Source organism: Mustela nigripes, chromosome 1, assembly GCF_022355385.1.
Source record: "Mustela nigripes isolate SB6536 chromosome 1, MUSNIG.SB6536, whole genome shotgun sequence".
Taxonomy (NCBI): Eukaryota; Metazoa; Chordata; class Mammalia; order Carnivora; family Mustelidae; genus Mustela; species Mustela nigripes.
Genome location: NC_081557.1, coordinates 222,237,478 through 222,380,863, shown reverse-complemented (window position 1 = coordinate 222,380,863; position 143,386 = coordinate 222,237,478). Strand labels below are relative to the sequence as shown.

Sequence of the window (143,386 nt, the reverse complement as noted above, 5' to 3'; positions counted from 1 at the left end):
TGAGTTTATCCTCAAAGCTTCACGTTGTCAACTGTGATAAAGACAAGTGCTCTTGTGTATTCCCTCTGCCCCTTTTGGAGCTGAGGAGTGTCATGGCCACACCAACATCAGTCACAGCAAGACAGAGATGTCACATTCCCATGGGCAATGGAGGAGAATTTAAGGAAGAGATAAAGGTGTGGGTATGGATTAAAGGAAACCCAGAATGGATGATGAAGCTCTTGAGATGAACTACAGCAGTTGCTACCCACATCTGAAGGGGTGAAATCAGGGGGTGGTTCTGGAACCCAGCACGAGAAAAAGAGTTGGGGTTGAAGGGGAGAAACACCAGGCAGGAATACAGCCACTGTCAACCAGCAGCCCCACTGGGAGGGACTTAGGGAAATAAATATCTTGATTTCTCCCCCTGCCCCCAACCTTGGGTGGCTCTTCCCACTGACTGAACCCAAGTGGAAGCAAGGGGTTCTCCTCAGCATCCTGGAGCTCAGAGCAGGGTGAAGAAGGAGGGTGTAACATAATTCATACAGGCTGCTAAACAGAACTATTCATGGACAGGTGGCTTAAACAACAAACATTTATTCTTCTCAGTTCTGGAGGCTGGTGAGTCCAAGATCAAGGGGCTGGCAGATTCCGTATCTGGTGAGAGCCCAATTCTTGGCTCACAGATGGCCATCTTCTCGCTGTGTCCTCACATGCTAGGAGAGCATAAAGGGTCCCTTTATCAGGGCACTAATCCCATTCCTGATGGCTCAACCCTCATGCTCTCACCTATCAAAGGCATCACTTCCTAATACCCTCCCACTGGGGAGGGGGTTTCAACACAGAACCCTTGGGAGACAAACGTTCTAGCTATGGCAGGTGGAGTGTGGGGTGGGAAGAGGAAACCAAACATGCAGCACAGTAAGATAAATCACTAACTAAACACACACACAAAAAAAGCCTCCTGTGATTGGAAAAAAAAAATCAAAGAAAACTTTGGAAACCATGACTTCTGTCCAACACCCTTCTTTCACAAGTGAGGCAATGGAGGTAGAAAATAAGGTCTTGAGCTGCTCCAAACTACAAACCTGGGATTCCAGTCACCTGACTACAAATCCCTAATTTGTCCTCAAGAATATCCTTCTCTTGCCCGTGGACATACTTCAGAGTCACATGCTCCTCCAAGCACTGGTGTTCGGAACCACTTGCTGATTTTTGATGATCGGTCCCTTAAATCACCCGCTGTAACCCACTGCCTGGCCACTCCGAGGCCTCTGAATTTACAGTTCCAGTTAAAGTCACATCCATGAAGGGGGAGGGAATGAACAGCTCTCCCATCCCGTCAAGCCCCCAAATTGATTTGGCACTTGGAGTCACTGTTATATTTTATACTGAGTCTTCTGAATCAGTTCATTGAATTTTAGCTGTAGCTATATAAAATCCTCTCCAGTGAAATTATTTGGCCATATTGCAGATAGTTCTGCCATGATCTATCAATGCCACTAACTATCAGCAATAAAAAAAAAAAATCCTCCTTCTTCTCTTTTCATTATAATGAATTTTCTAAACTCAAATTGAACCTTGGAAGGTGCTTTATTGGATTTTTAATTTTTAAAAAGGTAGCATTTTGCATTTGTATAGAAAACACACAAGTTGGGGGAAGGCAAATTTTGAATATTTTTTTTTGTGCTGCAGGAATGTTGCTGGGGAGATTTGGGAAAGTTGGCTTGGATTTCTTGGGAGGAAAAGATGGGTTTGGGGAGGATTCAGGGGAGTCCAGTTGGACTTGGACACCTGTGATCCAGTGCAAGTCAGGGGGATAGAATTTAAGCAAAGGGCAGCTGTGAAAATCTGGCTGGGATCATTTCAATGCACTAGTGCCTCCATAATGGGGCATAATGGATCCAGTGGTTGCAAACATACATATTATTGTCCTGCACAAGAACCCGATTTCCAGGTCAGAGCTCCGCAGGCCAGCTTTAGGAAAGCATTACAAAATGGCATAGGTGGAGAAAAGCAGATGGCATCACAAAGAGGAAATAATTCACAGTTCAGGGAGGAGAGCTATGAGTACAAATGAATACTTAGACACCACAAATAGTGCTGTATTAAAAACCTAAGTCTTATACTCTTAAAGTGCATCTGGAGTTAATGTAAATGAGATTTTTAAGGCAAATCTTCAGCAGGTAATGATGAAGCTGGAGTACGTATTAACTTGTCCAAAAAAAAAAAAAAAAAAAAAAAATGTGGGACAGGAACTCCCCACCCCTTGCAAGGGTAAAGTGGCCACGGGTTTACTGGTGCTTTGCTCTTTTTAGACAGACTTTTAATATATATGTTCCCTCCCCAGGGGTAAGCCCTTTAGTTAGTCAATATTGTGTCCTCTCACTGTCTATTCAATGGGATATATAATGACAATTTAATCAATGGAAAGCCACTTAGGAAGATTCAAAAAAAAAAAAAACTTCAAAAATCACTCTTTGTTGAAATATTTGTATCAGTTTTGTAATTGGGTGGGGGAAATACCCAAAGTGTTTCAATACAAAAAATGTTATGTTTGAATGATAGAAAATTTGAAGTAAAAAAATGAAGTCCCCATTCCATTCCACTTTCAGAGAACGGCAGAACTCTTTAAGGACTCAAATGAAGACAACAGATACTCTATTAGTTTAGCTTCTTTGGTCACAAGCAATGCAGCTGACTTGATTAATTTCACAAAAAGAACTTACTGGAAAAACACAGGGGCCTCACAGAATCTCCAGGAGGCTGGAGGGCTGGCTCGTAGGTACAGGACCTGACAACCAAACCCTGCCATCCATCTCCTAATGGTGTTTGGTCACAATGCAGCAAAGAGTAAATGCTGTATGTGTGTGTCTGCAACTCTTGCCTACAATCCGAAGTCCAAGAGGAGAGGGTGATTGGCTAAGCAGGTGTTCGTGTCCACGTCTGCCTATATTAGTCCAGGCACAAAGAGGGTCCAGCTTCAGAGTAAAGTCTTCTGAAATGACCATTTCAGGGGCAATTCCCCGAAAGCAATATGAAATGCTTTGGCACAACCCCAAAATAGCACATGTCTGCTACAGACCCAAAAGGAAAAAAAAAAGTCAAAATTTCCCTTTTCTCAAAAATATGTTATCACCCAAATTCTATATTTTCTAGAGGAGTAATTCTCAGCAACCACTGGTGCACTAGTTTTCTAGAGCTGCCATAATGAATTACTATCATTTGAGGTGGCTTAAAAGACACAAGTTTATTCTCTCAGTTCTAGAGGCTAGGGGTCGGAAATGGGGGTTTGGGCCGGACTGTGTCCCCCCAGAAGGCTCTAGGGGAGATTCCTTCCTTGTCTCTTCCTAGTTTCTAGTGGTTGCTGGCAATCCTAGGTATTTTATAGCGTGTTGACGCATCACTGTAATTCTGCCTCCTTCTTCACATGGCTTCTCCCTCTGTCTCTGTGTCTCTTCTCTTCTTACAAGGACACCAGTCATACTGAATTGAGGGCCCACCCTAACATAGTAAGACCTCATCCTCATCTTAACTCATCACATTTGCAAAAACTCTAATGCCAAGAAAGGTCATTTTCTGAGGTTCTGGGTGGATGTGAATATTGGGGTGAGGGGAGACTATTCAACTTAGTTCACCCAGGAAAATTCAAATCCTCAGAAATGCAAATTCTTAGGCCCCCACCCTAGAGCCATTTGAGTCATAACCTTTGGGAGTAGAGCCCAACAATCCAAGTTTAAACAGCACATCCAGGTGATTTGAAGCCCTCAAAAGTGTGAGGACCAACATCCCAGAAGCAGCCACACATGCATCTCTCAATTCAGCACTCGGCTCTCCCAGAAAACATAGGAAGTGATCATTTTAAGGAGAAACAAGGGTCTGACGGGAGAGGGACTGTGGTAGTAGGGGAGCAGGGTAGAAGGAATACATGTTTCACTGTGAAGGAAAAGTGTACTTGCACTTGAACTCTGATAACTTTGCCAATGGTTGGAAGCTACTGTGTACCTACACTTACCAAAAATAACCATTGCCATGTTTATCATCATCATCCATCCAAATCATATGTGGCAGAAAACAAAAGTCATCACATAGAACAACTCAGAACTTGTTTATTGGAGTCAAATGATGGTCCTTCTACCTTGGCAATAGATTTAATTTTTTTTTAAAGATTTTATTTATTTATTTGACAGAGAGAAATCACAAGTAGATGGAGAGGCAGGCAGAGAGTGGGGTGGGGGGAGCAGGCTCCTGCTGAGCAGAGAGCCCGATGCGGGACTTGATCCCAGGACCCTGAGATCATGACCTGAGCCAAAGGCAGCGGCTTAACCCACTGAGCCACCCAGGCGCCCAATTTAATTTTTTTAAACTATGTTTTTAGTCCTTAAGGTTATTTCTTTCCACTGGAGAAATTAAGACTTTTCTTAATAGCCAAAGGAAAAATAAATAAAATTCTCTCTTAAGATTTCTGCATTCTTAAGATTCCTCTTGATTAGGGCTCTCTGTCATTTCTCTTTAAAGCCAGTCCTTGATATATGGTACAACTCATTCTCAGGGGTTGGCTGAATTGAATTTATGCCATTTGAGGATCTTGGTTCAGATGAACTATAGCTATTTCATCATGATTAAACTTTATGCTTCATATCAATCAATCCATCAGTCAAGGAGAAATTTCAAGCACATTCTCTGTGCTCCAACACTATGTAAAGAATTTTTAGAAAGGAATAAAAAAGTACGTACAGAAATATTAAATATTTGCCTACATGCCCCTCCCCTCTGACACATATAATCATTAAGAAGGGGTGTGTATTTAGGAAAGAGTGTGAATTTTGTTTCTGAAGACCTTGGATGTTAGTGTTAACCTCCCTCTTTCTGCTCCAAAACATCACGTGGCAGAGACATTTACTCCTCACTTAATGCCGTGTACTGCCCCAAAAGTCCCTGCTCCCTTACAGTTAGGCAATCATGTGACTGATTCTGACCAATAGGTATTAGCAGAAATTATATATGTCCCTTCCAGGCCAGGACATTTGAAAGCCCGTGTGTGACCTCCCGCTTTTCTCTTCCTCTCCTTCAGAAAGCTCTGAAGCAATATATTGAAGCAGAGCTCCCAATACAACCTCCGTCAACCTGAATCACTAAGTGACCAAGTGGAACAGAGTCTCCTGCTTACTTATAAGAAGTGAGCAAGAAATAAGTCATTGTTGGTTAAGCCACTGAAATTTTTTTAAAGATTTTATTTATTTATTTGAGAGAGAGAGAGAGCGAGCACGAGCAGGGGGAGGGACAGAGGGAGAAGCAGACTCCCTGCTGAGCAGGGAGCTCGACGAAGGGCTCTATCCCAGGACCCTGCGATCATGACTTGAGCCAAAGACAGACACTTCACCAACTGAGTAACCCATGTGCCCCAAGATATGGGTTTTTAATGTTACTGCAGCACAGCCTAGTTTCCACTGGTCTACATTCAACCAAGTAGTTACCCTCCCAGGACTTTGAGTCTTGAGTAAGCACCTCAATATGTGAATAAATGCTTGGAGAACATTTGTCACACTCACTGTTCATTCATTAAACTGTTGCTGCTAAGAAACAGATAGCACAGTACACCTTGTCCAGCCACCCAGGGTTCTATTTATTCCTGCCCATTTCCTAGCCAGGTTGTCCAGAATTTTGTCAATTCTGTGGGTCTCTTCTTATCCCTTAAGATGTTCACCTTCACTTTATTTAGCTAAGGTCTGTTTCTTTTGGCATTGGTAAGGCTCCTCTCCTTGGCCTTGGCACTACTGACAATGGGACCTTAAAGAGACCCACCTGTGCCCCTGATGACTCTCACCGTTCCTGCTATGGACACTTCATGCCCACTTCATGCCAAAAATCTCAGAGCCCAGGCCCAAGAAGGGGTTCATAATTAGAACTGGTTATCTTCTTCCCCTTGGGGACCATCAAGACCAATCTCATTACCTCAAATAACCCCCCAAAGTGCCAGCCTTCCAGGCCATTTCTGACTCATCTGATTCCCACACAGTTCTGGGTATTTCCTAATGTGACTCAAGCTGCCAACCCTCCCCAACCCCAGGTTATTTCAACATACCTCTAAAACTCACGTTTGATCAGCAGTAAAATCCCACTATTCCAGCCTCTTCTCTTATTAAAGCCTGCCTTTCCTTGTGAATATGTTTTCCCCTAAAGCCCCCTCTAATCATCATTGGCTTTCTCCTAGAAGCACAAGGCATTCTCTGAAATTCTCCATCTAGACCCCTGCTTTCCATCCTACCCTGGCCTTCCTAACCTGCACACCCTTCAGCTCACTGGAAGCACAAAGACCTACTCCTTTCCTATTACACTAGCCTACCAGCCTCCAAAACATGTCTCCTTATTCAGGGAAGAGAGAACTAGCTTGACCCATTGTATTTTCTCTCTAGCATCTTTGGGGGCTTCAGTAACTATGGAGATGGCTCATCCAAAATTCTGGCCTCTCAGTTCCTATCCCCCACTTGTCTTGTTTTTCATGCCATCTCAGCAACCCATTCCCAGAATCATATTCTATACTTTGACATGATCAATAACTCTACCCTCTCCAGAATCTCTACTTCAAAAAACATCCTACTCTCTGATTGCATCTTCCCATCTCTCCATCTCACTCCTTCTAATATCCTAACTCCAACCAAACCTTTCAGTTCTATTGATCCTTCAAACTCTTTGCTGTCCATTACCTGCTTTATGTTTCTACTTCCCTCCTTACCTATCCCTAAGACCCTGTCTTGTACAAATCCTCTGGAGAAGCATTGCAGGGGTTGGCAGCACAGGCTCAGAGTCAGACTGCCAAGGTCAAATCCTGGCTCTGTCACTTACATGTTAGATGTCCTTAGACTAGTTGCTCAATCTACTGTGCCTTGGTACATCATCTATTACAAAGGAGGAGGGAATAATAGTATCTATCTTTCTCAAAGTTTTGTTATAAAGATTGAATGGGTTAATATTTAATACTAATATTTAATAAACAAGTACTTACATGTGTCTTGTACATAGGAGCACTATATAAGTGCATGTGAAATAAATTTTTAAGACTCCTCAACCATTCCTGAAAAAAAAAAAATGCATCCCATTCCCTCCTTTTTTCACATTTGGCAAAAACGGAACTCTTGGATAAACTCTCTTCTCCATTTACTCCATATACGCACCTTAGCAGGTACAAATGGCTAGAGAAAAACACACAGTCATATTTTACTCTAAATTTATAAATGTATAAACACATGCATCATGTAGGTTCAGGATTCTGCCTCATTCCCTAATGAATAAATTCTTCTACTCTATTTTTAAAGCATAATTCTCTCACTGTAAATTGTTAATATCTCTACCTAACCTTTAGCTGACAACCTTCTCTCCCCTTTCATTAAGAAACCAAAACAGTTTCAAGAACTTTCTCATATTTCAACCACTGTGTCAACTAAGCCAAATGCATCTGTATCTACCTACTTTTGTTTCAGGACAAGACTTCCTCTTGGGCACTAGACCCCATCCTCTCTTATCTACTCAAAGACTTGGTTTATGAAAGTATTTTCTTCCTCCCCTGAAATAGAAGTTTCTTCTTATCAATAATACACATTCCCTTTCATGTAAAAAGCATGTCTAATATTGCTCTTCTATTAAAAAACTTAAAATCTCCCTTATTTATAGTTCCTACTGACCCATTTCTCTCCTGCCCTTTTAAGCAAAAGTCTTTGCAAGAGATGTCTTTATCAGCTGCCTCTATTTTTTCATCAGATCCCCCTCCACTTTACTCATTGAACTTGCTCTTGTCAAGTGTGCCCAAAACTTCTTCACTGGCCAAAACCAGTATGTCCTCATCCTACCTGACCAACAACAGCAACTCGGTGAGCATTGCCTTGTTCTTGAAACACCTTTTTCCTAGTCTCTGGGACATCATTTCCTTTCTTGTTTGTTCTCCTCACACTGGTCAATTTTTCTCTGTCTCTTTCTTGGCTTCTCCTCTTCCTTACCTTCCTTACCTCTGGAAGTTGAGAGTCCCAGATCCCATTCAGTTTCATGGTTCTAAATACCAGCTATACTTTGATGACTCTTAAACTTATACCTTTAGTTCCCCCTCTCCCCTGAAATCTAGACTCCTATATCTAACTGCTTAACTAAAATCTATATTTTGATTCTGAAGAGACCCTGAACTTAAAATATCTAAAACATAACTCCTTATTTTTACCACCCCACCCCAAACCTGCTCCTCTTGGGTCTTTTCCATTCCAGCAAATGATAGCATGATTGATGCTGTTGGCCAGGCCAAAAATCTTGAACTCAGCCTTAATTCTGTCTTTCCTCTCCCTTCTATATCCAATCTATCAGCAAACCTTGCTGGGACTAACTTCAAAATATATCCAGAATCTAATATATTCTTGTGTGCCCATTGCTACTACACCACTCTAAGCTACCATACCTCTCACCTAGATGATGAAGGGGTCTCCCAGGTGGTCTCCCTCCTTCCACCTATATACCTTTCCTCTCATTCATTTTTCACACAGCAGCCAGTGTGACCCTTCTGACACATGAGCCATTTCATATTACTCTTCTGTGAGAGCTTCTTGTCACATTTGGAATAAAATATAAAGACCTAGCTATGACCTTCAAAGCTGCTGTTAATCTAACTCTAGCTTTGTCTCCTCAACTTCCTATTTACTCTATTGCTCATTCTTCTTTAGTCTCATCCCCAGGATCTTCGACCTATTTGTTAATCTTCAGACACACTATGTGCATCCCATCTCAACACCTTTGTCCTCATGCTTCTCTCTGTCTAAAGCATCTTTGTCATGGCTCAACCTCTCTCCCCATTCCAGTCTTTGTTCAAATGTCATTTATTAAAACCGTCATATCTAATACAGCCTGCTTCCCAACCCATTCACTATCTGTTGTAGACAGTGTCCAACGATGGCTTCTATCAAGTCTGCCCATTGGGAGATGGAGTCCATTTATCCACCCTTGAATCTGGGCTGGTCTCATGCCCTGCTTTGACCAATAGAATACAGAGGAAGTGGCAATGTGCCAGTTCCAGAACTAATCTTTAGCAAGCCTAGAAGTGTCCACGATGCTTTCTCTGGGGAGGCCAGCTGTCATCCCATAAAGAAGACCAAGATAGACTACTGACTACTGAGATACCATGTAGAGAGAGAGAGAGAACACAGAGAGGAGCATGGAGGCACCAAACATATGAATGAATTCTTGGACATTTCAGCCCAGCCCAGTGCCAGTAAATGTGGCCAAGGGTTGACCAACTGTGACCCCAGTTGGTCAAACAAGACAGCTGAAACATCCCTAAATTTCTGACCCACAGAATCATGAAAAATAGCAAGTCCTTGTTTAAAGTCACTAAAATTTGGGGATAGTTCGTTATAAGGCAATAGAAACTGAAATACTTCCTAATACCTCACTCTGTGCTATAGACTAGATGTTTGTGTCCTCTTCAAATTCATATGTTGAAACCTGTTCTCCATTGTGATGGAGAGGTGGGGCCTCTAGGTGATTAGGTCATGAGGACAGAGCTAATGTAGGATTAGCACCCTGATAAAAGAGACCACACAGCTCTCTCCCAGGCTCTTTCCAACACCTGAAGACGGCTCTAATGAACCAGAAAGTGGACTCTCACCAGACATCAAATCACCAGTCACCTTGATCTTGGACTTCCTAATCTCCAGAACTGTGAGAAATACACTTCTGTTGTTTATGAGCCACACAGCCTATGGTATTTTGCTACTTCATATTTTCACGATGTTTTGTTAGAGCAGTCTGAACAGACTAAGACACCACTTCCTTTTTTTTTCCATTTCTTTTTCTTTATAGCAATTATTTCAGCAAGAAATTACGTAATTATTAGTTTACTTCCTGTTTATTATTGTCTTTGCCTCCAGAATATAAACCAACAAGGAAAAGGACTGTGTTTTGTTCAGCATATCATTCCCAGTGTTTGGAATCATCTCTGGCCTATTTTAGGACTTGATAGATATTTGTTGATAAATTAATATACCAAGAATAATAGATAATGAACCTTACTTTCTTACAAAAAATCATATCCATCCTCATGGAAAAACTGTCCTTTAAATCCTAGCATCCAATTATATTTTCCCTTTAAACCAGAGACCTCGATCAGGTTACTAGGAAAACACTGGGCTTTCCTCCCCGCGCCCCCCACCCCCGCCCACCATCCACCCCAGAGAATACTTTGGGTCAAGATCTGCAGTGCATTTTAAGATGACTTGGATATTGTTACCACTCACCGGATAGTGCAGAGTGATCCCGTGGGTTGGTTAATGACAAAGTACCACTTAGTCCTCTCATCTTCCCAGGACAGACTTCTTGTGCCATCCAGCGCCTCCCATTTAAATACATACAAGTCCCCATTTTAAGACAGAGCATCCCAGCAGGGGCCGATAGTTCTTATTAATTCCTGTGATCCCACCAATTTTTCCATCAGGGCAACATGAGAACAGCCGCCTCTGTGTTAGTCATCGAAGATCATTTTCTTCCCTGACTCACTGGCCCTCACTGTGCATAAGATAGCAGACACTGCCACATTGGGGATTGCCTTTCTCTGAAATAGGTTTACTGTGATTTCTTTCATGCCTGGTTGGAACACAGAGTCATAATTAGAATGAGGCTCCTCTTCCAGGTCATTGTTCTGATAGTTCTAAATTGGTTCACACAATCCCATTTCTTTCTAAATGAACAGGACCTTTGCCTTTCTGATTGGACACATGTAAGATTGACCACCAGGTCCCCAACACCTCCCTGAGACTACCATTTTCCCTGGTGTTTTGGGGTACTCTGCCCTATACATTTCATTTGGGGAGCCACATTGCTAGGTTGTAATTTAATTTTTCTAAATTTAGTCTGTAGAAGGCTCCCGGCCAATGGAAGAGGATTATAGCTTACTAGGAATCCACATTTAAGCAGAAGAAAGTCCTCTCTGGGGATCTGGATTTATTTACGGAGTTTGGGGACTCAAATGAAGACCAAATAGACTTAGCAGCCACACTTCCCCACTGCAATTTAACAGTCTCTTAAGCACAAAATCAAACACAATATAAATAAAGTGGCTTGAGTCTTTCCTGAGTGTCTTACCTTAAGTTCCACTGCCTTCTGTCTTGCTGTCCCCTAGATGTCCCCAAAGACCTCAGTCTATCTTCTTGAAGAACTGTAGCTTTTTAAGGAGAAACAATCACCTATCCTGAAATGCTTTCTGATACCTCAGGAGCAATCCGGCAACGCAGAAAGAATTATTCAAAGATCAGCACTGTTGAGGTTCTTAATTAGAAAAGGTACTAGTTGTGTGCAATCTCTTTCAGAAAACATGTTATGTGCCTAAACCTGTACTTGGCATTATGGGAAAAAAAGAAATGAATCAATTTTATATCTTACTCTCTGCTAATAAGGAAGTTAAAAAGACAAGCCATAATATAGTAGAGTAGTTCAGAACATACACAGGAGAAGTAAATTGGCTGTGCTAGAATTCTGGCTGGAATCTGGTTAGGATACTTAGCCTTTCTGTCCCTCCGTTTCCTCATCTGTCCATTAGGGACAACAAGAGGAGGTACCTCATTGGTTTATTACAAGTATTTAAATGAGTTGATAAATGTAAACAGGAGAGCGTTTCATATGCTGCAAGTGATTTCTTTTTTATATAGATGTCTATTTTACGTGGGGGTGTGTGTGTGTGTGTGTTTGTGTGAGAGAGAGAGATCTTCATACAATGTAGAAATTGCCCCGTGCAGGGGAGGTGCCCATATAGTGCTCTCAGAATCCAGAGGGAGGAGACGTCATTTGCAGCTAGGAAGAACCAGGGAGGATTCCTGGAAGAACGGCAAAGATGTTTGTGCTCACTAAATATTACTTTGCTTTGCCCACTTCCCATTTCTTTTGTCAGGGTCCCATAACACATTCTGGTGAATGGCATGCGTGTGAAAGCGCCGGGCTTCTTTGGTCCCTCCGCTCATGCAGCAGTCCATGTAAAGGCTCTGCATCCCAAACAAAGCAGCTCTAGATGGTAGATAGTCCATCAGTCCATCAACCTGAGTACCTGAGTGTTCAGCATGGAGTACAGACACCTCCTCTGACCCAAATACACACATTCAGCCCCCTGCCAGGGATATTCAGCATGGGCAAAATATCAATCTTTCATATACTAAGCCACTAGGACTTTGCCACTGTAATATAACCTAGCCTGTCGTGATTAAGTATATCTCTCAATATATGCATATAAAATTTTATGTGCATTATGTAAATAAATAAATATATATAATTAAAATTACATAAAATTTAAATATATATATACATTAAATGGTGGTGGAGCAACCCGAGAAAAAGAAATAAAGTATAACAAACAAAGTACAACATATTGAACAAAGGTTTGTTTGATCAGAAAGGAAAACTGGGGTCAGATCGGGGAGGGCCTTACATTCCAGACTCAAGAGTTTAGACTCTTTTCCATATGGGAACACCATTCAGCATGTTTCCTGGGATAATTACGTCAAACAGGGAGCCCCAGTGAGAATTCTTTGACAAGCAAGAGACTGTCACGAAGTCCAATAGTTTCAGGTGGTACCTGTTTCAGCCAGAGAATCCCTCCCTTCCCCTAAACAGTTCAGAACACTAGAAGCTCATGGTATGAATCAGTAGCAGGAAGAACTGGGTTTTATGATCTCTAACACAGAAATTTTTATCATGGTTCCTAACCCATCTCTGCAAACCCTCACAGTCCAGGGTAGCAGGGACCCCCTCTGAATCTGCTATTGGAACTAAAGCAATGTGTCAGTATGACAGTTTCTTGAAAGAACAACCAAAATTCTCATGCTCTCCTCATTGAGTGGGGACTTTGCTGAGTGAGAGTGTTTCTGAATGTGGAATGGCTTTAAATACCTCCACAACCAAACCGAAAAAGAAGGTATGTTTCTGCCCAAATTAAAAAACAAAAAACAAAAAACAAAAAAACAAAAACCCAGTTGCCTAAGAAAACCAATAATTATGGTTTTTACACCTTTTCTCCAGAAATATTAAAACTTATTATATTAGTTAAGGTAACCTTTATTTGTTAAAGGTTTACTTTAACAAATAAACACCAAATTGTTTAATGGCTCAAACATGGTAGACATCGGTTTCTTCCACAAAATCCTAAATGGTATTTCTTATGTGGAGATTGGTTCTCTCTGTGTGAAGATTCAAGTGTCATGGCTCCTTCTACCTTGTGGCTTTGTCATCGTCCAGATGTATTGCCCAAGTGTCCAAGGTCAGTGTGCTAACCTGCATCTGGAAGGGGAAAGTGAATGCAGGGTCACATGCAGAGGTTCAACAGGCAGTTCTTGAAGTGGTGGACATCATTTCTGCTCACTTTCCATTGGACAGCCCTCAGAAGGTCTCTTCCAACTGCAAAATCTGCAGGTAAATGTCATTTACCTATGTGTCCAGGAAAAGAAAATCTGTTTGTGGCCAGCCTGCCACACTTGCTATTGTTCCCTCTTCTCCTGACATTTATCTGTTAAAATAAAACAAGCCAGTGAATTAAAATTCTGGTTGCTCATTCTTTCAGTAGCTATTTATTGAACACCTATTGTGTTCAAAGCACATGCATGGTGGCAGGGGGGTGGGGTGGGGTGGGAGGTGCAGGAAGAATGTGACTGAAAGTCTCCCTGGAGGAGTTGATGAGACAGAAAATGACAAAAGCTCCAGGAAAGGTTCAGATGGGCTTTCTGGAAGTTCAGCAGCGGGGTCAGGTGGAGGATCCCTTGATAGGGGCGGGGTGCTGCCAGGTAACAGGAGCAGAGGCACAGAAAGGGGTGACCAGGGAGTCCTTGAAGCAGGAAGTGGGAGAGTCAATCAGACCGGAGTGAAGGGTGAAGGAAACGAGAGTAAGTGTAAGTTGGACACTTTTGTTGAGGTCCAGTGCCCTCAGATTCTCACCCGTCACAGGTGATTATGTGCTTTCTGAGAAAGGCTATTCAATCACCCTCTTTCCCCACAGCTATTTTTCATTAAGCAGGTGCCCCACTCCCTTTCCACTTCAAATAATTATAAAGATGATTATGGAAATGATAGTGTTGATGGTGCTAATGATTAGGAGGGAGAAGAGATTTTGTAAAATTTCCTAATCTACTCGGAAATCTCTGCCTCACTCAGAAGAATCCTTGAGATCGTCATTCATGAGCTGCTCTGGGCCGACTTCCACTCCCTTGGAGCTCACAAGAGAAAAATTACAGCAGGTTAGGGACGGCTTTTGAGAATCAGCAGAGCAGGGCGGCTTGGCAATGTGTTTGGAGAACACAGAAGTCACAAAGCAGCACACTGAGGTCAGCTCTGAATGAGACCAGCCTTCTTCACCAGACCATGCTGAAAACCTCAGGTGTTGAGACAAGTTTCCTCCACCCTCAGACTTCAAGAAAACAAAACAAAACAAAACACCAAGGCAGAAGAGCTAGAACACCGGGCTAATAAGAATGCTTCTTCACGTGAATCAGGCAGACAGACCAGTGAAGTGCATGGCACTGTAGCAGTCTGACCGAGGAAGTTTAGCAACGATCCAAATCATTTCTGTTGACATCGGTATCACCAAAGAGAAACGGGGTGTGCCGCCCAGCCTGTCCCGCGGAGTGCAACTGCCCTTCCTGTCCTTTGCCTATCTTCCTTTCTGGACTTGTTTCAGATCTCAGACATGTTAGAGGATGATGGGAGAACAGCTCTCTTTTGTGAAGACCCTGAGACATTTGTCTGAGTTTGCAGGTGGGGCAGCCATACCGAAGTGCCACCAGCTTGGTGGCTGAAAACAGAAGCGATTTATTCTCGCAGTTTTGGAAGAGCACTCAAAATGGAAGGCAAGAGAGTGGCTAAGGCGTTGGGGCGGGACGGCGCATGGCCAGGTGATGGCCATTCAGAAAGTGAGAGAAATACAGGAGATCAATGCCAAGCCTTCTTCCATTGTTGGTGCCATCCATCCCTTTGGCATTCCTAGGCATCCTTCCAAATCGACACAGGCCCACTTCACTGAGTCTGCCTCCTCTCTGGGTATCTACTCTGTCTACACATACTACCAGTCTTGCCTTCTTTTATGCCCGAACCTCCAATGCATGTATCTCCAGAAAAGTACCTAGCGTGTTGCTTTGGCCACAGTAAGCACTGAGTGGTGTTTTCCTTTCTTAGCTCCTAAAAATCGTACCACAACTTTAGGGATTTTCACTGCAAATCAAATCGGAACTGAGTTTTATTTATTTATTTATTTTTAAGGTTTTATTTATTTATTTATTTGACAGACACAGCAAGAGAGGGAACACAAGCAGGGAGAGTGAGAGAGGGAGAAGCAGGCTTCCTGCCGAGCAGGGAGCCCAATCCCAGAACCCTGGGATCATGACCTGAACTGAAGACAGACACTTAATGACCAAACCACCTGGGCACCCCTGAACGGAGTTTTTAGAGAAGACCAGGTTTACGTGCAAAGACACAGAGATGCAACAGAATCCTTTCAGAGAGCTCTCTTACTAATGCTAAATCATAGGGAATAATGCATTTCCTGACATTTTCAGATTCCCAGACGAAACTTATACTATGATCAAGGGGAGAACAGGGGTGAGCAGTTTTATAAAGGCTCTTTTGTCCAATCCTTCTTCCAGACTATATCTTTATTCGTGGGGCAAAGGGAAGGAATTCACTTAGAGTTCTTGGATGACACAGGTGTGTGTGCCCTGACTTTTGTCCAAGCCAAGTTTTATGGAAAATATACCTATTCTGTAAAAGGAAATCTGAAGGACTCCAGGGGGATAAAGGAAAGTCTGTGTATGCTTGTGTGTGTGAATGTGTGTGTGTGGCATGAAAGAAAGCCAGCGTGTGCAAGCTTAAATTCATGTACGCTGGAGAGAGGAGGGAGTGGTGGATCAAGTTAACGTAAGGAAATTTAATCCGCATTTGACTGCTTAGCCAAATATAGAAGTAGTACCTACAGGATGACATCATTATAGGGGAAGGTGGTTGTTTCTAAGTGCAACACTCTGGGCTTAGAGAAGGTCTCAGCACCTGCTTTAATCAATCTTACAACTATTTCTATGAAGATTTACACTCATAGAAGTTTGAGTAGCTTTCTCGAGTTCCTTCTTTTGCTTATAGTTTGGAATTTTTCCATGTTTTTGGATGCAAATAAATGCAGCTGTTTGCTCTATAAGAGCAAGGGAAAACATATTTATGCTGCATTTGTAATAGAGAAAATGTTCAATTGAGACTGGATTTGGCTTCTTGCCTTATGTTTCAACTTTTCTTTTTAATAACATAAGATCCTTTATTCATGCAAATGATGCTATTGACTCATCAGCATGGTTAAGCAAAAGAACAGGGTCTGGGCATAAAAACAACGGAGTTTCAGTTCTGCTTCATCAGTAATGACCTTGCTGGATGGGGCAGGTTATATTTTCCAAAGATGGTCCCCAAATTTCACATCACGACATCTTGACAATGTGACCTTGACCCTGTCCCTTTGGGAGGAGGAGTCTATGTCTCCTCCTCAATGATCCAAATGGGCTTGTGACCTGCCTGGAACCAATGGAATGTGGCGGAAGTGACTCCCGGGCCCCACTTCTGTGGCTGGGTCATAAAAGACAACACAGCCTCCCCTGCCTTCTTCCCAGAATGTGAACATCAGGCGCTGAGCTGCCAGGTGAGATGTTTGCCTCTCCTGAGGCAGCTATTCTGTGAGGAAGCTAAGCAATATGGAGCAACCACTGATGGGCACTTGAGTCAAAAGTCCTGGTCTTTGCTGGGTGATGTATGGAGTTGCTGAGTTACTACACAGTATCCCTGAAACTAACATAACACCGCATGTTATCTACACTGGAATTAAAATAAAAACTTCAAGAAGTCCCAGTCTTGGAGAAAGACAAATACCATATGATTTCGCTCATATGTGGAATCTAAAGAACAAAACAAATGAATTATCAAACAAGCAGAAAATAGATTCAGACCTATAAATAAAGAGGACAAGCTGATGGTTGCCTGAGGGGAGGGGAGTAGACGCAGCATAAGGAGTAGAGCCAAGGATATGGTGATGCTGTTGTATGGTGACAGCAGCTACACTTTTGAGTGTCATGTAATATATGGAGAAGCTGAATCCCTATGTGTATACCTGAAACTAATGCAACATGGTGTGTTAACTACAGTCAAATAAAACAAAATTTTAACGGGCTGGTCTTTGAGTTCTTGTAGCCCAGGGTCCAGACACATAGTTGAAGAAGTCTTCAGATGATCCACACTCTCGTCATGAAGTTCCTCAAGACCTTGGAGGGTTTCCAGCTGAGGAACCAGTCAGGCCAGAGACCAGCTATCCGTGCCTTGCCCTCTCTGCCCTGCTGGCCGCCATGTGAAGGAGAAATTCAATTCTTTCTCGTTCAAGTCCCTGTATATTTGGCTGTCAATTACTCAAGCTCAGCTTTGAGCTTAATATATCCATCAAAGGCTCTTGGTACTTGTATGATAAATTCCCACTTCCAGAATGAGGCTAAGGCTCATGTCTTCCCTTCAGTCTGACCTCCTGACACTCTTCCCCACTGTCTGTGCTTAGGTTCAACAAGTCTTCATAAAGTTTCTTTGCTCACACACAGTTCTCTCTACCAGGACAGCTGTCCTTCTCAGCCAACCCTATTGCCCAGCTAACTCCAGGTCTTATGCTAAATGACATTTCACATGGTTTCCCTATTATGTACTCTTATAGTATTTATCTTTTACAGTACTTATTACCTTGGTGATGGCATAATCATTTGCATGACAATTTGGCATCAGCTTCACCACTACACTGTAGACCTTATGAGGACAAGGTCCATGTCCCTCATGTTTCCTGATCTATTCCCAGTACCCAAATCCTGCCTGGCATGTAATAGTTTACTCAAAGACTATTTGTTGAATTTTATCAAATGAACTTGTAAGATAGCTGACCAAAGTTTGCAGGTTAGGCTTGTGGCTGAAGAAGTAAGCAAAAGATGAACCTGCCCATATTGGTATCAACCTATGACCTTGGCTTCATAGTTATTACTCTCACAAATCAGCTGAGCTCACCCCACCAGGCTGCAGGAATCCTGAGTTTGGTCCCCATAGGCTATCTTAAGTGTCATCAGGGACACTTCTGATAATAGAATCTCTCTCTTTAAAAAATTGGTTTATGGATGAAAAAGTCCCAAGTATATAGGATGCTGAGTTTAGCAGAATCTGTATGTAAATTGGTATTTTGCTGGTGATCAATCTTGTGCTAAAAATGGAAAATCAATAAAAAAAAGAAAATCTAAGGGGAAAAATAAGTTGTAGACATTTTTGGTCCAATGAGTTTCCAAGTCCGAGGACACTGCATCTGAGACCAAGGTTACCGTCTGTTTCGAAGGAGTGTGCAAGAAAACTGGACAACCATTTCATATACACAGAATATGGCTGAAGCTCTCAGTGAGAGAAAAGTTCCAAAGACAATGCTTCCTCTCACTTCCTGGGAAAGGCCTTTTCAGTAGCTCCTTGAGACTGAGAAGGGATTCATCACACATGACCAGCGGTCCCGGGATCTCTTGAGCAGCAGAGTTCACAGAACTATTGAAGGTACAAAAGCGGAAACAGCAGTGAGCTTAAGGACATTGAAGTAGCATGAGAAAGAAGGAAAGTCAGTAAAAAACACCTCATCTGAGATCCTTCAACTAAATATTGAAATGGGTTGGCACAATAGAAAGACATGGATGGCACTGGGCAAGAGCCAGTGTCACCAAGTAGTGCCAATTCAAACCACTTCTGACTGAAGTACGGGGGGAAGACTTGGGAATGGTGAGGCATTAACGAGGGAACTAGTAATCCTATATACCGTGAACGTTCTCCAGATAATTTATGTAGATGCCTAATTAACTTTGTTAGACAGAGATGAGGGAAGTCTCATTAAGAAAAATAGCTGTTAGAGTTGAACTGTGTCTCATCCCCCAAATCATATGTTGGATTCCTACTCATCAGTACCTCCAAATGTGACCTTATTTAGAAATAGGGTCATTGCAGATGTAGCCAGTTAAAACGAAGTCATACTGGAGCAGGTGGGCCCCTAATCAACCCAGTATGACTGGTGTCCTATTGAAAGGAGAAATTTGGACACAGGGACAGACACATATAGAAGGAAGACAATGTGAAGAGACACAGAAGTTGATCATCTACAAGCCACAAAGAGAAGCCTGGGACAGATTGTTCACAGCTGATTTTGATTTCATACTTCTAGCCCCCACAGCTACGTTTCTGTCATTAAAGCCACCCAGTGTGCGGTCCTTTGGGACAGCAGCCCTAGCTAACTAATACTGTTGCGTAGCATAATAGAGTGCACAGAGTGCAGAGAAAGTTTAGTCCTGATCCACCCTTACTAGCATGGTCAATCATTGAAAGACTCTTTAATATGCTCAGTTTCCTCTCCACTCACATGTAGAGAATCAGGAATGATACTCTAAATATTTAACAACCCCTAAGGCACACTGCAGAGGCTGCCAATCCTACAGGCGCCCATAGGAGGTGACTTCAGATGCATTCATTCTTGAAGCCGCCTTCTAGTCTTGGACAACGAGATGAACACCAAGCACATAACCTTTTGAGGTACGTAACAGCAGCCCCGTCCACCACCAGGGCTCCATCCACTCCTTCAGCATTTTGTCAGCTCAGGCCAGGGAAACACATGGGGATGGGAGCCATTGTGGGGAAACCATGAGGCGAGCTCCCTGCTGGTGCCCACATGCGTCTCTCCTGGGCTGAGGTATTTGGTGAGAGAGCTATAAGGGTACGGGATTCATTCCAGGGGCACAGAGCGTCTGCCATCTACCAACCTGCACGGAAATATTTTCCACTTTTTTTTTTTTTAAGATTTTATTTATTTGATAGACAGGGATCACAAGTAGGCAGAGAAGCAGGCAGAGAGAGAGGGAGAAGCAGGCTCCCTGCTGAGCAGAAAGCCCGATGCGGGGCTCAATCCCAGGACCCTGAGATCATGACCTGAGCCAAAGGCAGAAGCTTTAACCCACTGAGCCACCCAGGCGCCCCTATTTTCCTCTTTCAACAACCAACGGGGTATTCCTGGCTTTTACCTGCTGAATATGAGGTCTGGGATAATTACAGATACTACATGGTTCTGTGAAAATTAGGTGAGGTGAAATGTTTCACGTGCTTAGCAAAGTGCTGGCATATGGATAATGCTCGAAAAACCCTAGTTTACATTGGTATATTTTTTAAGATGCATTCATGTATTGGGGGAGGAGGGGCAGGGGGAGAGGGAGACAGAATCTCAAGCAGATTCCCTGCTGAGTATGGGGCCCAACGCAGGGCTCAATCTTGTGACCCTGAGATCATGACGGGAGCCAAAATCAAGAGTTGTACACTTAACCCATGAAGCCACCCCGGCACCCCATGTTTACATCATTATTGAGTAAGATGGTACTTAAATAGAGCTAATGGAACATTTATTAAGCACCTGCTATGGGCTGTGTACCCTCTGGGTACTAGGGATCTGAAGATGAATATGGCCCAATCCCTGTCCTCAAGGAATGTATTTTTATTCTTTTCTACTTCCCTGATCTTCCTAATGAAAGGAGATTGAGTCTTTCAATATTTCAGTGCCTGTCACTATGGGTTCCACCTTCCTTTCCACACAGCATGTACTAATACCTCATCATTTGGGTATTTCTTTAAGGACTCCTCTATGCCATGGTTTGACTTGAGTGATTCCTGAACTGATAGCATCTAAAACAAAATGAAACAAAACATTTGTATTGAGGCCAGAACTCCATTGATTTTGTGTGCATTAAAATAAAAAGAAAAAAGTCAAGCTTGGTTAATATGTGCCCCGTGTTGCTTTTTTCAAAGAGGGCATCAAAGGATCATGATAAAAATCAGAACTGCTGCTGTGGTCGAGGTGTTTCCAAAGATGGAATTCTTTGGAATCCATCTGTCCCTATGTGCACATGGATGGCCCCATCCCATCCTTACCCAGGGCTGGCATCAATGACCCTACCCTCTTGAAACTGGGCTGACTTGTGACTACTTTGACCAAAAGCTTGTAGTGGAAGTGATTCCATGCCAGTTCCAGGGCTGACCTTTTACAGGACTGGCAGCTTCCACTTTGCTGTGGTCTGAATGTTTGTGTCTCCTCAATGTTCACAATTTTACTCCCAAGCTGATGGTATTAGCAGGTGGGCCTTTGGGAGGCGATTAGACCACAAATGCTCTGCTCTAGTGACTGGGATTGACATTCTTGTAAGAGACCCCAAAGACCCAACTCACCCCTTCCACTGTCTTAGATCATAGTGAGAAGATGGCCATCAAGGAACTGGCCCTCACCTGACACTGAATCTGTCTGCACCATGATCTTGGACTTCCCAGCTTCCAGAACTATGAGAAATAAATGTCTGTGGTTTTTAAGCTATTCAGTTTATGGGATTTTGTTATAGCCTTCTGAATGAACTAAGACACACTTCCTCTTCCTTGAAACACTTGCTCTTAAGAAGCTCCTTCTGGGAGCCATGTAGTAAAAATCCTGACATGGAGCGACAGGAGTAGGTGTTCTAATCACCGGCTTTAGCTGAGGTCCCAGCCGGCAGGCAGCACTGACTGCCAGCCTCAACTGCCAGCCATGTTAATGTGTTCTCTTGGACATCCCATCCAGCTGAGCCTTCAGAGAACCACAGGCCCAGTCTCTGTCTGGCCTCTACAGGGGAGACTCCACATGAGAACAACCCAGCTGAGCCCAACGAACCCACAAAACCCCAGAAGATAATAAGTCAATGTTGGAGCCACTAGGTTTGGAGGGAGTTTGTTGCATAGCAATGGGTGACCAGAATTCTGCTCTTTGGGAACTTCAAATACTCTCAACTTCAAAGCACAGGAAAGAGGCCAATGCATGGGAATCAGAAGCTGGGCTCTGGCCACAGCTCTGTCCCTAACAGGCTCTGTGACCTTGGGCATGGTGCTTCATCACTTTGGGCCTCTGTTTCTTCCCTAAGGAGTCCAGATCTCCAGGATTCCTCATACTTCTAATTCTTTACGGTGCTGTAATCTTTCTTGGATGGCGGTTAACAGCACCTGCACTAACCATTCGTATAGAGCTCCACCCAAATGTAAAATTCTACTCAATTTCATAGAGCTGCAGACCCTCAAGGTCATCTGGCTCCACCAGCTCATGAGGTATAGACAAGGAGACACCAAATCATGGGGTTGTGAAGGTGCACCAGCTCCCATACTCACTGCTCCCTTTCTCAAGCTTTGTCCAACTATTACTTCCTTCACCTTGGAAAGGAGTCATTGCTTCTTTTTTCAAATGATCTGGGGTGTGGTGAGTAAACTCGCCAACTTATGTTTTCTGTGTTTTTGTGGTCTTTAATTCTGCCCTCTCACAGCTTTCTAATTGCACCTGATTTTTCTTTTTTTGTGCGTTTTTAATTTTTTTCAAAAGTTTTTTGTTTTGTTTTTACTTATTTTTATTATGGTAGGATATAGAGAACATAAAATTTGCTGTATTAACCATTTTTAAGTGTACCAAATGGATCTAGTTCTCATGATTCATTTCCAGTTCCTGGGAAGGGTGACTATGTGACAATGATATAAAGCCATAGAGGCCGATTCTGGAATATTTCTCCATGTTTCTGCAGTGTTCAGCTGCTTGGGGGAACTTGGCCACTAGACTAAGAGCCTCGAGGACAGAAGACAGTGTCTTGACCTGGTTATCAGAAGACTCTCCTAAGAGCTCTTATATTGTCTTAAGATTGTTTTTCTGGGCACCTGGGTGGCTTAGATGGTTAAGCATCTGCCTTCCACTCAGTCAGTTAAGCGTCTGGGTCCTGGGATCCAGTCCTGCATCTGGCTCCCTGCTTAGCGAGGAGTCTGCTTCTCTCTCGGCCTCTCACCCTACTCTCGTGCTCTCTCTCTCTTGCTCACTTTCTCTCTCTCTCTCAAGAAAACAAATAAATAAAATCTTTTTAAAAAAAGATTGTTTTTTCTGCCTCACAGGAACAAACAGGGTTCATCAATGGCAGCTGGTGTGTCACAGGTAGGCAAATGAGAGGCTTTTCCCCCAAAGCTAAGCTACTCAGTAGAACAGCAGGGACATGGTACACTCATAAATACCCTTGTTGACAGTCTCTCTTTCGAAATCGTGTTTATTTGCCAAGTTGTGTTTCTGCTAGAGAACAAAGAGAAATCTGCCCTTTGGTGACTGAATGAGGTCAAAGCATTGTAATCGGTGTCACCAAGGCCTGACAGTTTCTGCCCCTCAGATGTAATGAAAGTGAGCAGATCACTGCCATTCTTTGAAACATTTGCTCAAGTACACCCACTGACTGTGGCCATGGGCTGCAGGCAAATGCCTCTTCGTCTGCCCCCGGCCGGGGGAGTCACAGCACCTCGACCTTTTGGACACTGAAAGGAATCACAGCTTTGGTGGAAAAGCAGGAACCAGTGGTGGTACCATTCACCTCTGCTGGGAATGAGGGGCAGTAAAACCCTTTGGGTAGACCTTGAATCCTGGGGTCTTGAATCTCTGGTCTCACTATGGTTGCAGTTTTAAGAGGAAGGCTGGGCTCAAAGAAGCTATTCTCAGAACACCGTGAAGGGTTCACTTTGCAGTCACGGTCATGGACAGGCTGCTCCCAACAGGGAGAGGCACATCATTAGATAAATGTCGTGACCCCGCAGGAAGGGGGAAGATAAAAATCAACATCCAGGGTTCTGAAGGACAGCCTAATGGACAATAAATATTTTACCAGCTTCAGCCATTTATATGGAATGCCACCTTTTCACCCTATCAAATTGTTTTCTTTGTGTTTTCTTCCCTCCCCCAAGACCCATTACTTTTTCATAGCGCAGAAGGGAAAAAACAACACTGTTGTCACTTTGCTAGTGAATTCTGTACATACAGTAGTTTCTAGATAATGTTAGTTCTCTTCTTTTGGTGTTCCTTTTCACTAAAATAAGCCTGCCTGTCTCTACTGGGTAAAAACTGCCCCCCCCCCCCATGAGAAAATTAGACCAGAGGACAATGTAGGTGATCCTATTTTAGACAATCATAAGATTTTTTTTTTTTTTTAAATAACCCTGGCAGAGCGGCAGGGTCAGTCCCTCTCTTGGCCTGCAGGAGAGGCCAGTGGCCCCCAAGTCAGCCATTTCTATTTTCGGATCCCCAAGTCCAGAGAGCTAACCTCCCCTTTGCTGAGGGCCACGCAGCCAACCCGCTGGCAGATCAGGCCTGCAGCCTCTCCGCATTTACATTTCCATAAATTTACATCAAATTTGTGCTGAATCATATCCCCCCCACCCCCGCAGAAGAAATGAAATACATTATCAATAAGTACAACAAATCTGAATAATCAGAGCGACTTTCCCTGTCTCTTTACCATTTAACTCCTTCCTTGGGGCCCGGCCTAACACCATTTCCCAGACCAGCCAGGGCTGTTTTTCTCCCCCTCCCAGCCCTGCGCCTGTGCTTCCCCCGCCCCCCTCCACTCTTCTCTCCCCCACCTTCTTGATTTTCTAGCCTCTTCTCAGGTGCCCCACCGGGCCCTGCCTCTCGCCTTGTCCTCCCTTTCCTTCCTTGCCTCTTCCAGTTCTAGGCCCTTTGCCGCTGACTTCTCGGTCCCCCTTCCCAGAGCCCTTCCATCGCAGGAGCGGCCCTTCTGCCTCGGCAGGTCCCCGCCTCCTGCCCCCGCCCCCCGCCCCGCGACGACCCAGCCAATCACGTCCAGGCCTGCGCCCCTCCAGGATGGCAATTGCGGGTCCCGGCCTGCCAGGCCATCATCAGCCCCATTCAGTCATTTGAGCACCTCAGCGGCAGTTCAGCGGGGAGTGGAACTTCCTTCCACCCCCTGCTGCCGGGCTGATTGGCAGCCAGCGGGGCTGGGGTAAGGAGGGGCCGCAGAGAGCAACTGATTGTTTGCTGCTGGGTAAGGAGGGCTTAGTGGCGGCAGAGAGAGGGCCCAGGAGCTCGGGAGGCAAACAGACAGAGGATGCTCTGGAGTCAGGAACCCCGAGCAGAATCGAGATCTGTCTGATGTCTGGCTGCCAGCCCTGGTAGGGAAATGATGGATGAAGTGCTTTGCAGAGCATCCCCAGGTAGGCGAAGAGAGAAGCCTTATCTTTTACAGAACTGAGGCCAGTGGCCCAGGGGACCTCGGGTCTCAGGGCTCTGTAGCAAGCCTGACTGCCATAGATGCTAGGACCTACAGTCCTCTGCAGTCCTCCACCCGCCCCCCCCTCATTAAAATCAAGAACAAAGGAATGCACTTAGCAACCAGGTGACATGGGGGAGGGCTCCCAGCAGGATCTGTCTAAATGTCCCCAAGAATTGGGGACCTTGGCTTATATGGAGTTAATTTTTTTTAAATTTTATACACACACACACACACATATAGGGTGCGTGTGTGTGTGTGTGTGTGTGTGTGTGTGTACACATAATGTACATCACTATGAACCATAGCATTATAGATCATTTTCTTCCCAGGCTCATCAGACTGGATTTCCTAATTCAGACAGGAGAAAGGTGACTGGGGGGAAAGGAGTGGTCATGGATATTGCCCCAGTTATGTAGTTCAGAGAAAAGCTGAGCCAAAAATCTCAACTAGAGATTTGCTCGGTTCCCTTTGAGGAGAACATTGACATTTTTGCTTGGGCCGCCAGAATCCGAATTGAAAATACTGTCTGGAGAAGTTGTATCAAAAGCTTTAGGGCTTTCCTGGGTGTCTGGGGCCTGCTGGGACTCGGCCAAAGTTATCTCGCAAGTCAGTGGAGATGTGGTGATGGGAGGGTACGTTTCCAACAAGTTCAAGTTGCCCTTTGGTTCCCAGTCTCCCCAGAGGTTTTTGTTTGGTTGGTTGGTTTGGTTTGGTTTTCATCAGTATCTATCTGCTGCTTCAATGTCTTAGATTAAGCTATTCTAGAGTTGCCACATCTAAAACCTTCTCAAACTTTTGAAAGTCAGACACATCACTCAAAAGCATCTAAGCACTTTCTTCTAACACTATAGGTACATATAAATAAATAAATAAATAAACCTGGATCTGGGGCTATGAATCAATATGGAAAAACTGGGACCCTGGAGATTTTTCAGAGTGCTAAGAGGGTATGAAAATAGAGGCAAAAGCCAACATTTCAATACTTAGTGTCTGGGTGGCAAATTTAAGAAAAAGACTTAAGACACTCCTGATTTTCCATTGGTCCTGTGCAAATGGACTGTGGGTTGGAACACTTAGTGTACTGCTCTTATCAGATATAAGGACAGTTGGTGAGAAGTTTCAGTTTTTTTCTTTGATGAAAGTTCACTACAATATAATTAGCTTTGTTTTCATCAGCTTGGGCTGCTGTTGATGAGGTATCTAGAGGCCTTCTGGTATAGGTGCCTAAAAGCTTAAACTGCATTTAATTATTATTATTACTCAATGTCAGGCTACATAAATGAAAAGAGATAAAAAAGAATCACTTGCAGCTCCATTGCCTCGGTTCATGATTAAATCTCATCTCACAAGCTAAGCAGCTTCAAGCTGGCACTCGGGGCATGGAAACCTCTAAGGAAAACCCCAGGCAACTACAGAGGCCATGTCAATGGAGTTAAAAGTCTCCCCACATGCTGGGGTGGGTAGAAGCTCGCTGCTCTTTGATTTTCCTGCTCAATTTTATTTTTAAATACCTCAATAACTGGTTGACTAACTGCAGGGAAGGAAAACACATAGGGGAAACAGAGTCATACAGAGGGCTGTCTTAAAGGTATGTGGTCTCTCAGGTGACGATTCCTGGGCTTGCAACTTCTTCTGGATTGTCCTGCCGCCTGAAATCACCAGGGAAGGCTCCAGAGCAGCAGCTGACCTGAAAGCCTCAGCTGCACATGGTAACAGGAAAGGAAGAGCTGCTTTTCTACCTGAATGCCAGCTGAGACGAGGCACAGACCAGGAGGCAATGGAAGGCAGATGGACTGGGTTATGCCTGCTCTTCCTGCAGTGTAGATCTTCGACAGGTCAGATGAAACCAGATGGTTTGCCAGAGGGCAATATATGGGCAGACAATCCCTTGCTTTGTAGCATGAGGCGTTGATCAGGCTGTTAGGAACAAGTGTTTGACACTGAGTTAACCCTAGACATTCAACTCAGAAAATGAACCTTCTTTCCACCTCCTCAGATTAAAAAGAGAATGGATTAGGTGGCCCAGCATGGTCAGGAAATCAGAAGCCTTAGGATGCATTCTAGCCTTTTCTTTCTTTTCTTTCCATTTGCTAGAACATTACTTTGCAAAACCTCAATGGTAAAGCTTGCAGACCCTCCAGGACAGGGGCCAGGGTCTGCAATATTATTGAACATGTCCAGGAAGTATACAGTATTTGTATACAACAGGCACTGAATAACTGTGCTGCCTGGTTGACTGGTGGGCTCTCAGAGCCCCTGGCCTGCCAGAATCTGTTGTAGAATATTCTTTAGATGAAGGCCTGGAAGGTCATGATGCCAGGGGCTGTTGCTTGTTAATGGCTGCTGGGGACAGTTCTGACCAACCAGGCTCTTTCTCAGTAGCTTCACCATGCCGGTTATCTACTGATACATAGCAAACTACCCCAAACCGTAGTGGCTTCAAACATAGCAGCCATCACATTTAACTATGTGATCTGGGGTCTGCAAATTGGGCCAGGCTCAGCTGGGTGGTTCTTCTGCCAGTTCCTACTGGGCTCATGCATGAACATGTCATCTGTGGCAGCTGGGGGTCATTGGCGTCATTCTTGTATCTGTGGCAGTTGGCTGGTTGTTGGTCTTGAGTCTATTATCCAGGAAGCTATCCTGGGCTTGTTTGTATGGTAGGGCACACAGGTTCCCAAGAGCATAAGCAAGGATTAGCCCTCCTGCACATTTGTAAACACTGCGTTAGCTAAAGCTAGTTATGTGGCGGAGCCTAGAGTAGAGTCAAAGCTACAGACACAGGCTGGGGCACGGGCAAGGAATTATTAACATTTTACAGACGGTCTACAGGCCGACAAAACAAGGCCAACAATAAAATGTGGTATGTCCTTCTCCCAGGTGTGGTACATCATGCTCATCCAAGATGCTGAAGAGATCCTCTGGGGCCAGATGTCCTAGCTGGGTCTCTGTTTCTCCATTTTTCAGATCTCTGTCTCCATATTGGATACATGAAGAGAACACCCATGTCACAGGGCTGATCAGGATAAAAAGGGGCTAAAAATTATAAGTAAAGGCTGGCGATGATGCTCCCAGAAATGGGTCCATAGCCTCTTAACCTACCTGCTTATCCCCTCAGGTAGGGCTTCTGCAAGACTGGAAAGTCCACACTGGTGGTGGTCCATGAGAGTTTAGAAGACCTGGGAAAACCATCTTGAATATTAATGACTTATTTGTGAAGATTCCCTGCCCTCTGCAATTCTCTTCAGCCCTTCCTCTCAGGAGACTGTCTCTGGTTGAAGCCAGCCTGTTCCCTACACCTCTCCCCAACACCCCCCCCCCCCCCCGCTCCCCATCCCCCGCAAGAGTGCAGCATCCCACTCAGAGCTTTGGGTCCTATTTAGAATTCAGTATTGTTTTATTTTCAATTTTTTTCATTTGCTTTCTATTTATGACAGCTGATAATTTGAGAAATAAATATAAGTAAACATTAGGAACTTAAAAAAAATGTTAAATATATAACACGTGGTCCCTTCATTCCCATGACCATCAAATAATTGTACAGCTCCTACTATGCGCCAGGCCCCGCACCTGATGTTCCCTGGAGAACAAAGCCACTGACCTGCCCCAGTGGGGCTTACTCAGTGGTTCAGGGGCTGGCTGAATTTGGGGGCTTGGTTCTTGCAGTGGACACGCAGGTGCCTGTGGAGCCCACTTCCTGGCAGGGGACAGCAGGAATCCCTGAGCCAGTAGCGACCAGCATGCCGAGGCCCCCTCAGGTTCCTTCCCTGCGAGGCTGGACACAGGGGCGGGATGGCAGGCGTGGGGCCAGGGCCCGGGCGCAGGAGTCAGAGCACCCGCGTGGGGATCGGGGGTGTCAGGGGCTGGGTCCCGCGTGGCAGTCGCGGATCCGGGAGCCGGAGGCCGGGAACCTGAAGGTCGGGCGGCGCGGGGAGCTCCGGGGCCCGGCGGACTGTGGCTGCGGCCCGGGAGGCCGCGGCTCCTCCTCCCCTTCCCGCGGAGGCGGACGTTGAGTCAATAGCGCGGGCGGCCGCAGGCGGCGGCGCGGCGGCTCGGAGGCGCCCGGCCCTCTCGGGGCCGCGCGGGGCTCGGGTCGGGGCGACGGCGGCGGCGCGGCGGGGGGAGGCGGAGGCGGTGGAGGAGGAGGCGGAGGCGGTGGAGGAGGAGGTGGAGGCGGAGGCGGAGGAGGGCGGCGTCCATGAAGCCGGCCCGCGCCTGCAGGAGGAGGCCATGAACGGCGACGGGACCGAGAGCGACTGGCAGGGGCTGGTGAGCGAGGTGAGGCCGAGGCGCCGGCCGGGGGGACAGGGCCGGCTCGAGCGGCCGCCCCGGCCCACAGCCCGCGCCCCCCAGGGTGGCCGAGCGGCGCGGGGACGCGCGGGGGACGCGCCGGCCCCCGCCCCCGCCAGGTGCGCCGTTCCTCCCGCGCTTCCCGGGCGAGCCGGGCGCCGCTTTGCTCCGCGCCATCTGGTGCCAGCTTCTGGGGAGGGGCCTTCCCACTCTCCCCCCACCGCACCGCGGCAGGGTTTGGCCCCGGATTGGAGAGCGAAGCGCGGGCATCCGGGAGGAGAGGCGCCAAGCCCCACCTGCTTGCCTGGTCACCACTGTTCTGGAGCCTCGCGATTGGACAGCCCGTGCCGAAGCGGAAAGGGGGTGAGGGGAGGGGGGGAATCTGGGCCCTGGGGTTCCACTTGGGCCAGGTGGAATTACCTACAGTGGAGGTTCGGGTGGGGGAGTTCGGCATCCTCCGTAGCCTTCATGCGGTCACTTAGTCATTTCTGTCAAAACGTGTGTACGGTGGGCCTACCCCGTGTAAGGCGAGTGCCCTTATCAAAGGCTGTGAAAGACAGGTGCGGAAGTCATTCGGGTCTGTGGAAGCAGAAACACCAGGTCCCCCCGCCCCCCACCGGCCTCACCCCCCCGCCGTCACAAACTCCCCTGGGGTCCACTTGAGGTCTAAGCTGTTCCCACTTGAGTCCACCTGAGTTTTTTGGCGTGCGAGAGGCTGTCCACAGACTCCTCTGGGTGAGAGTAAGGACTGATGTGTTCCTGTCACAGGCAGGTGGCTCTTCCTGACTCACCACCATATGTGACGGCAGTTAGCCACGTTACCAAGCCATGCTGAGCATCCCTCTGAAATTTTCCATTCTCTCCCTCCTGAGAACCACCCCCCTGCCCCAAGGCCAACCTGGGGTTTCTTGGACTTGACTCCTGTGCACACAATGTGGAGTGTAGTGATTTGCTCTCTTCCTTCCCCTTGCGGGATGTTGGAGGGAAACCTGGTAATGTTCTTCTCCTTTAGTCATTTTCTGGGGCTCCAGGTCAGTCTGATAACGGTACTTAATGTCCAGTGTGTGGGAAGCGTATTTCTGAAGAGGAACAAGATGTCATAAGTTCTCCCTGGTTTAGTTTGTTTACTCTTGGTCTGGTAGTTGAAAGCTCCTACCCAACTAGACAGCATTCTGATAGGTTGTTCTACCCGGGTCTCTATCTATCAGGCTTTATGTCAAGGGACAGATCCTCTAGAGGACTTTTCTCTTGGCCCTTCAGGAATCATACCCAGTAGTCAAGGATGCCAGAGGTGGTTCTTCATAGCAGTCCCAGTCCTGGGCGCTGAAATGGCAGCGGAATGTTCACCACTCCAACGGGTATTTATCAAATGTCTATTCGCAGCCAGATACATGGTGCTTGGGATCTGGTACAGAGAAGACTGACAACCTCTTCAGCCTTCCAGGAATTTCTGGAGCATATGTTGCAGTTAGGGAGAGTCACACAATAGACACAAAGAGTGCTAAGGAATGGAATGTAAAGGATGGAAAACCAAAGGAAGGAAATGCTTAATTGCATTCGAATGTGCCTCTCTGTGGTGGGCTTACCTCCGCCTTGCACTGACCACAGTGTATTGCAGACTGGTGGTTCCTACCCACCCCTCAACCCAACGTGGGTTTTCCTTGGCTTTGTTCCAAGTGCCTACACACTGAGCTCCATACACAGCAGGTGCCTCCAGAATGCTTATGGAATAAATCAAAATCCTGAAATGGGTCTTTCAGGAGTTGCCTCGCCTGTCCCAGCTGCATTTCTTCAGGGTAAGGCCTTCTTGCCTTCCGCAGTCATTCATTAAAGACTTTAGAATGTGGAAGGCACACAGCAAGGAGGTATACTTGCTGCTTTCATGATAGCGAATGTCTATTTCTTGAGTCCCTCAACAATGTTAAGCATTTATATAGCCTCAATCTCATCATGGTATAGAGTAGGAATTACTTTGTATTTTACAGATAAGGAAACTGTGGCTCAGACAGGCTAAGGAGCTAGAGAATTTGAACCCTGGTTTGTCCGACTTTCTTGGGATCATTAGACTATACTTTGCATTTTTTTTTTTTTAGGATATTATTTATTTATTGGACAGGGGGAGGCACAGCAAGAGAGGCAACACAAGCAGAGGGAGAGGGAGAGGGAGATGCAGGCCTCCCACCAAGCAGGGAGCCCAATGCAGGGCTCGATCCCAGGACCCTGGGACCATGCCTTGAGCCAAAGGCAGACGCCCAACAACTGAGCCACCTAGACTGTACTTTGTATTTTAATCCCTGGCTCATCTCTCTACATTTTCAGCTAGACAATAGGTTTTCCAAGGAAGGGGATCATGTTTTATTCAGCTTTGAGCATTTTTTTTTTTCAGCTTTGAATCATCAGAGACTAAGTCAGTGTTTGTTAGAGTATGATCTACACATCACCTGCACCAGTCATTTAGGGAGCAAAAAGTACAAAGAGTCACTCTGCATTATTGGGAAAAATGCAAGTTTCAGAGTCTCTCCCCAAATCTATTGTGTACCAACCTCCTCACCATGGCTGCATCAAAGTCCTAACCCCTGAGTAGCTGTGAATGGAAACTTATTGGAGATAGGGCCTTTGCAGATATAATTGAGTTAAAGACTATGAGATGAGATCATTCTGGATTTAGGGTGGGCCCTAAATCTAATGGTGTCCTTATAAAAGAAAGTAAAGCTAGATTTCAGACACAGAGATACAAGGAAAAAGGTCATGGGAAGACAGACACACATGGAGGCCATATCAAGATGGAAGTAGAGATCGGAGTTGTACAGTGCAAATCCCAGAATGTCAAGGTTTGCCAGCCGCCTCCAGAACCTGGAAGAGGCACAGAACAGATTCTCCCTCGGAGCCTCCAGAAGGAATCAGTTCTGCTGACACCTTGACTGTGGACATCTGGTCTCCACAGCTGTGAGAGAATAAATTTCTGTTTTAAGTCACCCAGTTTGTGATAACTGGTTATGGCAGCCACAAGAAACCAATACACCCATGGCATGAAAATGCCCAGGAGTGTAGCCTCAAATCTGCTTTTCTCAGAAACTGAGCTACCCAGGAGATTCCCCTGCCCACTCAAGTTGTGCTGGCTGGCTGTGGACTGAGTCTGGCATGGAGAAGATATCTGATACTCAGCCAAGCAGGATTCAAGGAAGAGAGTGGTCAGTGGCCGGTGGTGTTTCACAGTGGTTTTGGAGCCCAGCCGAAGGAACTGGAGAAGATGTCACCAGACATCTGACCTGAGCTGAGTGGGCTTTTCAACAGCTCCCATTGGTTTTCTGCAGAAGACCTGGCCCACCATTACCCCTCCTGCCCAGAGCCCTGTGCTCGCTTTCAATCAGTTTACTTCCTCAGCTTGCTTGACTCTAGGAAGCAGTTTTCATTTAAAATGATCTTACAGAGATGAGTTTTATTTTCATATTTCTAGTACAACAAGCTGAAATTACAGTCTCCTCTCAGGCCCCGAAGTCAACACGGCCATGCATGTGAAAAAAAGCATGGCTTGTGTGCTGTATTGGAAATTAAATGTCTAGGGAGGAGGAAATGATGTTCTTTATGCCACCTGAGGTGATCTTTCAAAATCAGGGAGAAATCTTGAAATACAGCCATGCAGACAATCAATACCTTTCTATATCCAAAATAAAAATGCTAGCCACCTCTTAGCCTGGTGCCCTGTGATAAACCATGCTGAGTTCAGTGTCGCTATTTTCACTATTTGAGGGTTGGTTAATTAATTAGATAGCAATCAGTCTCATATTCCTTGAGTGCATTGTATGACCCTGGGCCTCTGCCCAGGTCAGAGAGATTGAATAGACATATAGTCTATTCAATTCTGTCTATAGTTGTCCCATGGTTAATGGCACAGCTGTGGGTCTCAGGAGTCGACCAAGATTGGGGGGTGAACCTTGGCTACCTCTTTCTGGGTGCAAATGTTCAAAAACCCAACCCAAAGTGGTTAAGCTCAGGGAATTTACTGGCTGATGTTGGGGGTTGAATTGTGCTCCCCCCAAATATCTGTTCCAATCCTAACCCCCACCTTACAGCTGCAAACGTAACCTCACTTCAAAATAGAATCTTTGAAGACATAATTGAGTTAAGGTGGGTTCCTAGTCCAATGACTAGTGTCCTTATGAGGAGAGGAAAATTTGGACATTTGGACACAGGGATGCACAGAGGGAAGACCATGTGAAGTTACAGAAAAAAGAAGGCCACGTGATGAGCTATACAGCTAACAGGAGGGCCCCCGATTGCTGGCAAACACCAGAAGCTAGGAAAAGGCAAGCAACAGTCGTCCCCTAGAGTGTTATTAGGGAATGTGTCTCTGTTGACACCTGAATCTTGGACTTCTAACCCCCAGGAGCATCAGAGAGTTCATTTCTGTTGTTTCAAGCCCCGCGGTTTATGGCAATTTGTCACAGCAACTCTAGCAAAACAATGCAGCTGGTCTGCTACTAATTCCAAAGCAGGGGTGGTTTGGGGCACAGCTGGATCCCCGACTTGCAAGGACACTTGGCTCTCCTTGCTGTTTGTCTTCAATCTCAACCTCCCATACTTTCAAGTTCAGAGGAGAAAACAGAAGCTCTTAGGTAGTACATTCCATAAAACCGCAGGAATCACTCCCTGGGAACTCAGATCACCGGCCTGCCCTGGAATGAAACTGCTCTGGATTGGAGTCCTGCCTCTTCCTTTCCCGGAGCTTGTATTTGCATCCTAGGGGGCTTGAGCAGGACTCTGCCCTTGGCAGGGGTGATGCGGTGGGGGGGCACGCTTCTGGTGCCGGGCCACAGTCTCCTCTTTTCAGGCTAGTATCTAGTCAGAGGTCACCGTTGTGTCCCTCCTTGTCCCCCTCTCTGCTACTCGTGTCGATGCAGTGCTTAGTCACTGCTCTGAGCCTAGGGAACTTTGCTGTCTGGCCCAGGCTAGGGGCAAGGGGTTCCTATTCTGCCTGCCCCTAAATCACTCCTGAGCAGAGGGGAACTTGTAGAAACTATTGTGCAGTTGTCTGGGTAGATGTACCACACGACACTTGGCTGGGTATAAGACCCTTGGGATTATGTCCTACTTACTCAGAAGGAAGGGTAGATTCGTTAGGGTGAAGTCTAAGCCACTGTAACCAAGATACCTATCCTCAAAATAGATCGTTTTAAAGTAGGTACATAGGTCTCATTCATGTTACAGTGTGGTGGTCCATCTGGGGAGGGCGGATTCAAGAATCCAGATTTTGGGGCACCTTCTTACTCCAGTGGGTCCTGGGGGTGGTCCCCAACTGTATGTGTAGAACTGGTTGGTGCCATGTTTTTGCCCCAGCCCATGAGGATGGAGAAAAAGAGGGTAGGGGGTGTCCAGGGCTAGGGGTTTTTGTTTAATGAGGGATGACTTCTGCTCCCATCTCCTTGGTCTGAGCATAGTCACATGGTCTCCCCTCGCTGTGGGAGGTGTTCTACCCAATATAATCTTTTAACAGTATGTGCTTAAATTTGGGAGGGTTCTTCTTATCGCTACCTGAGGTTTTTTTTGTTTTTGTTTTTGTTTTCACAATTTGGAAGATTCAAAAGTGAGAAGGATACATAGGACATGAAAAATACAAACCATAAAAGGAAAAAAGGATAAATTTGACTTTATCAAAATTTAAAACTTCAGCTCTTTGAAAAGCTCCACTAAGAAAATGAAAAGATAAGCCACAGACTGGGAGAAAATTTGCACGGAGCACATACCTCATATCTGGAATATACAAAGAACTTGCACAACTCAATAATAAGAAAACAAGCAACCTAATTTTTAAAATGGCAGAAAAGTCCAGTAGACACTGCCCTCAAGAGATCTGTATGGAAAACAAGCCCATGAACAGATATGCGTTATTACCGTTGCTAGAGAAGTAGAAGTTAAAAACTATGGTAAGATGCCCTGACACACTTATTAGAATTGAAAAACAAAACAAAACAAAAAAACAAATGAACCAAGTGCTAACGAGGTTGGAGAGCAGCCGGAAGCCCCATGCGTCAGTGGAGGAACAGGACATGAAAATCCTTTTGCAATTTCTCATCAAGTCAAACATGCACTTAACTCAGCAACCCAGCAGTCCTACTCTTAGGAGTTTATCCCAGAGAAAGGAAGACCTATGTCGACACCAAAACCTGCATGTGAATGTTTATAGCAGTTTTAATTTATAATTGCTGAGAATGGAAATAGTCTCCATGTCCTTGAACTGATGAGTCGGTAAATGGCTGCACCTGCGTGTGACGGAATCGTGCTCACCATTAAGATGGAACAGATCACTGGTCCATGCAAAAACATGAATGAATCTTTAAGACATTTGGTACACCTGAAGCTAATGTAACACTATGTGCCAACTACACTAAAAAAAAAAAAAAAAAAAAAAAAATTGGCAAGTGAAAGAAACCAGAGGCTCAAGCCAAGTGTACCTACTATAAGATTCCATTTATATGAAATTTCTGGGGAGGCACAGCTAAACAGGCAGGAAATAGATCAGTGGTTGCCAGAGCCCAGGAGTGGGGTGAGCAGATTGACTGCAGAGGAACATGAGGGAACCTTCTGGAGTGACGGACATATTCTATGCCTCGATCGAGCTGATGACTACATGAGTTGTGTGTGCTAAAATTCATAGAGCTGTATACCCAAAAGAGAGGAATCTTTCTCTGTGTGAATTATATTTCCATAAAAATAATTATTTTTAAAGGGAAGACTTGGGTAGTCAAGATCGCCATTGCTCCAGAGAGCCTCACTACTTACCTGTCCAGGTCCCCACCTCATTGGGATTCCATCAAGACGAGCCATGCTCCCGAACCCTGTCCGCTGGTTTTCACTCTGCTCTCCCAACCCAGGCTGATTGGGCAGAACTCCATGTGCATTCTTAGAGACTCCCTGATAACCAAGCTCTCCTCCTTATACTCTTGATTCTGTCCTTTCCTTAACTTTGGAGATCTTTCTAGTCTTTTGGGAGGTTTTAGGAGAGGAAGCTCCTGGGGACACTCTTCTATGCCCTGATGTCTTAAGGACCAAACTTTCAGTACTGAAAAGCCAATCACTCTGTTGCCTGTGTTTTGCTTGGTGCTCCTTTTCTGGGAACATGAAGGCAGAATGACTGGCTTCTTTAAAAGGGAGAGGAATATGTAGTGAGAAATGGGATAGGGGTTATAGGAAGTGGAGGCAAGGTGGGTAGATAGAACCTCAGTTAATATTTCAAGGTATTATTCATGTTAATAATATTATTACTAAATGAAAAAGCAGTACCCAATAGTGAGCACATATATAGACAGTTGGTAAGGCTTGAGCAGTAGGAAAAAAGCTTCTCAGAGGTGGAACTTGAGCTGGGTCCCTCCCCTTTGGTTGAAGAGGGCATAGGTGACCACAACAGGAAGCAGGCATGAACCCTGGGCTGGTGGTTGACTTTTGAGGATATGCTTCTGGTAAAGGCTGAAACCAGTGGCTTGGGGTATAGCAGACATTAACTAAGCCTGGAATATCCAGGGTGGATCAGATGGTGAACGACTACAAAAGCAAGACAGAGGGTGTGCTCTAATGTAGCTGGTAATAGAGAGGCACTGGGTGCTTTTTTAGCTGGATTACAAGTTGATGAAAAAATTTGGAATAGATTTCTTTCCACTGAACTCAATGATCACAGAGCCTCTTACGTCTATGAGACACTATGCCAGGCACTGGGGATATTCAGGCAAATTTGTTAACTTTGTCAGGAATCAGGGAAAGACAAGATGAGAGGCCAGTAACCCAGTCTTTTCTGTCATCACCTACATTCCCAATTATTCCTTTTGCACTGAAGTCATACCATTAATCATACGGTTTCTAAATAACCGATAACTTGTCTGTCTTCCCACGGAACCCAAAAGATCTTGAACTCCTTGAGAGTAGGAACCATGTGTTATTAATTTGTGGCCTTAGCTCTTTGCTCCATTATTTTGCCCTTTGTAGGTGTTAACTGTAGAATATATGAATTTGGATGTTTTGAATAAATAAAGTGATAAGGAGACATACCATCTATAGGAATAGAGGAAAAAGAATGGCTGTGAGGAAGATTTTTTTAAAAAGACCCTGACGGGATTTCATAGTCAGCTGTTTGGGAAGGTGAAATCAAAGGAGTCCGAGATGACCTAGAGAGTTGGTGAAGCTGGGTGTTGGGTGTGACGGAGGGGTGGGGGTGGCCCGGTCTGGAGAGAAGAGCTGAGTTCCATTTAGAACTCTGCATTGTTCCGAGTTTCCTGGGAGTACTTGAGCTCTTGCAAGGCAAGCTTCGTGCTTACTGGGAACATTTTGGATGAGCAGCTATCTTCCTAGTGGCAGGCTAATTTCAGAGTAAGTTTATTAAAATTAGCATGTGGGGGAAAGTGAGCACAACTGCTATTTTTAACTAATAGGATTCATGTTCTCTCCTGTGCAGGGAAATTCGCATATGTGCTTCTAAAATTGACAATTTCTACTCTTATTATGTTAAAAAAATAATTTAGTGGCTTTCACATTGAATAAAAGACATTGGCTGAAGATTCGAAGAGGACTTTGCTAGTCCCTGAATGAAAGTGACCAGAGTGAATGACATTTCTCACTCACTGCCCGGTTTCCCGCTAGTGAAACCACACTGAGGCTTTGGGTGCCTCACGGCAAAGGACTTGGCTGAGTGGAGAGCCTGCATTTCTCTCTGCCCATAGGGTAATGTGGTACCAGTGGGATACCTGGTTCCCAAGGAACACAAACCTTTGTTTTTGTTTTTTGTTATTTTGAAGTCTTCCCATTTTCATTTTCTATGCAAATTTGCACCAAGTAGTCAACTCTGTTTCCATTTCCTTATGCTGTTTTATTGTAACAAACATTTATGTGCAGGTTATCAGATCTTCAAGCCAATCTACCCTCTATCAACTAGCCTATGTGACCTTAAAAAGAAAAGCACTTTTCACTAAGTCTTCTTACTCAGATGCCTTCTAGGCTCCCCATTCCCTGGTATTCAAAGGTGCCCTCAAAGTAGTCTTGACCTTTCTAACTTTATGTCTCGCTGCCCCCCTCAGCAGTTGGCTGCTCCACACACATTGATCTGTGATCCATTCTTACCTTTACCTTATTCTCACATTCTGATCTCATCTGGGTGGACCTTCTACTTCTTCCCAGACCACAGCTTTTGCTAGTCCTTCCAGGTGGAACAGAAGCCACATCCCTCATAAAATCACCATGACCACCCAGGCTTGAAGGGAGCTCTTCAAGCTGTTGCCTTATGTAGCTCAGGTTCCACCCCACTCATCCTGTAAGAAAATGCTCCCAGAGGAAGGAAGGGACCTTCTCTGTGTGTGGATCTTAACTCCTACACCAGTTATGAGCTCCTAAGAGAAGGGACCATGTCCGCCTGTGTTAGGTAGGAGATAGGAATGTGTTTCACTCTATGACTCAAGAGGAGCAGAAACTGAGAGGGGATACTGAATAACACCCCAGAACCAACGTAGTTCTAGCCCATAGAAAAGACCTCTACTTGGATTTCACATCCTAACTTTTGGAAATTAACTCCTCCATATGCCTGCCCACCTATAGCTTTATTAAATGGCTGACACACAGGTAGAGTATTAGTGACATTGGATGGATCCATTCCTGCATTAGTCGGGTTGGTTGGCATGATGGAGGAGTAAAGGACAGCCTTTAAAATGGGACAGGGTACAGCAGCGGGAGGCCTTCAACACAGCAGACACAGATTGAGAACTCCTCTGTGCAGGGCCTTGGACACCAGACCGTCGCTCTTGAGGGGTTTAAAGTCCAGTGGTGGTAGAGAATGGGGATAAGGCCACTACCCTGAGACATACATTTTGGTAAGTGCTCTGCTGGTCAAGGGGAAGTTAATTTAGCTTGGGGGATCGAGGAAGGTTCTTGTGCCTAGAAGGTTGGGCAGGATTTGAGCAAGTAGAAGTATAAAGGAAGGGTGTTCTAGGCAGAAGGAACAGAAATAACAGAGGTGCAGAGGTGGCAAAATGTAAGGCTTGTTTAGGAATTACCAGAGTCTGGTTTCTGGTTGACAACACATAGTGGGGCTTGGTGTGGTGGTTGTTACACAGACCTGAAATGCCCTGTTAGCGATAGAGAGAGTGCTAGGGTCCCGAGTATGGCCTTGACTCTTGAGGGGACTGATGGCATGATCGTACGCTTTGAGCAGGGGAGAAATTACCTGAATGCGTTGGGAAGGAAGGTACGTAAGTGGTACAGATAAGGATTGAGCTGGACACAGGAGCCCAGCTGTACCTCTTCCTCTGTCCCCTTGCTTTCCTCACTCTCAGCCCACCTGTGTCTACCTTCTACCCCTTCTTTACTCCTGCAAATGCTCTTGCCAAGGCCATCCAGAACAAGCCGCCTGCTTGCCATACGTTGTGGTCTGTCTTCAGGCTTCAGCCTTTGTGGTCCTGACCTTGTAGTCTATGACACTCCACTCTTTTTTTCCCTCCATGCTGGGCATTCCTCCACAGGACTGTTGGACATGTCTCTGGGCACCTCACACTCCCTGTGCCCTAACCTCAATTCATCCTCCCCCTGCTCTCCGCCGTTCCTGGGTCTCTTCCCTTCTTCCATCCCATCTCAATTAATGACATCACTACAGAGTCTGTAGTTCTTCCTCCCAGCGGAACCCAATCTAATTATTAATGAAGGCCCCTACTTTCTGCTCAGGGACAAGTCTTTAATCCGGGCTCTGGGTCACCACTCCCACTGTCTCACCATGGCCCAGGTTCTTACCCACTCTCCCCAGAATATCTGCCACACCCTGCAAGATCTTTCTTCCATGTCCGGCTGTCCAGCTGGATTTGTCATTAGAAGCATGGAAAGGATTTACCATTCCTTTCCCTCAACTGATGGCCTCCCGAGGCCTTAGGAGTGAAAAACCAGGCCCTCCAGGGGCCCTACTCCCTCGTTATCTCCAGCAACTCCCCTTCGGCTTCCACTTCCCCCACTCTCCACAGAACTCCTCACAGATACCAGATCATTCCATGCCTTCAGGCACCTCTGGGCCTTTGCTTGTGTCCACAGTGACCTCCTACATGTACTTTGAGGCCCACATCAAATATCACATCCTACACTTGAGTTTCTTACCTCCCCTAGGCCTGGTGTATTTTACCTGGGAAGTGGAGAGTATATTTGACTTGGGACGATGGTGTGGGGGATTGTTGGCAGCGCAACAAGGCAAGGATTCCAAAGGACCGGGACCTTCCGAGAGGTGGGTGGCCAACAATATCTAGTACATTTCCAGGCAGATGAGGCTCAGTAGGGACTCCGGAAAGGAAGGAAAGAAAGGAGGAAGGGAGGGAACAAAGAGAAGGAAGGGGGAAGGAAGCACAGCTCATGCTACTATTTCTGATATTCTCTTTGAAGCCAGCCCTGCTCATCTGCAGCTGGGCCCCCCTTCCAGCCTCTCCCCCCTGCCTGATCATGGCCCTGAAGACGCTGAGAGAGAGCGTCACGTGGCCTCAGCCCATGGCCGGTGTCCTGCCAGCTGCTGGGCTCAGGCTGCAGTGGGTAACCTAAGTCATCAAGCCCCACCGAATCTCCTGACTTCTCCAAGACCTCAATCCCTCTGGACTTCCTACCGTGAGGATATTATCTGCCTATTATCTATCTTGTATCCCTCACCTAAGATGGGGATAAAGTGAGGTGTGAGATACGTGCAAGTGTGTTTGGAAGTCCTCAGCATCTCTGGTGGAGGTGGTGGTCCAGTCCTTGTGGGGCTTTGGGAAAACCTTTTGCAGGGCTTTGGAGATGCTACTGCCGGGAGAGGCCATGTGTCAGCTGCTGGTTGTTAGCACGATGCTGCTGAAGATTCATGTCGATGGGGTACAGACCCCATAACCCGGGCGGTATTAGAGGCGGCAAGGAGGGAACTCCTTCTTTCTAGCCAGTTCCAGTTTGCTTTTTAATGTGCTGCAGTCTGATGAGTGCCATTGGGGCCAGTCTGTCACCTTTTCTCTGAGGGTCTCCAGCTTTGCCGGACCTCCTGGCGCACGTACAGGTTACTCAGTCCCTCCTGGACACCTTCCATTTCCCTGGCCTCTTCCGCACACTCCTCCCTCGCCCTCCGACCTTGCATCCGCCCTACTCTCCCCGAGTCCAGCCTCCTGCTCACACGCCTCTCTGGTCTTCAGAGCCATCTGCTGCCCACACTCTCCTCCCCTCGTTTGATTGGGGCGGAAGAAGCCTGTTAGTGAGCAGACTTCAGTGCTCAGGCAGTGACTCACAAAGAAGGAGCAGTAGCCCCCTCCCTGGCGGAGGTGTGCCCTCGTCAGCCTTCCTGCCTCCTGCACCCCCTTCTGCCTTTCCACCCTCTCCCCTCTGCCTGGTCGAGCGCCTGGAAGCAACTGGGCTTCTGGCCTTTCTTGCTCGAAAGTCTCTGGAGCTCCTGCTGGCTCTCCCTTGGACTTCGACTCCCCTTACCTTCACAAAGCAGATGTTCCCGCCGTATCTTGTTTCTCCTTTTCACGTGTCCTGTGCTCCTGCTCCGTGGAGCCACGCTGGGTCTCTGCCAGGAGCCTGTGTTTCCACACACCTGCTGTTTGCTCAGGCTGGGCCCTTGAGCAGGAGCTCTGGTTCTCTTGCTTCTTCCCACTCCTCTCCTGAGGCTCAGTGGTAACGACCTTCACCTCCAACCAGAAGGTCTTCAGCCATCTGTGGCCCCCTCGTATCCAGGTGCCCCTCTGTGACCCTGGCTGCCCTAGGTGGGAATGATTTACGTATGTGCCTTGTCTCCGGCCTGGAGTTTCTCAGAGCAGGAATGGGCGGATGCAGATTTGAATCTGCCTTTATACCCGGCGCGATGTCCTGCTCGCAGCAGACAAATCTGAAAGAGATGCCAAGCCTCTCTGGCTCTCCGGGAATACCTGAATCGAAAAAATCCGGAATTTGAAATAAGGACATTCATTTTTGGTTTGTCAGAGCAACATTCCCACTTGTTTCTTCCCCCAAAGCCCCCTTTTATCTGTCTGATCTCACAGACCTTCTGACTTCCAAAATACAGATTGTGATCTTTTAAAGGGAGTAAGTCAAATCGCCTTTTAATAAGCTCCAAGGGATTTATGAATTCACTACAAGTCATTTCCTCCCTCCCCTCTCCCTCTCAGCCACCCCTTCTTTCTCTTCTTTTCTCCCAAACTGAAATTTTATTGTATCAGATATATTGCTTGAAAGAGTCAGGCGGAAGCTGCCGGTGGGAAATCATTTGGTTCTGAAGAGCTACTTTCCGTAATGGGCTCTGACCTGTATTTGAGCGCATCTGAACACTCACCAGTGTCCGTCTCTGCTCGGGCTAGATGTGAATCTCGCTGCAAGGTTGTTGGCTCCCACAGGTGGCTTTCATGCAAAGAAGTTACACAACTTCCCTGGTCCCTGCAGTCATCTTCTCATCACGAGAAATAATTAGTAAAAAGAGTACCTTGGGGTGCCTGGGTGGCTCCGTGGGTTAAAGCCTCTGCCTTTGGCTCAGGTCATGATCCCGGGGTCCTGGGATTGAGCCCCGCGTCAGGATCTCTGCTCAGCAGGGAGTCTGCTTCTCCCTCTCTCTCTGCCTGCCTCTCTGCCTACTTGTGATCTCTGTCTGTCAAATAAATAAATTAAATCTTTAAAAAAAAAAAAAAAAGAATACCTTACATCTCTCTGCCTTCCACTGATATTTAACAGGGTGAACACAGCCTCAGGCACTTTGCTAAAAGTTGGGGCTAGAAGGCAACAGGAGTTTTCACCTTCCTCTCCACTCCCTTATCCTCGTAATCACCTTCTCAGTTAGAATGAGCAGGGGGTAGTGTCCTTTTATAAATGAAGAAATGGAAATGCAGAGCCCTGGCTGATTGTCGCTCAGCAAGAAACGAGTGTGTGGAGACATGCCTGTTCACTTCAAGTCAGAGGTTTTTCCCACCCAAAGGCTTGGATTCATGGGGTCTGGGTCCAGATCCCTACCCAGACATCAGTAGAGGCCGGAAGTTGAGCCAAAGCAGTGTCAGGGATACCTGCAGACGTGACCAAAACTGAAGGACAGTCGGGATATCACCTCTGCTATGGAGGCTGAAGGCAGGTGCGCCAGGCAACCTAGTCTTGTCTGAGCAGAGGCTCAGGGCAGTGTGAGAATCTAATAGTGTCAAGGGGCCATTCTCCCCATCCCCCACCCTCGTCCTGTCTACCTGACCCATCACAGAGAGTTCCTCAGGCAGCTCTGGGGGCCTTACCCTCGCCGGCTGGAGTCTGGGAGTGAAGAAGGAAAGGCCGGTGGGGAAGAAAAGTGAGCAGCTGCAGGTGTCACGGAGAGATGATTAAACTTTGGGTCAGGATGGATTTAAGTGTCCGAGTCGGTTGACACACTCCCCAAATTTGGAAAATATAGGTGTGTTTAAAAGGAAATCACTATAATTCCAGTACCCAGAGCTGATTGCTGTTAACATTGTGGTGTATAATCTCTCAGGCATTTTTTCATGCCCGTCTTTCCTTCCTCCTTCCTTCCTTTCTCTCCTCCCTCCCTGCCTTCCTTCTTTCCTGAAAGAGTTTGCTTATTTTAGAGAGAGAGAGAGAGTATGTGTGTGAGCAGCAGGAGAGAGAGACTCTCAAGTGGACTCCACACTGAGCACCAAGTCCAACATGGGGCTCCATCTCAGGACACTGAGATCATGACCTGAGCCAAAACCAAGAGTCAGATGCTTCCCTGAACGAGCCATCCAGTTGCCCTCCATGTCTTTATTTCTAAAAATGAGTTTATATCATAGGCTGCTTTATTTTATTTTATTTTTTCATTTGTGTTGAGGCAACACCCATACAGTGAGTGCACACAGTGAATGCTCGATGTCTTTTGGCGTGTGCATGCACCTGTGTAACCACCACCCACGTCAAGATGTAGAACATTCCAGCTCCCCAGAAGGCTCTGTATGCCTTTCCCAGTCAACTCAATGTCCCCGCACCCCCATAACCATTATTTTGAGTTCTGTCACTGGATGCTATTTTTATAACTTGTTCTTTTTCCTACTCAGCAATAAGTAGTGCCTAGTGTCCATGTCCCTCACTCACAGCATCATCAACACAATCTCTATGGCGGTGTGGGGTTCCACTGTATTGACAAACCACATGCTTGCTGGATTTGAAGCTATGTTGTAGAATTTCTGGCTGCATTGTTTCCCATTATCAGAATGCTCAGATGTCTGACATCAGGGTTCTCTCAAGATCTTGAACAGGCTGCAGGGACAGTGACTTGGAGATTTGCCTATGGTTTTTTGCAAGGCCAGTTTGTGCTCACTTAGTTTCTTTGAATATGCATGAGTTATGCTGAATGTCCTAATAACCAACCCTGTGCATCGGCAAGGACATCTCACGTCCTACCATGTGGCGTGCAAACACCCGTACAGGAGAGCAATTTCAAGGGGTTCCTTCATCCCATCCCTCAACTTCTTAAAAATTAGTTTTAAGAGAGGGGAGGAATTCATTGGACAAAATTTAAGCACCTGGGTTTAGAGAGAGGCTCTTTTCCGATTACAAGATTGCTCGGTGAGTGAGGAAAACAGCTGTTTTGATTACTGGGAACAGGCATGAGGATTCATGAGAGAAATGCCATGCTTCCCCCAGAGACAGTCTCCTGCCCAGTGCCGACCAGCTCCGTTCTGATCATGTAGGCATTCACAGTGCACATTTGGAGACATCCCTGGCTCTCACCCTTTCTTGGTTTGGCTTTCGATTATTTTACTATCACTGTTATTAGGAACACCACCATGATCCCTACTACTCCCTCAGTATCATTATTATGACCAACAGCAGTAAAGTTATTTGTACATGGTTTCCATTTAGTAAGCCCTGGTCATGTGCCAGGCAGATAAGGTTTGGTCTAGGAACATGTTGGAAGGAAAAAGGACACAGGTATTCAGCACTATTTAATATATTATCACTTACTATGCTTCATTTATTCCCTCCAACCACCTTGAGAGGCAGCTAGAATTACCATTTCACTTGCTGTGATCAGTATGGCTAAGAGTTGATGAGGGAGCCTAAGAGAATATGCTGGTAATGCCAGATCTGGGATCTGAACCCAGGTTCTTTTCACCCCAAAATCTGTGTTTTCCCTACTTGACCACAGCATCACCAAATGAGTGAATGAGAGAGTGACCAAACAGAGTTGCTACAGTGTGGTGCTGGTATAGTTTAAATTATCGAGCTGAAAGGGAAGTGTCCTTTAATTTAAACTCATTCAAACCTTGGTGTCATGCTTTTATGCTTTTGTGTCATAGATATCCAGTGACACTGGCCAGTGGTGACACAGGGCTCTATTGTGAACTCAGTTACGTATCTTCCATTAAAAGGTGCCACATTTCCTCGGTATCCATTGTTTGGCCATGTTGGCATATTTTTGGGGATTAATTTTAAGGTAATACCAGAAACAGTGGTGGTTTGGATAAAATAGAGTTATCTGTATTTTTCCCTCAAGGACAGTGAATTTAAAGGAAGACCATCTAGGGCTGATAAGGTGGCTTATAATTTGTCTGGGACCCAGGCACCTTCTGTTTCTCTCATCCACTATTCCAAGAGCAGAGCTTTCTATTCTGGGACCAGTATTTTGCAGGAAGAAGAAGACATGAAGAAGAGTGGGCTCCTTCCTTTAAGGAAACTTCCCAGCAGTCTCCCAGGACACTTCTGCTTCCCTCTCATTGACCAATACTTTTACATGGATGTAGGGGATCCTAGTAATACCTACCTCATAGGGCCTCACTGGGAATGTGCGTCAAGTGCCCAGCATGGACCTGGCATGCAATGAGGGGTGCAGGAGGGTCTGCCATCAGTGTGTCTGATGCACACATGGTCATATGTGAGATCGAGGCCCATCAGGCTTGCTAGGTCTTACTCAACAACTTGTTTTGACTACTCTGGTCTTTGCACACTCACACACAGTACAGACAGCAACAGTCCTCATGATAGCCATGAACATGATGCTTGTGGATTATGAGGATGGTGATGATAAAGATAACTTCTCACTAAGTGCCAGCTATATGCCAGTTACTGGACTAAATGCCTTGTTCATTCATTATCTCCTTTCACCTCACAAACCCTATGAAGTAGAGACTCTCATGGTCCCCATCTACAAATAAGGCATCTTTGGCTCAGCAAGGCATAGATTAACTTGCTTGAGGTCATTCAGCTAGAACTGGCAGGACAGAGACTGGAATTCAGGAAAGTCTGACCCCTCTTCCTCCAAGCTCAGGGTTTTACTTGGGATATCCACTGCCATCCATCATGTCGTTTTAGGTCTCTCTGCCTCTGAAATTTCATCTCCTTTTAGAATGGTCTCCTGGCCATATATTTAGTCGGTCCTTTTGATGCTACTGTCTGTAGCAATCCCGATTATCACTAAATTTCCTTACTGAAAGAGAAATGCCCAAACCTTGACACTACCTGCATCAGTCATGTCTTCTCCGAAGGAATTCCTTTTAACTGTCAGGTCTTGTGTCTGTACTTGCAGAAGACTGAACTGGAACAACCCATTTCATTGTCATTTAAATGGTTTTCTGATGACCCGTGATGGTGGTGGACAAATGGCCTGTCAAGGGAAATGAGAAAATCATCCCCAATATTGGCTCATGGCTTGTTGGTGATGTGGGGCCAATGAGGATTTTGCCCTCTCCCTGAAAGCCACAATAAATTCAGATCATCCATAGGAGCCCTTTGCTGGCATAATCGACCCATCGGCACCATTACCAGCCAGAGAAACAGACGTGGACAGAGCCCTCACCTTAAGCGTTTATAGTATAGTCTGTTCTCTGAAAGCTCCTGTGATTTGAATCACTGGGATTGCACACCCTCCCATGTTCCAGAATGCCTCTCCACCCAGCTTTCTGCTGTGGGGTTGAGTTCTAAAACAATGGTTCTTGTTGAGGGAAATTTCCCACTCGTCAGTGCTGCCCAGAGGTGGTCACAACAAGTGCAGGAGCAAGGGAGCTGTGCTCAGAAGAAGGTGAGCTAGCGCAGAGAGAGGGCGGCACTGGCTCCCAGCCGCAGGCTTCAGCTGCGGACGCCTTCATCCTGTTGGCAGAAATGTGGGCCCAAGTGGCCCCTTGAACGATGACTCCATGGTTCTCACACAGAGAGAACCGCGGGGGGAGCCGTGATGATCACGACTGGTTGGCATCTTGGCAGATGGTGGTAAGAGCTCTATTTACTTAGATAATTAAAATGGTGATGGATTTGCATGTCTGATGTCAAGATCTCTAGTCTGCAGATGACTGCCTTTTGGGGCACACAGGGATGGAACCCCTCCTTGCTTTGGAGTATCTGCACCTGACTCAAGTGTCAGAGGGATGGGAGCCGGGGAATATTCCCACAAATGCTCCGTCTTGAGTTGAATCTCCATCTTGAGCACTCTGACCCTCTAATGGAGCTATTCATCCCAGCAGGGAGATGACATTTTTCAGAAAGGCAAGGTCTGCTGACAGACTTAGGAATAAAGGTTGTTTTCTTTCTTTGAATAGGACTGATGTAGTTCTTTGGATTATTGTGATTATGAGAAAGATTGGTCCCTTTAGAATTTATTGAGTGCTTTTTTATTTTTATTTTTTTTAATATTTTATTTATTTTGAGAGACAGAGCATGTGTGTATGCATGCCTGGGGGTTGGGGGAGGGACAGACGCAGAGGGAGAGGGAGAGAATCAGAAGCAGGCTCCACATCCAGCACAGAGCCTGACGCAGGGCTCAATCTCATGACCCTGAGATCATGATCTGAGCCGAAATAAGTGTTGGATGCTTAACCGAATGAGCCACCCATGTCCCTCAAGTGCTTTTCCACATGCATTGTTTTATAGACTCTGTATGATTCTTCTCTGAGGGAGGCATGGGGCACTGTGGCAGGAAGGGCAGGAAGGGCGTGGGACAGCCTAGGTTTAAACCCCACCATTGCCACTTACAAGTTGTGTGACCTTTTTTTAATCTCCCAGAGCCTTGGCTTCTTCATCCGTAGAAGGGAATAATGTCTGCATTTTGGGGTTGTGATAGGGATGAATGATGTATATATGTGAAATGCTAAATCACCTTTGGGCACAGAGTAGACCCCAAGATGTTGATGGTCAGTCACACAGCATTTATAAAAGAGAAAACCGAAGCCCAGAGCAGGGTGAGTGGCTTCTCATGGCCATTCGTTGGTGACGGCCATGAGAGCCACATCATTTCACTCTAAATCCCAGATGCCATGTTGTGTCTATTCATGGTCCCTTTGTCTTGGTGCCTTCCAAATTCCCTTTTGTTAAAGGATCGTCCTGGACTTGGTTGTAGTCCTCCTTGAGCCTCATCTATAAAGTGGAGGGTCTGCTAGAGGTCTCTTCTGCCTTTTGGTATTTGGGGGCAGATCTGAGAAGTTAGGAGCAGGTGGATATACAGCGGTCGGTGGGGCTCATCCATAGTAGGATTTTTAGGGTTTGGGGTTGTTTTTAATGATTTCTTTTTGAGCCCAGGGGAAGATGAACTGCAACAATGTTATAACTTTTAAAGACAGTTTGACCAAAATGCGGTCCATGGTTTGCTGGCTTCTTATTGCTACCCAGCCCACAAGAAAAGCTTTCTGCAGTTGAATTGAATTATTATCCTTTAGTGAAGTGACAAGTGGATCTAGCATCACATTCCACATGTGACCGTCATATGTTATAATGTGTTATTGCATATGTGAGCATTAGTGTATCCCGGGCCCCTGGCAACCTGGGTGGAAAAGGGAGAGCCTCAGATGCATGGGGAATTTCAGCCCCCCATCCCGAACACCAGATCTCTGAAATTAACCAGAATTGCACACCCTGTCATCAGCATTGCGGCCGGAGGCAAGGTCACATCAGCCCAGCACTGCAGACAGCACAAACTCACTCTAGGCAAGCAATGATTTTTAAAAATGTATGCTGTCTTCAGCAAATGAGAGGGATTTCCTCCACCATTTATGGTCAACTAGGAGGAAAGCCAGTCGTTTTTCCTCGCATTTCCTCCTCATCTCTATAGGCCTGCAAAGAACAGGAGCACACGCAGACAGCATAGAGACTGAGAAGGTGGGGAGAGGGAGGAAGGGAGAAATAACAGGGCGAAGGATTGAAATAGATATCCAGGCAAACCTTCGTTATTCCTAACTTCAGTTAACCAAGACTGTCAGTGAATTTCACATACCCCCCAGCTACTATAGTTCACATTATAAACTCTTCCAATTACCTGAAATCTCACTTAACTTAAATTTCAGCACATCCCCTGGGGCACTCGAATAATCAAAGTTTGCCTGTCGAAAGTAATACCTAAGAGGGGAAACTGCCACGGTGACTCCGAGAAAGATAGATCATAAAAAAAAAAAAAAAAAAAAAAAGTCATCTTAGAGAATGGCATTAGAATCATTAAATTACCAACTTGAAATTGCTGAAATGTTATCTAAAAATTACAAACAGAGATTTAGAACGGGGCTGTGGAAATGCTCGGGAGCTACATATTTGAGACTGGGGTACAGGGTCACGTCCAGCGAAGGCGGCTCGCACTGGTGCTGGCGAGTCAGCGGGGCCCGGTCAGGGTGCCTGCAGGCTGCAGGACCCCAGTGACGTGGCCATCTGTGCGGGCTTGGCCTCACTTGGCCTCTTACCCCATAGATGCCCAAACTTGGCCTGGCAAGGTTCAGGGTATCTCCAAGCAATAGTCCTCAGTGCCTATCCAGAGAATGAAGGTGGCAAAGGAAGTTTATGCCCTTGTGATCTGGGGAAGTGCTCATTTTAAGTGATAAAAATGAGGTGACATGCAAATGCCATTTTGCTAATTCTATAGGAGCCATCTTGTGACCTCTCCATACATACCAAGTTTTTGCAAACAGACGACTTTTTCTAATTGATGCTGAAATGGAATTGAGAGTTTTAGGCTTAACAATAAATAATAATTGATGAGCTTACTAACATATTACAAACATATATTTATATATGTGTCTGTCTGTCTGTGTGTTTGTAAATATATATTTCAGCTTACTAGGAACCAAAATTCATTTTTTTCTCAAATACTTACTGAGCACTCACTCTCGGTCAGGAGCTTGGCTCTGGAGATGCAAAGGTGAATGAGTTGGACCTTGGCTGCAGGGAGATCTCAGTCTGTGACGAAGCAGACAGGTGGGCAGGCAGGTGGTTGTGATGCTCTCATTAAGGTGTACCCAGAATGTCACATGGCTCTGAGGAGCCAGGAAGAGTCAAAGGTGGACAGCAGCCAGGAATCGAAAGGCTCTTGTTTCTCAGTCTCCTTAACAGAGGTTTTTTTAAAGATGAGTGAATGGCAAGACCTGACTTGTGGTTTTCAAAGGGACTGGTACCTGCTCTAGACAGGTAGGAGACAAGGGGGCCATCGTGACATTCCCAGCCAGACGTCACAAGGCAGGGCAAAACAGGGGTTCCGGGAATGGTGGGAATGGCTTATCGGAAGGGGAAGTTATGTCATTTGTTGAGTACTGTTTACCTGAAGCCGCAAATTGGATGAGAAAGGAGGTATCCTGGGAGGAGGTTGGAAGATAGGGTAGGAAGAGGGTGTGACAGAGTACAGGGGGGCCAGGGGAGGAAATACCTCTAAGAAAAGAGTGAGTCTGTGAATTGAGAAGTTTCTAAATTATTCCTGAACATGAACCCTTCAGCCACATACGTTTATCATCAGGCAGCAAAGCCTTTGGGGATTGGCGGGTATGTCCTTGCAGCAGCTAATGAGAACTAGCCTGATTCCATCAGTAAGAATCGCCAAGGCCCATGAGTCACTGTTTGAGGGTGAGAGTCCCGTGGTGGGGAGGACCCCTTCCTGACATCCCGGCTACCTTCATCCCTCTCCGCATTTATCTGTTCATAAAGCCATCTAAATAGTAATGTAGTATGTCAGATAGACATTTAATTATTATGATCTTCCTTGTAGCAAATTATGATTTGCTTTATTGCAGATAACAGTAAACGGGTAGATAAAAGCCACTCAGTGGTGAAAACTATGGGTCTGGGTTCTTCAGATGATCATCACGAAGCTATCTTCATGGTGCTTGTGCGCGGGCATGAATTAACGTCGACAAATGACTTGTGAATTGTGCCTTTAAAAATATAATTGAAATGCAATTCAAAAGAAATCTATATTTGAGAGGATAATAAAAATATTTCATGATATCTAATATACATGCCGAAAACTGGGCATATTTTACCAAGTTTATTCCGTTCACGTTTCACCGATTACCCGGTGTAGTTGGTGTGTGGTTTTTCTTTCCCATTGGGTAGGTGTTTACCCCACTGCAACCTGGAAACTTCACCACTGTATGTGTGTTTCTGGGTATGATCAGTAAAGACTCAGGGGTCCATTAAAATAAAAGGAATTGTTATTAAATGCCCACTCTTTCTTTTTCTGTCTTTATTCACAAATCACCAGAAGGGGAGGATGGACCTTAGCAAAGCTGAGAAATAAGCTCACTAGAATAGATCCACCCAGATGAATGAGGTGAACATTCATTGTTCTCTTCTTTCCACCTGCACCCCGCTTTAGAGGGTATTACCACTGGATGTAATCTGCAGAGAGAGCACAGGGTGACAGTCCGGGTGTCCTGGTCTCCCCCAGGGGAAGGCTGGCACTCGATCTGCTTTGGATGGCTGGAGAACCCCTTGAAGAGAGAAAAAGGCTGAAATGTAACAGAGTTCTCCCGATCGATTGGTGGCCTCTGATCTGATCTTTCCTGCACGGGTACCTCATCTTGCCTTCAGCCTCCAGAGTCACCTTGCCGCCTCCCTGTGTCCCGCTAATTCTATGTGTGCCAGAGTCTTCCCAGGACATGCCTACATGAGAGGATCAGTTACTGTTGCTTAATGACCAAAGGATCCTGATTGACCAATGCAGAGAACAGTCTGGGTGTGCTACTCATTCCTTTAGTAATGAAGGATAAGCTGACCTTGTTGAGCTGCGGTTCCTCATCTCTAGAATGGGACTAATTGCACAACCTATTCCATAGATAGCTGTAGGATTGAATATAATGTTTCAAGTTGAGCATTTAGTACAATTTGGAAAGTAACAATATTCGCTGAGTAGAGGCTGCTACACTTCCTATGGTAATGAAATAAAGGCCCACTTCTCCTTAGTATTACTCCTAACAGTGCCTGGGACATAGAAGACATTCCAAAAATACGAATTTGTTTTCTCCTTCCTCTTTACTGAAAACAAAGCCAAACCCGCCTTTCCTTGGGTAGGGAAGAGAGCAAATATCGCCAGCCCCTAAACCACACTCAAACTTACCAGGCAGAATTACACCCTGACTAGGGAGCAAAAATGGAAGCCTAAGGAGAATCAAGAGTGTATCCCTTGGCCCCACCCAAGTGACCAGAAAGTGGGGGCATTTTCCTGTGGCTTGTCCCCCTGGGCTCAGCCCTTGGACAGGGGGATGGGTTGCCATGCAGCCATTCGCCCGTCGATAGGATTCTGATACCAGCTGCTGAGGCTGAGGCCAGACCCATGCTTGTTTCTTGTTGCCTGGGCAGCACCTCCCTAACAGAATTGCGTTAGACAAGGTGATAACAGAATCCATATTAAGAAACCGCAAAGTCAGTATGTTCTTTGTAGGCTTGACAGATCAGATCAAACGGCAGGATCCAGAGGTATGTCTGCAAAGCAAGTCCCCGTCCCCAGCTGCCTTCCCCTCCCCCTGGGAGCTCAGCAACCAATTTTACCCAAGCAGTAGAGTCAAAGATAATTTACGCCACATGATGTCAGGACCCAGTTGTCTTCCTCAAAGGATTCTTAATGTCACTCCCCTATTCAGAGCCCCTCAGGGCTCCTGCTTGCTGGAAGAATAAAATCTGAACTCTCCAGCACGACTTCCAGGCCCTTTCTGACCTGACCACCCATCTGTCTCTCTTTCCAGCTTTATCTGATGCAGGCGTCATTCCCACCCCAATGCCAGAGACAGCCCAGCGTGTCTTCCCATGTGTCACCTTTGTGCTTTGCTCTGGCCGTTTCCCTGCCGGGAATATTATTTTCCCATCACCGCTACCTGTCACAACTTCATCTCCTCCCCAACAAAACGAACCCCTCCACCTGTCCTTTGGGATCCCTTCCAAATGTTCACATCTTCCTCCAATTCTTCGAGCCCCTTCTTTGCCGAGCTGTGATCCTCTCCTTGTGCTTAAGAAGAGTAGAGAGTATCAGTACACATACGGCACTTCCTATTTTAAGTGTGTTATACATACTAATTGCTTTAATTCTCACACGAGCCCTATGAAGAGACTATGATTATACCCATTTAACAGAGAAACTGAGGCATGGAGGGGCTGAGTAATTGATCACGTAACCAGTGAGTGGTCAAGCCAAGATCCAAATGCAGGCGTTGCACTCCTTCTGGCTGGAGGTAAGGCAGCTGATCAGATCTCACAGTCCGACCTGATCTGTCAACCATCATTCAAACTGTCTTTCCCTGTGTTTCTGGGAGCTCCATGTGTACCTCTCTATAGCATTTAGCATGCTATAGTTAGTAATGATTGATGAATGATGGTCAGGTCACATTATCATCTATTATTATCTCTTGTGTTATATTAATAATTTTTATTGCTATAAAAAAGGACCAGGCACCGTTCTAAGTTTATAGGCATTCATGTCTTGCTAGGGATGTGTACCTTGATTGGGGAGGTGGAGAGAAATGCACCGGACTGAGAGGAACCCTCAGCTTGGGTTTGACTCTGGGTCCCACTAGTCAACCCTGTGTAAGCCAGTGTATCATGCTGAGTCCCAGCTTCCTCATCTGTGCAATTAGAGGCCTGCCTTAGAGGAGTCCTGAGGTCTTTACCACTTGTGAGTTTGAGACTCTGTCAGAAGGGGACAAAACTACATGTGTCACAGGATGTCAGGGTAAGATAAATGTATGCCATTGTCTCATTCATTATATGTATGTATTGAGCCACAGGTAGGTACCCTGCATTGTTTTTAGTGCCAGGCATCTGGAGAGAGAGAGGTTGAAAATAAACCAACAGTGAGTTGTATAACTCAAGGTCAAGTAACAAGTACAATGAAGGAAAGTAATACACTATGAAAAGATTGAGATTCTGAGTGGTGACAGACAGGGACAAGCTTCCTGAGAAGGAGACATTACAACAGATATCTGAAGGAAAACTGGGAACGGGCCATGCAGAATGGGCCAAGTAGAAGAAACAGCAATGCAAAGGCCCTGAGGCTGGAGTGGGCTCGATGTGGTCATAGACCAAGCTGCCCCTCATATGTTCCAATGGAGGCGTCAAGTTAGAGATGAGAGTGAGTACAGAGGAGAGTCTGAGCTGGTGACACCAATTTAGGTAGGATGATGGAAAAGCCATCATAATGAACAAAAACCCTGGCTGAGGTAGGGGGAGGATTTGGGTTAGCCAAGAAAAGAGACCCCGGGGCCTGAATCACAACCAGTATAACTGTGTGCAAGTGCCCTTTGAAAAACTAAGTGTCTCATGCCTGTGATTCACTTGGTGTTGAGCTCTGTGTGGTCATCAGCACGCAGGCAGCCAGAACTCTTCGGGATGGAGTTGGCTGACACCTGAGCAGATGGCTGGGTGTCCTCTTACGCCTCAGCCCTTCCCCAGGGAATGTGTTTGAAAAGGCCCCAGGAGAGCTGCCTGTCTTCCAAACGGGGCCTCAACATACTGTGCGTAAAATGCGCTGCTCAGTGTACAGTGATCTCTGAGTGTCTTGTTCTGAATGTGTTTAGACCCGAGAATGGTAATATGTGGACCTGCTACTCAATGTAATTGGTACCAATATCGAATACTAAAAGAGCCTGGGATTTGTAATTGAGAGTCGTGATTTGAGGGAGGAACACCTGAGTGGCTCAGTTGGTTAAGTGTCTGCTTTCAGCTCTGGTCATGATCCCAGGATCCTGGGACCAAGCCTCACATCGGGCTCACCGCAAAGCGGGGAGTCGGTGCCTCCCTCTCCCTCTGCCTGCACAAGTGCTCGTGCTCTCTCTCTCTCTCAAATAAACAAATAAAATCTTTTAAAAAAATGAGTCCTGGTTCGAGCTGACAGTAGTTAGTTAGGTATGTGACTCTGAGAAAGATAATCTCAGCTACTTTGTCAAATGGGAGAAACAGGGTTTTTTTTAATTTTAATTTTTTTTTTAAGATTTTATTTATTATTGGACAGAAGAGAGATCACAAGGAGGCAGAGAGGCAGGCAGAGAGAGAGGAGGAGCGCCCGATGCGGGGCTCGATCCCAGCACCCGGGGATCATGACCTGAGCCGAAGGCAGAGGCCCAACCCACTGAGCCACCCAGGTGCCCCTGGGAGAAACAGTTTTTGTCCCACTTGTCATATAGTATGGACCACCCAATGAGGGAGTGTCTGCAAAAGTGTTTTGTTTGCTTTAAATGTGAGAAGAATAATACTTCTAATTTTGAAAAAGCATATAAAGTCAAATTTTGCACAGCATCTTCCTTTTGGAGCTCAGTGAGGTAGGCAGGGCAGGTCTGAACTAATCAGGGTTGTGCCTTCATCCCAAAGCCCTAATTATCTGCATTACATAATGGCCCCCATCTCTCAAAACTCACCAAGCACTGAGTCCTCCTTGTAGGTTTCCTCCCCTGCCCGTGAACCCACACCCTCATTCCCACTCTTGTCTCCCTTGGGGAGCTTCATTCCGTATTTGTCCAGTGAATGAGTAAATACATGGAGTAGCTTCCTACAGAATAGTAGAGAACAGGTCTATAGATGACGGTCCACAATAAGTGTGTGACAATACATAGGGTTGTGTGTGTTTATTCCTACACCCATGTTCTAAAAGAGAAGTCTGGTGAAACTGCATGGGTGCTATCTTCTGTTCTATGCTGCATTTTTTTTTTTTTTAAAGAAAATGAGGGGTTGCAAGTGGATTGATCTCGGTACCCAGATGAAGGTGTCATGACCCACGACTTGGAAAACACTCTGAGAAAATATCCAGTAGCCAGGAACATTGTTCTTTGCGGTTTTGGGCAAGTCATGTGGGTTATCTGTGAGCTTTATTTGCGTTTATGAGCGTTATTAGCATTCGATGTTAATTTGAAAGAAAAAAAAATGGGCTATGGGAATAGACCCACAGCATTACAGCAGCTTGAAGGTTTACTGCATGTGATGTACTTTTAGTTTTTCCTGGTCTACACAAGGAAGTCAAAATCTAATAAACGCTTAGGTTTGGGACAATTCCTGTTTGAGAAAGATGGGGTGTTAATCACACCCTTGTCATCGAGACTTCCTAGGGATTGGTGAAGGAGACTTTCAAGTAAAAGTCAGGTTCCCTACCCAAAATCCTTGGGCCCCAAAGTCATTTCAGAAGCAGGAGTTATTGGAATCTGAGAGGAATTGCCATAAGCATACAAAATATTATGTATTGGCCCCAGCAGACTCTAGGGTGGTGGCTTAGTCAATAATCAAACACATTCATTTGTCTTCAGCAAATATCTAAAGATTCACAGTTAGTGGCATAAAGACTATAAACGCCCTCACATCACTGAGGTCACTAATGGGATGTGAACACATTTTCAGTCTTCAGAACACTGGGGAGATTCAGAAAAACCCTTAAGGGATTGTGGAAATAAGGTTTGTTATCCAGGTATCATGTTTTTCATTTTCAAAATCAACAGGACCATTTATCCCTTCGGGGGAAACGGTGTTTGGCTCTGTGCCTCACACAAAGAAGGCACCTAGAAAATATTTATTGAATGGGTGGCTGAGACCAGCTACAGCTTACAGAAGACTGTTCTATCCTGGCTGCTTTGGAGGAAATAGTCCTCTGGTTCTTTTCTGACGCCCTGTAGTTTATCCCATTTCTTATAAGTGGATAGTAACCTTATCGCTTCCACTTGGCTCCCTCTCAAGGAGCACAGGGGAGAGATGTTTGTAGAGTCCTTTTGTTTTTTCCCATCTTCCTTCAGGCTTCATCTGAGAAAAGGAGAGGCAGGCCCCCGAGAAGTGGAGGGGAATGGGTGAAGAGATAAAGATTTCACTCATTTGTTCCAGGTCTAAGAACTAGCCAAACCCAAAACCGCCCTTCCATAGCTCCCTCGTGCTGGGAATACCAACTCAATGTAGGAAGAAACTCCATAAATATTCTGGTGTTTTTCGTTCCTTCCTTTCTTTTTCACGGAATGCTTAGTTTTTAAGGCACTGGGGCTTCCAGGGGTTGGCTTTACAGAGATCTGGGTTCAAATTCTGACTCTGTTTGCCCCTCAGCACATTACATAAGCCCTTCCACACTATACATGAGGAGGTCAGAGTGACTTCACGGTGTTGCTGTGAGGATTGAAGGCACCCACACACGGAGAGCATCTGTCACAGAAACTGGGTTTTTGGTTCACAGTGATGGATCTTCATCTTTGTGGTGGTTCAAAAGAAGCACAGACCAGAGGCAAATATCCTCTTCACCGGTCTCCCTATGCTCGTTCTCTGATTCGACTCCATGAGTTGGGATGGGCTAAGTTAGGCCCTGGTAACAAACACCTTTCCCAAATCTCCATACCTTAACACCACAGAATTTTACTTCTGGATCATGTCAGGGTCTTTGTGGACCCCACGGACTCTCCAGGGCAAGTCATCTGCTATATTGACACCACAGTCAAGACCATTTTGTCCTCAGGGCCGTACCTGGTTCCACACCCGTTGCAACCGGTGAGGAGAAGGATCGGTGATTCTCACCTAGACTCTCAAGTGCTTTCACCCTGGGACAACCTCATGTCCCTGAGAGGCCCATTTTATGGGATAAAGCAAGTTACATGGCTCTACCTTACTCCAAAGCACAGGAAGGGACAGTCCTGCCATGGGCCTGGAAGGAAAGGAGAGCTAGAAATATTAGAGAGAGATGCTCATGTTAACCACACAGGCATTAGCCTTTTCTCATTCTGTTGTAAATTGTTATTGCAGTCACAGCCTCCGCCCAGCACCCACGGCAGCTAGTGGGCATCTGATAACCCCTGATATATAGAGATTCTGAAACTGCCACAGTCACGGGTGATCTTTGGAAACCACTGAGCCAGCTCTGTCCTAGATAAGGCAGAGGAAGCAATTTCTGGGCGCTTGAAGTGAGTCCTACCTCCTGGACGGGAGCCCCATCCCTCCCCGCCCCCACGTTTTCCTGGACACCCTTTACCCCCAATGATATTGGGTAATGGGGGTAAAATCATGGGTTCCACAAGTTTCAGGGCACCCTGGTTGGCCCTCTCCTCTTCCAGGCGGGGTGTGTGTGTTCTGTTCTGTGGTTCTCCCAGGGCCCCCACAGTTCATGATTAGTTCTAGGCGAGACCCACTTCCAGACGGAGGACTCCTGGCCCTGCCTGCTGATTCTCTGTTGTCCACTTCCTCCATCCTCTACACTTACCCCGGCCTCCTTTAGGAGCTGAAATGTCTCAAGCACAGTAACTTGGTTGGTCCGGCTTCCTGTTTAGGTTTTGGTCCCGCCCAAGGCTACACTTGCCCGTTGTTCAGAAGCTGCCAACAAAGAGGCTCTTCAGGACCTTTTCCTTCCCTTCCAGGTTTTTCGTTGTTTTGTTTCTAATTGGAGGGCTAGGAAATGGGTCATTTTAACAGCTTCCACCACAGGGACCAAACTATAACCATTTTAGAACGAGTGCGAGAAATTCCTTCCCATTTCCCAATATCGCTTCTCCGCCCCTACCCCCCCGCCCCCGAGTTTTCTGTTGTTACTTTGATAACAGACATAAGCTCTCTGGCCGGGTGCAGGAAACAGAGCCCTTGCTTGTACTTTGGTCCCCCTCTGGTCTCCAAAAAATGGCACAGAACGGTTCTGAGACCGTGCCTCGCCCTTGGACCCGCAGGCCTCTGCTGGCCTCTCGAACTATTGCAGTTAGGGTTCTAACTCTGGACACAGTATGAAGCAGGAGGCCTCTAGAGCCTGGGTTTTCAAAGTGTAGCCGGAGTGAGATTCCCCGTGTCGTGGGCTAACGATGCAGATTCCTGAGCCTGAGCCGGTACCAGAGATTCCGACTCCGTGGCTCTGAGCTGGGGCCGGGCATCCGCAGTTTCACCAGCACCCCCGGCCTGCGGTGGGGCAGGGGGACACAGCGCAGTGTTCTCTAGCCTTCTTCCTTCTTGATTCTGCCGCACCAGGGTTGGGGGACTCCGGGGAAGCCGTCCCGTCCTCGGGGCAGCACCACTTTGAGCTGCTTCAGAAATGAGGCTCCAGCCTGAGATTTGTTCTCGTGATAAAAATCAACGGCATGGAGGGCAGTTGTTGCTGTTTGCTGCTCTAGACCGGAGTCAGCAGAAGAAAGGGATAAACGCTGTCGAGCAGCGGCTTCCGAAAGACCACCCTTTTGCTGCTGTGGCTCTAGGTTCTGTATGGAATGTGTTGCTTTCTGACCCTTTGGGGCAGGTATAATGGTCCTGTTTTTCGTTCCTTGAAGGAACTCGATCTACAGGGATGCCACTCAGCAAGTCCCAGGTCACTGTCTTCACAGAGGCCTCTGTGCCTGTTTCCTGCCGGGTACTCTGGACTCAAGGGAAGGGAGTCCTATTACAGCCCTCACGGCTTCCAAGGCCCTGTCTGAACCAGGCCTTGGGAGAGAAACTGCTGCGCTCTTGGATCCTAATAGACAGCAGTTCAAGGTCAGGGAACCTGAATTTCCACTTTGCCAATAAGAGGTGGCCCTCACCACTTCCCGAGACCGATGTTACGGCTAATCTTGCCTACAGCACCTCACAGTGTCTCCACGCAATTGGAATATTCTTCCCCGAAGGTGGAAGACAGTGTCTGTGGGGTCTCAGAGTTGAATCTGATCAAGTGAAGGGACAAAGGTGGCCGTTTTTGTGCCACCAATACTAACAGCCCTGACAACCGAGGCTTGCTGATCCCGGGCAAAGAACCAAAGGTGCAAGGGCAGATCTGTTAAATTGTGTGTAAACAGGATTTTTTCCCTGTGAAATCTCAATACCTCCCTTAGGACATTGCAGTTTAGGTTTTGAGCCACTCTCCTCTGATATTTACTCGTTGGGGATTTTACTCCTGAGAAATCACAGTGGCAACAGAACCATTTTGCCTCCACGAAGACGATGTCAAAGTCTTAAAAATCCAGGACGTTTTAAGGCAGGATTCCAACCTCATTACTGCCAGGAATAAGATTCACCCAAGATGGAAGTGTCCTCTCTTAGAACTCAAATCCGTCTCAGAATGGTTTTTCTTTCCCCTTTGTTTTGAAGCTAAGCAATTACTTTTTTTTAGGAAAAAAAAAAATTGTGCTAATGCACAAAACTCTCTTTTTCCCCTTTCATTTATTTGAAATTGAACTTAACAAAGTCAGTTCCAAGCAAGCACTATATATGAGTAATGCTTTTTGTCCATAAAAGAGCATTGACTCCAATGGTATGGGAGCGCTGATTCTCTCTCTGCTTTGTGCGAGCGTCCGTAATGACAAAGTGCTCATGTCAGGGTGTATAATGAAACTATAAATTGTTTTCATGAATGCTCTGGATTTGGTCTTTTACGGGGCAAATTCAAAAGGTATTTAATGCCACATTTCACATACGTGAATAACGCCAGGCCGTGCAGTATATCCAATGAAAGTCAAGAGTCCCAGTCAGGCTCACACTGGCCCGTGTGGTGGCTGATTATCAGATGAGGGTGGTTCATGGTCAGGGTGGGGATGGGCTGATGGAGAGAAGAAGGGATGAAGAAAGCCTGTCCCCCTGAGGAAGAGTTCCAGCTAGGTACACCCAACTGGGGTACCGGGGGTAATCGAAGTGTGGCTAAAATACTTAGCTCATTTGGTGCCTGGGTGGTGGGTGCCTGCATTGGAGTTATAGAAGTTGTACACATCTTGGTGGAGTTAGTAAACAGACATTCTCAGGTAAGAAAATGTCTGCTGGGGTGAATGGACAAAGGAAATCTTCTGCAGTGATTTATAGTTCAATTAAGTTATTTCTAATAGCACTTTTTGTATTTACTTATTATAGTAAAGCCATATGGGTTTCTTCTAGAAAATTTAGAAGACACAGAAAAGCACAAAGAATAAAATTATAAAAAAACACGTGGCCAAGAGTTGTTACTAATATTTTTACAAAATTTGTATTGAATTATCTTTCTGTGTCTATCATTTCATTGAATTTTAATAAAATTTTATATAATCTTACCTAAATATATTTTTTAAAACAAAATTTGGGTCCAACTATCTATCTATGTCATTGTTAAAAATTTGCTTTTTTACTTATATGTTGGCTAAAGTATTTTATCTGTTTATCCCAGTTTGCTAAAGTTAATGAACATCCAGGGTTTTGGTTCTGTCGTGAGGGGTGTAGGTCAGGTACCATGGCAGTCTGCATATTGTATACCTACTGCATACATCATTTACTGACTGACATCTCTGGGTATATGTTCTCTAAAAACAAAAAACTCCACAAAACAAAACCAACCGTGCAGGAAGCATGAAACGGGGTGTGTTAAACGGAGGTCTATTGACGTTTTTGACCAGCTGGTTGGATTTCTTTTTGTTTTTGTTTTTGTTTTGCAGTACCTGGTGTGTAAAAGAAAGCTGGAGAGTAAAAAGGAAGCCCTGCTGATCCTCTCCAAGGAGCTAGACACATGCCAGCAAGAAAGGGACCAGTACAAACTCATGGCCAATCAGCTTCGGGAGCGCCATCAGTCCCTGAAGAAGAAGTACCGGGAGCTGATTGTACGTGTTACGTCACGGCGATGTTCTCGTGCCCTCTTTAAGATAGAAAGTGGGTTACACTGGAATTAAAATTTTAAAAGAAAAAAAAAAGTGACGATTTTAACACACCAGTTCTTTAAAAAAAAAGTGGGGGGAGGCTCACATTCAAACAGTTCCAACATGGAAAAATGAAGAAGTGAAAGTTGTCACCCCTGTTTCCGCCACAACCCAGCCCCAGTCGCTAGCAGGCGTTGTGTGCCTCCTCTGACATCTATGAAAACTCATACAAATGTGTTTGTACCTGCCTCCTTCTTAGTTTAATCGTATGGGCCTTTTCATTTTTTTTTTTTTTATCATTTTTATCACTTTTTGTTGTTTCTTTTTCTTTTTACCTTTCTTTTCTTTTTTTTAAGTAATCTCTACACTCAGGGTAATTGGGACTAGAACTCACCACGTGGAGATCAAAGGTTGCTTGCTCTACCCACTGAGCCAGCCAAGCACCCCTGTTTAAAGAGGATTCTTATTACAAATCTGCACCAATCCAAAAGCAGCTAGCCACATGTGATTATTTAAATTCCATTTCAAATTAATTAGAATTCAGTGAAATTGAAAACGCCGTTCTTCAGTCTCGGCACATTTCATGGGCCCAATCCCTGCCGGATACCATGTGGGACTATGTGGATGTAGAAGAGTTCCATGATGGCCACTGTGTGGGGACGGTGAGATACTGAGCGTTTCCATCATTGCAGAGTTCTGCTCATCCCCACTGTGTAAACATAGTCCCAGAACTTGCTTTTCACTCAGTCCTTTGGTCATTTCTCTAGGCCATACCAACAAATTTAACTCCTTTTTAAAAATATTTGCATAGTAAGATTTCCATAATTTCTTTTACCTTTCCCTTATGCTGGGCATTTAGAGTCACTCTGGGTTTTTTTTTTATGTGGCAAGATTGTTAAGGCTGCAGATTATACTGAGATGGAGGGTTCCAATGGTAGAGAACTAGATGCATTCCACTTTTTTTTCCTCACAACGTTACGATCTCTGTTTTTGAGTGCTGACCTGATGGCTCACATTTAGCCATCTAAGCTGGGGTCATTGAACTCTCCTGAAGCAGAAATAGAATAGGAAGTTTCTACATGATGTTGACTTATATTCAGGCAGCATGGGAGAAAAGAGTACTGGTTTACTGAGCATTTATGTGTCACCTGAGTTCTTTTTATTTCCCGGTGGCACCAAAGGGGTGGGGGAGGGGAAAATGAATCCTTTAAGACAGAGAGTCTGAGAAGACTGCAAGTTCTCAGTTAATTCTCTTTTATCTTGACCATATCCTATCCCCTCTTCCCTACCATATCCCCGCCCCAAACTTGTTCTGCCCATGGAGAAAACTCAAGCATGTGTGCATCCACTATTATTCCTTTAGAACTAACATTTAAAAGAGGGATTGGACTCAAACCAAATGAAATACTATCTCAGTTTTGGCTCTGCTCAAAGATAAATCCAGTTTTTCATGTATTTACTTGGTTCATATGGTTTTAGAAAGTATCTAGGTTTGGTCCTAATTGGAACTGATTTCCTAGAGGTTTTTCCAAAATAACTGGTTCAGTTTATACTTAATTTTTAAAAAAGCATATGTGAGGGATGTCTGGGTGGCTTAGTTGGTTAAGCATCTGCCTTCAGCTCTGGTCATGATTTCAGGGTTCTGGGATCGAGCCCCATGTTGGGTTCCCAGCTCAGTAGGGAGCCTACTTCTCCCTCTTCTCCCTGCTCATGCTCTTTCTCTCAGTATTTCTCTCCCTCAAATTAAAAAAAAAATCTTAAAAAAATATATTTGAATTTGGTTCAGCACACTATTGATTGCAGGAGGAAGGAGTGGGAGGGTCTGAATTTAGTTTGGAGTTTTGTTCAGTTCCCTGAATCTAAGCACACTTTTTCTTTTTTCTTTTTTTTTTTTTTAAGTAAAGTGTAACATTTCTTTCTTTGTAGGATGGAGATCCGTCACTTCCCCCTGAAAAGAGGAAACAGGTAAGCCTTATTCCTGAAGTTTGGTAACTCTTGGATCGTTCATACAGATGCCTTACAATGACTGGGGTGTCAGGGGTGTCAGGGAATCCAGAATGTATAGAGAACTTCTCTTAACTTCCCAGAATCCTTTTGTGTTACAGAGTGGGGAACAGGTAGTAGAGAAATGCTCGCTGAGAAGAGGGATTGGCGATTGTGGGAGTGATGGTGTGGAAGGAAACCCAGTGAGGTCTAACAAGGGGAAAGAGGGCATACCAGTTGACAGCATTCCCTTTCTTGTTGGGAATCCTGTCAGGAGCCATGAGTTGAGAGCTCAGGGCTGTCACTCTTTAGCATACTGTTCATGGATGGATTCTGTTCTCCCATTCAGCCTCTACCATTTCAGGCTTTTAAAACCATCTTACCTCGTGCTCCCTTCGGCAACACTTATACTAAAACCATCTTACCAGCAAAACTCATATGTTCTTTTCTACTAAATGATAGCCCACATCATTTATAGGTGAATCCATTTCCCCCCCACAGATTTCAGATACTTAATTTGTTCATTGAACAAATCTTATGTATTTGTAGATCTGTTTCTGAACTTCCTGTTTTGTTCCATGGAGCTTCCTGTGTAGTCCTGGTGTTGTACCACATTATTCTATGGGTTTTGGCTTTGTAATACTTGTGACATCTGTTTGGGATAGTCTCCTTCCCTTTGCTCTTGCTATTCATGTGTTTCCTATTTGTTACTTTTTCCAGATAAAACTTACATTTTATCAAGCCTTCCTCTCATTCCACCAAAACAAATGAACCAACCTATTGGTATTTTGATTGGGGCTTTGTTAAGTTTTTAGATTAATTTGGGGACAGTTAAGATTTCTATAACATTATGTCCAGGAATATCATAAATCATATTTATTTTAATCCAGTTGCATTCATACATACATACATATTTATGTTGTTGTTTTCCAAAGGTATCTCTGTCAGACCTTCCCTCAACTTGATAATTGTTCTCTACTGACATGCCCTGAAATACAGCTTTTTATGGGGTTGAAGCGAGCCCAGATGATGGTGATGTTAATGCTATGTGTTCCACGTTATGGAGAAGCCTCTGCCTCAGAGCAGGTCTTCAAAACTAGAAAATGAAGATACAGGAATTGCTTTGTTTCTTCATAGCTGTAATGGTTAACTCAACATCCTGTTTTTGTTCATTGACTATATACTTGACATCACATGTAAACTTGTTGGGTCCATTTCCTTGAGATTTTTGATGCTGAGTAAATAGTATGCCACAAACACACACACACACACACACACACACACACAGAGGACTTTCAACCTTAAACAGCAACACAACTCCTTCCTTCAGTTACCCCTTTGGTTATTTAGTACTACTCTTTCCTATACTCTCTTTCTATTTTATTTGATTGTTTTGTACCACTCCAGGTTTGATCTGAAGTCAGATTTTGCTATAGAGCTGATTTTTTTCAACAAAATTACAAGAGTTTAATTTTATCATGAATGTCTAAAAGTTGTCCTTAATCTGGAATTACTAGATGTTTTCGTGGTTTTTGGTGGCTAGGAACAGTCATCCTTGTTGAAATTTTCAAGTTTGTTAGTATTCATGAAGGAGTTTTACAGTTTAAGTGAATTCACATCCCATGACTTTATAATAAAAAATTTACATTGAAGAATTCTAGTGAGTCTGTCAAGCTGCATTCATATAGCTCTGAAAAAGCAAGTACTCTGTCCTCAGCGATGGCTTTTTAGATTTGAGTATAGCATTCAATTTCTGTTCCTTTGGGATTTGTACAGTGGTGTGATTTTGGCACTATATCCTTCCTGCCTGGTTTGGAACCTCTGACTTGCTGCATGAGATAGGATGGGTTGGGCTGCCGGCAACCGAAATTCTGAAGTGTTTAAACAATAAAGGTATCAATGACTTTGCAAAACCAGAAGTTCAAAGGTAGAACATCCTACTTCTCCATTATGTGTACTTCTCCTCACTGTGCCACACTTAGCAAATAAAACACAGGATCCCTAGGGGGTGCCGGGGTGGGGGCAGAGTCAGTCAGGCATCTAACTCAAGAGTCGACTCTTGATCAGGTCATGATCTCAAGCCAGGAGATGGAGGCTGGTTTTTGGCTCCATGCTGAGTCCCTGCCCTTATGAGCATGCACAGGCTCTCTGGCTCTCTCAAATAAATAAATAAATCTTAAAAAAAAAAAAAATACAGGACAGTTGGGAAATTCGGGTTTCAGATAGACAACTAAAACATTTTTAGGATAAAAGTATGGCCCTTGGGCTACCTGGGTGGCTCAGTTAGTTAAACATCTGCCTTTTGATCTCAGCTCAGGTCATGATCTCAGGGTCCTGAGTTCAAGCCCCGTGTTAGGCTCTACATGGGACATGGGGTCTACTTAAGAAAAAGAAAAGAAAAAGAAAAAGTATGACCCATGCAATATCTGGGACAAATGTATGCCAACACATTATTCATTATTTATCTATAATTCAAGTTGAATAGGGCATCCCGTATTTTATCTGACCACTCTACCACTGTGCCAATTTCAACACCAGCTTTCTCTTGAAGAGATAGAGAACTCTTGAATTTTCTCTTAGAGATAGAGAACTCTTGAATTTTCTCTTTCTTCCTCTTTACTTAGAATAAAGAACTTCACCTTCTTCTAAGGCTAGTTCCCCTAAGCATGAGAGGCAAAACCCCCAGCCATGGAATGGAAGTGCTTTTCTCCATTCTAATTGGGTTAGTGTAGGACATTCTCCCATTCCTGGTCTACTGACATTTACCAGGAGAGTGCCATGTGTTCACTGGCTTTGATTAATCACCGAGGATAGAAGAGCTGCTAGGAAGCCAGCAGTGACACTGTAAATAACTGTGTGGCCTTGGGAAGTGTCTGAGTTTTAGCAGTCTCATCTATAAAATGGGGATAAATATGGTACCTACCACATAGTGGTGCCAGCAGAGTCCTCCCCATGGTGCCTGGCAAAGGGTGAACACCAATAAATATTTTTCATCCTTTCCTTCTCTACCTAATCCCCCTTAAATTTTTTTTTTTTTTTTTAATCAGTGATATAAGAGTGTGTTGAATCTGCCCACCATGGCCCTTGTCAGGACCATTTTGTTTCCATTTGGCAGGTTAAAGTAGCTGGGGTCCAAGAGGGGTTTCCTGGCTCATAGGACTTCAGAGGGTTATTTGAGCAGAGAGCAGGGAGGCAGAAATGCAGCCGGGGCTTTGGCTACCCCAGCTCCCTCTTCTGCGCTCAGCAGCCACTGTTTCTTTCTGTGAACCTGCTTTCTCTGTAGAATGGGAAATGTGACTCCACATCTTTGATCTCTAGAAAAAAGTTGCTCCTCAGTCCCAAGCGAGAGCTCCTCTAGGCCAGGCTCAAGCCAGGGGCCCATCTCAGGGTTGGCCAGGCACAGCCAAGCGTTCTATAGACACAAGAAGGCTTCTACTGTTGTCATGTTAAGGGGTGCTGGGTAGGCAGACATAACTGTCTGCTCCACACGCCTTCTTCACACGACCTTGGAATGACCAAGAGTAATGATGGCAGCCAACCTTTTGGAGTGCCCGCTCTAGCCATGTACAGACCCTGTGCTCGGCATTGTGCTATGGATGAGCTCATTTAGTTCTCACCCAGCCATGTGAGGTGGGTGCTCTCATTAGTGTCGCCATCTGACAGATGAGGAAATTGAAGCATATGGCGGTCAAGGAAATTACCGCAGGGAAATGACGTAATTCATTGGTGTTGGAGCCAGAGTATGAACCCCTGCCGTCCACTCAGAGCTCGTGCTCTTAGCCACATTGACTCAATACCTATTTATGGAGCATCTCATGGGGGTCTTGTGCTAATTTAGACAGTGGGGACACAGGTCTGAGAAAAGTCAGATCCAAATCCTTGAGCTTCTGGAACTTGCATTGTAGTTAGGGTGACCACACCTTTGTTTCCCCAGGAACATCTCCATTTTATCCTGGCATAATTTGTATTAGGGCTCCTTTTCACTCTCCAGAGCCTGTTGGTTTAGAAGATAAATAATATAATCACTTTAATTCTAGTAGAGATACTATGAACAAACAATAAACAAAATAATTAAAATAAATCAGATGTAATGGACATTGATGTTATGGAGAGAGAAATACAAATTCTCTCCCAAAGCAAGGAAGAGAATTCTGCCTTAGTGATGGAAGAGATGTCTTGATAAATAGTGGGGAGAAATAGTTCCAGGATTTGGACATATAATGAATTTTATCCATTCAAAATACGTTTTTAAAATTTTATTTACTTTTAGTTAATTTATAGAAACATGTGACTGGTTTTTCGGCAGTGAGTGTTAAGATGCCTTCTTTCTTAGCTCGGTGTGGAGACAAAAATGCACCAGTAAGTATTTCAGTCCTGGTTGCAACGAGACTTTGTATTTAGCCAGAGCAGACAGCTTTGACACACATGTGACAGGACTGGAAGGGAGAGACAAAATTATTTTCTTCACTTTTTCGTCTAGCAGGAACGGGGTAAAAGCATGCACTCTGACCTGGTGTCTCCTTTATTAATTTACATGTTTATCATGAAGGCAAGACAGTGGATAAAATATGTACCCCTCCAGCTGAAAAGCAGGTGCACTTACTTAGGCAGAAAGCACTGGAACAAGAGCCAGCTGTCATGTTAACAGATGGGACATGGAGGTCCAAAGATGCACATATTAGAAAAGGAGATGCCACATAGAGCCATTTCATTGCCCATCAGCCTTGTTTCTTGATTGGGAACGTGGAATTTCTGTGGTCTCTACTTCAGTCTGCCTGTTCGTGTCTGCACTCAGAGGAAGGGAGTGCTATGATCATTGTTATGGGCAGGATGTCTGTGTCTCCCAACATACATATATTCAAACTATGCTCCCCCAGTGTGATGGTATTAGAAGGTTGGGCCTCTGAAAGGTATTAGAATGAGAAGAGGTCATTGAAGTGGAGCTGACACGAGCGGGATTAGTGCTCTTCCAGAAGTCATGAGAAAGCTCGCTTTCTCTGCTCTGCTCTCCGCCCCTGGAGACGGGGCCCAAGAAGTCACAACCGAAGAGGTCCTCACTAGAGTCTGACCACACTGGCTCCCTGGTCACAGACTGTCAGCCTGGAGAACTCTGAATAATAGTCTTCTGGGGTTTATAAGCCCCCCAGACTATGGTATTTTGTCATAGCACCTTGAGCTGAACACAAATGTAGTTGAAGGTTCTTCTCAAATGTAGGTAGAAACAATACCGCATCTTTAGCCTCGGTAGTGCTTTGTGCTTTTCTGAGACCATATATGCATGCATGTATGTATGTGACCTCCCAACTGTCTCCCAATGTCACACTGGCAAGTTAGGTCTTACACAAAGTCGCAAGGCAGCGTCGCAGCTCACAGCAGGCCGAAAGAACCCAGGTTTGGCATCCAATCCTACCGATGTGAATTTCACCCTTTCACCTGCTGGTGGGTGATCTCTGGCAAGGTGCCTACCCTTTCTTAGGTTCACATTCCTCCTATGTGAATGTAACCATGAGATGCATTCATAAAGCTCCTCTGAGGAACTGGTATGATAGTGTTCATCACGCTCATTGCCTGGGGCTTGCTAAGTGCTCAATGAATGTTGCCTGGTTTCTGTTTTTCCCCTGACTTGCCCAAGGTCACACAGCCAGTTCATGGAGCAGAACTAAAATCCAGATCTGCTAACTTGTAGCTCCTTGTTCTCGTTCAGGTTTTTTGTTCTATATCCGACTCTTAGACTGAGTGGGGAGGAAGCCTAGTCAACATTTAACTTAACCCATTTTGGAAGCCAGAGTTGAAGTGCTTTGATGTGCTTAGAAGTGGTGGAGAGCCAGAAACAGCTAGGAATCTGTACCTGGTAAAGCCAGTGTTCTTTCTCATGGCAACTAACGGTCTGGTCATAAATATCTTCTTGCCTCTTTTGTCTCCTCCTCAGAGGACAGACCAGAACTTTCATGATTATGGTTCTAGAAATATTGTTGTGGAGGCTTTCTTTTAGAACCTAGAATCTCTTTGAAAACAATTCAATTTCCAATGGCAAATCATGTGTTAAGGAAACTGTGAAGAAATCGTGACAACAGCAATGCACTAATAACTTCTCCTGGGATATTGAAATGAAAACGTCTTCTTGATACTCTAGGCAGAACTATACACAGAGCACTTCTTTCCACTGCAGAGATAGATCACCACAAGATCTCAAACAACCCTGTCAGTATTTTTCTTTTATTAAACAAGCAGTTCCTCCAAAGGAGACAAAGGGAATTTGAATTATCTTGGGTTAATCTTCTTAGAAGATGGGATTCTTTGGGGTCATGGCAGCACATTCTCCCCATTCCAACTCCTCCTTGAATAAACAATCAAACGCATCTTTGTCTTCTCCCGTTTTGATTTCAAGCCGACATATCATGGGAGGTATTCCTCCAGGTTTAAGAGGGAGACTTTGCTTTCTTCCCTTAAAGAGTGATGGCTTATTTAGATGGTGTCATGCGCCAGAGTGAAAGCCCGGAGAAAACAGAGCATGGGTTGGCCCTTTGTGGAATGGGAAGGAGCCTTGTACTTTTCAGTACAAAAGTCTTTTTGGTTACTCTTATTTTCGTCCCCCGGGGACTGCAAATCAGAGCAGCTCTGTGTCTCTTGGATTTGATGCTCACAACCTAAAACTTCCTTCAAAGATCTCAAGCGCTTTGAGATGTTTCTTTTCATGACTCTTTGAACAGTGCAACTTTCCTGTTGCACCAGGGAAATTGGGAAGAAAACCAGGCCCAGCTTGCCGGAGCCCTCCCGAATGAAGTGACTGTAATTTCATTCTGAGTACTAGAGGGAGAGTCTTGCTATCAGCTCTGTGGATCTTTGCAGGGAGTTTGGGAGGAAGGTGAGAGTGCCCCCCACCCCCACCCCCAATTTATAGATAGGGATGTTTAGGCTCGAGAAATCTAGAGAAATTGATAGTAGGCCAATGCAGAATCATAATGGCCAAGATGAAGCAAACATTCATGTCCACAGCAACCTTCCAAACCTTTGGGTGTGTGTTTGCCTATGGGCCTGGAAATGCATTCATTCACAAGCACGTGTGTTGAGGTTATGAGGTGGGAGGAGTCTGCCAAGGGCTCCTTGCACAGCCAAAACATATGTATGGCAGGAGCTCTGGGTGGTAGTTTCTGTGTAAATAGGAAAACTGTCACTGTAGCAGAGGTCATCACTTTGGCAGTCGCTATGAATAGGGAGCCCTTGCTCAGCAAAGCAAGTCTCCGTCTATTACTATTAACACAGGACTCACTATAGACCAAAGCAGCAGAGTCAAAATTGCAATTAAATTTGCTATCAATCATACTGCTCAAGCATACTTGATGTTTCATCAGACACTTTTTAAAACATATCCTTGTTTAATCTAGTACTCTGCCCTCTCAAAAGTTTGGCTTTAAGGAGTCCACAGCATCAAACTTCTTTTAAAAAAGACTTTATTTATTTATTTATTTATTTATTTATTTATTTATTTCAGAGAGAGAGAGAGAGAGAGAGAGAGCACATGTGTATGATACCCTGAGTGCGAGAGAGAGAGAGAGAGAGAGTACAAGCGGTGGGAAGGGGCAGAGGAAGAGGGAGAAGCAGACTCCCTGCTCTAGATCCCAGGACTCTGGGATCAAGCCTGAGCTAAAGGTAGATGCTTAACCACATGAGCCACTCAGGTGCCCCAACACAACATCAAACTTTTTAACACCTCATGCAGCAGCTTGGTTTCTGAGTCTGGTCTCTGTTTCTTTCCCCCTCACCCTCTCTTTTCCTTACTGTTCTCGAGGAAGTGCATAGGTCATGGTTTTACCTGTCTCTCTGGCTCTTACTTAACTTTTTTCCCTCCCACTTTTGATAAGTACTTTTATGTCAGCAATTTGATAAGTACTTTTATGTCACCAGGACTTTCTGGTGTACATCATTTTTACATTGTGATGGAGACTAAGTTTTCCATGGCTAGGTTCCTGCAGTGATATGTGTCTAATAAATTACAGAGATTCAGGATGACATGGGGGATTGCCCCTGGAATATTGCCCCTGATGCCTAGTCACTAGTCTGAATTATTTAAGGACTCAGGTGGAAATAGGTAGCCCACCCCTTTTTCTGCTCTTGCCAGTGTCTGGGCTAGTGCAAGGATGGATGATTAATCTTAAACTTTTCATTACTTTCTTTTATTTTGTGTGGGTTTTTTTTTTTTTTTCACTCTATACTCTTAGGTTCAGTACATGGGGGCCTGCGAATTTAACTAACAAAAGACAGAAGGGAGAGTATATAATTTTATGGCTATTTTATATGTATGGGAGTTCACAGAAGAAGTGAAACTCAAAGAAGTGGTTGGCTCAGGGGCTTATATACCATTTTAATAAAAGAAAGGGCATTTGGGCTTCAGGGGATGATCAGCTATGGGAAAGTGACTAGAAAATGTATAGGAAGTTAATGGGAGCTAAGGGTTATTTTAGTAAGTCTTGTATAATGCAGATCTTGGGGTGCCCCGAGTGGCTCTCTGGTTATGGGCTGCTTGCTTCTTTCTGGTACGAAAGAGGTTGGGACAGCTTCACAAAGGGAAATTTATGCCCTGCTTTTAGGTAGAAATGGGAAGAAGGGAAGGGAACTCTTTGTATCTGTTGATTCGCAGTTGCCTTCAACTCAAAATATCCTCATGGCAAAGTGGAATATTTTGGAGTGGCATACTCTGATCCCCTTCATATCCATCTTTACTTTTCCTACTTCAGGGAGAAAAATGGTATATAGTGGATCCTTTTCTCCCCATCTGAAGGATTCAGGGTGTTTTTTTTTTTTTTATAACTAGTGTCCTGAAATCCCTTCCTTGTGAGCCAGTGTTGATTACTTGATCATTGGAAACAAGGGTCCTTACCTGTGATTGTCATTGCCAAATGTGATTATATCATTGATTTTTTAAAATCTCCCTGCCATCAATTCTTATAAGTTTAAACAGTGTGTTGCATCTAGAGTGTAAACTGTTCTGACATATTTTATGGCACTTATAGGGGAATCAAAACCCAGTGGTTGAGGCAAGAGCTGGAGCCTAGGATGCAGTGGGACTGGAAGAAAGCTGGATGAACGGCTCCCTTGGCCCATGTGGCTCTCTGTCTTTGTGAGAATGTCTGCCCCCCAGAAGATGAAACGTTGGGGTGAGATCACACTGCTCTCACACCTTCCAGATCTTTGCCCCCACAATAACCATCAGGATTTGTGGTCTTCATCTCTATGCAGAGAGAATTGCCGTGAGAGTCCTGGTGCCCACACCACGGGCTGGCCTTGGCAGTGCATCTCTGTAGACATCACTGGGTAACTGGGAGTTGACTTGTTCCTCAACGAAGGGGTGTCTGAATCCTTTTGGCCTCGAATGTCCCAGAGACGTTCCCATCCAATCCCGCTAGTCTCTCTTCCCAATCACGATGTTCATGAACTTGCAGCTAGAAAGAGTCACTACAGTGTACAGGTCCTACAACAGATGCTACTGTATTCATTCCCCTGTTATCAGAGCTAAAATGTCAACCTTTCCTGTGGGCCCTGGCTAGATCTCAATATTTAAAAGAGCTTTTAAACCTTTTTATGATTTGCTATTTATGCTAGCTCCTGCCTCAGAGATCTAGAGGAAACGATCTCTCAGTTTGGTTTTCCTTCCTTTCAAAAGCCTTCCCAGGGTTAGGCAGTCTGCCACTTTTTCTTTGACATTTCCTTTACATAGTGTGGCTATTGCCAACTGATGGTCACAGAGTCCTTCTCAATAACACAGAGACAAAACACCCTGCGTAGCTGATAAATTATAAGCAGACCCACGTGTTAACTTGATGGATTGCTAGAGTGAGCCTGTGTGAGTCATGGGTGTTATTTTTGGTCAAAAGAATCGTGTGAACTTTTCTCCTCTATTTCGAGTGCTTTGAAATGGACTACTTTTCTTTCTTTTCTTTTCTTTTCTTTTTTTTTCCTCTTTAAGGTATATGTCAAGGAATTAGGTACCCTATCAGAGCAGTCATTTTCCAGTTCCCGAAGTTATTGTTTTGGAGTTGAGGAGGTGGAAGGACTGAAAAGACTGAATAGAAATGAAATGTGTGTTGACAAGTCACCCAACCTGGGAAATGTGAAATTACAGCTGAGCGCTTTGAAGCGGGGTGCCTCCCCCACCGTACCCAACAGCGGGGTCGGTTTCAAAGCGCGAGTAGATTTACTCAAACCCAGCATGGAGGCTCTGCGCTCCTAATGGACCACCATTCTGTGGCTACTATGGAAATGCCTGGCTTTATTTTGGTAGAATTCTGTTCAGCCGGCTGCAGAGTAAATAATGGTCAGCAGTCACATCACTGGCCCCACAAATCCTTCTTTCCAGAAGCAGCCTTGTCCTCTGCTTCCCATAGCACTGGAAACCTGTGATGTGAATACCAGGTGCCTACCCTGTGCTAATAGCTAAATAACCTGGCAGCTCTCCAAGCTCAAGGCTTTTCAAAGTGAGGACCCAGGACCATGCCGGGAGCCAGGCAGCTCGCTTCTGGCCCGTGATAAACACAGAAATTGAGGAAGTGTTCAGAAACTTCTGTGGCGATTTGACAGCATGATTTTATGTCTGTTGACTCTACCAAACACTTGGGGGTTTTACCCTGATGCTATTTAAATTCATTTTTAAAGATGTTATTTATTTACTGAGAAAGAAAAAAAAAACAGAGGAGAGTAAGAGGGAGAAGCAGACTCCTCACTGAGCAGGGAGCCCAATATGGACTCGATTCCAGGACCCTGAGATCATAACCCGAGCCAAAGGCAGATGCTAAACTGACTAAGCCACCCAGGCACCCAAATTTATTTTTCTAGTGATTGATTTTTATTGTATTTTACAAAAGTTCTGCTCTGTGCCTGGTTGGAGATAGAGGACTAGCCCTTCTCCATGGTTGGATCGGGTTGTACTGGTTTAGCTACAACCTGAGGTTGGTGACGGAACATCAGTGCCTTCCCACTACCTGTAGAGCTCAAGCCACTGTTGATTCAAAGAAGAAAGACTGGGGCACCTGGGCAGTTCAATCAGTTAAGTGTCTGCCTGTGGCTCAGGTCATGATCCCAGGGTTCTGGGATCCAGCTTGCCTTTGGCTATTACACTCAGCAGGAAGCCTGCTTCTCCCTCTCTCTCTCTTCCCCTGATCCTGCTCTCTCTCTCTGTCACTCTTTCTCTCAAATAAATAAACGCAATCTTAAAAAAAAAAAAAAAAAAAAAAAAAGGTTAAAGGAATTTGGGAATTAGGGGGGGGGGCATGGGCATGTCTTTTATTAAGTTTCCACGGGTACTCTTTTTCAAATTTAATTTTAATGCCAGTACAGTTTACATGCAATGTTATACTAGTTTCTGGTGGATAACAGAAATTCCACAACTCTATATACATTACTCAGTGCTTGTCCTGATACGTGTCCTCTTGATCCCCTTCGCTGTCACTCTTACAAGCATTTGTTCCTGAGTGTCCCTTCTGCTGGTTAGGAAGAGGCAGGCGCCATGAAGGTGAATTTTGCTGTGTCTCCTGCAGAGGGGGTGCTGAGATGCTCCTCCGTGGGACCAGTCCCTCCAGTCTGTGAGGGAGGGATTATGCTAGCTGAGCTCATGTCTGGGAAATGTTCTGCGGTTCCGTGGAAGGAAAGCAGAGGCAGCGCACTTGTGCTACCATGTGCTAAGGGACGAGAGCGGCAGATAGAGGGGAGAAACCAGGAATGGGAAGTCAAGAGCTAAATCATCACGGCACTCTGGTCCCTGGGGTTGGCCTGTCCTTGTGGCCTTGAACTGTTCTCCAATGGGAAATCGGGAATCAGAATCCTGTGATGTGTTAGGAGTGAGAGAAGCAGGGTGCCTTTTCCTTTATCGGGAACTTTCCCCACTCCCATCCACAAGGCTCATGCTAGCTCTCACTGCTTTTTTAAATCTTTTTTTAAATGTGGTCCTTTCCTTGGGCACACTTTGTTCCCTTTGCCCACTTTGTTTTTCTCATCATTCAAGCACTAGGTCATTCTGTATTTTATGGCAACATAATGTAACTAATGTAATATCATCTATTCAGATGGGAGTGTACAAGGGCAAGGCATTCTGTCTGTCCTGCTCAGTGCTGTATATCCAGAGTCTAAAACACATGGTAGGTGCTCGATAAATATTTGTTGTCTAAGCAAATGGTTGAATAAGGAGCAGTAAAAGAGCAGGGTCACAAAGGAGCTAATTGTGTCCGAGGAGATATTCGGCAGTGTCTACCCAGCCGTACACTGAGTGGTTGAGTTGGGGCTACTGGAAGGACACAGTCAGGAGGAGCTAACCCTTCAACCAGCACCTACCGTATACCAAGCACTGTGGGAGTTGTCCTGTGTTCGTTATTCAATTTAGGTATCACATGGTCACATGAGATATGGGTGGTCAACTGCATTTTCAGATGGGGAGACTCAAGAGGTTGAGTACTTCACCCACGGTCACCCAGCCCTATAAGTGGCAGAACTGGGAGCCAGCTTAATTGATCTGATTTCTAAAAACTTCCAGAAATAGTCATTTGGTCACAGTGTCTCTTGTTTTTTGCTTTTTTAAGTATAAGATGGGAATTAATTTTCTGCATCCTTCACCACATTTTATCTGATAAGAATGGAAAACTGAGAAAATCAGAATACAGCTATTCTAAAATATGAACCTCGCACATACAAGGTTGAAAATTAGATCGCCTTGTTGAGGAATACAGGGCTTGGTTAAATCGAGCCGGTGGGGATGAGTCAGGTTTCCACGCAAGACTCTGTGCCCAGCACTGGCTTCAGTGTTGGTACATACTGTTAATATTCCATATTCTTCCCTAGGCTGAGACCACAATCTCCAGACTCAACATATTGTCCCTTGTTTAGAAAATATTTATGGAGCATCTACTAGGTGCTTGGGGTAGATCATAGAGAAAACAAAATTCCTTGCCCTTCATGGAACTTCTATTTTTGTAGAGAGAGAGAGGTAGGAAATAAGTGGTAAGCAGTAGGCCACGAAATAAATCACATGATATCTTAAAAGATGGCATGGGCTACAAAGGAAAAAAAATAGCATAGGGGAAGGGGCTTAGAAGATCAGGGTGGAGGCGAGTAGGTTGCTGTGTTAGATTGAGTGTTAGATCGAGTTGGTGTTAGATTGGGTGGTCCAGTTAGGCCCTGTTGAGACTGTGGCTTCTGCACAAAATCTTGAAGAGGTGAAAGGGAGAGGGAAGCCAAGAGGTGTTCTGGTGGGAGAGCAGTCCCATGAGAGAGTATAGAGCAACTGCACCAGGATGGGAGCATGCCTGGTATGCTTGGACAACAGCAAGGAAGTAAACTTGGCAGGTGCCCAGCCAGAGTAGGAAAGAACCTGAAGGTAGGGACAACCTGAGTCCCTAGTAGATGGGACATGGGAGATGACAGAGTGCAGAGTCAGGGATGAGCCAAACCAAGGATTAACGTTTTTATCTTTCCGCCTTCATTCCTTTTTTAGAAGCTGACATTGAGTATTCCCAAAAGTATTAGCATTATTTTTTTTTAATGTCGGCTCCACACCCAATGTGGGGTTTGAACTCATGACCCTGAGATCAAGAGTCGAAAGTACCGACCGAGCCAGCCAGGAGCACCCCCAAAAGTATTAGCATTAAGGTGCTTGGAGATTTGGCCACTACACTTACAGTAGTCCCCTAATGCCTCTGCATTTGGGTTTCTTCAGCTGTAATATGAAGAGACTCTTCACAATAATCTTTAAAATCCCCCTTCCAGCTATTTCTGAATGATTCCCCACAGGCCATATTCTCATTGCTTGCTTGCTTCTGTCCCTCCTTCCTTCCTTCATTTATTCATCATGAGTTTTTAAAACATTTGCTGAAACACAAGCCCTTCCTGAAGCAACAAACATGGATGCCAGGGAAAGGGGGAACAGCATCTCTGCCTTTCCATCACTTGCAATCTTCTCGCTGAGGTTAGAGGAGAGGGCAACAAGGCAAGAACCAGAGCAAGCAGCAGATAGCAAAAAGGGGAACAGTGCAGCACAAAAAGCAGTCACGTGACCACCATTTCCAAGCTCAGGGTACCTGCGGAAGGGGTGGGGGCATGATTAAGAGGTGCTCCCATGCTCTGGGAAAGGGGGCAGTGATGATGTGAGGTGGAGCTGGCTCAAGGTGGGGAGGCTGGTGCATAGAGAGTGGGCCATATGGGCCAGAGGGATCTGGGTCTGAGCAGGAGGCACAGCCTATGGATGGGATGATGTCATGAACCCAGGTCAGGCAGGTGAACGGTCCTGGTACCACGGGACCAGAAGAAGGGAATAAGGAGGTGAGCAACCCAGCTGGGACTGTTGGATTACCTCCAGACCCTGATTTCTGAAGTGATTGCTCATTCCTCGTCCCCTCCCTGGCAAACTCATCTCGTGATCAAAATTCTGGGCATTGAGGCAGCAAAGAAAAGCTCACTAAACCAGTTCTATCTGAAGGGGAAGAAAACTATCTAAACAAGGAAATGAAGCTTTCTCCTGTATTGTTGGCTCAAGTTTATAATTGAACTCTACATCCATTTGCAAGATTTTTAGCGCAGAGCCCTTAACATTTTTTCTCTAAAAAGTCGAATATGACTGACCCCTCTGTTCCTTGTCCTTGTGCCCTTCTGGAAACAAAGGAGATCCCTGTGCTGAGGTTCACAGCCAGTGCTGTTTGCCCTCACCATGCAGTTGTCATGGTGTGATGTGTACACTTGCGATCATGGATGCATTTATCTAATGGGCTTTGCATGGCTCCACTTGGCCGGGGCGCCGGCCTCAGCAAGCCAACAAAGCCCCACATTGATCCGCTCCCATGTTTCTGATTGTATTCCATAATATGTTGACATTTCCAGGCTAATCTTGCACAACTACTGCGAGATTCTCAGGACCGAAATAAACATCTGGGAGAAGAAATTAAAGAACTTCAGCAAAGGCTTGCAGAAGTCCAGGGCGACAATAAGGTACTGTGAATATTTAAAGGGAAAAGCTCCACCGTGTAATTGTGTACTTAGAGGTTTATGGGGAACACATCAGAAAAACGTAATGCTGCATTTGCTGAGAAATTTGTTATAGATTTTTACATTTGCAGTGAAAAGTCACAGTTTAGCATTTCTTATCTTTATGACATCCCTTTTGTGTGTGCGCACACGCGTATGTGTGTGCTTCTGGGTTGCTCCAAAATATTGCCACAACCCACTGTGGAAGTTTCATTATATTCAGCTTGGTGGTGAATAACATTGCGGTTGAGGGCAAAATAAAACCCAAAATGCTATGCTTTCCCCCTTCTCTACAAATAATGGATTTGTGGCTCAGATGATTTGGAATTATTCGCATTCAGTTTTGAATTTTAAGTAGTCATCCTACTAATTATGTTCACATAACCAATTTATTTTATTGCTAAATTTGGCAATTTGTATGGAACATTGCTCAAAATCCACTGCGTGGTATTAATCAAACTCCCCTGTTGGCAACGTTAATTATAAAATATGAACTCATAAACTCCAAACTAAATGTGTGCTCTCTCTCTCTCCCAGCTGAATCTGTGAACAAAAGTACAATTGAGAAAAGGAAGAAAAACTATCAAAGTTTTAATTCTGTATGCCCCCCCGACCAGAAAAAATTTCTATGTTGCCACAAGAGATCCATTTCCAACTCCTCGCCAGAGGCAGCTTTCCTCACAGAGATGGCCACTGGAGTTCAGCTCAAATAAACTCCATGGCAGGGAGGAGGTCCTTTCTTGGGAAATGTCTTTTAAATGTTACCAAATTTTCTTGACAAATGATGGTGATGTTCACTGTTTCTGGGAGTTCTTGGTTCGTGGAAGGCGCCATTTTGAAAGATGCTGGCTCTTTAAAAAATGCACGCAAGAGTCTGTGTTATGCAGAGAAGTCTTCTATGATCAAAGATCAGAGAGGATTTTCTGCTGCTAGTTTGAGAGGCTCAGTCTGAGGACCAACTGGGAGGTCTTCCTGCTTAGCCTCTTCTCCACTTAATCAGCCTTTACATTTTTTTTTTAACCCCTTGGATTTACATATATTTGGAAAAAATTAGGCTTGACTATTTCAGGTCATGAAGTAGGCGGTGGGAGAGAATGCCTGAGAAGGGTTTTAATTAACACTGGACAAGCTAATCAGGGCTCTGGTGTGGTTTTATGCACCATTACAAGGATTTAAGTTCTGTAACCTAGGTGTTTGGTTCATAATTAAAGGCCAGACCTTCATAGTCGTTCCTCAAGGTTTTCTAGAGAATGAAATGAGATGCATGTAGTAGTTTCCCTTAAACCCGTAAAAATACTACAGGAATTTTGGAGACATAATAAATCCACAAAATATTAGAACATTTTGAAAAGATGTGATTTTTGGATTCATGGTTCTTGATTGACTGATTTTATTTCCTTATCTCTTTTTTTCCCCCTTAAATGAGCTATCCACCTCCCCAACTTTCCAAAATATACTTCTGCCTCATCTTTTGGTCACTTTTAACTTTGGCACCTTTTAGACATGGGAATCGACATTTGCAACTGGTATTTCAAGGAAAGAAAGGGAGGGCGTGTGTGTATATGAGCATGTGTGTATGCATGTGTGAGTGTGTGCAGGACTGAGTGTGTGTGTGTGTGTGTGTGTGTGTGTATGCACGTGTCACACTAAGCACAGGTCTGGGACTCCTTGGGTGTTGGCACAGTCTGAACTTCTTGATTTGTTTGCGCTCTGGGTCTTTATTCCAGTAGCTGGACACATTTATCAAACTTTGTTTTCTTGCCCAAGGTTTAGAATTTAGTGACTCATATTCATGGTCTGTGAAGTAATTCGCCCGCCAAAAGGTACAGGGAAGATGCTATAATGTTCAGCAGGCCGCATATCTCAGTATCCAGCCTCCCCTCCTCAAAAAAAGACCAACTGCCATGAGCCCCAGAGAATCCATTTATTCTCATTTGCATCTATAGTTATAGGGCTGATTTATTTTCAGATCCCTGTGAGTCATAGCCACCCTCCCCCCCCACCCCCACCCCCGGTTGTCAACATTAGGGCCAGATGACTCATTCCATAATGACACCAGGCATCTTGGGAAATGCAGAGGCCCCTGTTCCTTGGTATGTGGTGAAGAATGGGTTAATCCTTCATTTGTTCTTTTGTTGTTGTTGCTTAATTCGTTAAGTCACTTGCTGTTCCAACCTTTCTGTCACCTTCCAAATCCAGTTCAACCTCCTTGCTGTTCTGGGTAGGCCCTCCAGTATCTGGCCCCTTAACTGATTTCTCCAGCCATGTCTATTGCCACTAGTCACCTCGTGCTTCAGTGCAACAGCACTAATTTCAGCCCCTTTGCTGAACTTTATTGTCCTATGCCTCAGGGCCTTTGCACCTGCTACTGGTGCTGTTTGGGGCACTCTTTCCCTTTACCTCCTTCTCCAACTCTGGTTCATCTTTCCAGTCTTAGGTCAAATGTAGCCTTCTTCAACTCTTAGGGGCAGGTCCTGTGCATGCCCACAGTGCTCTGTTCTTTCCCTTCTGCTTATGCACGTGTATGGCACACTCGCCCCAAGAGTAAGCTCTTTGCAGGCAGAATTCCTGACTGGGCTTTATTGCTGGGAATTAGCACTCTTAGTTCCTGGTACATGCACATTACTTAGTAAATCTTAATTGAAGAAATGAAATGGAATAAATGAGTGAATGAATAAACGGAGAGAATGAAGGGAAGGAAAAGAAGAGCCAAAGGTTCAAGAAAGAGGAAGAGGAGAACAAAAAGAACAAAGAATATAAGAAAATAAGCAGACTGAGAAAATAAGTTGTGGTTGTCACCGGTAACTCCATTCACAGGCCAAGAAGTAGTTTTAAAATTTGGAGAAATGAGCTAGAAAAGCAATCTTTCATCTAAGAAAAAATAAAACCAAAGCAAACCCCAGGTGTGAGACCTTGGGAAGCCCTTGTGGAGAGAGCAGAGTGTCTGAGGCTGAGCCTTGGTGGACTCAGGGTGAAAGTCCTGCCCATAGGCTGCCTCAAGCCTGTGAAATTCAAGAACACTTAGTATCTGATGTTATTGGACTGCGCCTCCCCCAACCCATACCATTCCAAACAGAAGGGCCGATGGCATCATTTTATGAGCGACTGTTAAAGCAGAAGATTTTTATCTCCAAGTTGCCATTTTAACTGATGACCCTTATCCATATTTTGGGAAGCCCAGATTCTAGATGTTAAGTACATTTAAGAAACAAGGTGATAGGAAATTACTTGCCTTGGATATTTTAAGGTAGACTAATTTTTCCATTTGTTCAGCTAGAGCCTTGTAACCCTACGTGCCATAAAGCATTTTCAAACAGCCTCTTGAAAGATTTGTTGCCACCCTGGCTTACAAGCAGCTTAGCCCTCCCATGGGGTTGGGGGGTGGGGGGTTCTGGGATAGGGTTGGGGGGGTCCCATGATCAAACACCACCTGCCATCTCTCTGAACTGTGCCCAAGAATTTCTCGGAGCTCCTGGGTGGACACAAGCTAGAAGAGAGGCATGAGGAGGGAAACTTATCAGACACCCTCCGTTTCCTTGATAATTATGGTTCTGAAAGGTTAATGAGGAAATAGGAGGCATGTGGGGGAAGGGAGGACTCATATCTCCACAAATCACGTTGAGAGAAGCTTTTCATGGGTGGTAGATTGCCCTGGGCTCTCAGGGTGTCAGTCTGTGCAGAATAAGGACCAATTATGTGGAAAGACCCAGACAATGCTGGGACCTCAAGTCTGAAAAAGAGCCCAGTAGAAGAAATGCAGCTTTCCTTCCTACCCTAGAGGACTGCCTGCTCCTTTTCTGGGCATTAAAAGAGTGGATTTAGGGCAGGAAGACCAGGAGGAAGAAGGGGTTTTCTGAGAATTGAAGGATTAGTAAGAGTCACCAACAAACCCAGCAGAGCACATTTGGGTCAGATAGCCAGAGGTGAGCTGGTAGACCAGCTCTTAGAAAGAAGAAGGCTGGCTGATAGTGCTTTATTGATTTATAACAAATCATGAGGCCACCAGCATGAAAGCACTGAGCAGTGAGTTGGGAAGATTGGCACTCCCGGAGAGACCAGCTCCAGCCTTGCCAATGTCAAGTGGTGTAGAGAAATATAGTCTAAGAAGTCCAACTTCGGAAATTGATCGACCCAGATTTATAGCTCTGCCAGTGGTTGTTTTATGGCCTTGAGCAAGTCAGTTTTCTCTCCAGGCCTTAGCTTCCTCATCTGGAAAATGGGAGCAATCATATCTCACATTGAATTGTTGACAGGTTTTATCATTTATTCATCCACACATATATGGGGACTTGCTACATACTGCTTAATGTTCTCGGAGATGTGGATATACCAAGATATAAGAAAGACAATGTACCCATTCTCACAGAACTTATATTCTAGTTGGGGAGAGATACAGTAAGAAAATAAAATATACAAGATCATGAGATAGAGGTTAGTGCTGGGAAGAAAAGAAAGTAGGACAAGGAGAATTAATGATTGGGCGTGTGTGTGCAGTACTCAGTGTTTGTAAAGGGTGTAGCATAGTGCCTGGAACCCAGGAACTGTTCCACTAAGGGTAAATGTTGCTGGTATCTTAGCATGACCTGGGGCCAGATTGGCTTAGAATTCTCTTGTGCAAGTGTTCTACTAGGAAGCTCAGGTCTTCCTTCCTATTGATCAAGTATTTCCAGTGAACTGGGTACATGCCTCGCAGTAGAGACAGAAATTGTGGTGAGATGCCTCGCCTCTGGATTCCCCCAAACTCAGCACTCCTTATAACCACCCCAGACTTTGCCAGCACCAAGCATGCTTCCTTTGGTGCAGAGCTCCTGGAAGCTTCCTTGCATTTTGTGTGCCCCTTGTAAAATAGGCACCTAACAGAGCATGCCAGGAACAGGAACACATGTTTCCAGTGAGACAGCCAGAACTCGGTTTTCTTGTCCACTTGCTTTTGTTTTTTCTTCATGTGACAGCTTATGGCACTTTATTGCAGAAGAACAATAACGCAATGCAAGGTATTCAAAAGCAAGGATGTTCGGGTGGACAGCATCTCCTAGCAGTGTCCCGCATCCGAATTTCCTGGGCCCCTACTGGCCAATTGAAATGTAGCTCTTTGTAATATTGCATAAAAACAGGGTTTTGCCCTTAATAATGAGCTTTATGTTACACCAGCTGATGGCCTTTAAGCTCCTCTGTTTTATGTGGCGTTGGCACCATAAAACGATAGGGCCCTTCTGTGAACATACCTCTATTGAGGTGGGACTTTTGGATGGATTCAGAGAGCAAACCAATTAAGTCAAAGCCACGAGCCAATAAAGACAGACCAAGGAGTATGCAGGTGACTAATTAAAGTATATTTTGTTTTTTTAAAAAAAGAAAAGAGTGCTCAGCCGTGGCTGTTTGTAATGGTCCGGAATGAGTTATCAGAAAGCTCTTTGTAAACCGTTCATCTTTATGCTTCAGAGGAACAGAGACATGTCCCAGTCTGTAGGAAACCCAAATGAAGAGAGCACTCTAATGAAAAGCTCTTACCTTGGGGCATTATAGAAATTAATTACAAAGAATTGAAATGAGTGATAAGGGCCCTTCGCTGGCTCCAGCCCCTCATATCTTGCTCTAACTGGGATCTGGGATCTTTTTTTTTTTTTTTAAAGATTTTATTTATTTATTTGACAGAGAGAAATCACAAGTAGGCAGAGAGGCAGGCAGAGAGAGAGGAGGAAGCAGGCTCCCTGCTGAGCAGAGAGCCCGATGCAGGACTCGATCACAGGACCCTGAGATCATGACCTGAGCTGAAGGCAGCGGCTTAACCACTGAGCCACCCAGGCACCCTCTAACTGGGATCTTGACTATGAACTATAGACAATGCTCAGATCGTTCAGCAACAGTCAGAGAAGATCAGTATTCCCTAAGGTTTTACTGTCAGATGAATTAGACACATTAGGTCTCAGAGACCGTACTGGAGCCCACCTCAGGGGAGTGCGTAGCTCAGGTGGTCCATGAGACCAGGCATTGTAACTTACTTCTTATTTTTTAGTTTTTTTCAAGTATTGTTTACTCTCTTTTTTAAATTTAAAATCAATGTCATTAACATACATTGTATTACTAGTTTCAAGCATAGAGTTTAGTGAGTCCTAGAGAACTGGTTCTGAGAGATAGTGGCCCAAGATTCCTTCTACAGCATGTCACATCCAGATCATGCTCAAGAGCAAGGACATTGAAGCACCCTATGACTGCTCAGTGGGGCTCTATAAAGACTGTGGCTCTGAGGCTGACGTGTACTGAACTGGCTGACGGTAATTCGGGGGCTTCCTAACTGTGTGCTCGTGGGCCACTGCTTGAATTTTCTTTGTTACAGTTGTTCTCCTCTTTGGCACAGTGGAGATAACAGTAGTACTTGCCTTATAGTGCACGGCTCAGTGGAAATCATCTCAACAGAGCTGTACTGAGGCCCCAACTATATGCTCTACAGAGGGGGAAATAAAGGGAGTCCCTGCTTTCATGGGGCTTCCATTCTAGTAGGGATAGATGAACAGTAATCAACTAAACAGATATATTCTATTTCATAGATTCTGAGATGAAGGCCTTCACATTTGAACATCTCTGACATATAATCAGTGGTATTGTGTTGTTACAATGGACAATTTTTATTCCTTTTAGACGTACATAAAGATGGGTCTTAAAGTTGATGGAGTTTTTTTTGTTTAAGAATTTATTTATTTTAGAGAGAGCTAGAGAGCATGAGCAGGGGGAGGAGCAGAGGGAGAGGGAGAGAGAGAATCCCAAGCAGACTCTGTACTAAGCTCAGGGCCCAAGGTGGGGCTCAATCCCGTGACCCCAAGATCATGACCTGAGCCAAAATCAAGAGTCAGACACTCAACAGACTGAGCCAGTCAGGCACCCCTGGAGTTTTATATTTGATGAGATACAGTATGACATGTCAGAGGATATTTGATGCTAAGTGAAAACATGACTTAGAGTACTATGGGGTGCAACCAGGGCAGAAGGGGAACACTATTTATATTAGGTGGTCAGGGAAGGCATATCTGCTCACAGGCCCTTTGCTGAGAAGCTTGAAGAGTGGGAGGTGGGAGGTGGTCAGGTAACCAAGGGATAAGGTGCACAGCCCTGAGACTGGGACAAGCTTGGGACGATAAAGGCATGGCAGGGAGGCCAGTGTACCTTTTATGAGAATTAAATATGAAAAGTTATGTTGCATAAAGCACTTGACACAGAACACACTCCCCTGGGTGAATGCTGTGCGGTCGCTGTCGTAGTTGTGGAGAGAGGTGATGGAACATGAATTCCACAACCCTGTATTGCCAGGGTGGACCTCCCACCCCTGCCATTTGCCAGGTTTATGGTGCGGGCAGGTTGCTTTACCTCATCAGAGAATGGAGATACAATAGTACGTCACAGGGTACCTTGTTGGCCTTCTCTGGATTCATGTCTGTAAGCACTGAAGCCAGGGCTTGGGGTGTGGGAAGAGCCACCTGTGTTCCCTGTAAGCAATAAGAGATGGCAACCTTCAGAGAGGGGGCACTGTGACTCACTGAACTCAGTGTGGACTCAGGGCAAGAGCCTTGGCTTCAGTGCCTGCTTCAGTCTCTCTGTGGGGTGGGAGGGTCTTTCCTGTAGAGGACATGACAGTGTCTGCTTCCTGGAATCATGGGAAGCATCAAATGAGAGCCCTCCTATGTTTAAAAAGTATTTAAGGGCCCCTCCAGTTAGCTAGACACCACTGTGGGTACCAGATGTTCCAGAGCACTTGATAAGGGAGCTTCCAGCTATGGTGGAGCTGTTGGTGGGGATGGCATGAGAGGTGAATGAGATCATTTCTGGTAGGTATGATGAAGACAGTAGAGTTGGGTGGTCTGAGCGGGAGCCACTTCAGGGTGAATGGCTCTCATGATGGTATCCAGAGATGACTTCACAGGAGAGGTGATATTGGATCTGAGACCTGAAGACAGAAAGGAAGTGGGTTCTGGATAGACCAAGAGAATGTGCAAAGATCCAGGAGCAGGCACAAGTATTTATGTTTGAGGCATTGAAAGGAAGCCAGACAGGCTAGAGAACAGAAAAAAGGCAAGTGGCTGGAGATGGAGTCAGGAGGCTTGTGGGGAGCAGCTCATGTCCTCATGTTGTGCCTCATCAACCCAACTAAAAACTCTGGCATTTCCAATGCAGTGAAAAGCCACTGAAGATATGATGTGTCAGAAAAGCTTCTAGCACATTGTTTGACTCAAGTTGGGTGCTGGTTAACCAGGAGACATTGATATACACACTAATGAGAGTATGTGATGATCTCCAGAGCCTTGGGAGGAAGACAATGAAAACAACTGTGGTTTTTTTTTTTGTTTGTTTGTTTGTTTTGGTTGTTTTAGTGACAAATTCTTTTGTTTAAAGCTAGAACTGGATTGACCTATAGATCCAGGAATTTGGACTCTGGTGACACAATAGAGTTGCAAACTGGAGCCTTTTTAAGCAATTATGTCCAATTTTATCAAGGGTATTTCAAAAAGGTCAGAGGGCAGTTGGAGAGCATATGGAGAAAACCAACAGGAAAAGTCAAGATAGGCAGGGCCTTGCTTATTAAGACAGCAGGCATGGCACTATGCCAGCTGAATGTCTAGTAAATGCCTTTTGATGCTGACCTCCCCCTAGGTGAGCTATTAGCAGCAGAACACAGAACTGGGGGGAAGGGAGGGCTAGCATCCACTTCCTATTAGTAATCCTTTCATCTGATCTTCCCCATAACCTGACAAATAGAGTCTCTGCCTAAGAACAGTAACCATACCAACTGTAACTGGGGATTGCACTTCTAAAGCTCTTTGGAGACTTACATCAATAGTCATCATTGCATTGTAGCTGCACTTTATGAGGATAGAGATACTCTCCTCCGAGAGCTGGCATTGTGCAGTGCACAGGATGGGCAGCCATACAGAGCTATCTTGTCTACAAAATAGCTTTTATCCTTATTACAAACTGAAGGTATCCCCCTGAAATTCTTATGTTGAAACCTAACCCCCACTGGGGTGGTATCCAGAGGTGGGGCCTTAGAGAGGTGAACAGCTCAGCCTTCATGAATGGGATTAATGCCCTCATGGAAGAGACCCCAGAGAGAGCTCTTAGGCCTCTCTGCCAAGTGCAGATACAGCAAGAGGATGGTTTCTGTGAAGGATGAAGCAGGCACTCAGCAGAGACGAAATCCGCCAGTGGCTTGAGCATGAGTTTCCTTGCCCTCAGAACTATGAGAAATGCATTCTTGTTGATCAGAAGCCACCCAGTCTATTATGTCCTGTTATAGCAGCCCAAACAGACCAAAGCAGGAGTTGGTCCTAAGAAGTGAGATGCTGCTAGAACAAGTAACAAATGTGGAAGTGGATTTGGAACTGGATAATGGGTAGGGCTGGGAGAGTTTGAAGTGTGTGCTAGATAAAGCCTACATCAAGGGCAATTTTGGCAAGGGCTCGGGAAGAACAGAGAAGAATGCCTACGTCTTCTTGGAGAATATTAAAGTAATCCTGAAGAGGATGTTGGTAGAGATATGGACAGTGAAGGCCATGGATGGGGTCTCGTAAATAACTAGGAACATGTTGGAAACTAGTTGGGGGGGGGCCTTCCTTGTTATGTGATAGTCAAGAACTCAAGAACTTGGCTGAATTGTGTTTGAGTCCATTGTTTTATGGAGGGTAGAACTTGTGAACAATGATATTTGGTATTCAGCTGAGGAGATCTCTACGGAGAGTATTGGAGACATGGCTTGGTTTCTTCTGATTGCTTATAGAATACAATAGAGAAATGACTTGAAGATGGAGTTTTAAGCAAAACCCAGAATGAAAGATTTGGAAATCCTCAGCCTATCTGTATTGTAGAACAAATGGGACCACCAAGGGATGGCCAGGTGACCATTTGATAAAGAGATAAGCGCTGGCCAGCCAGCTCAGACACGACCCAGGGGTTTTTCTTAAAAACAATGAAAGAATGAATATGAAGACAAATCAGAGGCCACCCAATCATCTTGGTGTGCATGAGCCTGGGGTCCCAGCAGCCTGGTTCCAAAGGATGGGGTCACCCAGACCTGCACGGCCAGCAGAGAGCCCTATGAGGTTGTATTACCAAGTCAAGGGGGTGAGGTTGTCATCCCTGGTGGGTCCAAAGGCAGAACAACAAGCCAGAGAGAATGATTCTGGAGCCTAAAGGTTTAACATTGTTCTGTTCAGTTTTGGACTTACCTAGGACCCATCACCGCTTTCTTCATCTTTTTTTTTTTTAATTAATTTATTTATTTTCAGAAAAAACAGTATTCATTATTTTATCACCACACCCAGTGCTCCATGCAATCCGTGCCCTCTATCATACCCACCATCTGGTACCCCGACCTCCTACCCCCCTGCCACTTCAAACCCCTCAGATTGTTTTTCAGAGTCCATAGTCTCTCGTGATTCACCTCCCCTTCCAATTTACCCCAACTCCCTTCTCCTCTCTAACACCCCTTGTCCTCCATGATATTTGTTATGCTCCACAAATAAGTGAACCCATATGATAATTGACTCTCTCTGCTTGACTTATTTCACTCAACATAATCTCTTCCAGTCCCGTCCATGTTGCTACAAAAGTTGGGTATTCATCCTTTCTGATGGAGGCATAATACTCCATAGTGTATATGGACCACATCTTCCTTATCCATTCGTCCGTTGAAGGGCATCTTGGTTCTTTCCATAGTTTGGCGACTGTGGCCATTGCTGCTATAAACATTGGGGTACAGATGGCTCTTCTTTTCATGACATCTGTATCTTTGGGGTAAATACCCAGGAGTGCAATTGCAGGGTCATAGGGAAGCTCTATTTTTAATTTCTTGAGGAATCTCCACACTGTTCTCCAAAGAGGCTGCACCAACTTGCATTCCCACCAACAGTGTAAGAGGTCACCCCTTTCTTCTTATCTGTTTATCCTTCTTGGAATGGGAATGTCCTCTGCCTGTCCTGCCTTTGTATTGTGGGAGAACACAGCTCGTCCAGTTTCACAGGCTCATGGCCAGAGGGGTTTGCAGCAGGATCAATCATGACTGGAATCTCACCCATATCTGATTTAGGTGCTATTTCAATGAGGCTTTGGACTTCAGAGTCAATGCTGGTATGAGTTAAGACTTCTGGGGCTGTCGAGATGGAATGAGTATATTATGTATGTGAGAAGAACATGAATTTCAGGGGGCCAGGGGCGGAGTGTTAGAGACTGAATATTTGTGTCCCCCCACAAATTTGTATGTTGGGATCCTAACCTCCCATGGGATGCTAGCAGGAAGTGGGGCTTTTGTGCAGTGATTGGGTCAATAGGAGGCGCTCTCATAAATGAGACAGGTGTCCTTACAAAAGAGGCCTCCACCTCTCAGTCACGTCCTCCACCACATGAGGACACAGCAAGAAGGCGGCCATCTCTGAAGCAGGAAGCAGACACCACGTCTGCCAGCACCTCGATTTTAGCACTTCTAGCCTCTAGAATGGTGAGAAATAAACGCTTGTTGTTTAGAAGCCACTGAATCTGTGGCAATCTGCTTCAGCAGCCTGGACGGATTAACACAGTCCCCATTTTCAGAAAAACAATGACACCCAGGGCCCAGTGAGGTTAGATGACTTGCCAAGGTGGCACAATGAGGATAAGCAGCACTGGGATCTGAACACAGGTAACACCTGCGAATACAGCCGTTCCTGCCCCTGCCTACCTGTCACCATCGACAGGGGCAGACGGGTCCAGGCAAGTGAAGACCAGATGAGGAGAGGATGTGGAGAGCTGAGGGGTGAAGGCTGAGAAGAGGTCTTGGAAAGGAATGAGTCATTCCGACGGGGGTCCCCCAAGGAGGACCAGAGTTTGAACAGGGCCTCCACAGAGAAGTTGGACTCCATCCACGGGATGGGGGAGGGGAACCCAAGAGCCATTTTGCCACATGGTTTTGTGGCCGTATTCCTCAGCCACCTCCCAGCTGCAGCTGCTCCTCAGCCATAAGCTGACAACTCACACCCATAATTCATTCATAAACGTTTATTTCCATCTAAATCAGCAAATGAATACATCTATTGGTGGCGTGCATGAGCCCTATGGGGCAATGATCTGCTTCTCTGGCTGGCACAGGGAGGTTGGCCACGGAGGTTTGATGGCCCCGTTTGGGGGAATTAAGTGGCCTGAGCAGTTGCTTCATGACCATTTCCAAGGTGGGACGATAGCCTCATTGCCTGCAGTGTATGGATAAGGTTGGCTCCAGTCTGCTGCTTTCAGCTTGGAAGAAAGACTGGACCTCCCCGGGGGGGCGGGCGTAGGTATGGGGACACTCACATGGAGGAAGACGGTGATGGCAGTCATAACAAGAATCGTAATAGCAGCTGACAGTGCACACATTCTGTGTTCCAGGGGCTGTGCTAAGTATTGCAGAAAAATCCCACCGTCTCTTAGGATTATATCCTAAAGTCAGCACGTGTCTAGCCCTGGTTCCCCTGATGGTCCCTTAAATTGTCCATAAAGTTCAGGGCATGTGGCATTTAGGTTCCCGAACCGGGCAGTAGGGATAAATATGAACAACGTGCTTGTGTCTGAATGTATTAGCAGCCACCCTCCCACACCCCTCTGTCTGGGACCCTGAAAGCAGGGGTGCATAGCGGCACAACTGAAAACATTGTCCTCACTCATCCTCTCTTCTCCATCGCTCTCTTCCTGCCAAGCACGATCTTTGAACGCCTGACTTAAATGCTCACGTAAACCACCTGCACTCATTCTCACTCATTCTCAGTTCATGCTTATAGCACCTGCTTGCCCCCTTCACCCCCCCCCCCCCACCCCTGCAGAAGCTATACTGTTACTGCTTCAGTGGAAGATACAGCAGCTCGGGGAAGGTCAGGCCTGTGTATAGTTGTACAGGTAGCAGACTGTGGACCCAGACCCCAGACCCCAACCAAGACAGATTCCAGGGCCTGCAGGGGCTGCTGCCCTGGAAGTCAGGAGAACTCTTCCCGCTGCATCCCTACCGCAACCCCCTCCTTGGGCCCCTTCAGCTGGTTGCACTTGAGTTTCAGACCAACTAATGATCCAGCTATTACGAGTGTGGGCCTCACTTTTAAAAATAAATGTTTCAACCAGTCCAGCCCTGCAATTTAATAGGCAATATTGTATGCATATTAAACACCAAATGATTGTTAACATATTTATTGAAGCATAACAGGCATCGGGCATATAAAAGATGACTCTCTTATATGGCTGTCAGACCTCAATAAACATGTTTAATAATTAATTGGCGTTAAGCAAACATAATTGTGTGATTCTAAATTAGGTGTTCAGTGAAGCATTCTGTGCATGGAAAACCACAGCAGTGTTTTATTACTTCAAGATCAGGCTGTCAATCTGGCTTTTCACATATCAGGAGAAGTGCCCCCCGTTCCACGCTGTGTCAAAGGCCTCCTGTAGCCTCACGCCAAAAAAGGCATGAGCCCTCTCGTTCCTAGACCCTTTGATCTGAGAAACGTTTCTCATTTGGTTAGCTGTTTGTCTATCTGCATATCCACTTGGGTTCCGAAAGTTCTGAGCCAAGAAATTGTCTGATGCAGAAGATGGTTTCACATCCCAGCAGTTGGTTGAGTTAACCAGTTCTGCTATAAACGCCATCTCCCCCCAGTACAGGTGATTCACATCATTCGCGATAGCTCTGCTCTCTAAATTCTCTGCAAACAGCAAATTAACAAATACCGAAGATTGCTCCTAGGGGAAATGTAAGACTAGGTTCCTCTGAGCCTCTGGTCAGAATTTTTTTTTTTAATCAGTTCACAGAGAACTTTGAACTCAAGGCCCATAGCGCTCTAAGTCACATTTGACACGTATTCTCCGTCTCACAACCTCACAACCTAGAACACAAGACATCACTTCAGCACTGTGCATTTTAAACAGCAGAACACCAACAAAAAGCAAAAAGGCATGAACAAACAGGACAATGACCAGACCATGAAAGGAGCACCTGTTTGCAGTACGAGGACTGAAACAAGAAGGTAGACCATTGCTTTGTTCTACCTCAGGTGGAAACACTCCTGTCAGAGGAATCATGTTCTTTGCAACTCTGTTGATAGCAGCACATGTCTGGCCATGATGCAAAAATGCCACGAATGTTGATTTTGAGATTGCAAATAGATATGCAGGTAGGTAAATTCACACCTGCAGGACCCTTGAGTTATGAGGATCAGCTGTAATCAGGTTCCATGGAGCACAGCTGTCTACATCCCTAAGTATCCTATGTCCTCTGCTGGCCTTTTGTACAAGCTGCCCAGAGAATTGTCTGCTCAGTATCAGTGCTGCTTTAGCACATAGTAGGTGCACAATAAATATTGGTCACATTCAGTCAAGTGGTTTTCAGGAAAGGACCCAAAGTAGTTGTCATTTGAAAGTAGATGTCCGTTGCTTCTGTTTACACCATTGTTTTCCTTGGTGACTGCTGGTATTTATTGTCTCTATCTAGTTAATATTCAACTTTGGCTTTTAATTTTCTTTCACCTGCCCCTAAATCCTTTAGAGACTTGAGGATCCATTTTCTTTGCTGGCCACGAACACCTTAAGATTCATGCTAGGTGAGGAAAAGCATGCCCCAAGCGGACTTCACTGGCTGGGTCATAAAAATCTGTCTCCAGGTTTTTCGTCTACGAAGCCCATCCACACACACCCTACAGGGAGGTGGGGAGTCAAGCTTACAACCTTTTCAGAAGAAGCATCAGGAAGCAGGGCCATAACTTGAAAAAGTCAGTCTCATGGCCATGATGTTGGCACTGAGCTAGACACTTAAGGACAGTTCTGGCCCCATCAGATCTTCCGGGGATCACTGTTTCCATTATGACCCTACCCGAAGGTTTGGAATTGCACATAGAGCTAGGCGCCAGAGTCTGGAGCAACTCTAGGTCTGCAGGGATCCTTTGGAAAATTACATTTTAGAACCTGGAATTTTATCTGTAGGCATTTAAAAACCTATAAATGAAAGTCTGTTATGAAAGTCATGTGTGCTTATTTGACAAGTTAGAACATAGAGTACAGAACAGAGAACATACATATCTCACCATCACCAAAACACACACATTTAAAAATTTGGGTGTAGGTAGGGGCACCTAGATGGCTCAGTGGGTTAAAAGCCTCTGCCTTGGCTCAGGTCATGATCCCAGAGTCTTGGGATCGAGCCCCGCATCAGGCTCTCTGCTCAGCAGGGAGCCTGCTTCCCCCTCTCTCTCTGCCTGTCTCTCTGCCTACTTGTGATCTCTGTCCGTCAAATAAATAAACAAAATCTTTTTTAAAAAATTAGAGTGTATTGGGCCACTTTTTCTTTTGTGCACAGGTTCTTTGTATGACTTCAATTTTACTACAAATGAAAGTTAGTCTTCTGCTTTTTGTTCCCCGCTTAGCATGCTGTCATAAGCATGTTCTGTGTTATTACACAGTTCATCACCCTTATTTCCAACAGCTGCAAACTAGCCCATTGATTGATTGCACTGCATTTTGCTAGCCATCCTGTGCTCATTAGATGTTTGTTCTCATTCTTTTGCTCTTTCTGAAAATGAGAGTACAATCCACTTTTTCTTTTTTCCTAAAGCTGGTGCATGTCTGGGATTGCTGTTAGCCCAGGTTGTCAGAAACAAGGTTACGGGATCATTGGTTGGGACATTTTTAAGGCCCTTGATGACATAGCCTCATTGCTAAGATGTGGGAACAACAAGCCTATCTTACTAGATGCTTCCAAAAATTATGTTATCATTTTGTTGTCTTTGCTGACTGTAGAAGAGACCCAGAGTTTTTTCTTTACTGTGCCAGAGCTGCAAAGGACCTCCACCTTCAAACGCCCAGGCCAGTGTTCCCGTTAGACTTACACTGTGTGTGCATGGATATAGGGGTATATGCATGTGTGTGCAAACTACAATATATATTTAACTTGTTCTTTAATTCATGATATTGCCATGACATTTCTTTGTCTCATGCCTTTCCTCAGTATTTCTTGAAAAGTCATACCTTCCAAAACTTTTTGCTGAATATGCTCAGGTTTTGGTTTGGATCTATTCATTTTAACACACACACACACATTTTGTCTCTCTCTCTCTCTCTTCCTTTTTTTACTAATGGAAAATATAGCTCTTGAGGATGACAATTGCCAAACAGAGGCTCGGAGACGAAGAAATTGGCGTGCGGCATTTTGCAGCCCATGAGCGTGAAGACTTGGTTCAGCAGCTGGAGAGAGCTAAGGAACAGGTTATTGCTAACATCTGTTAAGAGTGGGGGATATATTTGTACCGTTGGACTGTGTCCGGTTTCTCAGAGAGGGCAAGGTGCCTGGGATGCCAGCCAGAGGCACAAGGAGGGTGTGAGTTGAATGCTTTGACGTTCTCCCTGCTCTGTAAGTTCCTGATCTGCCTCTTGTGGTCCTTGCTTCCAGAAGGTCTGTTCCCCTAGTTTGGGGTGCCATTGGTCTGAACACAAGAAACATCTTCCCTTTCCCCCATTCAGGATAGACAGGAAAGGAACAAGACATGACAAATGGGCCTTAATTTGCAAATTTACCCAAGTGTTGAGTGATACTTTTTAGACAAAATCTCAATGGGTACAGAGCCCTAGTTAGGGGACAGGAAAGAGAGCCTAGACTTCATTTCCCTCCTCTCGTAGGTGGGATGAATATGCCCTGTCAGAGTCGATCAGCAAAGCAGAAGCCTCCATCTCTGGCCCTAAAATGATGTCTGAAGAACATCTTAAGTAAGGACACTTCCTTGGTTTCAGATAGAGTCTCTGGAGCATGACCTGCAGGCCTCGGTGGACGAGCTTCAGGATGTTAAAGAAGAACGGTCTTCCTACCAGGACAAAGTGGAGAGGCTCAACCAGGAGCTAAACCACATCCTGGGTGGGCACGAGAACCGCATCATTGACGTGGATGCCCTCTGTATGGAGAACAGGCAAGTGGCTGGGCCCGGGCATGCACTCAGGCAGGACACCGGCCGTGCAGTCTCGCAGCCCAAGTTACAGCTGCCTTGCAATGAAAGGAAAGTCCCATCGCCAAAATGGTGATGGTAATGCCACGTATCAGCTTCGAAAGTCAGAAAAGCACCACACCCCTATACACTTGCCTCCCCGGCCCCTGTCTCCTTCCCCCGCTCCTCCCCGCCTCCCAGCTGGGCAAGAAAGGTAGGGAGCCAGTGAAAGCTGCTTGGTATTGATATCAAGGAGAGGGGAAAGAATAAGAAAATAAATTGAGAAATTCCCTTAGCTCTTTCTTTTCCCCGAGGCAAATTTCAGAGTGTGTGTGTGCGTGTGTGTGCGCGTGTGTCTAATTTAATGTTATGTCTGGTGTCGCCTCTTCCTGCCTGCCTTCCCAGTGGAATCATCTTAATGAGAATTATGTGAAAACTGTGTTGATATCCCTTAGGGGTTCTCTGCAGAAGGCTGTTCTAAAGTAGGGTTTCTGTGATTTGGGCATATTTGACCTTGATTACATCCATTTAAGAAGAGGTCACCAAGATGCACTTTTCTTCTCCTCTTTTGGTGGTGAGAAGGCATTGTGTGTGCACAATAGCTCTGGAGGCGGGTTGTTTTCTTTTTTTCTTCTCCTATTTGCCTATATGTTTTTTATTTTGTGCCCAGACACTTCCTAGTTGCATGTTATCTCTCCTAGGTACCTTCAAGAGCGATTGAAGCAACTCCACGAAGAGGTCAACCTCTTGAAATCAAACATCGCCAAGTATAAGGTAGAGAATTGTGATGATGCTGGTCATGACTCACGATTGTACATCTAAATGCCATTCTGTGTTAATTCCCTTTTATGTGCCAAAGACATGTGAGTGCTCGCCTGCCCTCCCAGATAAAGTAAGAGCTTTCACTGAGGTAACCAGGAAGAATGAAGCCCCAAACAACAAACACAACAAAAATAGCTTTTGCAAGAGCATTTTCGTTGCTGTCACCTAGGCAGGGCGCATGGAGCCTGCCCAGATCTGGACGTGGCCATTTCACTGCCTCAGTCCGCATAGAATTAGGTTTCTTATCAGCACCTCTAGAAAATGTTCCATCATCAGACACTGCTTGTCTCATAATCATCCATAAGAAAATGGTTTCCGAGCGACAAGAAGAAACCAAGATTGGGGAATCACAATCTGAGCGAGAACGTTCACGTCACACTGAAAGGACAGAATGTTTAAATTCTCCCACTGTTGTTTAGACTCATCCCAGCTCCATTAGTCTGATAATATCTATTTCTGCAGATGTTCGTTGTGAGCGTTATAATTAGAAACATCTCCTGGGTTTCTCTGCTTTGAAAATAGATTGATTTCTCTTCCTAAGGGTAGAGCTTTATAGCAGTCTAGATGCTTGGGAGAACCGTCTCGTATTCCTGGCTTCTGAAGTTAGCCTTTCTTCCCTGAAGTCTCTATGCTGTTCTCCCTTTTCCGTGAGGTTGGGGGCCACACTTTACACCAGTCTATATATACACACACACAGCCAAAGAAGAATGCAGCTTTTAAAGTTGTATAATTAATACATACATTTAAAAAATGTGTGTCTGCATTCATTTAACAGCCTTTATTTGGTTCTTCAATGTGCCAAGCACTGCTACACAGCGCATATCAATTGTAGTGTAAGGGTCTGTGATAGGAATGGCACTTTGGTCGGCACCTGTGTGCCTCCTTATCTTGTGTCCGTGGCAGACGTCATTCATTATTTGTGGCTTTTTCCAGTCCAGCCACGAAAGTCTTCCAAAGACCAACAGCGATCTTTTGGCATCAGCAGATAAAAGTAAACCTGTTCTCCATCTCATATCTATTCAGAAGGGGTTTCCGTAACTAGTGACTTCACATATTAGATGGAGTGCTTGCTTTCAGATATGATTTAATTTAATGAATACGCATTGAGTGCCTTTTATATAGAGGAAAAGGTAATTGCTGTCATTCTGCTGGGCACCAATTTTAAAAAACAAAACAAAACAAAACAAAACTCTCTACCAGGTCCATAAATTTCATACCTCTTTGGCAGGGTCTCAGAATTTTAAAAGTTGGGTCAGCATTTGGGGTTTGCCAAGGGGTCTTGTGTGTCTGATGGGAGCATGCATCTACTCTAAGTAGGTATTTTTCCTTTTTTCTTTCTTTCTTTTCTTCTTTTTTTTTGGCTTTTTTGATAGAGATTTGTATTTTCTCCCAATGCTGCTTTAGAACGCTCTCGAAAGACGGAAAAACTCCAAAGGCCAGAGTAAATCTAGCAGCAGTGCGCTGACTGGAGTCCTATCTGCAAAGCAAGGTAGGGTTTGTTCTCTGGAGGGTCAGAACCACAGAATGCCAGAGCTCGGGGTCCGCGTCTCCGTTTGTGGTGGGGGAACGAAAATGGTTCTTAGAACAGCCCTTCCCAAACCTCCATCCGCATCAGCATTGGCTGGAGGCCTTGTTTGAAAACACAGATTACTGCCCCAACCCTGTCCCAACACACACACAGAGTTTTTGACTTAGTAGGTACAGTGAGGCTTCAGAGAATGCACATTTCTAGAAAGTTCCCAGGTATTGCTGATGCCGGTCCTGGGATCCTGCTTTGAGAACCACTGCATTAGACGTTTTTCTAACAACGGGACCCCCTTCACATCTGGTCCCCTAGCCTGTGCTCTTCCTTTAAGAACATTTTCCCTCCTTCAAGCACCAATTTAACATCCATGGGTCCATGTTCCAACCTTACCGAGTTTCTCCTTTTTCTGGCCTCTGTGACCAGAATAGAAAAGTCTCACAGCTGCTGAAATCATTTTATCACAGAACATGTGCCTTTTTCAAAGAAGCTTTTATTGATTGCAATTCTGTTCCTCCTCCTTGTCGATTCTGATGAAAAATAATGATCTTCCAGGAACAGTCCAGGGGAATAAATAGCAGAGAGCTTACTTCTGACACTTAATATTTGGGAACTCAGTTCTCAGCGTAAGCCTCAGGTTGAACATGGGCGACTGGCCCAGTTTTGGGTTGTCGGCCACACAGACCAGTGACGATCATACAGGAGTCTTAATCAGAGCTGGGGTGGCTAGGGGGAAAAAAAAAGTGCTGAATCTTCAGCCGGCCTAATAACCAAAGCACTTTTCTAAGCAACTTCTGTTTTTCCACTCAACTAAAAAAAAGACATCCTAGAATTATTTTTAAACTCAAAACCTCAGTACTCCCCAGTAATGTGAAGTAGCCATGTGAGTTCAGCTCTGGATACCCTGGATAGCCAAACATCTTTTCTTTTTTTTTTTTTTTTTAAGATTTTATTTATTTATTTGACAGAGAGAGATCACAAGTAGGCTGAAAGGCAGGCAGAGAGAGAGGAGGAAGCAGGCTCCCTGCTGAGCAGAGAGCCCGCCGATGCGGGACTCGATCCCAGGACCCTGAGATCATGACCTGAGCCGAAGGCAGCGGCTTAACCCACTGAGCCACCCAGGTGCCCAGCCAAATGTCTTTGAATGGTGAGACGACCCAGTCCCATCACTGATGTGGGGAATGCCAGCCACATTCAAACATCACCCCCTAAGCCTGCCAGAGCAGGACAACCCTCTGGCAACTTATTTTGACAAAGCTTGAACTCATCCCCTTTGAGCAGCAAGAAATAATTATCAACATCTGAAAACATACTGCTTGAGGCAAGTTCTTCCTACATTAGTTATGAGAAAAAAAAATAGAAAGTAGCATAAATGTCCAGCAGGAATTAAATAACTTATATCTACATATGGGCTCCCAAACTGCCTTTACGTTTTATGTTTTAGGAGATATTGATGATGAGGAGTTGGGTTAACTGAAAAAAAGAAGAGCTTTTTCTCATTTCAAGAAAAATGTATGAATCTGTGTATCTATGTATAGGCATATAGAAAAGGATGTTCAGAGATGTAGTGAGAGATTTATTTTTTTCTGTCTGATAGGAGTACAGGCTGTGTCTTTTTTATGGTAACTCATGGTTTCTAAAAAGATGCAGACACAAAATATATTTTATATTTTAAATAATGCCCCATAGGATCTTGCCGCCCACCGAACATAGCACACTGTAGGAAACTCTGCCACAAAGCAAGGAGCTCAGGACAAGGGTCATTGCCATTTGCATGGCTGTGTGACCTTCAGCTGATGTTTTTAATCCACCAGCACCTTGCTTTCCCATCCATAAAATGGGGATAAATAATACTTCCCAGGTGGGTTTTATTTTATCTTTTTTTTTTTTTTTTTTTTTTAAATTTTGGGCCTCAAATGAGTTAGTATAAAGCATTTTGAAAGGGTGAGATGCTGGACAAATGCAAAAGATTATTATCCCTTTAAGAAATGGGTGATAAAAGTCCACGAGAACTTCCTTGTTTCTGCTCAACCCTCACACTAAATTTTATTTTGTTTTAAAAATAAACGAAAACACCTGAAGCGGATTCTTCAATACTTCATCATAGCATTTAGAAGCCAGGAGCTTAACCCAGCTTCATTGTCCAGGAAGATCGGACATAGGTTTACATTGCCGTGTTCCAGAAGGACTTAAGACTGAGTTGTAAACTTTGTATCCCACCCAGTTCAGGATCTGTTATCCGAAGATCACGGGTGCAGTCTTCCAGCCACTCCACAGTCCATTTCTGATCTGAAATCTCTGGCCACAGCCCTGCTAGAGACAATCCATGAGAAAAACATGGTCATCCAGCACCAGAGGCAGACCAACAAGTAGGTGACTGGATCCTTGGGTGGGGGTGGGTGGGAGAGATGTGGGATGCTGGCCACCAGTGGGGGATGGCAGCCAGGTGGGATGGCAGGCCTTTGGGGGAGGGGAGGGGAGCACTCGAGTCTGGAAGGTCACCTCCTAAACTAGAATGCTGTGTCCACACTGTGACAGCATCTCAGCCATCTGCCAGAGTGGGGGAGGGAGAGAATACTACCAGCCATTACAGACTGAACACTTACTCAGAGCCACTCACTGAGGAATGCAGATGATATGGGCAGTACGATCTCCCGGGTGACTCACCTTACCTCTCCTGCGGGTCTCCTTCAGGGAGGGCGCCTCCTCGGTGCCATCGTAACTTACAGCATGACACTGGGGGGTTCTGACAAGCAGGAAGGCCAAACATCAATTTTCATAGGCAACTGGGCCTAGAAGGGAGTGTCATGTCACTCTTCCAGAGAAACAGAGAAAGTGGTGGGATGGAGCAATTAAAATAGAGTGTCTTCCCTTTTTATTTATTTATTTATTTATTTATTTATTTATTTATTTAAGATTTATTTATTTGACAGAGACAGAGATCACAAGTAGGCAGAGAGGCAGCCAGAGAGAGAGGAGGAAGCAGTCTCCCGCTGAGCAGAGAGCCTGATGCGGGGTTCGATCCCAGGACCCTGGGATCATGACCTGAGCTGAAGGCAGAGGCTTAATCCACTGAGCCACCCAGGCGCCCCTTCCCTGATTCTTATAAACATAACGACTCAAGTTAGTAACCATTAGAGACACACGCAAATTGGAGGTGTTCAAAGAATGGTGAACAACAATAAGTTAAAGCAACAGACACCATGAACAGGACTGGCTCTGAGGACAAGCGACCATGCTTGGAAGGGCCCTGCCCTTGGTTCGGAACTCCATGGTTGCCATCTTGAGGTTCTTAATCATTCTTGAACAAGGAGGCCTGCCTTTCCATTTTGCGGTGGGCCCCAGAATTATGTAGCTGGTCCTGCTTATGAAACCCACACGTAGCCCCAAAATGAAGCCGTGCAAGAAGTGAGCAGGCTCTGAAACGCTGCGGCTTCCAGCAAGGAGGGGAGGGGTGAGGGAAGCAGGGTCCTGGCGAGGGGGGGGGGCACGGGGAGAGAGGCAACTGGAACATGATTGAGAGTATTGTAAAAACAAGATAGAAAAAAAGAGAAGCCGGGAGTGAAGGGAAGATCGTGCAGGAGATTAAGATATATATAAAAGAAGGCAGGGAGCAGTGGAGGGAGTCTGGGCAATCTCAGAGGGATGACAAGGGTAATTTATTGACAGAAGAAGTTTTTAAAATTCTTTTAAAAGAAATCTTAACCAAGGAATGAGACAGTCAGGTGCTAAAATGCAGAGATGTCTCGGGGGAGGGAGAAGAAATGGAAATCTCCCCAGAATAGGTACGAGGTCTATTTTATCCAGACAGAATCCCCTGCAGCCGATAGTGTTCTGCATGAGCCTTCTTTGTCCTCACTGACTCCCTATAAAGCCCCCACTGGGGCTCTTTCAAACCTTCTCAGGTCTTCTAAACCCTAGTCTGTTCTCAGCAGGTAACCTCAACTGCTCTTTTACTGAAAAAAATAGATGCGCTTTCCCAGGAACCCCAAGACTTACCCTTCCCTGGAACCAGTGCCTTCCACCCTCTCCCTCCTGGCTCTGGGAAACACACCCACCCACCATCCTGTTGGTCCACACCATCTTCCCCCCTCTGGGCTTGGCTCCCCTGTGAGCAACTCATCCCACCTCGTCCGCTCCTGCCCCCAACCCCTGGCTTCTGCCTCTTTACCCAGACACCACACAGAGCTCCCTGAACCCCCATAGTCTTTCCCCAGCGCTGCAGCTCCCCCTGAATTTCACTCACCCAGCATCTTTGTGAACAAGAAGGCTGCCTTTACTTCTTCAATAGCATCCCCTCTAACTGTGGTCCTGGGAGCACCCATGTCAGAATTACTCAGAGGCACTGGCTCTGAAATGCAGATTCTGAGCGGTTTTCTGGAGGGAACGTCAGGTTTCTGGATCTGAGCCAGCCCCAGGAAAGAAAGACCACCTCAGCTTCAACACCTCCTGAGATCTCTTTCCAGATGTTCCACAGCCATCTCCCTTTGAGGGTCTCCAGTACCCCCAAACCCCACTTTCGGAGTCTGTTTCTTTTCTGAGTTCTCTGCATCCCAGTTCGCAACTTGCACTCATCTCCTTGGATTCCTCTGACTTTCTCCTATTCCCCTCCATTCCCTGCATGCCCCTTGCTTCAACCCCAGGTCTCCACCAGGCCTTCTGCTCTCCTTACCCCACCTGGGGGCTTCATCTCCCCCACCCCCTGCACGATTGCTTCTCACTTTCTGCAGGCACTTCCCAGAACTCTTGTACTCACCTCACCACCCACAGCAGGACCCATATTTCCAATAATAGGTTCTCATTTTCCCCCATATCCCTTCAGCTATTCACGTCCAAGGAGTCTAGACTCTGGGCCACCCACTCCTCAGTACGTTTTAAAACCCTTGAAAATGCTTGCACCCTTTGACCCACATGGTCTGCATCTAGGAATTTATCCTAAAGAAAAAAATCAGTATGATGTCCTCAGGGTCACATAAATGGATTCATTTATAATAGGGCAGAAAACAGAAACAACGCAAATGTTTTTGTTTATATTTTATTTTATTTTGAGAGGGGGAGAGTGCATGAGTACAGATGGAAAGAATCACAAGCAGACTCCATGCTGAGCACAGAGCCTGACTCAGGCCTTGGTTTCACAAACCTGAGATCATGACGTGAGCGGAAATCGAGAGTCAGATGCTTAACCAACTGAGCCACCCAGGTGCCCCCCGCCAATGTTTTTAAGTTGGAGACTGGTTAAGATTATAGTAACTCCAGGCACCCCTGGCTGGCTCAGTCGTTCAGGGTCTGCCTTCAGCTCATGCCATGATCTCAGCCCTGCGACGGGCTCCCTGCTCCGAGGGGAGTCTGCTTTTCCTTCTTCTCCCCTCCCCCAACACTTGCGTTTCCTCTCTCGTGCGCGTGCGCTCTCTCTGTGTCAAATAAATAAAATCTTTTAAAAAAAGATTATAGTAAATCCATAAGATAGACTATTATGCAGCCATTTAAAGCATGATTTGAAGAATATTTAATGGGCTCTGCCCACCTTCGTGATACTCACGGTCAATACACCTCCACATTATGCAGGTTGAAGCTGTCTAATTAGAATAGAATCGCTGTGCCCTCCCAGTAAGGAGGACAGTGCTGGGCCCACTGCATGTCCTTATACTTATTTAATGAATGGATGATGGACTCATCTTCTAATCCTTTTTCTTGTTCCCTTGATACTCTTTACGGTTTTCCTGGACTCTGTATATATGTCAGGTGCTTGTCCTCGGCCTTCGGTCTTCATGCTGTCCCTACCCCCTCAGCTTTGGTCCCACCCCACTATCCCCTGTCCCTTGGGAACACCCTCCCATTGATCCTCCAACCTCAGACCCCAGACCCTCCTCCGCCACCAAGCTCCGCCCTCTCTCAACCCCACGCCCCCAGCTACAGTTCTGATGATGTCACAAGCCCCCATTAAAAAGCTGGATTTTTCTTTTCGTGTTTGTTTCAAGTTTTTATTTAAATCCTAATTAGTTAACATATAGTGTAATATGGGCTTCAGGAAATAGCAGAACTGTTAAAGCTAAATCCTGGGGCCTGCTGAACTCAGGAACCCCAGACTGTCAACCTGGCGCTCCCGCCTCTCAGGACACATTGATTTCCTAGCACCTGCCCTGTCTTAACCCTACCGTGACCAGCCCGCCCCAGGCTCCGTGGGCGCTCATCCTCTGTTGAGAAACAGATTTGCTCATTTTGACAGATTTAATTTTGTTTTTTGTTTGTTTGTTTTTGTTTTTTTTCAGATTTAATTTTGTTTTAATGTACCTTGTCATTTGTAACTATTATTCAATAATTCTGTACCATCTCATGGTTCAAATTTTAAAGGTTAAACAACAATGTGTCTCTAAACTACCACCATCTCTCAGCCCCCAATTCCCCTTCCTGGAAGGAACCATACTGTTCCTTATTTCTTATGTATCCCTTTCCAAGGATGCATATGGAAATAAACATATAACACATTTCTACAGACACATATAAATACTCATATATACTTGTACAAATATAGTCTTTTCTCTCTTCTTTCCTTTCTTTCTTTCTTTCATTCTTTCTTCTTACAAATGATAGCTAGTATTCACCCAAAAAGTGGTTTTTTCCACTGTTCTTCACCTTGATCCCCCCCCACCATAACAGTAGATCTTAAAGATTGCTTCATATCCATACATAAAGTACCTAATGTGCCATTTTTAAAACTTAGAAGGTCTTTGGTTTCATACTTTCAGCAAATGTTTTATTTGGGGCCATGTAAAAAAAAAAACTAATTATACAATAAACAAAGTGGGGGCTAGGAATAAAATCTGAATTTGGTCTGCTGCTGTGATCCCCCTTTTGTAACTAAAATAATATAATTTTGTGTTGGTGGAGCATTCTAAGTGAGAATAAAGGTATTGTGTTTCTGTAAGCCTGTGCTCCCCCTACTGGCTTTCCACTGCCTGTCACTCAACCCGCCTTGAGAAGGCCCAATGGGAGCCATCTTGAAGAACGAATGGATCCACACAGGACTTTATTTTTTGAGAGGATTTTCAATTAATGGGCATTTTGCTTGAGGTACTCATTGCCAAAGAGTTGGCAATTGTCTGACTATTGCTAAAGAAGGGATGAGCATCCTGTGATTTATCAACAGGTAGCAAAGCAGTAACAGAAGAGGCAGGTGTTTAAATCATGTTTTACCGAACACCCCGTTTAGTTTTCCAGTCAATACTTTGCTGGTGATGGTGGTGGATACATGAAGATAGTGACCTTTCACTCTCCTTCCTGCCATCCTAATACTGTTTATTGCTCTCCCCCACTCTGGCCAAGGGTAAATGGCTCGGAAGTTCAAGACACTGAGAGCAGCTTGAGCTGTCATGGATCAGAGCAGAGAGTCAAAAGAAGGCCACACAGAGTTGGAAGGGAGGACAGGACTCACATCTTGAGGACTGGGCTCTCCCCAAGGACCCTCAGGGAGTTCTGCTCCCATGTTGTCTGGGGAACAGGAACAGACACACAGTGATGGCCAACTCCCGAGTTGGTTCTGTCTTTGCCAATCCCCTATCATGTTGTTACTATCAGAAACTACTACTGAAAATCTGTCTGGAGGCCTGACATCTTGAGGATTTTCCTAGACTGCTAGGTAGACATATGCTGAAATCCCTCCTAAAACAAACCATAGCTAAATAAAAAACCTTATTTTAAAATCTCTCCCCTCCCACAAAAAAAAAAAAAAAAAAAAATTTCCTCTCTCAAACCTGTTTATGCCTCAAGCTACTGCCCTAGCTGTCTCTTTCAATTCCCTGCTAAACTACTTGAAGGGTCATCTGTATTCCCTGCTTCTGGTTGCCCCAAGTCTGTTTCTCCCAACCCTGTCACTTGGATTCTGGGTTTCACCCCTATCCACTGTCCTGAAACATCTCTCTCAAGGGTCAGGCACATCTACTAGGTTGACTTTTTCATCTAATGTGACCACTTTCCAGAATAAAACAGTACTGACATCCCACCTGGGTCTCTCACACCCCTTGGCTTCCTGGCCCCATGTGGCCTGGCTCTCCTCTTCCCTGTCCAGCTATGCCTTTCTAATCCTTTTTTTCCTTAGACAGGGATATTCTAGGGTCCTGTTCTTCTGACTTCTCACCCTCTGCTGGTGAGCAGATCTACTCCCCAGCCTCCATGCCCATCTCTGCGTTCCCAGACTTTTCTTCTATCACGTGACTGGCTGTCTCCATGGATATCCCATAGGCACCTCAAATTCTTCACCTACCTCAGTATTCTTACTCCATTCGGCTGACTTCCCACATCGCCCCCTGGGCTTGTTGGAGGCCACCACTATCACTGACTTGGACGTCACCCTTCTGACTGGCCTTCCTGCTTCTTCTACTCATACTGATACCAGTCATTCTCCACTCTACCTCAAGAATACTTTCCCTAAACATCACCGTGCTGCACCTCTGCTTCAGAACTTCCAATATCTCACTTTTGTTGGCGACATAGAAAAGTCTCACCCTTCTCAATAGGGCAACAAGTTCATTCATGATCTGAGTCCTTCAAAACCGCTCTGGATTCAGCCCTCATTTACTTCACTTCTACTCTGTGCCTCACTTCCGCTCGGAAGTACTCGCATGCTTTCAGGCCCACGCTTTGATTCCGGACCCTCCACTTAGCAGCTGCGTCACCCTGGGCAGGTTAGTTGACCTTTCTGAATCTCTGTTCCCTCATCCACAAACGAAGCATATTAAAAGCTCCCTCTTCGATTGTTGCAAGGGGTAAGGGAGATACTATCTGTGTGGTGCTTAGAGTAATGCCTGCTAGAGAACAGGTGATTGGGAGATATTATTCAAACCTTTGACAGGCTCTGTATGTGTGTGTGTGTGTGTGTGTGTGTGTGTGTGTGTGTGTATCCACATCTGTTTCCAACCAGACTTTTAGTCCCTCAAATACTCAAATACAGGGATACAGGCTGTTTCTCTTCATTATCCCCTATAGCCTCAACAATTGTGTGCTGAATTGGTCAAATTGAATTCAGTGGACCCTGTTCTTGTGTTTACTGCCTCCCTCGATGCCTGCTGCCCTCTCTCGCTGGGCTGCACCACCCCACGTTCCATGGACCACTGGCTATATTTGTTCAGCGTGAAACCCATCGGGAAGACTTTTTTTATCCTTTGAGGACTCTTGGGCCCGGTGATACAAGCCAGCCCAGCTGCATCCACATTTCAATTATGAACAGTTTTTAAAGAGGTCAACTTGCTCCAGACACAAGCATGCTTGTGTTACAGGACCACTGTGAGGTGTTGATGAAGAGCATGTATTGTGGCAACAAACGGAGTTGCAGGTTCAAAGTCCTGCTTGTGGCTCTGGTCAAATTAACTAATTTCCATGCCTCTGTTTCCCAATGGGAGGAGTAGAGTGGGGTGGATGAGTGCACTGGGGGTTGGCAACAGACACAGCTTGGAGATAAACTGTATACCCTTGGGCAGGTTGCTTAACCTCTGTGTTCCTTATGGTCCACATCTGTGAAAGGGTAATAATACAACATACACCGCAGGGTTTTTGTCAGGTCAGATGAGATCATGTATGCTCAGTAGCTGCTCAGCATGGGCTCTGACTCAGAGCCAGGACTCAAGAAAGATTAGTTTCACTGTTCATGGTAACGGTAGTGTGGTTGCTAGTGTTCTGGGTAATGTTATTGCTACTATCACTACTAGCACAATTCCCATTGGGTCCATTTTACTACCTCCTGCTCTGTATCAGATGCTTGTGTCGGGCCAAAGAGAACAGGCACTGCTGACAAACAGGCAGGGTCCCTCAAAGTAGGGGGAACCAGCAAATTCACCTCGGTCCATTTCTGGGAGACAGAGCTCTGTTATCCATGGACATCAGGGGGGAAAAAAAAACGCAACCAAATGTCTCTTTACCACACCTTCAAAGGTTGCTCTGATGGCATCCTTCAGCACACACAGAAGAGTTAAGCCTTATCTTTTGTTTCCAAGAGGCCTCGCTCACAGGTGATCTGATCTCGTTAAGAGACAGCCATCAACTTGAACTCTGCTGTGATTGCATCTCAAACCCATCAGCTGGTGAAAAGGGAGCTCGGATCAGAAGGTCTGAGCAAAATATTGAAAGTGAGATTACGAAGAATGGTTTATTGAAGGGTCAGGGACGTGAAAGCAGAATAGACCCAACAAATAAGGTGAAAATTGAAAGTAATTGATAAAGACTATGCAGAATTTAAGACTTAAGGAAAAGAAGAAAAGCTCCAAGTACCTAGGTGAAGAAAACCACAGATAGTAACATGAGAGTTTTCTGGGAGCTCAAAGGGAATATTAATTAAAATGCTGCGAGTCAATTCAGGTAAAATAGGATGAATCCAAAACCATATATATATATGTGTGTGTAGATATATACATATTCATGCCTCTGTATGTATGTGGGTGTGTGCAGCTATCTCCAGGATATAAAGAGAGGTAGGAGAACAATTCTAGCATTCTGATTTCTCCTGCTTGAAAGGAATTGAAACTTTGCTATTAAGGTGATTTCCGCATCATTTTAACAATGGCAGCACCAAGAAAATCCCCCAAATAATATAAAGACTGGGTTTTCAATTTCTAGGCCAATGGAAAGTGATTCAAGTTTGAGATGACTCTAAAATCATTTCCCAACTATGTTTAATTTTGTGTAAAGTAGAAAAGGGGAAACACACGCCCACATTTATGTTTTTCCATGCATTTAGACAAAGTTTGACTCCCCAGTAAATAGTATAATCTTTTCAGATACACGTTCCAGAAATTATATGTCCCAGTGCATCAGAATGGTCACCTTGGAAAGCAATATAATTCTTCAGGTGATTCTGCAATTGCTGGAAGTTCTTTTGAAAAGCCTATTTCTTCATTCTGTCCGTAGATAATTACAAGCCAGGAAAAAAGGAAAGCATTTTCTTTAATCAAATATGTTTATTGAACACCTACCCTCAACTGGGCATTTGGCTTGGTATCAAGGATATGGTCTCAGACATAGATTAGGTTGAGGAAGGCAGATCTTATTTTATTGACTCAAAGCAACTTTACTACACGTGTTCACCCGTCTTACTGGTTAGACTTCATGGTTGCCAGAACTCAGATCCACCCTCAAAGAATCAGGTATGATACCACTAAGGGTATTCAAAATGAATTATAATCTTTAGCAATGAGCAATTCCCAAACAAAAATTGTGTAAGACGTTTGGGCAACAATGGAATAATTGTTTAGCTTCCCCACTTTTGTGGGAGAGGACTCACTTGAATGGCAACATTTAGTATTTTTTTCATAATTCACTTTACATTTTCATATGTATGTTCAACAGAGTTTGTGTATAATGTATTACATATTTTACACATATATTCTTTGCACATGCATACACACTGTGTTTTCTGCATACACTTTGAATCTCAAAACATTTTCTGTCAGGGCACTCTAGAGCTGATGAGGCTCCAAGAGCTGATGAGATGTTCATTAATTTTGTCTGTTGTCATTTTCTCCTGTTTTCCAGAATCCTAGGGAATCGGGTGGCTGAACTGGAGAAAAAATTAAGAACTCTGGAAGTTTCTGGTTTGTGGAGTCTTCCAGGTAAGCAGATCTTCATGAAAGTTATTTTCCTTTTTTAAAAAAGGCAGCCTTTACCTAATTTGCAAAGAAGATTCTAGTTTTTAAATATCTTTTTATTTGAAGATCATTGTTGAAAAATCTACAAGTGCTTTAAACACAGAAGCCATCAATTTTGAGGGAATCAGAGAAACTCATATAAATATTCAAGTTCCCATCTGTGGAACTCTGAAGTTTTGCTAGCCTAAATTCAGAAATTGTCATTGTGTGTGTCTGTGTATACTTTATTTTTCACCTTTGTGAATATAGTAAATTGTTTAATTTTTTTTTTTTACCCCTAGGTATCTTATAAGGATTTGTTCATTTTAATTATCATCCCTAAAAATGAGTAGAAGAATATACAAAGATTTGTTCAATTTACTCCTCAATCCTAAAAATGAATATAAGAACTGACAAAAATTTGTTCTATTTAATTATCATTCCTAAAACAATGAATGAATCATACCTAAAAATAAATACACTGAGAAAAATTTGTTCTATTTAATTATCATTCCTGAGAATGAATATAAAAATGAGTATAAGAACCTTCTTCTCCTCTCTTCCCCTATCCCATTTTATGCAACTTGAAAATCAAAATTTCCTTGGGAGATTTTTTTTCCCCGCAATTGTACACATTGCAAGGAAACGCTGATGTTTCACTTTAATTAGCTATATTTATCCTGTTTGTCTTGGTAAAATAACCCCTCTGTGAGACCCCCATCAGCTATTCCCCTTTTCTTTTTCTCCAGAAACTTGTATTTATCATTTTTCCACCCCCTCCTTTTTCCCTGGAAGCAACATTGTACATATATTTTTAGTTACTTAACCTTTCTGCACAAACCAGCCTTCTCTACCCTTGAATTGTATTGGTTGCTGCCCCGTAATGTTCGAGAAATGAAAATTGCCACAGGGACGTGGACAACAACCCGTTCCTGTAATGTAATCTGAAGAGGCAACCTTAGGTTGCCTGCAAGAGCATTTCATAAATTGGAAGTTTTAGCAGATTCCTTGAACTTGATGTCAAAAGACCTAACAGAACTAATTAGTGGCAAGTGCCATTCTGGGGATTTGAATGATCCATTTTGCACAAGAACCTTTTGATGCCGTTTAAACCTTATCTTCTTTGAAGGCCTTTCTTTGGCTGCATTGAATTTCAACACAGTCAGGCAAATTTATTGTTTATTTGTGCAGTCAGATTGCTATTTCTGGGCACGGACTGGAGTTTTGATTTTTTTTTTTTCCCTCCAAATGACTTAGTGAAATTTCACGATGTTTTATTTCTACAATTTATGTAAAAAAGATGGAAGTTGAGTGAGTCGAAGGATGCTGAGAATTTTCTGTCTCCGGTGTTATTTGTTCCGGGATGGAATGGCTATTATGCATTAACAATTCTTTCTTTCCTCCTTTTTGCTGCCTGAAGGCCTGAGCTACAATGTTTCAGTAGGATTCGGGAGTATGTTCTATTTCAAATATCTGTGTTTGTGGCTAATATCAGCAGTGCATTAATATCATCCCTGCATGTAAATAAATAGATGCATTCTCTATGTATCATTGCACTTTTCTGATTAGAACAGTCCATTGAAATGGAGAATTCAATTAGTACCAAGTAAATATTCAATGGTAAAATGAGCTTTGAGGGACCCGGCTAAATGGATTTTATGACCATGTTCTAGTATCTGGCCTCCTTGCAGACACAGAGTGGGAGTACAGGACAAGGGTGGTACAGATCTGGGACAGCTGATGTAAAGGAAAAAGCATTGCTTTGCTGCTATTGTGAAGGTTTCTCAACGAGACCCTGCCTTGTGATCATTTTTAAACTACGGTGAGAAATACTAAGGGAAGGGCCCCTTGCAGTATCAATCCAATCAGCCACTTCCACACACTCATTGTTTTGTGGACTCCATTTTATCTACCAAAGAGTGGGGCAAGGGTCAGTGTGTTCTCTTCCTACTCTCTCCCTCCCTCCCCTTCCTCCTCCTCCACCTCCCCTTCCTCCTCCTCCACCTCCACTTCCTCCTCGTCCTTTCTTCTTCTCCATCTCTTTCTCTTTCTCTTCCACATTTTTCCTCTTCCTCTTCCTCTCCCCAGGTAGAAGCCTTGTCAGCGTTTCAGCCACCTGGCAGGGACTGAGTCCCAGTAGTTTCAGAGAGTTGTTAGCCCACTCTTATTTACTAGCATCTGAAAGGATCGGTATCTTCTTCAATAAATCAGTCCATCAATGTGTTGATACATTTTCGAGCATCGACTTTGTGAATTCATTTCTGTATCAGGCATTCTAGTCACGCCCTCTCCAAGAATCCATAGTCCCTTTAGGGAAGCAAGATGCATACACATCTAGTAGTGAGAAGAAAGTACAGAATGATACATAATTAAGTGCTGAGTGATAAAGGTGTTGGGGTGTAAATGGAGAAGGTGAAGAGTCATCAAACATCAGACCTGCAGGGAGAGTTGAGAGCAAAGAGTTCAAGTATGGTAAATACTTGGTGGCGTATATTATGAAACACCCATTCCCACGCCAGTGGCAGACATTACTAATCCATCCCATGGCTCTTGCATGCTGCCTTCACATGTGGCCCTCAGAACAGACGTCCACACTGGCTGTCCAGGAAGCTTCTGCCTGGTTAGAGTTGATGTGTGAGAGAAAAAATTCCCCCCTCCCTGATCTAGTCCAATCCCCTCATTTCAGATGGAAAAAAACAAAGGTTTAGGAAATGGGAGGATACCAAAAGGATGCAGAGGTAGATATTAGAACTCAGGTGTTTTCCCACCTGTGCTGGGGATCCATAGTTCAGAGAAGAGAGGAATTGGGCAGGGGTGGGGGAGGGATAGATCAGCTGGGAACTGGAGAAGAAGGATTCAGAAGCCAAAACAGTCTCCTCTGACACTCCAAAGGGCAGTGGTGAATTCTACCTTACTCTGAGACAGAACTGCTATTGGACTTTGAGCATGCAATGAGTATTCTTTGAGTCTTTTTTCCCCCTCCCTCCTCACTCTCTCAGCCAACGAATATGTAGTTCTTGATGTTGTTCAATAGAGTTGGGGAAAATTTGTGATCTTGCTGGGAAGTAGGCAAGTCTGACAAATGCCACAGTCTGCGTGGAGAAATCATCTGGAGAGCAGAGCATATTCCATACTGTTTCATCGGTTCCCAAGAGGTGGGAAGGCATGGGGCTCCTTTGAGAAAGGTTGGGTGGGTGGGGGGCAACTGACGTGGTCTCCCGGGAGGAAATGACGCCCCCTCCACACATCGGCCTCAGTCCCCGAGCCCTTTGCCAGCCTTTGTAGGGAGAGTGGTGCCTGGGCGCTCCAAGGGGAGGTTTCCTGGATGTGCTCCTGCTCTAAAAAGAAACACTGAAAGCCAGAAAAAAAAAAAAAAAAAACCTGGCAAGTGCCGAACCTGGCTCTTTTAGTTTTTCATTTTAATTCTCTCTTCTCCACTAGAAGCATCAGCCTGAGGAGGAAAATGTGCATTTTGAAAGTAGTTGGTACATTTGGGAGAAGGGGAGGAGGGATGCTGTGTCCCAGGGAATCAGGAAAGTTTCTAGACACTCATGTGCCCCGCAAGCAAGGGGCCTGCCTGTGTGGCTTTCTGCCTGGCTGCCGGCTGCTGCTTGACTCTTTGTGAGTCACCTCACCCCACGCCACCTCCTCCAGGGCGAGGCATCAGAATGAAACTGCAAGACAGCCGACTATCAGATTAGAGCTCACATTCATCAGCATAGATGGAATCCAGACTTAGAAACAATAGGACAGGCTTCCAAGGAGGCCTTTGAATCTTTCAACACACACTTTGCAAGAATGACCAAATCTTGCCATTTTATCTTCGGATTCAGGTTAGATATCTCTAGGCAGGAATTTCAGGAAGTGTTCGGCTGCTCCCCGACCTCCACCTCGATTGGCCAAGGACAAGTCATGACTCCGGCTTCCTTCACTATTGCTTGGAGGTTTCATGTTGCTCCAGCATTTTTGTGGAGCTATTATGGGACAGATGGTGCTCTGTGGCTGGAAGGGCTAGAGAATTTCTTGTGACCGGAGGGGCTAAGGGCCTCCCTCAGACCACCTTAGTCCCTTGCCTGAGGCCAGCTCCCTGCTCTTCCTGTAATTCTGATTCTTCAGCCACGAGGCCACAAGGGACTTGGAAGGCTGGTTGGGACACAGAGGGGCAGAGTGTGCCTCTTCATGCAAGAACAACCAGTCTACCTGCTAGAGAAAGATGGCTCAAAAAATGCAGTCTCTCCTGACTTGAGGACAGTAGCTGTTGCCTTGGTCAAGAAAAACAAAGGAAGTCTACGAAGAGGTGTCTGTTCTGGGTTCATAGGAACCATTAGTCCCTCAGAGCATTTCCAGATTGTATCTTCACAGTACAGAGGAAGACCCAATTGTGTTTCTTTCTTTCTGAGACCCTCTTAACAATATCCCAACATGTAGATGGACAGTTCTCTTTGGGACACTCCTCCAGACTATGACTCTAAAGACTTGGGGTTTTTTTCCCACATGAGACAATAGTCATGCTGGTGGCAAGCTTTCAGATTGGCTCCTTTCAGATGCCTGTTCTTCGGGGATGACCCTTAGCAGAACTCAGAATGCTGTTGCTGCTAACAACATAGTCCATCTGCCAGAGGCAGCCCCGAGCACCTGTGCCCAACATGACATCATGAGCCCCAAGAATCCATCACCCATGTATTCAGATCCTTACCAGCTATTTATTAAGCACCTACTCTATGCCAAACTCTCTCCCACAGTCTTGGAATTGAAGCTCCCTAATAGGAAGATGGTATTGTGAACAAACCAAGGGCTCAGAGGTATAGTCCAAGGTTTACCTGGTTCTCTAAAGGTGGGAACGTCTTTACAGAAATACCATTCTGTGTCCACTGAACCTGAAACCAAGTAAAACCACAGAGCTTTGGGGCCCCTGATCTGAGCCCTAGAGAGATTAGAGGCTTGGCTTTAGAAAAGATCTTTCTCAAAGTTAGATGGCTAAGGCTAGAGCATAGGCTAGGCCCACAGCCCTGGGGTTTTCATTTTGGGCACTGCAGTTCCCACCGAAGGAATTCCAAAGTCTCATAGACAGAAGTCTGGGGTCAAATCCTGCTTTTTGTGCTCTCCTGACCACTGGACAGACTCCCTTTATGTCCACATATTTTGTGTCCAATTGTCTGTGTTCATGATGCTGATGTTTCAGAGCTACACTTCCTGCTCCAGATTTCTGGAACTTTCCATGGCCTCCACAATAGAGCTGTAATGTTCTTCTTTCCCTCAGCCTCTCCATCCATTGGGGGAGTTCATACAAATAGATACAATGGTTTGGTTGGTATGGGACTATATGTTCTAAGTGCAAGTTTAGCTGTGACAATTTGGGGGACCTGGTACTACCCACCTTATGACTCAGTCCAAATGACCACATTGAATTAAATCAAAGGTAGCATATATGGCAGTGCTGTCTACACCATAAGATAATACTTTCAGTATAGGACATTTATTGAGCACTGGTGAAATGCTTAAGGGCTTTACATGAATCAATTCATTTCACCACCACCTCCCAGTGAGGTGGGTGCTGTCCTTCTTCCTCATCTTACCGATGACGGCTCTGAGGCTGAGTGACTTGCCTGAGGTCAGCCAGCTAACAAGGGATGGAGTCCAGGACACAGACCCCATAGTGTGGCTCCAAAGCCCACACTCCTCAGCCCTCTCCTGTGGTTATGACTGTTACAGTCTCACCCAGATCAAAGCCATTTGGTTTTTGCCCAGGACACCAGGCTGCTCCTTCATGGTGGCATTTGTGGGTGCCTTTGTCCTGAACAGACTCACAGACTGGCCCTGGACCTCACTGCCTGGTCCTCACACTATAGAAGGGACGGGCTGGCCATTGCCCTTCCACAGTGTTACCTGTGATTAAAGAAAGTGCCTTTGTCACCCAATAGCCTGTCCATTGTGTGGGGTGAACATAACCACAACTCCTCTAGTGACATAATATGTCCGTTTTCCCCTTTTCCATGACAGGGGGCAAGGACACCATACTATTCAGTGACCCTGCTCTCCCCACCATACAGAGATCAAGATCCCCACTGCTGAAGTTCATCGAGCAGCCCACTGAGAACAAAGCAAATTCCGAGGACGGTAAGCACACCTTGATTTCTCTGTCTGTCTCTGCCTGACCTGTGCCTGGCACAGAGCCAGGGCTCAATGGATATTCATTCTTCCCCTCCCGGTAGCTTCTGGGACACTATGGGGTCATCCCTTGCATTTCGTCTTGTTGCTTATATGGATTTGTGTTGTTTGGAGCTTCCAGGTGAACAACGCAGTGACACAGTGACACAGAGGTTAAGAGAAAGGGCTCAGGATTTGAGAAGCTCAGGCTTATAGTCCACCCCCATATTGTGTTCGCTCTGAGAATTTGGACTAGTAACTTCTGCCTTTCCCATTACCTATAAACTGGCGAGATGATGGTGCTAACCTCGGGGAGATCACGGCACACTGCTGGGCACGGGGAAGTGGTCTGGGAGTCAGCTGAAAAGAGAATAAAAGCTTCTCTGCCAGCACACTTTCTGGAGACAGAGTGTTTTGAAGGAGTTCAGAGGCCCGTTTAGGGTGCCAGAGGAACCCACAAGTGTGAGAGGCAACTGTCTTCCCATGCAACAGTCTTGTTTCCCCAACTAAACTATCCCTCCCATATTTCTAAGTTTTGTCTTCTTTTTCTACCCTCAATGTGATTGCCAGCTTCCAATATGACCCCAAATGATCCCCACTTCCTGGTATTCCTACCCTTATAGATTCCTCTCCACATCATAACAGGGTTCATCTATGTGACTAATAGAATACAGCACAGGTGACAGTATATGGCTTCCTAGGATAGGTCAGAAAAGATACATGGGGTCTTTCTTGCTCTCTCTGTCTTGGGTCATTCTCTCTGGAGAAAGCTGGCCAGCCTCCACATCTTGAGGATACCTAAGAGGTCCCACATGTTGTTCATGCAGTTTGGAACGGAGGCCTTCTAGCCTCCAGCTATTTGGGTGCACCATCTTGGAAGCAGATTCTCCAGCCCCAGTCAAGCCTACAGATGGCAGCAGCCCTGGTTAACATCTGATGACAGTTCCATGAGTGACCACTAGTGAGAACCGCCCAGATAAAGTGCTCCCAGGCTCCTGAGTCTCCAGCTGCTAAGTTTTGGGACAATTTGTGGCACATCAGTACGTAACTAATATACCCAGCATGCATGTACCAAGGTTCTTTCCTTGGTTTCCATATTTTCTCTCCATCTTCTCTTGCTCTGAGTCACACCTGCAACCATCACCTCTATGAAAATATTCTTGAAATATTTTCCCCCCACTGGCTACCATCTGCAGAGCTACAGTCCCTGATTTCCCAAAGTGCAAACTTTACCACCTAAACATTCTGTGGACTTCTCAAGTATGACATCACCATCTCTATATGCCTCCTCCCTTTTTGGTCACTCTCTCAGCTACCCAGCTACATCTGGACTCAACCTTGATCACTGTCAGCTTTCCTTCCCCATCCATATCTGGGCTGTAGCCACTCTTTCTTCAGAGTTTCTCACACCTCCAATCCTACCACCTCTGGCTTTGGTTCAGCCCTCTTTACTTCCTCAGCACGGCTTCTGTCCCAGTTTCCCTGTCTTCTAGACTCCCCCTACTTCATTCTCATCTTCCCCTTGCTGCTGTAGTATAAAGCTTCTGGAGCACTGCTGTCCAACATGTGTGTACCTAAGCAGAAATTTCTAATGGCTCCCAACTGTTTTCCACTTAAAATCACAACACTGCTACCCTATCTTTCTAACCTGATGATTATCTGACCTAACAACTTGCTTGTATCAGACTGTGCTAACTAGTTGAATCAGTTGCTACCATCGTGTAACCAACCACCCCAAAACTTAGAACTGAAACAACTACTATGTATTATTTATCATGAGTCCTGGGATCCAATGAGCAGTTCTGCAGATCTGAGGTGGGCTCAGCAAGGCTTGCTCGTGCATCTGTACAGCTGTGCTTTGAAATTTGTCTCAATCCTTCACACTAGTACATAGAACGGTAAGAATAGGACAGGTCTGGGATTTCCACAGAGAGGATCCCCACGCATATGCAGGGAGAATTCTTGAGAGCACCTGACTCTGGTGGGTTTCACACTGGCCAGAAGGCAAGGCTGGGTCTTTCCAGCCAGCAGCATGGGGCTCTTTGCAAACCGGGCCTGTGACATGCTGTGCCTCCCCCCAACACGCATGGCTGGCACATGCATTGGCTGATGGCCATCCCGTGCCAGCATCCAGTGTCTACGTGGAGACCTGAAGCCCTCTGTCTTCTCTGGGCTTATTTAGCCCCTGGGTGGACCCGGGGCCCCCTAAGCTGAAATGGAACATAAGCTGGGCTTGATTTTCACGAGGGTAGCATAAGTAATGGCCTGATTCAAAATGATAGCTTCCAGAGTTCCATCATTAGCTCTCATTGTTCCAACCCCATCCTTCGCCAGTGCGGGTGGGAACAAGGAAGCATTTGTGGAGCGGCTGGCAGCGGCTGGGATGGTCTCATCACCGCCGCCGGGTCTCTGATTAATTCCGACTGAAAGAAGCTCACACTTGGAAGGACAAAGCCCATCAGAGATCGGTTAACAAAAGAAGACGAATGTCCCCTTTGGGCCAAAGTGGGAGGGTGACACATTTTTAGGACACTAACAGTCTTTCTACAAAAAGCTACTTTTTCTTCATCTTTTCGAGAAAATATTTCTGCTTTCTGTACTATTTGTGTCATAATACGTTTGTATCGGCTGATTGCCTCATCATTATTGATATGTTTTGTTATTATTACGTATTAATGATACTAATTGTGTTTGTAAAACAGCACAGAATAATCACTATTATCTTCTAATAATATTTTCCCATGCTGAGCTCAAAATCCTTCTTTTCTGGGAATGGCAGTGCTCTGGGTCTGCTCAAAGGAGAACACACACTCTCGCGGCTCAAGAGTTAACATTCCAGAATCATAGAGTTAAAGGAAGAGTTTTCCCTCAGTAAGTAGCAGAGGCCCTAGCAGATCAACAGTCGTGACATTTTCAGCCCCTTGTCTTTGTCTCCTGATAATGACTTGAGTATACTTTTTAGATACCTTTTGGATAACCAGAGGAGAGGTTTGGTAAATCTTGCGGTTGACCCATAATCTAATCCCACATGGAGCCCGGCCCCTGTATCTTCATGTTTCCCAGGCTCCAAAAATCCAGACTTTCTCAGAAAAAAATAAATGCCTGATAGGGCCAAACAATAGAACTACAGCCTTGCCCATCCCCCACTTGCTGCGGTGTTTTGACCTCTAAGGATAGCAGCAGTGTTGCTCCCCGCCTGCTTCCTCCAAAAAAGGTTGCAAAGTTCTCCCTGGTAATCTCAGAGGTTTGCCATTTTAAAAAAGATTCATGTGTTTGGACACGAGCAGAATGTCATCTAAAGAAATGGCACAAGGCAAAGTACCAGTGACCAAAAGGCCCCAGTGTAATTTAGACCACCCTCACTTAGATGTAAATTAAGGTAGAGAAGATTAACCTGACCCTCGGTAAAAACACCGCAAATGGTTTAGGGGTTAGGTTGTTACAGGTAAGGTTAATTAATTTTTCAGGGGCACCAGAATATACTATTAAGTGTCCTGGAAGAAGTAATTTCATAAGAGTAATTTCCAGAAGGAGTTTATTCATCTCACGTTGGTGAAAAATTTAACTGCAGAAAGGACCATAATTTACTCCTTTTGAATAAAGCTTCTTACCCTGTGCTGGAAACTGGCTCATTTTGACTCAGTGTTTCTCATATCCCCTGTACAACTACCATAAAAATTTTCTTTTGTTAGTATGAAACTGATGTAATTGCTTCGCTGAGCTACCTCAGATGTTGCTCTTTGTGTGAGTTAGAAATCTTTTTTTTTTCCCCAGAAGTGCCCTTTTAAGAACTTTTAGGGTAGCCACCTGAGGACAGCCTAGAATGAATTCAAGGATTGCTTTCATTTCTTGATGCATGGGATTTACATATATGTACTAATAGACTCATTTGTTCATGTATTCATATATATATCCATAGATCCAAGCATTTAATAAGCTATTTATTGACTCCCCTCATAGAATATTGGTGAAGTTTATCAGGTAAGATTTCATTCTTCAGGTGACTTTTATAAGCTAATTATACATAAGTAACAACTTAAGGGTAAAAAAAGTTCAAAGAAAGGACAAAGTTCCCTTTTGAGTCTAGACACAGCTTTGCGGAGATTAGGGCACTGTGGAGATTACTTTTTGTCTGGATTTCATGGAACAGGCTTTGTAGTGGAGATGGAGGTCAAGCTGACTATTGACGTTGGCCTTCTGGATATGGACAGAAACCATAGCCATGGCAGCATCGTTGACCTCATAAGCAAAGGCTCAGAGGACAGGGCTGGAATGCCACAAAGGGTTAGGTGTAGGGATACGAGGGCAAGGGTTGGGATGTCAGGTGGATAGGCAGATGGAGGTTGAGTCATTGAAGGTCTTGAATGTCAGACCAAGCACTCTGGTTATATCCCAAGACCATAGCAGCCTTTGAAGGGTTTATAGCTGGGGAAAGGCACAGTCAGATTTGTGTTAAAGCTCACAGTGCTTCTTACAACTCAGGTGCTTCTTTTAACAAGTTAAAAGGTAGGCCCTGAACCAGTAGTTGAGGGGCAGGGCCCGAGATCCAACACGTCTAACAGGCTCCCAGTCAATGGTGCCACCAATCTCCACAGATCCCACCTTGAGTAGCAAAACTTGAGGCACGGTCCCTCTCCAGGCCATCTGATTAGAGACTAAAAGCAAAGAAACCTGTTAGGTATGAACGTACATTATCCTGTCCAGACCGATCCAAATAGTTGTTTTCTCAAAAATCCAGGCTGACTTCATCCACTCGTTTATATATTCATGAATTTCATTGCAAACACAAGTCATGGCCTCATTTTCAGGTACAGTACTTCCCGAGATCAGTGAGTTCTTAGGACGGTAATACATAGCCATCCGTATCGACATACAGGTTTTAGAAAGGATAAGGTAGATTTGGTCAAACTTCAGTCCCTGGGACTTTGTCTGTGGACATCAGAAAGGCAAAAGAGAAAGAAAATATTTTTGGTTTTTTGGTTTTTTTTTTAAATGTGGGAGGCAGATTTGTATGGGAGAAACTGGAGGTGCGGAGCCTGGGGTATGGGGACAGTGGTCAAGGTTGAGTCGGGCCCCCCCATGATTACAGTGTGCCAAGACATCCACCACTCGTCTACCACTATCTCTTCCTGCATCCCTTCATCTCAGTCTCATTTCAGACTTCTGGTGCGTCTAAGCTCACTAACGTTTCATTTTTTCATTTTATCCATTTTCATCTTTCATTTTATTTTTTTATTTGAGAGGGAGAGAAGGAGCAGGGGGAGGGCCAAAAGGAGAGGGAGAGGGAGACTGGACTCTCCACTGAGCAGGGAGCCAGATGTGGGGCTTGATCCCAGGACTCCAGGATCATGACCTGAGCTGAAGGCAGACGTTTAGCTAACTGAGCCACCCAGGCACCCCCATATACTATTCTTATTAACAAATACCTTTATGCACCATCTCACAGTTAAAATGGAACACATATAGAGTAATATTGTTTCATGTCATAGAAATTCTGAGCTGCATTTTAATTCAAACTTTTTAGATCTTTCGACTTTTTAGGCTGCATGTAGTTAGATGTATGCACTTTTGAATACCCAGTCTTTCTAAATGTTATAAATAATCCTTAAAAATTCATATAACTCTTATAAATAGTCACCACATAGCTATTGCCTGCCAGGATGTGGGTTTATGAACTATCAGAAGTGGTTTGCACTTGCTCTCCGAATGCTTGCTTGTTCATTGGCTGAGGCGATGGCAAGTCAAATCCAGCTGAAATTTTGGGGAAATGTACCTAGTGATTTATGTAGGGAAGCCTTAGAAATCAAGCCATGACTACAGAGTGTCTGCCTTGGGAAAGGAGAGGAAGAGGCAGATACAAGGAACTATGAGTGTTTTAATCAGCTGAAGCTTCTATAACAAAATACTATCAGGAAAGTGCCTCAAACGATAAATATTTATTTCTCACAGTTCTAGAAGCTAGGATGTCCAAGATCAAGGTGCTGGCAGGTTCAGAGGAACCTCTTTCTGACGCAGACAACTGCTTTCTTTCTGTGTCCTCAGTGGCAGAGACAGAGACAGACAGACAGAGGGCGGGGGGGAAGAGTGGGGGAGAGAACAAGAACTCTGGTGTCTCTTCCTCCTCTTAAAGGGCACTAATCCCATCATCATAGGGCCTTCACCCTCATGGCCGCATTTAAACTGAATCATCTCCCAAAGGCCCCACCACCTAATATCATCACATTGAAAATTAGGGCTTTCACACATGAATCGATCCACACATGGATGAGGAGAGGATACATTCGGTTCAATAGTATTGAGCGATATAAGTGATACTTGGCGGTTGATGGGTAAGAAGTACACCAATGTAGGTGGCTTCAAGGTATGATGTGGCAGGCATCAGGACAGCTAGAGATTTGGGGAGAGGGGAATTCCAGATCATTCAGGTAGAGGAATCCAGCTGGCAGCTAGAAACCTGGTTGTGTGTATCCAACAGAAAGGGGTCAGAGCCATGGATATAGAATGGAAAGCGGTACTCATGGTCCAGAATTAAGGTCATGAGTTGGCCAGTGAGTGAAAGTGAATGAAGACAAGGGAAATGCATGGCACATAGTTGGGGGTGGCAATCAGAGGGGCTAGAAGGAGATTTGAGATGGATAAAGGAAACTAGAAGGCATGCAGAGTAGGCTGATAATGGCCCCAGAGATTTCAGATACTAATTCCTGGAACCTGTAAATGTTAGCTTCTGTGGGCAAAAAGATCTGCAGGTGTGATTGATTTACCCACTCTGAGATGGAGGGAGTATTCTGGATTATCCAGGTGGAAGCACATGTTTCCTTGTAAGAGGGAGGCACACATGCATGACCACACATGCAGACATGGGGGGACACTGTTTCAAGCCAGGGAGTGTCAGTAGCCACCAGAAGCTATAAGAGGCAGGGAACAGATCTTCTCCTAGAGCTTCCAAGGGCAAGTGACTTCAGTTCTGGCCCGGGAAAGATATAAGAGAATAAATGTGTGTTCTTTTAAGATATGGAATTTGTGGTAATTTGTTACAGCAGCTATGAGAAACTAATACAGGATACTCACTGAACTGGGCTGGAGGCAAAATAGAAGAATACAACATTTTGGAAACCAAAGGGAGAGACAGCTTGAGAGGAGAATGTGGTCATCAGAAACCTGCTACAGAGTGGCAGGAGAGGACTGAAGAAGAGTGCTGGAGGGGGTGACAGCAGCTTGCTTGCTGATAGAGAGGATACAAAGCAGGCTGAAGGATCTGAGCTGTGAGTCAGCACTGGGAAGGGGAAGCAGTGGATATAGGCTCCTAGGTCTACAGTTCAGTGCAGAAAAGGAAAGTCAAGATGGTAATTGGTAAAAAAAAAAAAAAAAAAAAATCTTGAAGATTGCATATCTTATCTTTTTAAACTAGTAATACAAACACATGTGTAAAATGTAATTGATGCAGAAGGGGCACCTGTGTGGCTTAATCCTTTACACATCCAACTCTTGATCTCAGGTCCTGAAATCAGGGTCTTGAGTTCAAGTCCCGTGTTGGGCTCCATGCTGGCCATGGAGCCTACTTTAAAAAATAAGTAAATGAAAAGAAAAGAAAATGTAAATGACACAGAAAGGCATAAAATTAAATTTAAAGCCTTCCTCCATCCTTGTTTTCTGCTCTGACCCTCAGCTTGCTCCCTAGAGGAAAATTGTAAGTGTTAATGTATGCCTCCAAAAACTCTTTACAGTATATACAGAATCCCCTGTCAATGGACACTCAGATTCTTTCCAGGTTTCTGCTATTAAAAAAAACAAAACAAAACAAAACAAACAAAAAAAAAAAATGATGTCATGGGGCACCTGGGTGGCTCACTCAGTTAAGCATCCGACTCTTGGTTTTGGCTCCAGTCATGATCTTACGGGTCTTGAGATCAAGCCCTATGTTGGGCTCATGTTCAGTGGGGAGTCGGCTTGAACTTTTCCTGTGCACTTCCCTCCACTCACACGGTCTCTCTCTCTCTCTCTCAAATAAATAAATAAATAACCTTTTTAAAAGGCAATGTCATTGTGAGCCTCTAGGTGCATACATCTTGAAGTATTTGGGCTAATATCCATAGGTTGATTACTAATCATGAAAATACTGAATCAAAGGGTAAATGTATTTAAGATTGGGGTAGATATTTCCTAAATGCCCTGTCAAAGAGTTTTTCTCATTTTTATTCTCTTCGGTAATGTATGATTGCATCTGTTAACCCCACATTTTCAGTAACACTGAGCTTTATCAAACCTTTTCATTTTGGCCAGTCTGGTAGATGAAAAATTGTATCTCTTTGCAGTAGATATCTTTAGAGTGAGCTCATCGTTTCTCATGTTTGCCAACCATTTGTATGTCCTTGTAAATTACCTGTTTCCATTCCATACTTAAATATGTGTTGAATGCCGTGGCACATTCAAATGAACCCACTTTACAGACAGTAACATGGACCAATCTCATATACACAAAGTGATACAGACACAGACCAGCACTTCCAGTACGATTCTGGTATGCCAACGCATACCAGACCAGGCAAAACTCATCTCTGGTGTCTGAAGTAGGCTAGTGGGCACTCTTGGCAGAAAAGTGACTAGGAAGGGGTTCAGGGGAGTAGATAGACCGGGAAGTGTCCGTAGTGGTTGGTTATTTTGCTTCTTGTCCTGGCTGCTGGTTCCATGGGTGTGTCCACGGTGTGAAATTCAGTGAGTTGTAGACGTAACAGTCAGCACACTTTTATGTACATTAGCCTCCCAACAAAAGAAAAAAAGGAAAGTGAGGAACTTTTTATAAACATTTTTGAATGCTTAGAATGTGCCAAGCACTGTGTACAAGTCAGGCGAGGCCCCCGCTTACATAGTAGAATAAGATCAACGTGTCCAATGCTGAGCACTGAGCCCAGCACAGAAAAGCACCTAAAAAGAATTGGCTGGTATGATTCAGTTTAAGAGGGAGAAACCACAGGTGCCTGCAGAGACCGAAAGCTAGCATAGTATGGACAGAAGGACACACAGACATGAGAGAACCATAGGACATGAGGCTGCGGGCTGAAGCAGGAGCAGATTGGGTAGGACCTTGTCAGAGACCTGAGTGAAAGGAGTTAAAATTTATCCTAGAAGCAGCTAGGCTCCGGCGAAAGGTTCTAAGCAGAAAAATGCATGGTCAGGACAGGTCAACTTCTTCTAATTGTCCTGAGTTCTCCCTCAGCTTGCCCAAGTCCCAGCTGTCAGGTTGAAGCTGTCTACATGTATCTGAAGCCAGTCAGACCACGGTGGGACTCTATCCTGGTCCCGGTTTCCCCGGCCCCTGGCCTCTGAAACCAGCCCTGTGAGGCTCTTCCATACATGTCACCATTCTCTGGCCTGAGAGCTAAGAAAATCTTGACTTTAGGGAACCTCAGAGTCTGTGGTCGAATGCACACAGCCAGGTGCTGAGAGGTTGCTCCCCAGGCATGTGTCCATCGTACAGAGCCTCCGCGGCTTAGGTCTGGAAGGGACATCAGAGACTCCTGTCCCTTAATTTGTGTCTGAGGTAAGGAGGCCAGACGTGTTCTCCTGATCACAATGAGTAGGTAGGAAAATAGGGCTAGGCGCCAATTCTCAGGACCCCATTCTTTCCCATCCCCCAGCAGTCGAGCTCAAAAATGTCTGCTGTTCAGAGAAGAGGTCTGGGTAGAACAATTCAGTTAAGAGGGGTGGGGAGCTTAAGCTTCTTTTGCTTATACCATTTTACTAACACTGAGGAGACATCAGCAGTATTCATCGAAGAATGAGGAGCTGTTGGAGAATGAGTGGGAGGTTGGGGATACTAAATGCCTCCCACATTGATCTTCTCTTTCCCACCAGGAAGGCCGCCAGCACCTCTTTTCATGACTAAAGATCCCAGGTCTTTCCTGAGCTGCAGAATCTACAGAACTTTTGTCCTCAATTTAGATGCTTAAGGGGCACGAAGAAGCACAGTTAGAGCGGGAAGCAGGAGATAACCAGGCTCCCAGAAGGGATGGGTGATGTCCATCACCATGGGCTCCCTTTCCCTCCGTGAATGACACTGCAGTCGCCAGAGTGGCTGCTTTCTTTACTAACGTGGGTCCCTTCAGCAGCAGTTTCTGTCTCCAAGCCCCTGTGACGTGCGCCTGAGGTTGGGAAGAGAGAGGAAGGAGGGCTGACTCCCCACCAGATGTCTGATGCTGTCCTGGGTCTGTTTCAGGGGAGGCCCAGAGGCCAGAACGAGATGAAAGCCGGGCCGCTACTGAGGCATGGATCGCACCGGAGGATGCTGGAAGGCCGGCCGGCCGCTCCCCAGCTACTCAGAGCCATGGGAACCAGTGCAACCCCTTTCATCCTTCATCACCCCGGGGAGCATCTGAGGAAGAAGGCATAAACAGGCTTGGAGGGGAAAGAATGAAACTGACAGAAGCAGAACCGGAAGGGGTCAGAAGAGCAAGTCTTGGGGAGACTCAGAGGCACGAGCCAGGGACAGCCCCACCGGGCCTGGCCTCCAAGGGGGAAGTCCCCACATCTTGCCAGGGCTCCTTTGAGTCCAGCCAGGCCGCAGCCGAAGCCTCCAGCCCGGAGGACAGCAAAGAGACCCCAGAGGGTGGCGGCATGAGGAGCGCAGTGAAAACCTGAAGAGGAAAGAGACCCGTGTGGTGACACGTCTACAGTGCAGGGGGCGGTAAAGAATTAAGCGTCCGAGCAGCTCTCAGAAGCTGCTTTCTCCTCACACACTTCCAAGTCTGCAAGTGAGAAGAGACACAGGTCCTTTGGCACACTGTGAATATCCTGATGATGCCAGCCCAGTTTGATTTATTAAATGCGCGTCCTCAAGCTTCTCGGTGTCATCTCTTTCTGCCGGAGACGCGCTGCTGTGAACACGGCCGGGCACAGAATCGTGTCAGCCATATGGCTGGTTTTCAGCATCCGTCTTTCTGTCAGCATTTGTTTTATTAGAGATAAGACATTTTTGTATTAGCGTTTAATGTTGTCGATCAAAATTATGGGGAGAGCATGAAACGGATGGGGCTTTTAATCAGGTCCCCCATCTTTGTAATGGTTAGGCCGCTGGAGAGAAAGGTGGCATTGAGCATAATGGGTCCAGAGGGCCCGCAGCTCCGCTCCATCATGTTAGGGCCCCGGAGGACCTCCCAGCGTGGGTGTTCTTGGCACCCTGCCCACGGCCCTGTCTGTCATGCCACCAACTGGCAGGTGGAGAAGGGCTTAAGCGGGCTCAGAAGGTTGGGTTTCCGGTTTGAAATCCACGGCCTCTGTGGAGACCCGTTTGCGGACTGCTTGAGCTGAGTTTTCCAGCCTGTAATTCCGAAGGATTAATCGACCTGGAGTGGTGGGAGGGAGGAGAGGGGAGGAAGGGGACTCCAGTGGTATTTTGATTTTTTTCATTTCTGAGATAAGAGCCAGAGCCTGGGAGCGCTGGTTCTCTGCATTCAACCTGTGCTGCCTATGGGGTTTCTGTGGCCATGGGGGGTGGGGACAAGATAAGCACTTGGGGCAGGAAACTCATCCAGTTTCCTGTGCCACGTGAAACCTTCACTCCTCCTGCAGTGGGTTAAGGCTGCCTCCCTGGGCTGCCAGGTACCGGATCTTGAGACACAGAGCACGCGGCCCGATAGTGGAAAGAGGGAGGGAAACAAAATAACTTCATTACAGCTTGTTTCGGGGGACTGTGGAACCAAGGACCAAGGTTAGGAAGGGAGGGGATGTCGACCTTCCTTGGTTCTTTCCTGAGGGATAAAATTAGCTCTTCTGGATGGCATCTAGAGCTGCAGAAAACGGAAGACTCGTCAAACAATAGGCCTTTCTTTGAGCAAGACTCAGTTCATTACCCCAGAAAGACCTGATACCATATCCCAGAGCTCAAAACACCCTTGAGAACCAGAATCACTCCTACAGGAGGCATTCCTGAGGGAAAGGAGAGGCTCCCAAGGTGGGAAAATGGCAAATTTATCCGAAATATCAGATGTGTAGAGCAGATGCACACTCCCAGGTGTGAACCCTGTGAACCTGCCCACCCGGAAACTTCCCTGCCACATTTCATCTTTGCCTTTGCTCTGCTGGTGGAAATTTTGCACTCTCTCACCCTGAGAGAGAGTGAAGTGTAGGCAAGAAGGTCCAGCTTGGGGGCGGGTGGGCCTCCAGCTGCTTGCTTCCCACTCAACAGACGTCACCCCCATAGTGGAAGAGGGGCATGCCGGGGTCAGTGCTCTGTTGCTCCCGGACCCAGGAGCTGCGATCTGGACACACCATTAGCCCCCAAAGCCCCATTCATCCCTCTGTGCTTCAGCCTCTCCCGGCTCCCCACCCCCGCCCCCTCAACTTCCTCTCCAGGGAGGCGGCTTCTGCAGCTGCAGAGTTCGCACAAGCCAGCAGGCACGGAAATAATTTTCCTGCGGCACCAGGCCTTAACTATCTGCAAATGTTCAGCGCTACTGCATAGCCTGCCAGAGCCACCAAAGGAAATCACAGCCAGATTTAATACAATAATAATAAAAAGAAAAAAAATCTCTCCCCACGGAAGCGGTGGTTTTGAGGCGCAGTCGGCCAGGTGCACGTCTTTAGGGCCCATTCCATCACCTTTGGGAAAGCAGCACTTATAATAAACTCCACCACATTCCATCACGGGCAGGGAAACTACTGTGAGTCCCAGTGAGTGTGCAGTTCAGGCTAGGGAGATCAGATGGAATGAAAACCCAAACTGTGCATGCAGTCTACCTCGGGAGGTTTTCTGTTATTAGATGGAATTGGGGCCAATGAGTTGATCCTGTCACATGAGTAACCTTGACAATGCCCCATACACACACGTGACACTGTCCCACCCCTGCCGTTCCAGCCCAGCACGGTTCCTCTGTTCCACAGACATTAAAGGGAGTTTCAGCAGTTACTTATGGCTGGCTTTTGTCTTTTTGAGAGTCCTCGTGAAAGTGCACAGCATTCTCTCCCCTGTTGCACCAGCTAGCCTTGCATCAGTCTCAGCACGCTCAGCTACATTTCACACTTTAAGAGATTTAAACGATAGGAAAATGAATTATATTACATAACAAGAACTTCAGAAGTAGGGTATTCTGGGGCCGGTTTACTCAAGAAGTCATCAGGGATCTGGGTTTCCATCTTTCTCCTCTGCCTACCTCAGGGTCAGCTACTCCCTCAAGCTGCTAAGATAGCTGCCACAGCTCCAACATCAGTCACCTATTCTCACATTTGTGTCCAAAGGCAAGAAGGAAGTTTCTCCCCACCTGTGTCCATGCATGTGTGTACATGTGCACAAGTAAGAGTAAGAAACCTAGTTCTTGTCGCATGTCAGTGGTCAGAATTATCACATGCTTATGTCTAAACCAAACCCTGACGAGGGAGACGGAATTCCAGAAAAGGGTTTAGGCTCCTCACATGTGAACTGGGGAGGGCCTGTCCCTGGGCATGCAGACTCTAAAACGGTGAACAGCAAAACAAAATCGAGCAGTACAGGAATGTTGAGAATAGATTTAAATAGGCCAACAGCAGCATTGTCTCTGAACCCTACCTCTGATTTTGTTTCATTTTCTTCCCTTGAAAAGGCAGACTATTGAGCTACTCGTGAGTTTGGGGCTGGGGGGCGGGGCCGTGGTTGTTTGTTAAGAAGAATGCGATCTCATCTCGGCTCTTCCCTGGCTGCTTGATCATCTGTTCTGTTTTGTAGCTGGGACGTTCCCACCTTTGTTTGCCTCTTCAAGTGTGTCTGTCCTTCCATTATTTTTCCAGCTCGGTTGCCAGCAGAATGCAGAGCAGTCTGGATAAATGAAACAGAGCTGACAGTCTCTTAATGAAAGCTCGTTTGCACATACTGCATTTCTGGTGACCGCTCTGTACCTGGGAGCCTTTAGGTGTGGATTTTTACATATGAGCATGTGTCGTTCTTTTAATTAAGGTCTCTGGAAATGGATTGGCTTTTTTAAACCAGGCATCTCTCATCCCTAACTCCTCTTTCCATGCCACCTCTGCCCACCTTCCTCTCCCCCTCCCTCGTCTTCCTCACCTCACACAGCTGTTCCAGAAGCCTCTCTAGCTAGGAGGCTCCTGGGGGCATTCAGCTCAATCCCAGCTGAAGCTTCCAACCACGCCGGGATCTTCAACTAAACACATTTTCCCGTCATTGTGACTCTTGTGCCCTCAATCCCCAACACCCACCAAGACAGGGGACTCTAAAAAAGCTTTCCAGCGTCAGTCATTCACGTGTTGGGATAAATCTTTGGATGGGAGTCCCATGGGAGCATTTGCACTTACCATGTGACCTAAGAGGGTCAATCTCTTCTTTAATGAATTTCAAGGACCAGTTACCTGCTCATTGGTGTTACCTTCCTTGTTTCTTTAATATTACAGCATGCCTTCTCCCCTCTTGGTTTTCTGCTCCTCCAAATAATGGGGCCTCTCCTGCCCCCATCGCTTTGCTGCAGCCTTTTGGATGGCTTGGTATTCCACTTCTCTTTGAAAAATTCCTCGCTCGGGGCACCTGGGTGGCTCAGTCGGTGAAACATCTGCCTTCGGCTCAGGTCATGACACTGGGGTCCTGGGGCCTAGGATTAAGCACCATGTTGGTCTCCCTGCTCAGTGGGGGTCTGCTGCTCCCACTCCCTCTGCCTGTGCGCACTCTCTCTCTCTCAAACAAATAAACACAATCTTTAAAAAAACAAAGAAGAGTCCTCTCTTTGAGTACCTTCTCTGTCTGCCCTTTGCTCTCATGGAAGCAATGGAATGGGAAGGCTTCCAAATGGAAGCCTCCATTTGGAAAAACCTCCCTCCTTAATAAATACTTAGGGTACCAAGACCAGGCTCAGTCAGGATGTCAAGAAGCCAAAAGTTTCCCCTTAATTCATTATTTTAATATATTCTTTTTTTTCCACATGTCTTTCTGAACAGAGAAAAAAATTTGAAAATCAGAGATGCAATAGAGAGCTGAGTAGTGAATCTAATTAGGAATGAGAAGCAGAAAAAATAAGAAGGACCTGTCTCTCGATATTATGATGCTCACAAAAACAAAACAAAACAAGTTGATACAGCATGAAGGCAATTTAAAATGATAGATACAGATGCACGACCTTACATTTCAGATCACCTCTTGACTGAGAGGGATTTTATTTTAAATAGGGAAAGTTTGTAAATACTGACAAGTTTGACTTTCTGGAATCTATGCGAGCCCTGGAATATATTTTGGATCTTGGCCAAGGCTAGTGATAGCCTATTAAATTTAAAACAATTGGCTTTTAAAAAAATGCAAACCAGCTGCTATCTTGTAGTTTAATTTAAAGAAAGAAGTAACTTCTATTCATTTGCAGACCTTGTGTTATTGGTTTCTACGATCATCATGTAGTATAACTATATATTTTTTTGTTACCTGAAATAAACATGTGGTAATTTTCCTGGTAAAGATGATTATCTTTATTATTTGCACCATTTTCTCTCTCCTCCCTTGCTGCAGGCCAATGATACAGGCTGAGCGTTCCTCCTAGCGCATTCTAACAACTTATCAGTTGCAATCTGTCACCTAAAATTATTAGATCATATGGCAGTCGTGAAAATTATGGAGAATGTAAAGATTTTATGCATTCAGTCAAAAATGCCAGATCTAAAATCAGTTGGTTTATTTCCTGCAATCTTTCAAGTTGACCAAAGCACTCACTGATTTGCTCTATTTTCTTACGTTTTTAGTATTTCTGTATATATACGCACTGAAAAGCCACTCGGAAAAAATTCACTGCAATTCTGAGAAAAAGCTTATCCTAAACATCTAAAGATAGCATTTCTAATTATTGTCTACATTGTGTTTAAACTGTGCAAACTTGAGCATTATTCTCACTTTACCAGCTGTGTCTAGGTAGAGTCATTACATCAAACGCTTCTAATTTTACAAAAAGAAATCAAAACAAGTGTGTGTTTAAGTCTCAGTGACAAATGCAAACCCTGTGAGTCAAACAGGCAAACTGATTAGCAAGCTGGCTGGGAAGTCAAAACAGCGAATATAAGGAGATTAACAAAACAGATCTGTAAGATGAGAGGAGTAAAAATAGCCTCCAGGGGCCAAGTGGGGTCCAGTGGGCGGGTTTGGTGGCACACATCAGGTTCTGTGCCCCAAACCAGATGCCTGCTTCCACTGCTCACCATCTTCCTTCCTCTCAGAACAACCCCGCCCCCCATGACCACCCCCTGGGGTCAAAGTTCATCGCAGCCAGTCTCTTCACCGATGCCAAAACTTTCTTAGAAACCTAAGTGAAAGCAACCTTTCCTTTACTTGAATCCTTCTAGTTGCAGGACCCTCATTACCTTATAAGGTAGTCTAATCCATTCGTAGGTTAACTATTTTTCTGCCGTTAGCCATTGTTATTAGGTGGACATGTACTAGATACTTAGGTCTTCATGCTATGCTATATACTCGTCACAAATAACACTTGATTTCATCCTCAAAACAATATGATGATCTTATTTTATAGATGAGAAAACCCAAGCCCAGAGAGGTGGAGTGACTTACTTAGGTCCCACAGCGTCTGTGGCAGAGGTGGGGTTCCAAACAGTCCTTTGTACCTGAGCCTGAGCTGTCAACCACCCTGCTGAATGCATTCCTTTGCCTTTACAGTGAACTGTAATTGACCCTTCTACTATTTCCTTTCTTTGTTTCTTGTCTCTGAAGTCCCACAAAATAGTTTATCAATCCAATTCCCCTTGATGGACAGAAAGGAAATTAAATGGGTCTGCTAGGGGCGCCTGGGTGGCTCAGTGTGTTAAGCCTCTGCTTTCAGCTCAGGTCATGGTATCACGGTCCTGGGATCAAGCCCCACATCAGGCTCTCTGCTCAGCGGGGAGCCTGCTTCTCCCTCTCTCTCTGCCTGCCTCTCTGCCTACTTGTGATCTCTGTCTCTGTCAAATAAATATATAAAATTTAAAAAAACTTTTTTAAATAATATAAATAAATGGGTCTGCTAGGGTGTCTCTTTAGTCTTGGGGGGGCAAAGATAGTGAAAAGGGAAACTAAGAACGGAAGGTGCTATGATGTGAAAGTTTGTATCCCCTGTCCCCACCCCACCCCCCCGCCAAGATTCATACATTGGAAACCTAATCCACAAAAATGATGGTAACAGGCGGTGACACCTTTAGGAGGTCCCAAAGTCGTGACAGGGGGAGCCTTATAGAACAGGCTCCAGAGGGATCTCTAATCCCTTCCTCCTCCAAGTCAGGACACAGTGAATGTCCATGGTTGTGAACCCCAGAGAGAGCCCTCATCCGACTACGCTGATGCTGATCTTGGACTTCCAATCTCTGGAGCTGTGAGAAACAAATCTCTGTTGTCTATAGGCTACTCCATCTGTGATATTTTGTGATAGCCCAAATGGACTACGACAGAAGGTTAGCACCAGCCTCCTTCTAAAAATAAGTCCAAACCTCCCTTGATCCTGAATTAACCTATAATCGCAGCAGCAGGGTTGAAGATGGGGTGTTGGGCATCCATCCATGGGGTGTTTATGGCTCCACTGAGAGTCCTATGTGATTCCTGCCCTGTTTTCACAACTTTTAATTGTGGGGACAGGCATGCACATCTGGTGAGATCAGGATATTTAGAGACTCCACTTGCTAGTTCCCTTTTAAGGCTGATCTGCACAGTTCTGGCTAATATTTCAAACCAGTGAGAACCAGTTGGTGGAGCAAAGCCACCAGGCAAAAACCTTGCTCTCTGGTTGTCACTTGGGTTCAAGGAAAGATTTTTAAATAACAAGTTAGTCCTAGTAAGAAGCAAAAATAACCACTGGGGATGGGTTTCTGGCTAAGGTTCCATTTGACTCATGGCCTTAAGAGTCTGGGAGAAACGGAAGCTGCCTGTAACAGGGAGAAAATGCTACAGCTACAGAGTGAGTCGGCCCAAGAGGTGAGTGTTTTTATTTAATCAGTGAAGGTGTTTAGGGGCACCTGGTGGCTCGGTCAGTTAAGCAACAGACTCTTGATTTCAGCTCAGGTCATGATCTCTGGGACCTGGGATTGAGTCCCACATCAGGCTCCATGATCAATGTGGAGTCTGTTTGGGATTCTCTCTCTGTTTCTTCCTCTGCCCCTCCCCTACCCAAGCACACACTCTCTCTAAAACAAATAAAATCTTTTAAAAAATAAAATAAACAAAGGTAGATAACACTTTCTGTTCTAGTCTGTGTATAGACTATAATTTTCAAAAAGAGAGGCTGAACATCCAAGTCAAAGCCTACCATTGGGCTCCATGGTTCTTGAAGTCAAGAGGAAGAACGTTGTCCTTGTCTAGGTCATGGAGAAGGCCAGCAACTTCCGACAGCAATGCCAACCTCCCTGTAAACTGCCCACTGGACTGCTTCACTGGCCCTTTCCCCACCATCTGGGAAATGGACCTCGGGCTGCCCTTAGAGGCACATGCTGGGAGACGCCAGGCCCAGTGAGGTGGCATGAACTGTGTGCCAGGTTGGTGGCTCCAGCCTGGGAATCTCCAGGAAGCTTGCTGCAAATAGATGTCCATCTTTTCCTTTGGATTCCAGCCCAGGAAGCTGTCATTTTTCCCCCCTCTCACGTTCCTGAGAGATCCTGGTGCCCTCCATCCTTGGAGCCCCACGGAAGGGCATGGCAACCAGTGACTGAATACCAGGGCCAGCAGACTTGGAGAGAGGAGGATAAGGAGAAATCCTGAACGGATTTGGGAAATATCTTTGCTATTTCCAAAAAGTAGCTAAGCCTGGGAACAGAGCCTCAGACAAACAAAATAAGTAACCAAGGCCCCGGTGCAAGTCTGAATTGCTGAATTTTAATGGGAACACAAAGATTGCCAAACAGCCCCAAAGGAGCAACTCTCTGCGGGGTGGCAGTGGGCGAGCGACAGACAGCTGAGAGGACACCAGGCAGGGGTGCCTAACCACAGGCTCATTCGCTGGCATGGTGCACGACAGGCGGCGAGGCGGGCATGGGGGGCTGGATAACCCCAGGAGGGGTCTCGGAGCTCCTAGAAGGAATCGACGGGGTGCAAAGAGCTAAGTCCTCGCGGCAAAGAGGGATTTCAGGGCTCCTGGAATGAGAGTAGTGGTGTCAGAGTGGGAAGGAACCTCGGAGTGGGGGGAGGGTGCTGTCTGGGAGGGTAGATGGGGTATTTCAATACCTCCACGGGCCCTCAGAGCTCAAGATGAGTGGTCTCAGAGGGCGGGGGCTGCCTCCTGGAGGCAGAGGGGTGTCTCCGCATACGTGGTTGGAGGTGTCGGGGTGGAGGGGATTTTCCGGGAGACCTCCGCCATGGCAGCCCTGGGACTCGGCCCGTGGGTGTCTCTGGGAGCAGAGGGAGAGACTCGCGGCAGGCAGGGGACAGGTCTGGGGCGCGCACGGAGGGGAAGGGCGTCGGGGGACACGGGGGGCGATCCCTGTGACCCCGGCAGGTGAAGGGGCGCTCTCAGGCGGTCTTGCACTCGCTCTCCCGCCGCCGCTTCTTGCGCTCCGCGTGCTCCTGCGCTAGGCGCGCCCAGGGCAGCGGCCCGCTCAAGCCCACTACGCAGCAGGCGAGCCGGCGGCCCGCGTTGCCGTTCTCCACGCTGGCCGGGTTGCCGCCGCGGCCCAGATCGTCCTCGCCCGCGTGCACCACCACGGCGCGGCCCACGATGGAGTGCGGGCCGGCGAGCGAGGCGGCGAGGTTGCCGCGGTACTTGAAGAGGCGGCCGTCGCGCACCGCGAAGTTGCCGAAGTCGCCCGGGTGCTGCGGATGCGGCACGGCCAGCGGGTTGTAGTGCGCGCCGGTGGACTCGCAGCCCTGGCTCAGGTCCCCGAACTGATGCACGTGGATGGCTCGGCTGGAGCTGTTGGCCTCGGCCGGGAAGCCCTCCAGGTCGAAGTAGGCCTCAAGCCGGGCGCCGGGCGCCAGCTGCCGGAAGAGCACGAGGCCGCTCACCCGTGGCTGCGCGGTGTCCAGCGTGGCCGACGGCTCCACCCGGCAGGTGGCGTGGAGCACGGCGTCCTGGCCGTCGGCTGCCGCCTGTCGCTGCGTCAGCTCCTGCCAGATGGCCGTCACTTTCTCGTGCATGTCGCGGATCTGCGCCGCCGTGCTGGAGCCGGGCTCCTCCGGGTCCACGGCAGGCCAGGCGCGTGAGGCGGGGGCCGCCAGGAGCAGGTAGGCACACAGCAGCAACGGGGCCAGCATGGCCAGAGTCGGTGACCTGTGGGCACCCCCAACGGTGGGGCAGAGCGAGCCTTAGTTGCTGGCACCGGGGAGCCCTCTGGACTCTTGACCCCAGGGGCTTCTTTGCCCAGTGGGCATTCCTGCCTTAGCTCCTGCCTCTCGGGCCCTGCCGCGCTCCAGGACCTAGGTTAAGTGCTGGGGTTGTAAAAATGGGTTTGACACAGTCTCGGGCAACTCGTAGCGATCTTTTTGAGCCACAAGTGTGATCATAGTCCCTTCCAGCCCTGACTCCATCACATGGATTGAGTCTTGGGGCAATCGGGGGAGCACCTCGGGTCGGGTGAGGGTGGCCCTTCCAGACCTCTTGCCTCCCCTGATCACCCCACCGCATCCCCTGCCACTCTGGCCAAACAACAACCTTCCTTAACACACCTACTGAGACTAGCTGCCCTGCCTTCTTGGTCTTTGCACCAGCGATGCCCTCTCTCTGAATTGCCCTATCCTCTCTTTGGTGCGCACGGTAGACTTGAAGACAGAAGCTGAGTTTTACTCATCATCCCCAGCACCTGGGCCCGCACCTGGTTGTGGGACACCTTTAATATGTGATTGTTGAATGAGGAATTCATGGAGGGACAGACATGTCATCAGATCATTGGAACGCCCTCCCTGTGACTGAAGATGGAAGAGTCTTGTGCTAGGAAAGGACAGAGGAATGAGTACCCACACTGCCGTGCAAACTCCCAGAAGGCTTCCCAGAGGAGATGACATTTGAACTTGGTCTCATAAAGCAAGCAGTCTTTGAGCTGAGCCAGGTTGGAAGCCCACTTCAGGCAGGAGGCACAGTGTGACATGTTCACAGCCTGTGAAAGGGCATGGTTTGTTTAAGGGGTTGGGGGAAGTTTTGTGTGGCTAGAACATGGTGTGTGCAGCCAGGGAGGAGGGAATTTAGAGCTGACCCTCAGGGGCTGAGGGTCTAGGTTTGCTGTGCTAAGTAAGGACTGTGGATATTGGGCTGGGCTGGGGGGGCAGGAGGAGTGGTCTAGAGCCGGTGGAAATTTTAAAGCAGAGGGCAATGAGATAGTTTTCAGTTCATTAACCTGGATGGGGAAAGGTTATGGGCTGGTCTTTGGGGTTGGAGGGAACAGGGAAGATGGAGTGGGAACAGCCTAGCAAGAGATGGAGACACATAGAAGGAAAAACAGAGACAGCTGGAGGGAGATGAGTTGCCTGGTTGCCTCAGGGCAAAGCGGACCTAATGAGCGCCTTCACCAAGGTGGAGGCAGCAAAGATGGAGGGGCATGGATTTGGGAGACATCTTGAATAGCACTTACAGGAGGGATGGAGAGGGAGCGGGAACAGCCGTGATGATGGGGTTCCCAGCAGGGAAGACGGGGCGGATGCCTGCTGGTAGGAGGCCCTGAGAAGTTGGGAGAGAGGCTGAGCCCCACCTGAGCCCGCTGAGGATGAGAGGCTGGTCAGTGCCCAGGTCGGGTATCTTTTTGGTAGCCGTTTGGAAATATGTGTCTGGCACTTGCGACAGGCAGTGTCCCTGTGAGAGGTTTTCAATGTTGACTGCACATTGGATTCTGGCTCTAAAAGTCACATGCCCAGGCCTCACCCAAGAGATTCTGATTCGGTGGGCATGGATTACTGGTTTTTTAAAGCTCCATCAAAGACTCGAGGACTCAGCCAGGGTTTTGGAGTCAGACACAGACTCAGATCCCAATCCCAGTGTGTGCTTATCACCATATTGTGGGGAAGTGACTGACTCTGTCTCAGCTCCCCAATGCCACCAAGGATCATGGTGAAGATTCGGTGAGATGTTATATGGCAGGTTGTCTTCATAGTTTTAAGTCTGTCCTCATGGACCAGTGCTCTCTCCACAGAACTGGTTTGCAGGTTGGCCGTGATTTCAAAGGCACATGACACTTGAAAAGCAAACTCCAGGGCTGGGTGTTTATTCCTTCTGTAACCATTACAGAAAGGCAATATCTAGTATGAGGATGAAAAGAATGGGTTCTGGGCTCACTGTGAGTGTAGAGCAGCAGAGAAACTGCTGGACTGAAAACTAATTGAGCTCCGCCTCTCTTCTGAGCCTCAGTGTTTTTATCTACGAATAGGGATAATAATACAGACCTTCAAGACTTGCCATGAGGTTTCAGAGAGACAGTGTGAAGGGCTAACATTTATCAAACACACCTACAGGCGCTGTTAAAAGCACTTGGTCTCTATCGAGTTACAGAAGCCTTCCCTGAGCCCTGTGGGGTAGGCATTACTCTTATCGGCCTTCCAAAGAGCAGGAAACTGAGGCACGGAGAAGAAAGCCTCTTGCCCAAAGTTACGGCGTCAATAAGCAGCTGACGGCAAGATTTAGAAGTGTGTGGCCCAAGCACACTGAACAGCTGAAGGCACACAGCACAGAGCCCGGTTAGGTAGGAAGTTCCCGGTATCTGGCAGCCCTTAGCGACCGGAGGGAAATGTGGATAGAAGTTTCAGGATGATCTGCTGAGAGATGCTACTGAGGCCATGAGAGGAGGAGGTGCCCAGGAAAGGCTCCAAGAAGGAGGAGCAGGAAAGGTAGGAGAAGTCCAGAAGGGCATGTCAAGGGCACCACCGCCTCAGACAGGGCCTGGTATGGGTTTCCCCACTAGAGCCCCAGGGAGCAGGTCCCGCAGTGGGGAACCAACCCAGGCCTCAGCCTCGAGCTCTGCAGCATCATCATCGCCTTGCCCACCCCTGCCAGCAGTCCTGCCCCTCAGAGGGCTCTGCCAGTTGGAAAATTCTTCCTTAAAAACAGAGCAAAACCAGATTGTTTGGGGTGTGTCAATGAAACTTTCTATTTTGAGAATGCTTGGGTAATACTTAACGTCCGAAAGAGATCCTTTTCTCTTTAAAGAAAAAAAATTCTTCGGCAACACTAGGTGAGCCCGGACACTGTGGTTCTAAACCTTGACTTCTACCCGCCCCCTGCAAAGCCAGTCCACGGCAGGCTCACCCATCTCACACATGCACACTGTCCCCCTGAGATTGAGCTGTGAAAGACCATGTGGTTTGGGCAGGGGCAGGGGGGGTCTGTGTGCCTGGTCTGGAAGAGAAGACAGCTTATCAGAGACAGAGGACCAAGGAAGCCACAAAGGCTGTGCCCCCTTCCTGGGTCGGGATCTCGGAAGACGGTGGCCTTTCCGACATTCCAGTTCCTTATTCCTAGAAGGCGCCCTGGAGATGAGTCTGAGCCAGCCAGGCCCTCCCACCCGTGCCTCCCCCAGTAAGTGGCTGGGACCTAGTGGCTGGGCCCTAGTGGCTGGGCCCTAGTGGGTCCAGGCACCGGAGGCATGCAAGAGAGAGAGGCGGCCTTCTTCCCTCCAGGTTTCTCTTTTTTAACCCTAAAGTCTGCGGGGACAGGCCATCGCAGGTGCAAAGGACAACAGCTCCTTTCTCTCCCAAGCTCTCCTCCCTCACCCCTTCCTCTGCCTCCCCACTCGTCCCTTTCAGAGCAGCCAGGTTCTGTCCTTCAATGTCATCCTCTCAAAAAGATGATCAAGCGCTTTTCCAAGCAGAGGCCAGATGCCCCGCCCCAGTTCCAAGCTCATAAAAAGCACCCTCGGAGAAGAAGGAAAGGAACTTCAACCAGGCACCCACCTTTCCAGCTCTTCCAAGAGAGCTCGCCTTCCGAGAAGTAGGGAGCAGCACCCAGTGTTCACAGGAATGCAGGCAGACTCCTGAGGCCGGGCTGCTTGTGGGTGTGCAGGGAAGCCAGCCCACGGGAGTGGTCACGGCCAGGAAGGCCGGCCATTGGGCTGACTGAGGGAGGGTCAGGAGGCCCTGTCCCCGGGTGTGGAATGGCCTGGCCCCCTCCTCCTCTGACTCCACCCTCCTCTGTCTCCACCTCCACCCTCCCCATGCCTGGGTTCCCCCGCCAAGTTTTCCTTCTTGTGACTTCACTGGTTTGTGCAGACGTAGCCAGTGACCTTCAGCACACAGCTGGGAAATAAGAAGTCGGCAGAAAAGAGCCTTTTTGGAGAGGTATACAATGGCCTCTTTCTTGCTCTCCCCTGATTTCCTCTGCTGTTGACTTATGTTTGCCGGATGCTACTAGGAAGGAAATGGGCCCCTTGCAAATATGGATGGTGTTTTGTCCCGGCGCCCTGGTGCCAGCCCTTTGAGAGGTGGGTGGGCTGCTGGGTGGTGGTCACATGGGCTAGGCTGCCCAGGCCCAGCCGTGTCCCTTCCTAACTGTGCTCCTGCTCCCGCGGGGGCCTCCCCTTCATCGTCTGTAAAATGGGGGATCTGATGCTGACCCGGCGGTCGGCACACAGTCATGCTCGTACCGCATCACCATCACTCTCGTGGTCACTTTATCATTGAAGTTATAGAGGAGTCTTCTAAGAGTGTGTGGCCCAGGGGACCATGAGCCTCGTCCACCCCTGCTGGCCTGCTGGCCTCTGTTGCCACGGTCTTCCCTCCATCACGGCAGCCCTTTCCCCAAATAGAAGCTTTTCTCTCCCAGAGGAGCCCACAGGGGAGAAGGCTGCTTGTCTGCCTGCCTGTCTGCCTGACTGTCTTCCTTCAGCAAGTGGGCTGTGGGCGCTCACTCCAGGCCGGGTACCCAGAGCTGCATGAGCCCCTACTGTCTGGGGCTTCAGACCCCAGGAGGGAATGGTGATGTCAACAGATCCATCAGGCGCAGAGTAGGGAGTGCAACTGAGGAGGGTGGGGGTGTGGGGGAGGGGGGCCCCTAGAGACCCAAACACTAGTCTTGGCAGCAGGAAGGCTTGTTCAAAATCTAGACTTCTAGGCTCCACCCCAGGCTGACTGAATCCACTGCCAGTTTCCTAGAACTGTTTCTTCTTCTTCTTCTTTTTTTATTTTTTTTAAATTGGTCATTCTGGTGTGCAATCAGCTTTGGGAACATCTATTCCCGCTTCCTTTGGCAACAGCACCTCGGTTTTCTGCTTGGAAGCCAGGGCTCATTCTGTGCAGGAGGTATTGACTCCATACCTCTCTCCAGACGTGGGCGTGTGACTAATCAAAACATTGCCTTGGTTCCAGGATAATTCAAAGCCAACAAGATGCATTGACACTTTTCCCGGAACTGCTAGAAAGACTAGAGTTATTGCCGCCCCCTTGACCCACTAAGGGAGGATTTGTCTGAGGAGAGAGCCAATGTGGAGGGAAGCAGAATAAAAGTTGAATGAAATTTGGACCTAATGGCAGAGTATGAGGCCCTGGATCTAGCCACACCTGAAGCTCTGTTTTTATGATGTCAGTCAGTGTATTCTCCTTTTGCTTAAGTTGTCTGGGTTGGGCTTTCGAACTTGCCACTGAACACTTTGCAAAACGCCTTCTCATATAGCATTTCATTTAATGCTTCTATTAATGCTGTGGGTTGAGTATGGATTTGTCCACTCGGTAGGTAAGGAAATGAGGTTCAGAAAGACTAAGTAATGGGCCCAAGCTGGCAGAGCTGGAAAATGGCAAAGTCAAGATCTACACTCAAGACTCCAATTTCTAAGCCTGCCTCCTTAATCATTAGACTTTACAACCTCCGGGCCTATGAGATGAAGGGAAGGAACAACAGGCAAGCCCACACCCCACAGCTCTCCCCCAACATCAGTGACTGCCACACCGCGAGCTGCTGAACCACTGACCTCTCTTTCTTTTCGCGTCTGTTAATGTATAATACAACAAAAGCCCCAAGTCAGGCTTGTAAAGGCAGCAGCAGTATTCGGAGATGCGCTCAGAAGTACTCCCATCTGTGAGAAGAGATCTCTGCCAGAGAACTTTGAACTTCTTTCATACAGGGATCGCCGTTGTAGTTTCCCTTTCATTGTGTTCAGAAAACCCATCGAATAAAATTCCACCTGGAAACAGAGTGGTTCTCACGAAGGGGAAATTCCTGAAAGCAATAATTAGGGTTTCAAGGTTGTCTCCTAAAAAGACCAAATTCTGTGTGATGACAGTTTACCCAACGCAAGTACTTTCGACACACCTGAGAAAACGTCCAAGTGTGTCTTTCTGCCTGAGGTCGGCCCAAAAACCCCAAGGGGAGCAGAAGTGGAGTCTGGGAACTATGTGCTTCAAGCTCGAATCTTGGATTTTTGTCCAAATACCTCTGGGTGATACAGGGGAAAGGAGGTCCTTGCTAGTGAGGTGGGCAGGGAGAAAAGAAGCATCGTTCTTATTAATAGTGATAAAATCATAATATCTAGCATTTATGAAAGTGCCTCTTGTGTCAGGCACTTGTTAAGCAATTTGCCTGCAACTTTTCTTTTTTAAGATTTTATTTATTTTTTTGTTTGAGAGGGAACGAGAGAGAGAGCACAAGAGCAGAGGGGAGGGAGAAGCAGACCCCCTTCTCCCCACTGAGCAGGGAGCCCGATATGGGGCTCAATCCCAGGGTGCTGGGATCATGACCTGAGCTGAAGGCAGATGCTTCACCGACTGAGCCACCCAGGAGCCTGCACTTTTCATTTTATTAAGAGCACAGCTCCCCCAGTGAAGAGGAGAGATGGTATTCTGTGTCCCAGTGCCACGTTCTGGCCGGCTTCCTTCTCTCTGTGAACGTGGCACCCTTCTGCTCAATTGTCAGGTTAGTGCGTGTGGATCAGAAAGTAATGAAGGCCAGCCAGAACCAGGAACTTCTCAACTCATTACACTTGGCTGGCCGTGTGAGGAGCACAACCAGTGAGAAGGCATGAAAGGAGGGCCTTTTCCAGCCAGAAGCTTAGCTTGTGCAAAGTTCTCTCAAGCAAACTCCAGAGTGGAACCCCTCTGGGCTAAGTTTTTCGTGGACTCTGACCCGGCCTCCAGTCCCTCCTCCTGCCTGTACCTGTGAGAGGAAACTCAAGTCATTCCTGCATTGCCCTGTGAGAACAAGATAGCAGTGTGAATAACTAAAAAGCCTATCCAATGGAGTGCCGGCTTCCTCAAAATAATCACACAGTATATTTCTCTTGGGAAAAGAGAAGCATTTCCAGCTGACTTTCGAGTCATATTTATTTGAAAATATTTGCCAAGCCCAGGGGCCCCCTGGGTGGCTCTCAGTCTGTTAAGCGTCTGAATCTTGAT

The 143,386-nt window shown here is 45.8% G+C and overlaps 3 protein-coding genes and 1 long non-coding RNA gene across 7 annotated transcripts; 1 reads left to right on the top strand and 3 right to left on the bottom strand.

Annotated features, from left to right (window-relative positions):
• Positions 1–29,007: 29,007 nt before the first annotated feature.
• On the bottom strand, positions 29,008–41,987 carry LOC132005085 (proline-rich protein HaeIII subfamily 1-like). Its single transcript, XM_059381857.1, has 2 exons — positions 41,892–41,987; positions 29,008–29,988 (listed from the first exon to the last, which is right to left on the bottom strand). The coding sequence occupies exon 2, from the start codon at positions 29,893–29,895 to the stop codon at positions 29,008–29,010; it is 888 nt and encodes a 295-aa protein (XP_059237840.1). The 5' UTR covers positions 29,896–29,988; positions 41,892–41,987.
• CCDC149 (coiled-coil domain containing 149) lies at positions 29,345–126,999 on the top strand. Of its 3 annotated transcripts, XM_059381830.1 has the most exons (13): positions 29,345–29,429; positions 61,937–62,098; positions 64,061–64,099; positions 78,974–79,081; positions 95,237–95,353; positions 95,876–96,048; positions 96,765–96,837; positions 98,290–98,374; positions 100,632–100,776; positions 109,928–110,004; positions 111,440–111,472; positions 116,020–116,136; positions 126,380–126,999. In XM_059381830.1, exons 1-13 carry the CDS (start codon positions 29,382–29,384, stop codon positions 126,799–126,801), a joined length of 1,599 nt encoding a protein of 532 aa, XP_059237813.1. In that variant the 5' UTR covers positions 29,345–29,381; the 3' UTR covers positions 126,802–126,999. The 3 variants fall into 3 exon arrangements, with proteins under 3 accessions (XP_059237813.1, XP_059237828.1, XP_059237820.1); XM_059381845.1 differs by lacking the exon at positions 78,974–79,081; XM_059381837.1 differs by lacking the exon at positions 111,440–111,472.
• LOC132005094 (uncharacterized) lies at positions 120,087–133,068 on the bottom strand. Its single transcript, XR_009400723.1, has 2 exons — positions 130,515–133,068; positions 120,087–121,095 (listed from the first exon to the last, which is right to left on the bottom strand). It is a non-coding gene; the product is annotated as an uncharacterized LOC132005094 (long non-coding RNA).
• Positions 133,069–134,943: 1,875 nt separating this feature from the next.
• On the bottom strand, positions 134,944–140,066 carry SOD3 (superoxide dismutase 3). 2 transcript variants are annotated; one of them, XR_009400712.1, is made up of 3 exons: positions 139,958–140,066; positions 135,314–136,355; positions 134,944–135,223 (listed from the first exon to the last, which is right to left on the bottom strand). XR_009400712.1 is itself a non-coding variant. In XM_059381814.1 (2 exons), the coding sequence occupies exon 2, from the start codon at positions 136,337–136,339 to the stop codon at positions 135,599–135,601; it is 741 nt and encodes a 246-aa protein (XP_059237797.1). In that variant the 5' UTR covers positions 136,340–136,355; positions 139,958–140,066; the 3' UTR covers positions 134,944–135,598. The 2 variants fall into 2 exon arrangements, 1 of the variants encoding a protein (XP_059237797.1); XM_059381814.1 differs by having other exon boundaries at positions 134,944–136,355.
• Between the last annotated feature and the right edge of the window lie 3,320 nt (positions 140,067–143,386).

What these genes read in the sequence shown, in the direction of transcription:
- SOD3 (XM_059381814.1), bottom strand. Translation starts at nt 136,339, where the DNA reads ATGCTGGCCCCGTTGCTGCTGTGTGCCTACCTGCTCCTGGCGGCCCCC.
- CCDC149 (XM_059381830.1), top strand. Translation starts at nt 29,382, where the DNA reads ATGAACGGCGACGGGACCGAGAGCGACTGGCAGGGGCTGGTGAGCGAG. An exon ending in AAGTCCAGGGCGACAATAAG is followed by an intron (nt 79,082 to 95,236) that starts GTACTGTGAATA and finishes TGGAAAATATAG; the next exon opens with CTCTTGAGGATGACAATTGC. An exon ending in TGGTTTGTGGAGTCTTCCAG is followed by an intron (nt 110,005 to 111,439) that starts GTAAGCAGATCT and finishes TGCTGCCTGAAG; the next exon opens with GCCTGAGCTACAATGTTTCA.
- LOC132005085 (XM_059381857.1), bottom strand. Translation starts at nt 29,895, where the DNA reads ATGCCGAACTCCCCCACCCGAACCTCCACTGTAGGTAATTCCACCTGG.